Genomic DNA, 141,000 nt, shown 5'->3' on the forward strand with positions numbered 1-141,000 from the left:
CTACATATTCATGCAACTAGAAGACATGCAATGTGTTGCGATGGAGATGGGTATGAGATGATGGCGAAACACCATAGCAAAAACCATCACAGCGAGATATTAATAAAGCAAGAAAACAACTGCATTTTCGCATTGTATTTACGTACTGAATTTTCAAGTGAATACCAACTGCAATCATCTCGACAGAACTTTTGGTAAGACATTTTGAGAAGGCTTATACCTTCTATAATATTTTTTTGAGGATGGTTGTTTCTTTATTCTATAAGTTTTTATCATAGTTACCATTAAAATCGTTTTTACGACACACTCCTATATTCAAAGGGTCTATGACCCAACTCGTTTTAAAAAAAGTTATAAAATGTATACTTTTTTAAAAAAGAGAACACCAGCTATATACACATCGGTTTCTGTCGAACCAACAACGAAACACTCTTTGTCGATGCTCTTTGGCAAATTATGCAAACTCTCGCATGTACAATTCCCAACAGCTTATCGGCTTCTGTCATTCAAAATACTTGAAGCGGATTCATTGGCCAGCAGGAGCTTGGATCGAACCCAGATCAGATCAAATCCTCCTTGATTTACAACATAAAACAGTATTCTACCCCCAGTCACACTACAATATTTGATAACTCGAACTCCTGCTAAACCAAAGTGATGTCTTACAGTGAAACTCCGATAGCTCGAACTCTCCGCTGATTAGGAATGCCTAATTTTAGTCATTTCTACTATAAAGACTCGCCAATAACTCGAACTGACTTTAATTTCCCTAGAGACTGATTTTCAGCTATTTCTTCTCGAATAACTCGAACTCCCTACTAAGTCGAACTGACTTCAAGTCCCCTAATCATGTCTTCTCATATGCAGCCTAGCCCCAGGCTTTCTGATCGGACTTGCTCACGGTTCATCTGCTAGCACAGGAAACCCGGTAAGAACGTCAGGGACTGGGCTGCACTATATGGGCTCGTCCCAGACCCCATGCTTCCTGGCGGTCCATATTCAAGCACAGGAAAACCTAAAAGAAAAGAAGATCATCTTTGAAGCTCGAAGTAATGTCGATTTCCTTTGGGTGTTTCAGTTATCGGAAGCCAAAATGCATCCACATTTCAAACAAAGTTGCACAAGGAAATCAATGTCCATGGGTTTAAAAAAAAAAAAAACAATAAATAACCGTAAATAAACATAAATTCAGGTTTGGAAATTTATAACCATTCACATGGCTTTTAGAGTTCAGGATTTGGAAATTTAACCTTTTTCCAGGTAGCCAATGCAGGCTAAAATACACAAATTCTCGAGTGTAACCTTATTTGAAATCAGTGTGTAATTGAAAACCTCTCTTACATAGATACACATCCCTGCATAACTTGCACCATTTCTATTTAAACCCAGTACTTCTCTCTTACATATAACCACAGGCTCCCAATCTGCGATCTACCTTACGACGATGTCTAGTTCTGGCAAGCAATCTTGGCAAACAGCGGTTTCTCTCGCATCGTGTAACATATTCGACGAGGCTCTTCATTATCTAATTCCAGCACGAGAACCATCTCAAGGTTGCCCTGAAGGAGACAAACATTATTCTACGCATCCGCATTACTGATAATAAATCTCGACAGTTTACCTGCAGCCTTTGAAGGTCAGCGATTCGTATCGCGGACTCAGCTCTTGAGAAACGCTGTGGAATAGTGCTTTCCTTGCCCGTTACCTTGGTAACGAGACAACCGCTGACACACTGCAGGAAGAAGCCAAGACATATCAGCATATCAACCTTGCGCTTCTACATGACATGACACAAGTAACGCAACAGAGGCTGAGTGACACTGTCACGCACTCGCATGTCGTATAAATCGTAACGCAATGCAAACTGTGACATGTGCAACGCAATTCGCAATTCTGAAGTTGCGCGGAGGACTGGGTAGACTTTCTAAGCGGACGACTGGGTAGACATTCCGTGCGCTCGCCCCAGGCTCTTTTAGACCATTTAGAAAAACGTCAGTCATTGGTTGATATGCGAAAAGCATGCTGGGACAATTTTAAAAATTCAACATGGCGTTGTAAACATTTGATATGATTGAAAGCTAGGGCAGGTTTAGATTCACAACATCAAAATTGAATTGAGTTGAATTGCACCTTCTAAAATTACCCCAGCATGCTTTTCGATTATCGACTCGACCCAATCCCCCGCGCAACGTAAGATTGGCGAATAGAAGAGAGGGAGTGCTTTGAAAACTCAACGGTAGAACCGCCAAAGAGCCGTTCTCGGCCGCCATTTTTTTTCTTTTTCTTCTTATAGGTAGAAAACAAAAAGAAAGGTATGGCTAACAAGAGCTCTTTAAAGTGGCATTCGCACGCGCGTCTGAGAAAGTTTGATGAAAAAGGAAGTTTGTACGTAAAATATCCCTAATTACTTCGCCCAAGTGTAATAATGCTCAATGCGTAGTACGTGATGTTTATAAAACCATAGATGACAAAATCCGCTTGATAGTAGAGCTGGTTAAAATGGGAACGTGTAGAAACAATAGTAGAAACATGTAGAAAGAACATGTTGCGTGACGTTAAAAAGTGGTAGGTTCCGTGACACTTTTGATAAAGGTCTGTAAACTAGAAACAAACAAAGCAACTGTGACGTCACAACTGTATTAAGAAAAGCTTGCACTTCAATCTACAAATGACGAATCAAATCACGTCTTTTACCTCAGGCATGTCGAATGTCACGTGGTAGTTGTCGGGGCGACAGCGCGCGGTGACGAGCAACGCGTTGGAGAATTCCGCCATGAAGACGAGTTCGACCACGACCCCGTCACGCTCATGTACGGTCACGGGGTCTTCCGGGATCTCTGTCACGCAATAAATAAATAAGGTTATGAAAAAAAATAGTGTGTGACACTTTACATTGACATTCGTGACGGAATACGTAAGGGATATGAATATGCTAGCGTGTGACACCTTGGCGTGACATGCGTGTCATCTACCACCACCCGGTCAGCGCTCATGTATGGTTACGGGAGCAACCAGGATCTTTGTCACGCAATAAATGCGTAAAGACCATAAATACAAGGAGTCATCTCGCTCATTTCTCGTTTCTCCCGACCCCTCCCCCTCCGCCGGCTTTGTTCCGCCTCGTTCCCGTGCCTCGTTACTCTGACCTGGTCCCCCCCCCCCTCCCCCGCTGGAACAAAAATAACGGAAGCCCTGTGTGTACCGACCATGCGCTGCTTTCCAGCCCTCGCTCCCAGACACGGCGCATGCTCCTTGCATGTGTACCGCTGTATTGTCAGCTAGGCACATGTCGTCGATCTCAGTGGTATGAATGTGCACGACTTGTTGTTTTCTATCTTCGGGGTCATAAATTTTCTCATCATGAATGGCTGGGAAAACGCACAAATACAAAATTACGCCTTTTGTATACACCTTTTACAATTATGTTCGACAATAGGAAAATAAAGCATTGCAAATGCCTGATACCAGTTGTAAAGGAAAAAAAAACAATTACTATTTTGTTTGTTTATAACACTCTATGCAGCCGTCAAGTATCCAGTTAGATCCATAACAGTGAATAAAAACTTTTATGCAAGGAAACAACATTATGCATCCTACTTGGGTCATTTTCTATTTTCTTTTTGTCGACCTTATTTAAAACAGGAATACACCTAGTCCAAAATAAAGGTAGACTTTAAGAAAATTGAAAAACACGACACGACAGACCTTTTTTTTTCGAAGACGGGCGTCAAAGTGAGGATTTACAGTAAGCAGTGTGAAACATGTCTTGAATATGTCCTTCATTCTGGTAAGAAATCCTGGGGAGAGCACGGTAAGTTTTACTTACCTTTTGAGAACTCAACTTTAATCTTGGAAAGCGGCTTAGTTTGGCCGATGAGCTTAATGAGGTGCTTGGCAATGAAACCATTTCTCTCATCCTCAGACTCGAATACTGAATTCTGCGGTAAACTGCAAGACAAAATACGTGGAAATAAAAATAACGATGATGACTAACTTGAAATGTTCCGGGGACAAATGGTCTAACTAAATTTAAAGTAGAGTAAAGTATCTATAGGAGGCGAGAGAGCCTCAGTAGGGGAGGGGTGGGGTAGGAATACCTCTAGGAGGGGAGAGACAGCCTCAATGGGGGAGGGGTGGTGTAGGAATACATCTAGGAGGAGAGAGACAGCCTCAATGGGGGAGGGTGGGGTAGGGATACCTCTAGGAGGGAAAAGAGCCTCAATGAGGGAGGGGTGGGGGGAGAAGTACCTATAGGAGGCGAGAGAGTCTCAATGGGGGAGGGGTGGGGTAAAAGTGCCTCTAGGAGGGCAGAGACAGCCTCAATGGGGGAGGGGTGGGGTAGGAGTGCCACAGGGAAGGAATACCTTGTAAGGTCTGCAGGACAACTATGATATTTGATGAATTATGGAAGAATAAACAATATACAGATAAAAAAAAGTGGAAACGAGCATTCAGATAAATGAATCCAAAACGAAATATTCAACCCAGATGGTCCTTTTTAAAAAACATGACAGTCTGTGCCCTGGTTCCAAAGCCGCGAACGTCTCTGTATTCGACTAGGTAGACAGTCTGGGGTCTGGTTCCTTTTAGATTGCGAAAATGGAAAAAGGGAAAACTGCCCTAAAAGCCTATTATTCACTGCAATTCTTTTTCCGCAATGACGTACTTCGGAAAATCATCAATCCTAACCACCACCCCACCCCCCTCCCAGATACACAACATGACTCACCATCCATGGATCACCAACACATTCTTCTTGGTTACAATTGGTTTCCTACCCACCCGTCCCCCCCAGACGCACAACATGCCTCACCATCCATGGATGACCAACACATTCGCCTTGGTTACAATCGGTTGGTAACAGCCGTTGTCGACTGGTATCGTCTCGATTGGCTTATCGTTTGGCCTTGAACGTAGGTTATATTGAAGTAAATAAGAGGTATTTATACAATAATCAATAACAAGACATTTGAAGTGATGAACCATAGGATATAATATTTAATTGAAACAAAAGGATTTAATTGAAACAAAAATGAGCTACAATAGTCGATAACATGCGACTCTACGATAGCACTTGGTCACATACGATGTACGACACACTCAATCACGTATGATGTATGGCAACACTCGATTACGTACAAGGTACGGCAACAATCGATAACGTATCACGTACAATGTACGGCAACAATCGATAACGTATCACGTACGATGTACGGCAACACTCGATCACGTACGATGTACAACAACACTCGATTACATACGATGTACGACAACACTCTATCACGTACGATGTACGACAACACTCGATCACAGAAGATGTATGTCAACATTTGATTTTATACGGTGTACGGCAACACAAAAAATCCAAACAACAGTATTATACTAATATCGACAGGAAAAAATCTCCTACTCACGTTGTTCGACAGCAATCGAGGACGATGATATTTAGTTTTGCTTCGCTATTCTGCATGGTCTCCAACACTTTCCACGCGGGCAGGTTTTCCTGCGGATGATACCTGACAGAGAACAACAGACAATTATTATTGATACTCGTTATAATCTCAGACCCGTGGTAGTCCCGCAATAGTCCCGCGGTGTCCCAAACTTAGATGACCTTTTCCGTTGTGTCGACCGGCTTATAATTCTAACCATTTATATCAAACCCGTGGTAATTCCGTTAAAATACCGCGGTGTACGAAATCAGATAAACCTTTCCAATACGTCGAGAGATACCCTAACAATATGTATAGCAAACCCGTGGTAATCCCGTAATAATCCCGCGGTGATGTCCCGTACTTAGATAAACTTTCCAATGGGTCAAGAGATAACCCTAACCATATGAAAATCAAACCCGTGGTAATGAGGTAATTATCCAGTGGTGATCCCGTAATAATCTCGCGGTGTCCCGTACCTTTGTTTGGCCAGGGAAGGGCTTTAGACTAACCTTTCTGTGGCGTCTATAGGCATAAGATAGCCCTGTCCATTTATCTCAAAGCCATGACCCGCAAAGTAGAAGAGTGCATAGGTGTCTTTGACCAGCAGTTTGTAGAACTCATCCAGGGCGAACTCCATCTCCTTCAGGGTGAGATTCACAAGCGAAACAACCTGGAGACAAACGAAGGAGACGCGCGTGTACACGCAGCCTCTTTCAGATTTCTGTCACGCGACTAGTTAGCAGCTACTACTATAAACTCGTAAAAGTTTTAACAGGTTGTAAAAATAGGCTTTGTCTACTTCAATAGGTGTTCAGGGGTGTCTAGACAGAGCCGTAGCAGGCACACGTAAGATTGCGGGGGACACAATACAGAAGCATTAAGAAAATATTGGGGGCACAGCCACGCCCCTGCAGGTCATTTCATTATAATTTAAAAAAATATCGCCCCCCCCCGTGCCCCCAGTGCCCCACCCCCAGCTACGGCCCTGCTAGAGAAAAACGCAGGGTGGGGTTCAGAGTAGTAATTCTGGCCACTGATCAATTGAGTTCAAATCGGGATCCTTAAATCTGGTGATAGGTCACTAGATCCATCAAGAAACTACCTAGTCTGATACATTATTCCAAGGGTGGATGAGTGGTTGGGGGAAAGGGAGGGGGATAGTGTTTTAACTGGTTAGTGGGGATCTATTCACCTTAAAGCCTATGCTTCTTAATACGCCTGCCAAGTCGCACACATCATTCAGAGGATGGAAGAGAGTGTTGAGGTGCTGCGCCATTTTGTAATCTTTGTTGCCGATTAGTAACGCCACCTTGTCATTTGCTACAACATAGCACAAGGCCTTGATAATTAAAGAACCTGTCTCAAGCACACAGCCAGAGCTACTCTGACGTTAGACTGTGGCGTGTCCAGAGAAAAATGCAAGATTGGGTCCAAAAGCAGCTCAACGATTGCCCAGGCCAATCGTTCACTAGACCCATCTAGATCTATACCTAATGCCTGCCCAGGTCAATAGGTCACAAGACCCATCTAGATCTATACGTCATGCCTGCCCAGGTCAATAGGTCACAAGACCCATCTAGATCTATATGTCATGCCTGCCCAGGTCAATAGGTCACAAGACTCATCTAGATCTATATGTCATGCCTGCCCAGGTCAATAGGTCACAAGACCCATCTAGATCTATATGTCATGCCTGCCCAGGTCAATAGGTCACTAGACTCATCTAGATCTATACGTCATGCTTGCCCAGGTCAATAGGTCACAAGACTCATCTAGATCTATATGTCGTGCCTGCCCAGGTCAATAGGTCACTAGATCCATCTAGATCAATACGTCATGCCTCCCAGGTCAATAGGTCACTAGACCCATCTAGATCTATACGTCATGCCTGCCCAGGTCAATAGGTCACTAAACCCATCTAGAACTATATGTCGTGCCTGCCGAGGTCAATAGGACACTAGACCCAACTACATCTATATGTCATGTCTGCCCAGGTCAATAGGTCACTAGACCCATCTAGATCTCTACGTCATTCCTGCCCAGGTCAATAGGTCACTAGACCCATCTAGATCTATATGTCATGCCTGCCCAGGTCAATAGGTCACAAGACCCATCTAGATCTATACGTCATGCCTGCCCAGGTCAATAGGTCACAAGACCCATCTAGATCTATACGTCATTCCTGCCCAGGTCAATAGGTCACAAGACCCATCTAGATCTATATGTCATGCCTGCCCAGGTCAATAGGTCACTAGATCCATCTAGATCAATACGTCATGCCTGCCCAGGTCAATAGGTCACTAGACCCAACTACATCTATATGTCATGTCTGCCCAGGTCAATAGGTCACTAGACCCATCTAGATCTCTACGTCATTCCTGCCCAGGTCAATAGGTCACAAGACCCATCTAGATCTATACGTCATGTCTGCCCAGGTCAATAGGTCACTAGACTCATCTAGATCTATATGTCATGCCTGCCCAGGTCAATAGGTCACTAGACCCATCTAGATCTATATGTCATGCCTGCCCAGGTCAATAGGTCACAAGACTCATCTAGATCTATACGTCATGCCTGCCCAGGTCAATAGGTCACTAGACCCATCTAGATCTATATGTCATGCCTGCCCAGGTCAATAGGTCACAAGACTCATCTAGATCTATACGTCATGCCTGCCCAGGTCAATAGGTCACAAGAACCATCTAGATCTATATGTCATGTCTGCCCAGGTCAATAGGTCACTAGACTCATCTAGATCTATATGTCATGCCTGCCCAGGTCAATAGGTCACTAGACCCATCTAGATCTATATGTCATGCCTGCCCAGGTCAATAGGTCACAAGACTCATCTAGATCTATACGTCATGCCTGCCCAGGTCAATAGGTCACAAGACTCATCTAGATCTATACGTCATGCCTGCCCAGGTCAATAGGTCACAAGACCCATCTAGATCTATACGTCATGTCTGCCCAGGTCAATAGGTCACTAGACTCATCTAGATCTATATGTCATGCCTGCCCAGGTCAATAGGTCACTAGACTCATCTAGATCTATATGTCATGCCTGCCCAGGTCAATAGGTCACAAGACTCATCTAGATCTATACGTCATGCCTGCCCAGGTCAATAGGTCACAAGACTCATCTAGATCTATACGTCATGCCTGCCCAGGTCAATAGGTCACAAGACCCATCTAGATCTATACGTCATGTCTGCCCAGGTCAATAGGTCACTAGACTCATCTAGATCTATACGTCATGCCTGCCCAGGTCAATAGGTCACTAGACCCATCTAGATCTATACGTCATGCCTGCCCAGGTCAATAGGTCACAAGACTCATCTAGATCTATACGTCATGCCTGCCCAGGTCAATAGGTCACTAGACCCATCTAGATCTATATGTCATGCCTGCCCAGGTCAATAGGTCACAAGAACCATCTAGATCTATATGTCATGTCTGCCCAGGTCAATAGGTCACTAGACTCATCTAGATCTATATGTCATGCCTGCCCAGGTCAATAGGTCACTAGACTCATCTAGATCTATATGTCATGCCTGCCCAGGTCAATAGGTCACAAGACTCATCTAGATCTATACGTCATGCCTGCCCAGGTCAATAGGTCACAAGACCCATCTAGATCTATACGTCATGTCTGCCCAGGTCAATAGGTCACTAGACTCATCTAGATCTATATGTCATGCCTGCCCAGGTCAATAGGTCACTAGACCCATCTAGATCTATATGTCATGCCTGCCCAGGTCAATAGGTCACAAGACTCATCTAGATCTATACGTCATGCCTGCCCAGGTCAATAGGTCACTAGACCCATCTAGATCTATATGTCATGCCTGCCCAGGTCAATAGGTCACAAGACTCATCTAGATCTATACGTCATGCCTGCCCAGGTCAATAGGTCACAAGAACCATCTAGATCTATATGTCATGCTTGCCGAGGTCAATAGGTCACAAGACCCATCTAGATCTATACGTCATGTCTGCCCAGGTCAATAGGTCACTAGACCCATCTAGATCTATAAGTCATGCTTGCCGAGGTCAATAGGTCACAAGACTCATCTAGATCTATACGTCATGCCTGCCCAGGTCAATAGGTCACTAGACCCATCTAGATCTATACGTCATGCCTGCCCAGGTCAATAGGTCACAAGACCCATCTAGATCTATACGTCATGCCTGCCCAGGTCAATAGGTCACTAGACCTATCTAGATCTATACGTCATGTCTGCCCAGGTCAATAGGTCACAAGACTCATCTAGATCTATACGTCATGTCTGCCCAGGTCAATAGGTCACAAGACTCATCTAGATCTATATGTCATGCCTCCCCAGGTCAATGAGTCACTAGACCCATCTAGATCTATACGTCATGCCTGCCCAGGTCAATAGGTCACAAGACCCATCTAGATCTATACGTCATGCCTGCCCAGGTCAATAGGTCACTAGACCTATCTAGATCTATACGTCATGTCTGCCCAGGTCAATAGGTCACAAGACTCATCTAGATCTATACGTCATGTCTGCCCAGGTCAATAGGTCACAAGACTCATCTAGATCTATACGTCATGCCTGCCCAGGTCAATAGGTCACAAGAACCATCTAGATCTATATGTCATGCCTCCCCAGGTCAATAGGTCACTAGATCCATCTAGATCTATACGTCATGCCTGCCCAGGGTCCCCCAGGGCGTCGCAGTACAAGCGAAGCGTCCCACCTAACACAGTGTGGACTTCTGGGTATTCGGGTTGACTTGTGATGATAGGCCGACCTGAAAAGTAGAAAGGATAACTTGCAAAATTATACACGAACGCGCACTATAAAAGGGACTTGCCTTAGGCAAGCTGTCATTCGTCATTTCACATCACTGAGTGCAGAGCTCCGTAGAGAAAAGCCAGAAAGCTATTATAGAGTTCAAAATTATCCAAAAACGCACCATTGAAGTTAACACAGTCTACACAACAACCTTTTCTTGTAACAGATCGGAAAATAGTGAGGATAAGATAGGTTTTGATGTGATGAATATTTCAAATTCGTTGTTTTACGTGCGCGAGCACCTGAATGACGCCATTTCAAATTAGCGCGCGCGCTGTGTTTGATTTCTCAATGACAATTTTTGTTCTTGTTTTTGTAGAGAACTGACTCCAAACACTTTTCCGAATATGTCTTAAAGTTCTTTAACATTCTCTTGTACTTTGAAGTTGTCGTAGTTTGTCCTAAGGCTTAACGTTTTGCTGTGTTTTCTTCTGGCCGTTTCAGAGGTCCTCACTCAATGAAGTCTAGCTGTAAATGACGACGACTTGCGTGAGAGCTTGCAAAAAAGAGGGCTAGACCGGTATGTGGCACTGAGAAGAAGGGGGAGTGGAGAAGTCTCAATCTCGAGTTTTTGTTTACGAAAGTTCCGAAGTCTTGATTTTTCAAAATTTTATTTGTCATGGAGCCTCGCCTTTTATTCCTACTACGGTCTCGGAGTCTCTGATTTTTAGACGCGATCTCGGAATATCGGAGTTTGATTAACAGGATCTGTTTTATGTTGATAGTTGTTGTTGTCAGTTCGGTACTGGACTTGCACGTGATCGGGAATAGCCTAATATACCAAGCCAATCATACTCCAACATAGAAAAAAAAACATGTGACGTTCTCTTGGGTGACCGTGCCGGTATTTATATTTATTTTACCAGAAACATGATTCTCATGGGCGCGCGCTCTTATCTTCGACATAACGACATGGACATAACGACATAAGAGAAAAAACATGTTTTTTTCTTTTATGTTATTATGTCTATGTCGTTATGTCGGGCTAAACATAGTGAGCGCGCCCATGTCGTTATGTAGTTATGTTGCTAGTGTGCACTAGGCATAAGAAGAAAAAATTCATCATCGAGTCTCGCGCTTGCAGTTTTATCGAACAAAAGCTCGGGCTCTGATTCCGAAATTTGACTAAAGTCTCAGGCTCGGATTTTGAAACGCGGGTCTTGGCGCCTCGGCAATTTTCGGATTTACCCATCACTACCCCTAGAAGAGCCGTGACAGCTAGTGACATAAGCTGAGCTTCTCAAGCCAGTGGACCGGGATTCAATCCCATGCCAAGTCAGCGATGGATTTTGTCAAACATGTGAAAACCTGTCTCTTTCAATTCAAAGTCCCTAAAAGGACATTAGACTCCACCTTGGAGCTATTAGTTATTAGATCATAATCAATCATCTGAAAAGGGGCAAATCGTTTCAAGGAAAAGACAGGATATCAAAAACGAGGGCTGTGTCATTTGTTTACCATTGATTCTCTTTAAGGAGGAGCATCCTATTACCAGCTTCATGAGACAGCTATTATCGTTGACACTCTGAAACTCACATTAACTAAACTTGATATAACCGTACCATTGATTTCTCCCTATAGTAGCAGTTTTATATCAAGGATGTGATGCTATAGACCCACTTTAGTAAGTCTAACAGAGTTGAAGCTACAATAGCAGCCAGCTTTATACTTACTGAACTGATGTGTTTCCGAGGGATTTTGAAGAGATAGCTTTGCCCATTCAGTAAACACATAGTCGCCATTAGAGTTTGCAACACGACATATGTAATGCCCCTCATCAAGCTTGGAGACATTCTTAACACGAAGGAGGGAACCAGTTTGCCCTGAAAATTCAACGTGGTATGGATGAGTCATGGATACAATGGGCGGGGGGGGGGGGGGGGCAGGGCTCACGCCCATAGGTCCCTTGGGGTACTGGGGTCAAATGCACCCCCACGCTGCCTAGAAAAGTTTTCTCCTTATTTAGGGATCCACCAAAGGTGAGTGCAATTCGAGAATCTCTTTGCGGGTAATATGGAAGTGAAGCTTCGATTGAGTTCAGTAATTTTAAACTTTTAATTAAAAGCCTCAATATACAGCTTACAGGCTTCTCTCTATTAAAGAAGACAGGTATCTCATGATCATCCTTTCCATCCTATCCAGGATCAAAACACAACAGACTTGTGTTTGATGGTGATAGCTTACGGACTGCAGTAAATTTTAGAAAAAATCTAATTATGATTTTAGTGATACCTCTTAGAGTTACAAAATGTGTTGACCACACCCAATGTGCCGTCTATTAAAATACTGTAACAACAGGTAAATTCGTTGCTTTTGGATACACCTGTGCTATTCCATAGTGTTAAGATTGGATTTGCCAGTGATCACCTCCATCTGTTTTTATGGTAGTCAACCCTCCCATCTGAGATTGGAAGTGGGTTGTATAGGCCAACAGTTAGTCCCCCCTCCCCCCTCCCCCCTTCCCCCCACAAAAAAAACTGGCTTATAAATACATATCACAAGTGATGACATGAATGATGTCAACTACACACCTTCTAAAGCTTTCTTGCTCTTAAACCATTGGTAGTTTAGAGGCTGGTGACCTGTTGCACCACACGATAGCACAGCATTTGCTCCTACAGCAACCATTATATTTCCTGGTTGCCTGGTAACAACTGGATGTCCTTCGGTGAGAAAAAGTGGCATCAAGCTTTGGGTGGGCTTGTAAAGGGAGTGTTCATTGGGGGTAGGGGGTTGTCCATGGAATAAGGACTCCGCAGGAGAGACTCTGTTTTGTTATTGAGTAATTGAAGATAATGACCAAAATTTTAAAAAGAACCAAAAGTTTTCTCTCAACTGACTATTTGTAGCCAAGTTGTTTGTTTTAGTAAGCCTTATCAATAATATCATTTTTATCTAGTTTTCTTCCTCTTTTTTAAAGCCTTCATGTAGCCACTGATTCGAGAAACACATCCTTTAATTGCAAAACAAATAATAGTACTAGAGGATTTGTTTTTCAAGTCAGTGGCTAAAGATAGGATACTTTCATGCGAAGCTCTATCAGCCCCTCCCTCTCCATCAGCCCCTTCCTCTCCATCAGCCCCTCCCTCTCCATGGCTCCCCCCTCTCCATCAGCCCCTCCCTCTCAATGGCTCCCCCTCTCCATCAGCCCCTCCCTCTCAATCAGCACCTCCCTCTCCATCAGCCCCTCCCTCTCCATGGCTCCTCCCTGGTCTCCATCAGCCCCTCCCTCTCCATCAGCCCCTCCCTCTCCATCAGCTCCACCCTCTCAATGGCTCCTCCCTCTCCATCAGCCCCTCTCTCTCCATCAGCCCTTCTCTCTCCATGGCTCCCCCCTCTCCATCAGCCCCTCCCTCTCCATCAGCCCCTCCCTCTCAATGGCTCCTCCCTATCCATCAGCCCCTCTCTCTCCATCAGCCCCTCCGTCTCCATGGCTCCTCCCTCTCCATCAGCCCCTCCCTCTCCATGGCTCCTCCCTCTCCATCAGCCCCTCCCTCTCCATGGCTCCTCCCTTTCCATCAGCCCTTCTCTCTCCATGGCTCCTCCCTCTCAATGGCTCCTCCCTCTCCATCAGCCCCTCCCTCTCCATCAGCCCCTCCCTCTCCATCAGCCCCTCCCTCTCCATCAGCCCTCCCTCTCCATCAGCCCCTCCCTCCCCATAAGCTCCTCCCTCTTAATGGCTCCTCCCTCTCCATCAGCCCCTCTCTCTCCATCAGCCCTTCTCTCTCCATGGCTCCCCCCTCTCCATCAGCCCCTCCCTCTCCATCAGCCCCTCCCTCCCTATCAGCCCCTCCCTCTCAATGGCTCCTCCCTCTCCATCAGCCCCTCTCTCTCCATCAGCCCCTCCCTCTCCATGGCTCCTCCCTCTCCATCAGCCCCTCCCTCTCCATGGCTCCTCCCTCTCCATCAGCCCCTCCCTCTCCATGGCTCCTCCCTCTCCATCAGCCCTTCTCTCTCCATGTCTCCTCCCTCTCCATCAACCCCTCCCTCTCCATCTGCCCCTCCCTCTCAATGGCTCCTCCCTCTCCATCTGCCCCTCCCTCTCAATGGCTCCTCCCTCTCCATCAGCCCCTCTCTCTCCATCAGCCCCTCCCTCCCCATGGCTCCTCCCTCTCCATCAGCCCTTCTCTCTCCATGGCTCCTCCCTTTCCATCAGCCCCTCCCTCTCCATGGCTCCTCCCTCTCCATCAGCCCCTCTCTCTCCATCAGCCCCTCTTCATGGCTCCTCCCTCTCCATCAGCCCTTCTCTCTCCATGGCGCCTCCCTCTCCATCAGCCCCTCCCTCTCCATCAGCCCCTCCCTCTCCATCAGCCCCTCTCTCTCCATCAGCCCCTCTCTCTCCATCAGCCCCTCCCTCTCCATGGCTCCTCCCTCTCCATCAGCCCCTACCTCTCCATTGCTCCTCCCTCTCCATGGCTCCTCCCTCTCCATCAGCCCCTCTCTCTCCATAGCTTCTCCCTCTCCATCAGCCCCTCCCTCTCCATCAGCCCCTCCCTCTCCATGGCCCCTCCCTCTCCATGGCTCCTCCCTCTCCGTGGCTCCTCCCTCTCCATCAGCTCCTCCCTCTCCATCAGCCCCTCCCTCTCCATCAGCCCCTCCCTCTCCATCAGCCCTTCCCTCTCCATGGCTCCTCCCTCTCCATCAGCCCCTCCCTCTCCATCAGCCCCTCCCTCTCCATCAGCCCCTCTCCATGGCTCCTCCCTCTCCATGGCTCCTCCCTCTCCATCAGCCCCTCCCTCTCCATCAGCCCCTCCCTCTCCATGGCTCCTCCCTCTCCATCAGCCTCTCCCTCTCCATCAGCCCCTCCCTCTCCATGGCTCCTCCCTCTCCATCAGCCCCTGCCTCTCCGTCAACCCCACCCTCTCCATGGCCCCTGAGTTAGTAACATATCCACCAGATATTTCACTAACCATATAGAAGTTGAATCATGGACTGCTTTTTATTGCTTTGTGGCAGTTTCTGTACCCAACCTGATAGCTCATCTAGTGTGACACTGCGTCGAGCCAAATCATCAAATAATTCCTGAGTAGGACTCCTGCACTTCAAGGTTGCCATGGCAAACGACTCAACTTGGTGAGCTCTGTACATATCTGGTGGCATGACATGGATTAGTTCCCGCCAGGTAGGAGTATTGCTCTCATCAAGAATATGTGCTAGCTTCTCTCTTAGAACTTTTGGAAGATCAGAGATTGTTGGACAGCATGCAGCCATACTCCTAATGGACCTGACTCTGAAAAAAAAAAATAAGTGCTTTTTACTCTATTAATAAAGTGGATCGGTGGAGTGTGGAGTGAAGTTTGATAAAAATAGATGGAGGTAGTCAGTATAAACTTATTAAATTTATACCACTTTACAGTGGAAAAAATGCCAAAATACTTGTTGATGCTTACAGAAATGGGCTAAAATTGACCAGAATATGATGGAAATAAAACGAAAACCCTTTAAAAACATAGCGGAAAACAAGAGAAATGTTCTAGGTCTGCTATACAACACTTCAAGTAAAAGATTTCCAATAATATCCAGAACTTACCACGCTCACGCAAAATATACGTTCATGGCATCAAAGGGAACACGATTCCAAATTCATGACCAACTTATTATTTGTGCTTGAATATATCGAAACCCCATTTGGTTTATTTTGGAAGGTCAGCGGGCATCCATCGTAGGTATGCGTTCTTGTATACAAAGTTACTGTGGGGAGAGGGGAGATCAGTACTTTCCTTACAGCTCCAAAAAACATAAACGTCTTACGACAGTCAAAATCTAGTATTTACCTGGAAATAATATTTATTTAGAATTCTATTTTTGCATATTTTACATTTAGTTTTGATTTTGCTTTGTGAAACGTATCGTTAATTTAAGCCAATTTATCCCTCCCCCCGTGAGTGCATTAACACTTCCGGTGTCTGGTTCAAGGAAGTTGTAAGCTGTAGTTTTCCCCGAAATTTTCTCTTTTGTCAACGATTACGTTGTTCCTAAAGTTGTCTTTTTAGCGTAACCAGGGAATAAGCTGAGTTGTTATAACACTGAACCTTTTTAACCTGGGGAAAGTTACTTACGTAAATCCGGATAGTGGAGTGAATTTTTGCTGAAGCGAAGACAAATCCTTCGGGATATTTCTTGAGTCCTGCAGACAACCAAACAACCAAAACACAAAAAAGGTAAAACTTCCTCATACTTATTTGATTCATGTTTAATATCGTGTTTGAGCTTTTTTAATTTGCACTCTTTAATTCTATAACAATGTCGATCATTTGCAAACGTAGAGAATAAATAGTATTTTTGAATTACTTACTTTTAAAAGCAGGAAGTCATTAGAAACCCTAAATTGAATATTCCTCTTCAAGCCAAACCTATCGATGGCAATAAAATGGGGTCAATTTATACCGATGATTGTTTATGTTTTCTTGCAGTCCCTGTCATGGCGCCCAAATATGATAAACAGAAGTATTATAATGCTCAAATACGTGAGCTTCCTTACAGTATAATACACAAGCTGTCGGCCATGCTGGATGATCCATACAATAAGACCTTGAACTGGCAAGGACTGATAAGTGTTATGCCAGAGGGTTCCTACTCTCAATTGCAGGTAATACACACAGCAAATGCGGCCAAGGGTCAAGCAGGGGATGGGGGGAGGGGGTAGAGGGGCAGGTGTAAGGTGTGAGGAGGGGTGAATAGCGGTATGTAAATCCGCCGATCCGCTACATTTTCGGGGCAAATCCGTGGATCCGCAAATATTTTTTAGATCCGCATGGTTTGACAGATAAACAATAGCATCAATTGAAATTCGTTTAAAATCCGAAATTCGACCGTCAAACAGTCAAAATCCGAAATCCGTGCCCAAATTGTCAACAGATCCGTGATCCGCCATATTTCCAAAATCCGTCAATCCGCTGAAATAATCATAAAAATCCGTAATCCGTGAGCATTTCAGTACTGAATCTGCCGATCCGCGAACCTATTTACCCCCCCCCTGTGAGTATATATATTGCATATTTAGCCAAGAGTTGAGCCAGGGGGGAGGCGTTGAGCCAAGGGGGAGGGGAGGGAGAGGATGTGAGGTATCTCCATTAGGTTCAGCTAACTAACATCCACAAGTATAGACACTTCATCTCTACTACATGTCTAATATAAGAATGTAAAAACTTGGTGGATACTGTGAGGGAGTGGTGAGGAGTTGTGTTCCAACGATAAACATGTACCCTGCATTTATGCACAATAGGCTCAGTAAATATAGAACAATAGATGTAACAAATTTTTTATGCACTAGCGACTCATAGTAACATTAGATTACTTGATTTTACCATTTTCCAGGTTTCCCAATTTGGACTTGCAGCTATGCGCATGGGTGGTAGCCCTACCGAGTGCCTTCTTCAAGACATGAGAACAAAATGCAGGACAGTCAAGCAGCTGGTGTCGTACTTGGAGCTAATGGAGCATTCAGAGGCTTTGGAATTACTGAAACCTGATGGTAATCACTGTTTGTCTCTGTGTCCACCCGTCATCTGGCCATCCATCCATCCATGCCCAATTTTTGTTGTACTTTGCTTTACCCTATACAAGCTACGAAAGGCTTTCATTTTTACGATAATATACAAAACAGTATATCTCAAAGTAATTATAAGCTAATGTAGACTATTCTAGGTCCCCAGGGACGTCCAACCACATAATGGGTACATACATCCCACCCAGTTTATTCCTCCTAAAATGTTTTTACACACTTGGTATTTTGCTGGGAAATGTTAAAATGGTCGCTGACTCTTGCAATTGTGTATACTGTTGCTCTTTGTTATTACAGAGCCCCCTGTCATCACAGAACAACCAATGTCTCTTCCAGTACAAGAAGGCTTGAAGCTGGAGCTCACTTGTAGAGCCACAGGCTTTCCTCCCCCTCAATATCAATGGGTGAAAAATGGTGCAGAATTACCTTATGGGTGTGACTCCACCCTGACCATAGACAGGGTATCCCGACAGGACCAGGGCAAATACTTCTGCATCATAAGCAACAGGATAGGCTCTGTTAAGACTTATGAGGTTGAAGTCAATGTTCTGAGGGTGCAACGTAAGTGATACATTATTTAGCAACTTTAATGAGTAGACCCAAGGGGGTAAATACTTTACAAATGAGACCAGGTACCATGGGAGGTGCTGCCCTATAATAACGGAAAACCCTTGTGCAGTGATCTGTGGATTTGATACTAAAGAAGCCTTATTTAACAGCAATGTCTCTAAGTTCCTTGCATTTCACATTGACACTGATAGCATCAGAGCTTTTTTAGTGAATTTTGCCAAGGTCAACCAGGGGTGAATCTAGCTTTTCCCTAAAGGGGGGCTTTGGCTTAGTGACAAAGGCGGGAGGGGGGAATTTTTTTTTTACATACAGCTTTCTGGCAGCCCAAAGGGGGGGATGTTAAACCCCCTAAACCCTCCCCCTAGATCTGCTACTTTCATCCTTAGATTTATTTGTGAATGTTGGGGCAAAGACTACAAGTTTGAGGACACAAAAGTCACATTTAATATATTACATGCTGTTACTCACATATTTAAGTGAATTCTCTCCAATTTGATGTGAAATGAGCATATTAAAAGTATTTACTAGCCATCTCAATACACATAATTTTATATGTAGGATATATTTGATAAAGTGCCATGTGTTGTGACACTTAAGCTGTTTATAGCACTGAACTGGCAGATTGTGTATATACTATACAAAACAAGATATGCTAGATTGGTCCAACAATTTTTGGCTTCAGTCAATCATTGGTAGTAATAGATAGTCATCATTGACACTAACAGGTACAGTACATAAATACTTTATCAGTAATTTGTATAATATCCTGATATTTTTACTAGGTCATGAACAAGAAGAGGAGACGCCCTTACCTGAAAGTAAGTTTTAGTGGTACCTTTTTTTGTGAGAAACGTGTGTCCAAATTGTCCTGATTTTTTACAGGTTCATCCCTCCCTTACATCACTCAACAGCCCCAGTCTGCTCTCATTCCTATTGGACACAGATATCACCTCACTTGTGGAACCAAAGGCCCTGTCAAATTCCAGTGGTTCAAGGATGGCTTCAGGTAGGACTGTTTGCCATCTCAAAAAAGATATTCTCCCATCTGTACTTATATGCTTCCAGTTAACAGGCAAGAAAGAATCCAAGGAAAAACTTGTTCTTTGTTTTCATTAGCTTACACAAAGCAGTGATCCCTTTGTTGGTTCAGGGCCGTTGCAGGGGGTGTGGCACTGGGGGCATGTGCCCCCCTCCCCCCCAATATTGTAAAAATTTATAAGGAAATTACCAGTAGGGGCGTTATGCTTCTCATTGCTTATTTGCTTTTTCCTGGCAGACTTCAATTATGGGTGATTATATTGAAGTTTCCTTGCTAATAAAATGTTATAATACTTCTCAATGCTTGTTTGCTTTTTCCTGGGAGACTTCAATTATGGGTGGTTATATTAAAGTTTCCTTGCAAATAAAATGTTATACTTCTCAATGCTTGTTTGCTTTTTCCTGGCAGACTTCAATTATGGGTGGTTATATTAAAGTTTCCTTGCAATTAAAATGTTATTCTTCTCATTGTTTGTTTGCTTTTTCCTGAAAGACTTTAATTATAGGTGGTTATATTGAAGTTTCCTTGCAATTAAAATGTTATTCTTCTTATTGTTTGTTTGCTTTTTCCTGGTAGACTTTAATTATAGGTGGTTATATTGAAGTTTCCTTGCAAATAAAACGTTATGCTTCTCATTGCTTGTTTGCTTTTTCCTGGCAGACTTTGATTATGGGTGGTTATATTGAAGTTTCCTTGCAAATAAAACGTTCTTCTTTTCATTGCTTGTTTGCTTTTTCCTGTCGGCAGATTACATGAGGGGCAGCGGCCTAATCTCCATTTTCCCACATTCAACTTCCAAGATGAGGGCAACTATACATGCCGTGTGTCCAACACCGCAGGCAATGCCCTGTCTGCAACTGCTACCCTGCAGGCCTGTATGTACTTAATTTATTTTTCTTGATTTATTTCAACTAGGTACCGATATCCTTAGGCCCATAGTACATTCTTTGTATATTATTGTTTATTCCTTTCAACTACTGGTGTTACTGAATGCCACATCAAGATTCTTGTTGATACAGTATTTTTTCTTTTCTCTTCTTAGTACCGGATCAGCTTGACATAAATGCTGGACAGCATCCAGGTATATCACATTAATGTACAGTATAATCCATTCAAATCAACAGCTTCTAGACAGTTAAATATTACATAATTAATAGATAAGTAAGTAGATGAATAAATGTTCTTAAATAAATAAACATGAGCGAATAGATAGATAAATAAAATAACCTTACCTTGAGAAGGGCATTTTCATATAGTTTTTTTTTCTTTCTCTTTCTTTATTTCTTTTTTTTTTTTCGTTTTTTTTCTTTTTTTTTTATGCATGTTTTATTTAAAAGGCCAAACTTCATTAATCCAAAGTGTAGCTAACCATTATTTTTAAATTGTTGTTTCAAGATGTAGGTAGATCTATGGAGTTATCCCAGACAGGTGAGACAACAGAATAAGAACATTTTAAGAAGTCCCAAAATAGTAGAAATTATTCCAAAATATTTTCCTACATGACCAAACCCCATTAATATTTGTTGTACCTTTATTATACATTAGCTATATTACGTTATTTACCTATATTGTTTAATTATAAACCCTTTTGGTCCTCACTTAGAACCTGAAGCAACGGAAAGGCTATTAGCTAAAATTTGCCTCTATTCTCTTGGCTAAGGAAAACACAGACAAACTTTAACACATGCAAACTTAAAGCCACATTATCACCAGTTTACTTCCGGAGGTCCGATGGAAACCTCAACCGTTAAAAGACAAAAGAATCTATTAGAATCCGATATATTTAACAGGCCATCCGCTCTAAATTATCAATCACATCCTCAAATAAACTTCCAATAGACACACTGTTTTCAAGTTTTTGAAAAACTTTTCCGTTAAAAATCATCAGATATTGTTAGGTAATCGACCGGAAGTAAACTGGTGACAATGCGGCTTTAAAGACAAGCAAATTTCAACAAACCTGGTTAATAGTACTCTTGCACTTCTGTGCTTGCATGAGCCATTAGCATGTGCAAAGGAACACTCATTTTTAAGGATTTTGAGTTACCAAGAAATTGTTCAAGAGACTTAGTACCATGATTCAAGGAGAATACAAGATATGATACAAAATAAAAAGGATAACTAGGGGAAGTGTAAAAGGGAGCAAGGACACTTGGAGTGCTGTTCGCAAGGCCAAATAAACCAAACTAATTTATTTTTATGCTTAATCAGGTTTGACTAGCTCTTTCTTGTGTTAGGATTGCATTTGCACTTTGCGTCTCTGCTTAGAGACAAACTTAATGATTGGCGTTTTGATTGCAGCTGCAGACAAAGTTGCCTTGGTGATCGGTAACCGTGACTACATCAATCTACCTGAGGATGGCTCTCCATTGGTCCATTCGTGTAGTGATGCTCAAAGACTGGCTTCTGTCCTCAGGAAGAATTCCATGAACTTTAAAGTTGTGTCAATGGTGGGTTGACCTTGTCTTGAATGCTGCTAAATGGGTTCTCCCCTTTGCAAAAAAGAGGTGACCAGGCACGTACCCAGGATTAGCTGGGGGGGGGGTGCAGTCATAGGTATCATATGAAAAAAGCCTAATATTTGAAGATTCCTTGTGGCCCACACCCTGTGCAACGCCCTGTGTACAAGCCTGAATGACAGTGACCAATCAGGTCCGTAGCCAGGACTATGACAGCGACGATGATAATGACAAAATGATGATGATAACAGTGAGGATGATGGTGAGGACCATGACATAGCTCGAGTATCAGGCAATTTTATTTTTCTAAAATTGAAGAGTAAAAAAAATAAAAATAAAACAGTACACGGAAAAAAAGATGTCACTCGGGCAAAACGGTGGTGGTGATGATATTGATTATGGTGATGATAGTGATGTTAATGATATTGATGGTGATGATAATAAAGACGATGGCTCTTGATTATCCTCGCCAGGTTAACTTAACCCGAGTAGAGATGGACAAGGCTATCAATTTATTCCTCGACCTCCTCGGTGAAAATGTTTACGGCTTGCTATACTTCGCCGGCCATGGCTTCGAGGAACAGGGCCAGAACTACATGGTTCCTATAGACGCCGAGAGGGACTGGGCCCCTGACGAGGCGGTCTGTGTACAGAAGGTGTTCGAGATGATGCATGCGCGCGGCACTCAACTGAACATCTTCCTTCTGGACATCTGCAGGAAGAGGTTGGTGGCGGTATGAGCTCAGTTGTACGATCTTTGTCTTTCCAGCAAGAGGGCCAGGGTTCAATCCCAGATCTGGTCAACTTGGGATTTTTTCAGACTGTGAGTTCCGGTCGTCCCCTCGGATAAGAACGTTAAGCCGGGGGTCCCGTCTCTCACTGCACATTATTAACCTGTGTTAAGAGGCGTAAAAAAACCGCTGGGGACGCTGGCCCGTGGTACCATCTTCAGTGACAGTGCTTGCACACAAACCCACACTGATGGTTGTTAAATGCGTGGAGCAGTCCGTATCTACAAACTGACGGGTAAAGTCAGTCACATGATAAGCGCTCTTGATCGTGTCTAGCGATGTTGATTTGCGTTTGTGTTACACAAATACTATGCCTTTTTATTTCGGGGGTATGAGGGCGTGGTTTCATGGGTATACTAATCTCCCGTTCCCCTTTAGAAGGGACGTCAATTCAATATGTATAAGTCACGGTTACCCACCACCGAGGTAGCCTTGTCCGAATTGAACGAATAGACATGTTATGTTGACATGACATCAAAATTTCTGCGCGCATCTTATACGTGTCCTCCAGAGCCGTGACGAGTCAGGCCTACAAGATGGAAACCTACTCCTTTCCATTTGACGCCCAGCTCGTCACTGGATACGCCACGTGAGTCAATCTGTCACTACATGTTTTTTTACACATTGATTTCTGCTTAGACGACTCTGATGGTGGCTCGGATTAGTTTTGTGGAAGCTCGGATTAGTTCGGTGGTGTCTCGGATTAGTTCGATGCCGGCTCGGATTAGTTCGGTGGTCACTCGGGTTTGTTCGATGGTGTCTCGGATTAGTTCAATGCTGGCTCGGATTAGCTCGATGTCGGTTTAGATAAATTCGATGTTGGCTCAGATTAGTTGGATGCTGGCTCGGATTAGTTCGATGTTAGTTTGGATTAGTTCGATGTTAGTTTAGATTAGTTCGAAGTTGGCTCGGATTAGTTCGGTGGTGGCTGGGGCTAGTTCGATGTTAGCTCGGATTAGTTTGGTCGGTGGTGGCTCGGGCTAGTTCGGCGGGGACTCGGATCAGTTCAGTGGTGGCTCGGATTAGTTCGGCGGTGGATCGTGATCGGATTATAGTAGAGGTGGTTGGCTCGGATTATGCCTCGGGTTTGTTCGATATTGACTCGGGACTTTCTCGCCCTTCTAGCTGTAAAGGGAGCGATGCATACGAGCGAAAGAGTGACAGTAACGGCATTTATATGAAGCATCTCCTGAATAACATCACGTTGGACGTGAAGGTGGAAGACGTACTGCACCGAGTCGCGGCAGGTATGGCGTGACACGAGAGAGAGCGTGACGTGCCGTGACACCTTGTGTGACAGCGTACAATGATGTGACATAATATTACGTATTTCGTTACACGATACGCGAAAGAGGGTGACGTGTTTGGGGTGCATTGTACGCTGTCACACTGTATCATTACATATTTCGTTACACGAAGCGCGAGAGAGGGTGACGGGCGTGACAAATCACATTTGATAGTGTATGAGTGCCGTAGTGTCGGACGTAAATTGCCCATAGCGTGACATTTCGTGACAAATCGTATGACATGCCCACTTCCTTGCCCGCAGACGTTGAGGACGAGGTCGCTATGGATGAGTACACAGAGCGTCAGCGACCCCAGTACGATAGCAAGACTTCAAGCTCTTTCAGTCTCAGGGACCCTGTGGATCCAAAACTGAGCCCGCAAGAGGAGCGAGAACAGCGCAGCGGTATTTGGCTGGAGTTGCATAGTAAGTGGCTATTGCGTCACCCTCCGGATTCTCCACTAATAGTGTATTGTGCTGCTTACTGGACCTAGATGCCGGCAAGGGCATTTGGACACCCATAAATATTTCAAACACGTTGCTTTCGTCTGAGTGGTCTATACGAGAGTTGTGGCTCTGGGGTCTGCCGCAAAAGCAGAAAAAAGATTAGATTCCCTGCATGAGTTTTCTTGAACCATTTTAGTTAGCACCATGATTCTAGCCAGGCCCGTAGGCTGGATTTGCGTGGGAGGGGGAGGGGTGCGTTTTGAAGACTCCCTCACCCTGCTTCCTGTCGTCACTAATGCTTCCCATCTACCACAGGGTTACCAGAAAAGCACGTGATCGAGCACCGTGGATGCCGGGTCGAGGTCCGGTTCGAGCACACTAACTGGCTTTCTAACGTAATCGTGGTCTGTCTCCGCGTGCTGGAGCTCGGCGAGACAAAGATCTGTGACGCGAGTCTCAGTTTGCGGAATCTGCCACAGGTAAAGGCCATGTTTTCACGCGCAAATCTCAGTTAACGGAATCTGCCATAGGTAAAGGCCATGTTTTCACGCGCAAATCTCAGTTTACGGGATCTGCCACAGGTTAAGGCCGTGTTTACACACGTGATTTTCAGTTGACGGGATCTGCCAAAAGTAAAGGCCATGTTTTCACGCGTAATTCTCAGTTTACGGCACCTGCCACAGTCGAAGTCATCTTTTCACGACTGAAAGAAACAAACAAAGAAAAAAAAACGGAGAGACGGAATGGTAATTTTCTTACTCCATTTGCTACCCCTTCACGTTGGCATATACTCGCGCGTAAGAAGCGCAAGTTGAGGTTTCTGACCAGTGTTCTGTTTCATCTCTTACGCCGTTCTTGTTTCTATTTCCAGGACTTTCAAGACTGCCATTTTCACCCGTCGACGACAAACATCTTGAGGCAGGTCGTACCGGTAAGACCGCTGAGCGCTTAGTGACTACAGGCTCAAATCATCTTCAACCCGAGGCTCCGGTATAAAAGGCGATCCCACGCACTTGTGGGGGAGGGGGGCTCTTAGTTGTCTCTGGTCGTTTAAGCGACATGGTCTCTATTCTACCCAACTCTACCTTCCTGCGCAAAACTTTCTGTGGTCGCTCGTTTATTTTCCACATAAGAAAACAGCGAACAAAAAAGCTCTGCACATGAGGATAAGTAAACACAAAACCTATTGAGAAAAAATCTTGCCAAAAATAACAAGGAAATGTTGTTAGAATAATTCTTTTTTATTTCGCGCAAAATTTCAAACTCTTCATTTTAACGTTGAATAACAAAGGTTTACTAAATCTCGTTTAACAACAACCATTCAAGCCCAATGGTTTCTAGGCAATGTTACAAATGATAGCAGGTACAAAAGGGTCGGTCTTATTCCTTTCATACCAAAACATAGTAACACTGAGGCATCGTCACGCAAACGATGGTGTGATATCACATGTTGTGATGCAACTTTATTCTTGTTTACACAATTTATGATACTTTGTATATTGTCACGCAGTGTGAAATATGTTCAGGGTTGTCATTTTTTGGTTGGGGTGTTGTCATGTGATTATAGACATTGTCATGCAACCGCTGATTTCTTGTCTTGCAGTCCTTTTTGTTTTGTTGTCACGCAACCTTTATAGCCCTTAATATGTGGGTGCTGTTACGCAATATTTATGTTACTTGTTACTTGGGTGCCGTAACGCAATCTTTAAGTCACTTAATACTTGGGCGCTGTAACGCATATTTAAGTCAATTGATACTTGGGCATTGTAACGCATATTTAAGTCAATTGATACTTGGGCGCTGTAACGCATATTTAAGTCAATTGATATTAGGTGCCGTAACGCATATTTAAGTCAATTGATACTTGGGCACTGTAACGCATATTTAAGTCAATTGATACTTGGGCGCTGTAACGCATATTTAAGTCAATTGATACTTGGGCATTGTAACGCATATTTAAGTCTATCGATACTTGGGCGCTGTAACGCATATTTAAGTCAATTGATACTTGGGCATTGTAACGCATATTTAAGTCTATCGATACTTGGGCGCTGTAGCGCAATCTTGTTGCTGTGCTGTAACACGATCTTACGTAATGTGTCACGTTATTCCAGCGGGAGTATCAAGACGAAATTCGAGCACGTACATGGAAGATCGACTCCTCCCCTGAGAAAGAGCCTGCCCCAGTCCCTGTCGAGCGGATAAGCGAAATTTACAACATACAAAGGTTAAAGGTGAGATCGAGATCCTGACCCACCTCCCCCTCCCTCCCTCGGGGGAAAACCATGTGTGGCGTATTCGCCTTGGGAGATAATTTAACCTGAATCATACGCACAATCGTCAACCTCCCGCGCCAATTGTAAACACAGGAAGCCCAGTTACTTAAATGGGACTTTTGATTTCTTGCAGAAAAACCTGACCTTAACGATCAAGTTAAAGTATGTGCTACGTGGATGCGAAGAGCCAGAGAGCAAATACGAGATCAAGGCCTTTAACATCAAAGAGTTCGGCATTGCTATGGCATTTTGCTAAAAGAGACGGCTTCTAACAACGAGGAATTCGGCATTGTTACGGCATTTTGCAAAAAGGGATGAGCTTTAAAAACGAGTATTACATATTCTGGGTGATATTCACCCAATATACCCCCTGTAATCCGCCCCTGATTGCTACAGCTTGTATCAAGAAGCTCGAGATGTTTGAAAGGCGTGAAATTATACAAAGGATCGCAGTTTTTATAGCATTAATTAAGCAGGCTTCAGGCGCGTACCCAGGATTGGCCGAGGGGGTGCGCTGTCATAGGTATCATATGGAAATAGAATAGTATTTAAAGATTCCTTAATAAGAAATGACCCACTTTTCAGCCGCCAAGGGGAGGTGCGAGCGCCCTTCAAACCCCTCTGTGTACGCGCCTGGGCTTTGAAAATCCTCACGAGTACCCACGAGTAGTTTGCCACCGCTACATAGCAGACTGCCACGCCCTCTGGATACTGCCAAACTGTAAATGAGGAAGTAAAAAAATGTAACGTCGGTACATTATATTATATGACTACTACTATGAATTACAAAGTAATGTCTTCCTTTTCGTGTTGAAATAATTTTTATGTAAAAATATTGAATATTATAATCGACATAACATAAAGTAGAAAAATGATCACACATAGACGGGCGTAGCAAGGGTTTTGGCTTAGGAGGCCAAAAATACAGTAAATGTATGAGACATTATCTAAAATACAGGAGAAAATGCATTGAAAGTCCCTTTTGACCCCCCCCCCCCCCCCCCCCTGTCAACAATCCTGGCTACGCCGCCGCATAGATAATCGTGTGTACTAACTCTAAACATCTTTGCTGTTTACGTAAACAGTTGTAAATAGGTCTGAATCCGCATATGAAGAAAATAAAAACAACATATTTACATGTGTTAGCAGGTTACTCCTTTGTTAAAAGTTTTCGCCAGAGGTCATTCGATTGCAGTTTTGGCCCACAGAATAAACTTTAGCGATTAAACGGCAAGTATGACCAAGCAAGGGGTGAGTATGGCCGAGCATGGGGCGAGTGTGGCCGAGCATGGGGCGAGTATGGCCGAGCGTGGGACGAGTATGACCGAGCGTGGGACGAGTATGACCGAGCGTAGGACGAGTATGACCGAGCATTGGGCAAGTTAAGGCCGAGCATGGGGCGAGTGTGGCCGAGCATGGGGCGAGTGTGGCCGAGCATGGGGCGAGTGTGGCCGATCGTGGGACGAGTATGACCGAGAGTGGGACGAGAATGACCGAGCGTGGGACGAGTATGACCGAGCGTGGGACGGACCGAGCATGGGGCGAGTTAAGGCCGAGCATGGGGCGAGTTGAGGCCGAGCATGGGGCGAGTGTGGCCGAGCTTGGGACGAGTATGACCGAGCGTGGGACGAGTATGACCGAGCGTGGGGCGAGTTAAGGCCGAGCGTGGGGCGAGTATGAGTTCTCGAGGCCGACCAATTTTTAGCAGGGCCGTAGCAGGGGGTGGGGCACTGGCATATCCCCCCCCCCTAAATATTTTCAAAAATTATTAGAAAATGACCAGTAAGGGCGTGACTGTGCCGCTAATATTTTCTTCATGTTTCTTTATTGTTCCCCCCAATCTTACGGGACCTGCTACGACTCTGTTTAGTGCGTATAATTTATGTCATAGCTAGCAAATATATGCTCAAAGTACTATTATTTAGTTCCAGGAAAAATCCGTAATCACCCACGGAGAGGATGTATCATTTTTCGCCTTGCCCTAATTCTACCTTTGTTACAATTTTGAAATAGCTTCCCTTGGAGCGATTGGAAACAGCATGCTGTCTCAAGTAAGCTATCTGAGAGATATAATTAGTTCCGCCGTATTTAAGCCTGCTTTGACGCAAACGCAGAGGCAAGCCCAAAAAAAGGGTTTGTTTCTATTAGAAACGAGTTGTGAATGGGTAAACTGCCACACGAAACTCATCAAACTCTGCCTTGTACCAGGCGTCTCAAGTCAGTAAAAACAAGTAAAAAATATACGGGTAAGCGCAAAGGAACAAGGGAAGGGTCACCCCTGTTCGCTTAGTCCTTAGTTGATTGCGTTTCTTTGTTTGTTTTCCCTTTAAAACCGCATTGTCACCAGTTTGCTTCCGGTCGATTAGGTAACAATCTCCGATGATTTTGAACGGAAAACGCGAAAACTATTTTTAAATATTGAAAGCAGTGTGTTTATTGGATGTTTCTTTGAGGATGTGATTGATAATTTACAGCGGATGGCTTGTTTAATATCTCGGATTTTAATAGATCCCTTTGTCTTTTAACGGTTGAGGTTCCCGTCGGACCTCCGGAAGTAAACTGGTGACAATACGGCGTTAAACTGACAATCGTTAATCTCTGGAATTTTGGAATGTGTAAAATGTGTTAACGTTTTATGAAAAAGAAGACTTTTTTTGTTGATGCCATGCATTGATTCAAATTTGTTTCTGCAGGCAATTTAAAAGAAAAAAACATTCTTACAATTGTAAACGGATTGAGAAACAGAATTATTAATAGATACATCCTAAAGCTGGTTCTAATTAAAAACGAAATAAAAGTACAAACTTGCCAATTATTAAGGACACCGGCTGGTGCTTAAATTGATTTCACTGAAACAAGCGCGGCATGCCCTGATTTTTGTGGCCACCTTTTTTATATGCTAACAGCTTTCCGTTGGTACACAAAGGCCGGTGCACCATAAACACTACTTGAAACAGTTTTACTGTAGAGACCCTTTTTAAGGAAATATCCAAAACGACATTTTTATTCAAAATTTAGTTGCTTTCGTGAATATACGGCGTAATGCCGAGATCTCCAAAAGAAGTTTTGAAGGACTTTGGCGAAACAACAACTGCGCATGGAATTGGAAAACTTGTCGGATCAAAACATCCGATTCGCAAAACAGTTTGGCTTGTTCTTCTGTGCGTTTGCTTTGGATATGTAATATACCAAATCAAGGAGCTATGTGGGCAATACAAAGAGCACCAAATAACCGTGATGTCGCATGCAGAGAGAAAAAAAGAAATACCTTTCCCTGGAGTAACAGTTTGTAACCTTAACCCGGTGAGAAAAAGCAAGATAATTGAACACAACTTGACGGAATTATTGGTGAGTTGATAATTGATAAAAGTATATTTTCCTCAGAGATATATGCATGTTATTATTATTTATTTTTTTTTGCTAAAAATTTAACCTTATAACTCACATATCTCCTAATCTGCACCTTTTGGCGATTTGATGTTTTTCGTTAATGTTGTTTTTTATTTATTCTGTAATTTTGTTACCTTGGCTACACTAATACGGTTTTCTTTTATGATAGCCACCGAGCAAAATCTACCGTCAATATGCAAGCTAATGTAGAATATGTGAGCCGTGGTGATTCACAAAGTTGAGCTGTTTCTCGAGAGTGCTGACCAACATATTATACGATGGCTCACAAAACTAGCATAATAAAAAGACTAACACTCGAATGCTTTTTTCTGTTTATATGTGTTGCGTTTCTTAATTTTTATTTTTAAGGGGGGGGGGGGGGTAACTTTTGCTTTTAGAGTGTCTACTAGTTTTCGGAACTGTCACTCGATACGACACACAACTCTAAGCAATATTTAAAGATAAATAAAAGTAAGCGGGGCATTACTTCACCACCTATACTTTGAAACCTAAGATTTTCCAGGATTTTTAAGTGCATTTTTCTGCCCTGTATCGCTAAAATGCCAAGTAAATTTTTTTTTTTTGCTCGCCATTCCGAAATTCTCGCAGATAGCAAGAAGTCAAAATGCTTATATTCGTTAATGCCATTTACTAGCCCTTCAAAATAGTGACTGAATTACAAATTTACAGCAGACAACTTGGAGGAATCATGAAAAATTCTCAATACTTGTTTGTAAATATTCCTGACTTTTTAAAAAGTAAAAAGCGCACTTGTTAATAAAAATATGCTTTATTTTAGAAACCCAGCGGGCCAAATGCAATCGGTAAGTGCATCACGTTGATCAAACAGCATCTATAGACGAAACGTACCACAGATTTGATTTGTATATAATTTTACACTCATTTCTGCTTATACTACATAGGTAGGCATTGGTAGATCTAAAGGTTTTTCGTTGGTTCAATAAAGTCTCTCACTAAACAATGCCCAGTGGTACCATTCTCAGTGACTACTCAAAGACCAACACACATAGAACCATTGAGGACGCTGGCCATGTGGTACCATTCTCAGTGGCAGTACTATCAGACTAACACACATAGAACCACTGAGGGCACTAGCCCTGTTGTACCATTCTCAGTGACATGACTTACAGACTAACACATAGAACCACTGAGGACACTGGCTCTGTGGTAACATTCTCAGTGCCAGTACTTACAGTCCAACACACATAGAACCACTGAGGACACTGGCCCTGTGGTACCATTCTCAGTGACTACTCAAAGACCAACACACATAGAACCACTGAGGACGCTGGCCCTGTGGTACCATTCTCAGTGACTACTCAAAGACCAACACACATAGAACCACTGAGGACACTGGCTCTGTGGTAACATTCTCAGTGACAGTACTAACAGACTAACACACATAGAACCACAGAGGACACTGGCCCTGTGGTACCATTCACAGTGGCAGTACTTACAGACTAACACACATAGAACCACTGAGGACACTTGCCCTGTGGTACCATTCTCAGTGACAGTACTTGAAGACTAACACACATAGAACCACTGACAACGCTGGCCCTGCGCTAACATTCTCAGTGACAGTACTTACATTATATCACAAATAGAACCACTACTAAGGACGCTGGTCCCATGGTACCATTCTCAGTACCATGCTCATTTCCAAACTCTCAAGTAACTTTAAGAGGTCACCTCAGCTAGAATAAGAAACTTTTTGCCTTAACACTTCCTTGCGACCGTTTAGGATTTCCCAACAAGTTGGCAGCTTGTCATTATGAAATATCATGTTTCATTGCTTTGCGTTACTTGCCGGGTGACATAACCAGATAACACACATATAACCATCTCAAGTCAATAAGGAGAGTACATTTGATAGGTAATCTTTATTGGCAATAGGTCAAGTGGAGATGAGAAACAAATTGATGTCGATGGTCATGGGTATGAATGCAACCACCAGAACAGAGCTCGGCCATCAAGAGAAAGACTTCATCTTTGGCTGTTATTGGCTTGGGCAGCCGTGTAACACATCGTAAGTGTGCCTCTATAACATGAGCCCGGCCTTGCGCCCACACTTAGCGAAGACCGCAAATTAAATAGAATACCCAAGCAAGAAGCGAGAAATGAAAAGTCCAAATCCATGGAAATTGACAGGACGGCGTACCTACCTTAAAGCCAGTTAAGCCACACATTTGTTATTGTTTTCATTAAATATTGGAAGTCATATGATCTAAATCTCGAAATCACCATCTGCAAACAAAGTTTAATAATAAATACTGGTAAATACTTTATTTACCAAATTTAATAAAAAATATCCCATATGTTTCCTAAAATCAACCGACGGAAATGCATCCTTTTTTCACTCTTGGTACTTTGCAAGGATGACATTTGGGGGGTAACTAGGTTTGAAAAATAAATACAAACAGTTTAAAAATATATATAATCTCGTCTTTTAACAATCAATAACTTTATACACGTAACGCTTGATACAAAATTGCACGTTACCGCGCATTAATGTAAAAATAAAAAAAAACATCGTTTTGAAGTGAGGGGGCAAGGGTCCCACCCCCCCCCCCCCCCCTTCCGCCGCCCCTGAATAACCATATAATAGCAGATTATTTAAAATAACCTACGAACGCCCAAGGACGACCTGTTATAGCTGTTTTTTAATGTAGCATTTTTTTGGGCAGGTTTGAGCAAATCTTTACACCAGAATATGGCAATTGCTTCACGTTTAACTCCGGCAAGTTACACGATTTGGCTGTGACTGAGGCGGGTGACACGGAGGGTAAGTGACGAATCGACTTGAGGGCTCAAAAGGGCTCATCTTTTAGGGCAGTCCGTAAATCCTTATAGTTACATTGATCCTGCTCTGATGAGATCTTATACTACTTATCTTGTTTTGCAGAGTCAACTATAGCATTATTTTAATTTTCAGGTCTCCGGTTCAAGCACTGTCGGATAGCGCTCGGTTGTGTGTCGGGCAGTGCTCGTCTATTTTGAGCGATACTATGCTTGTTTCGGGTAGTTATCGGTAATTATGTGTTATCTCAGCTCTTTTCTTGTTGTTTAACAACAAGCAGTGGGACATAGTTGGGACAGATAGTACTCGGTTGTGTGTCGGTAGTGCTCGGTTAATTTTCGGGCAGTGCTATCGAGGATATGTCGGTTAATGCTCGACTTGTGTCGTGTAGCTCGGTAGTTATTATATATTTTAGTTCTTTCCCTGTTATTTTACATTATTTAACAGTGGGACACAATGGTGCATGAAAAGCTCGCCGTGGGTCGGGTGATACTCAGTTAAAAGCGGGTGATTCTCAGGAAATAGCGAGCTTAGGCGGAGTGTCAAAGACGACGCTCAAGTTGTATTTGTCCGCGCGCTAAAAGAAAAATGTGCTGCCGGTGGTCAGATTTTTATCAGAGAACTCACCCCCCGCCCCCACTCCGGAAAAATTAGGCCCACTTTTTTCGGATTTCGCAACCCACAAGAAAAATCCTGGGTACGGGCATGAAGTGGTAACTGATGTGTGTCAGGTAGTGCGCGAGTGGGTTTCGGCTAGGGCTCGAGTGTGTGTCGAGTAGTGCTCGAGTTGGTGTCGGGTAGTGCTCGAGTGTTTCATGTAGTTCCCAAATGTGTTTCGGTAAGTGCTCGGGTGTGTGTCCAGTAGTGCTCGAGTGGGTGTCGGGTAGTGCTCGAGTGTGTCAGGTAGTTACCGAGTGTGTGTCAGGTAGTGCTCGGTGTCAGGTACTTATCGGTAGTTGTGTGTTATCACAGGCCTTTCCCTCTTGCTTAACACCGAGCAATGGGACTACATGGGCGCAGTGTCACCCTCGATAGGAGCGATCGTCGATGTGCACCATCCTGATGATATAGAGGTACCTGCTGTACGCGGTATCACGGTGTCACCGGGACAAGCTACGTCCATTGGATTAGTCTTGGCAAGTATAGGTGGTATAGGAGGAGTAGTGGGGGAGTCTTGGCAAGTATAGGTGGTATAGGAGGAGTAGTGGGAGAGTCTTGGCAAGTATAGGTGGTATAGAAGGAGTAGTTGGGGAGGGTTGGCAAGTATAGGTGGTATAGGATGAGTAGTGGGGGAGTCTTGGCAAGTATAGGTGGTATAGGAGGAGTATTGGGGGAGTCTTGGCAAGTATAGGTGGTATAGGAGGAGTAGTGGGGGAGGGTTGGCAAGTATAGATGGTATAGGAGTAGTAGTGGGGGAGTCTTAGCAAGTATATGTGGTAAAGGAGGTGTGGTGGGGAGTCTATGCAAATATAGGTGGTATAGGATGAGTAGTGGGGGAGTCTTGGCAAGTATAGGTGGTATAGGAGGAGTAGTGGGGGAGGGCTGGCAAGTATAGATGGTATAGGAGTAGTAGTGGGGGAGTCTTAGCAAGTATATGTGGTAAAGGAGGTGTGGTGGGGAGTCTAGGCAAATATAGGTGGTATAGGATGAGTAGTGGGAGAGTCTTGGCAAGTATAGGTGGTATAGGAGGAGTAGTGGGGGAGTCTTTGCAAGTATAGGTGGTATAGGAGGAGTAGTGGGGGAGTCTTGGCAAGTATAGGTGGTATAGGAGGAGTAGTTGGGGAGTCTTAGCAAGTATAGGTGGTATAGGAGGAGTAGTGGGAGAGTCTTGGCAAGTATAGGTGGTATAGGAGGAGTAGTGGGGGAGTCTAGGCAAGTATAGGTGGTATAGGAGGAGTAGTGGAGGAGTCTTGGCAAGTATAGGTGGTATAGAAGGAGTAGTGGGGGAGTCTTGGCAAGTATAGGTGGTATAGGAGGAGTAGTGGGGGAGTCTAGGCAAGTATAGGTGGTATAGGAGGAGTAGTGGAGGAGTCTTGGCAAGTATAGGTGGTATAGAAGGAGTAGTGGGGGAGTCGTGGCAAGTATAGGTGGTATAGAAGGAGTAGTGGGGGAGTCTTGGCAAGTATAGGTTGTATAGGAGGAGTAGTGGGGGAGTCTAGGCAAGTATAGCTCCCAAAGACAATATCGTCTACCTGTCTTCTATACAAGTGTGTGGGTGGGGAGGGGATATTTCTTAAGTGGCGTTATAGGGATGTTTCTATAGGGATCCATGTACCGCTTGGACTCGCCTTATAGCAAAACCGGCTGCAAGTCAATAGATACTCCAACCATCTACAAGAATAAGATTTACAGCGCCGAGGTAAGATGCATCGCACGCTAGAGACAACCACTCTCATTCTCCAGGGGCAAGGATGCAAGTCGCAAAGCCCGTTGACAGTTGACAACGTTTTGACATTCGTCTGTATGACGGAAAGCGCTCGAATACACGTCGGGTAGCGCTTAGTTTATCCACCTCAGTTTATCGGGGTATTATGTTTATATATATTATATTTGTAAATCGGGTTGTTATCAGCTTTGTATGCAGGGACGTAACCATGATTTATAACAAAAGCGGGCCCAATAACGACCACATAAGAAGACATTTCCTCTTGTATTTTTAGTAATGTCTCATTCATTTACTGTATTTTTTGCTGCTGGAAGAGAGGGATTTGGCCCCCAGGGGCGTCCCTGGTATGATTGATTGGTATGATCGTTGATGGTTTTCGTAGGCTTGTTATCGCGGCTGCTTGATAGCGAAGTCGCTGGAAAAGTGCGGTTGCGTTGAGTCTCGAATGCAAGTTGGCCTCACAGCCCAGACCTGCGACCCTTTCAACAAAACTCTTAGTAAGATATCATTATCTAAATTCAAATAACACAAAGCACAAGTTTACCGTACTTACATAGCACAAGTACTGCCGCTTTCAATATCCTGCGAGCTCTCTCCGACGACCAACAGCTACATCGCCTCCTGGCTCCCGTTAACCGAAACTGGCTTTCAATCAAGGCACAGACCAATCAAAACGCACCAAATGTATTCCGTTAGCTTGAATGTCGGAGGCCAGAAAATGGTAACTATTGACGAGCGAGTTCGCAGAATATTCAGAATCGCAGTAGAACGCGATACATGGATTAATAATGTTCCACACATGTGGCTTGGTGATTATTTGTTTATTTGTATATTTATTCCTCTGTACCCCCAACATAGGTCAATGAACATGGTTTCATTTGAAATTAGAAATTGGAATTTTAATTAAAAGCACTTGCAGTAATTTAGGATTTGCCTCCATTGCATTCATTTTTGAGTAGCCAGTATGGGTGGATCCAGGGTTTCTAACAACAACTAGCCAATGGGTGGGCGCACCAATATGTAATGCATGAACAGGAGGTATATTTGTGGAGTTTAATAACATTTTTTAGAATAATCAGTTGCGGTACTTGAAAACTACAGTATGGCATCTAAATCTTTGGAGTGCTGTTACATCCTTGATATATTCTTCACAAGGTCAAAGCTAAGAAAATATATACATAGTGGAACTTCTATGAAGGGAAATAAGAATTGACTATTAGACTCTTGAAAAACATTCTCGTTGACTAAGACACCTTGAACTTTGACAGCCTTTTTCACACCAAGGCTTAGTATTTGTTAACTTTCATACTGCATATTTAATATTATTGAATGTTATTGAGTGCTTGCTTGCTTGATCCATTTGGAGGGGCCAATACAATTCATATAAAAATGGACAGATTTTTAATTTTATTAAAAAAACATTCTAATAGACCCTAGATCCCCCTAAAACTACCCCTATTAGTCAACACAAAAAGGCGTTAGATGCTGGCTCCGCTTTTAGGCAGTGCCTAAATCTATATATTACTGCTCCACACTAATGAGTGCGAGTTTATGTGTAAAGGGAGATAGAAGAAGCGAGGAGTTGTGAGGAAAGGATCATCCTTATCAATTGTCCTCCCGCTGTTGTAGCTCAGATCGAAAAGAGTCCGTAACCACCCCTCCCCCTAGTTTGGTCAGTCGCCTAATGTCATGCCTGTTATTCTCGTCGCAGGAAAATGCATCGAGGAAGTTGTTGACTTCAACTCATGCAGCTGTCCACCCGCTTGCAGGTTGGTAAGCTGCCGGTGGTGTACCGAATTACTCCTGAGTAGAACCCGATAGTGTACCGAATTACTCCCGAGTAGAACCCGATAGAGACTGAAAAACGATACCGAGTCACTACCGACAACAATAATATATAGCTTTAGCATTCCCTAAAATCTCCAAATGACGAAATCTTTGCTTATTTTCGCCTAATAAGTTAAGAAATATGAAATATTATTATATTTCTGTTTTTGACGACGTCAACTATTTTAAAGATAACGCGACCAAATTGTTATGCTCCCTTGCCTCCACCCTTGACATCTACATGACACATAACTAGTTTAGTTGTCATTCGATGTCTCGGCATCTGGGTTTTACTTTTAGTGACGTCATCGATGACGTCACGTGACCATCTCATTGCACCTCACTTGAAACATTCATGACACCTACCAAGTTTGGTTGTCATACGATGTTTTTTTTAATAAAATTAAATATTTTTTTATTCTGATGACGTCAGGATATTTTGCTTCTAGTAACGTTATTGATGACGTCACAATCATGTGACTATATTGGTGCACCCCCCTGACACCTTCATGACACATAACAAGCTTGGTTTTCTTATATGATGTTTCGTTCATGAGATATAAATATTTTTGTTCTTAATGAAATCGGAATATTTTTGCTTTAAGTGACGTCATCGATGACGTCACAAATCCATTTTTTTACCCCCCTTCTCAAATATGACACATGCCAAGTTTGGTTGTGAAACAATGTTTCTTTCAAGAGATATAAATGTTTTTGCTTTTAATCACGTTTTTGCTTAAGTCACGTTAAGCCAAGTGACGTCATCGATGACGTCACACAACACGTGATCATATTGTTGCATCCCCCTTGACACCTACATGACACCTACCGAGTTTGGTTGCCATGTTTTCTTCGTGAAATATAAATATTTTGATTTTGATGACGTCAGCATATTTTTTGCTTCTAGTGACGTCATTGGTGACGTCACAAATCACATGACGCATCATGATCACACACGCTTCGCTATGTCCCGCCGAATAGTACAGAATGATTGACGAGCATTGACTAGTCACTTCCGAAATGACGTGCTAGTTGCTTCGAGCTTTTCTCGAATATTGCTAATCCATACAAATAAGAGGTATCTGAACATTTCTATATCTTATTCTTTTCATTCATTTTTCAGGGAAATGAAATTTGAATTTTCTGCTTCCACCAGTGTTTGGCCAAGTGAGCCTTATTGGGTGAGCATCGCTGGTGCTGTGATGTCATCATCATCATCATCATCATCACCATCACCATCACCAACACCAACACCCCCATCATCACCATCACCATCACCACCACCATCACCACCACCACCATCACCATCGCCATTACCGTCACCATCACCACCAACACCATCATCGCCATCGCCATCGCCATCGCCATCGCCACCATCATCACCACCATCGCCAACATCACCACCATCGCCAACACCATCATCGCCAACACCATCATCGCCAGCACCATCATCGCCAACACCACCATCGCCAACACCATCATCGCCGTCGCCACACCATCACCATCACCACCATCGCCAACACCATCATCGCCAACACCATCATCACCACCATCACCATCACCATCACCATCACCATCACCATCACCATCACCATCACCTTCACCTTCACCTTCACCTTCACCATCACCATTACCATCCCCACCATCGCCATCGCTAGGTTGCGCTCGGAACCATGAGCTGTAACTCGCAGTGCTTCATGGGTACCAAATGAATAAGCCAATATGAGCGTAAATAAAAGCAAAGTTTTGGAAATCTATAGCACTGTTGTTTTTATGTCGCGAATCAAAGTACTAATTAACAAACTATGAACTTGTAATGAATATCTAACACAAGGGAGCGTAGCGTGCGAGCAGTGTCAACACGATATAAAGTGACACAGGGTTGGTTGTTTATATGCTGTAAACATTGGCGAACCCAAGCGCTTTTTACACGGGTAATAATACTTTCGGATAAAGTCTTTGTCTTTTCTACTAATATTTTGTCCTATTTTTGTAGACATTTTTGAAGGAAGCGTATGACTCTCGAAACACCAGCCGCTCATTCGCATCTTTTCCAGACTCGAGGTAACAGACGCCGACAGCGTCCTCGCGATTCAGATTTAACCCTTTTTGCCTGCATTCAGTCATTATGTGGGTGTCATGTGTTTGGTGTATAAGTCGGTTAAAACATCTTGACTGGGGTGTTTTTTTGTCTGGTCATTTTCGGCGAAAACTCGGGATGCTTCGGGTTATGAGCGTAGGAGGTAGTTGAATATGGACTGGATGTTTTCGCTAAGGCAGAGGGGATAGGTTTTCGCTAAGGCAGAGGGGATAAGCTTTTATACTTACTATTATTCTTTTTTATATTTAGGGGGGTGCTCAATTTTGTTGTATCTGCTAAAACAATTTTACTGTAAAAACCTTCCTCGATCGTATGTCTAAAGCTCACAGGCGTGTCGTGGAGTGCTCGATGATTTCTCGGGATACTATTGGGGTATCGTCAAGACGGCCGTCTCTAAATAAGCTGCCTCTTACAATAACTTTCTGTCTGTAATTGCAGAGGTAACCTTTTAGCGGTTAATATCTTCTTCAAAGACATGAGCATTACAATAAAAACAGAGACTTTTAGTTACGAGGTAAGCGTCACTACCCTTGTTACAAGAAGAGACTTGGTTACGAGGTGTTAGCGGTGGTAGAGAGCGTGACGATCCTGCACAATCCGATTGTCATGTCATGTATGATCACGTGGGTAGGGTATACCGGGCGATGGTACATGACATTTGATATGCGCATGTCGCTCAGCGCGGGCTTCCTGTGTCTACAGTAACATAACGATTCGTGCGCATCACCACGTGCCCTTCGTCCCCAGTTTCCGCGCAGTCCTAAGTTGGCTTCACCCTACGAAGCTTCTAAACCAAATCACTATTTTTCTCAATTGCAGTTTTCAAATCTGGTGGCTGATGTTGGCGGTCAGCTCGGCCTGTTTGTCGGCATGTCTGTCCTTTCCATCATGGAGTACTGGGAGCTGTTGATCGACCTCGGCACCGCGCTACTGAGACGCGACAAGACACTGCGTGTCGCGGTGGCCTCAAAGCCTGAAACCTAGCACCGCGCTACACAGACGATAGATGACAAAGCATGTTGCCGTGGCCTCAAAGACCGAACCTAGCACAGCGCTACTCAGAAAAGACACGGTATGTTGCCGTGGCCTCAAAGACCGAACCTAGCACCGCGCTACTCAGAAAAGACACGGTATGTTGCCGTGGCCTCAAAGACCGAACCTAGCACCGCGCTTACTCAAAAAAGACACAGTATGTTGCAGTGGCCTCAAAGACCGAATCTAGCACCGCGCTACTCAGAAAAGACACGGTATGTTGCCGTGGCCTCAAAGACCGAACCTAGCACCGCGATACTCAGAAAAGACACGGTATGTTGCCGTGGCCTCAAAGACCGAACCTAGCACCGCGCTACTCAGAAAAGACACGGTATGTTGCCGTGGCCTCAAAGACCGAACTTAGCACCGCGCTACTCAGAAAAGACACGGTATGTTGCCATGGCCTCAAAGACCGAACTTAGCACCGCGCTACTCAGAAAAGACACGGTATGTTGCCGTGGCCTCAAAGACCGAACTTAGCACCGCGCTACTCAGAAAAGACAAAACACGGTGTGTAGAGGATGCCTCAAAGCCTGAAACTTAGCACCGCGCTACACAGACAAGACACGGCGTCTTGAACATGCGTCCCTGATACCATAGTGACGTTGATATCGGACAACAGTGTTGGTTTGTCACAAATGACGTTGGTATCCTGACGAGCCGCAGTAAGTAAGCGTTGTCATGGCAATGGGGGCGTTGTCAATAGCCAAGAAATCACGTGACGTCTTTGTTGACGCCCTCTTTTTTTTTGCATCAAATAAAAACAAAAGGACGTATTCAGCTCTTACAAATCAGCCAGAAAGTTGCTATTGAAGGATTCAATTTTTCGTCGCTATCTGAGGTGACGGCTGCAGAAATCAGTGGTAAACCAACCTGGCGTTAGTTTGCCACTCAAGAAAGTGATAAAGGGATTTTTAAGTGTAAGTCGCCTATTTGACCCCACCCTCAGGTCCCCCTACGCTTTTTTCTCCCGATTCGTGGGTGAGACTCACGATATACAAAAACTGTCTCGAGATTATTTTATTTGCAACACATATCCAAATAAAGTTATAACCACACTCTTACAAACCGACCATGGTCACTCTGACAGACAAGAGTATATCACTGCCATATGTAACTATACTTGCGCTCACGAAGGCCAGCCTTCGAGGCGGAAATAAAAACACTATTATGCCGACACACTGAAGATGGGCTATGTACAAGCTGTTATACATATAATATATAGATGGTAAAACTATAAGTGTCGTGGGGTCTCTCACTATTATTACTATTGTTGTTATGTCGCCATTTTAATTATACTGAATCATATGCGCTTTTATGTGTTTTAAGAGGCGTTCTTCTTGGCAAGAAAGCCTATGCCAATTAAATAATAATTTTGCTTGGACTTTTAGTACTACAAATTCTAAAATAAAAAAAGTTATCATAATAAAAACACAGCTAAAACAGCAAAGTCACGCAAGCTGTTCACGCAATCTGGTCACGCAAGTTGGACATACTACCTAGGAGTGTCACAGTACGATGCAAAAACAGGGCTAGATTTTGGCAATTAAGTTTAAAAGCACTTTCTCGTCTTTACCTAGATAAGGTCTAAGCCTCGAGTATTCCGTAGGCCATGATTTTCGCAAGAATCTGCCATTTCATGAGAAGCGAGAGATTGAATGAAGAATCGAACATGGATCTTCATGGTTTCTTGGCCCTTAGGGAGTGTTCATTAAATATCCTGATTGGGGGGGGGGGGGGACATAGGACACCTTTCAGAGCCCCACTACAGTTTTTTTGGTGCCCCACTCGAGGCCATACGATTTCAGTAGAAGTCATAAAAAATCAGAGCCCATCCCCCCCTCTTTTAGGGGGTATTATAAGGAACACTCCCTTCAGGGTATTTGATGAACACTCCCTTAAGGAATGGAAACAATAAACCTCGGCCCACGTGAAAGTTGCGCACACGAGATGCGCAGACAAGATAATGAGCGAACCCTTTTAAAATCTTTTGCATGCAGTGTTCACTGTTTTATAAAGACTGACGACCATAATTACATTTTACAAATAGTTAACTAATAAATCTTCTATGGAATAATCTGTACAAGCAACGTCATAGGATGACGATCACGCAAAAACCTTTTTTGAATAAACAAAGAGCTAATGTGGATATAATTAATTCCGAACACTGTATATACAAAGATTAGGAAAATTGTGGATTGTTTTAAGTAGTTTAACACTTTTCAGCAAAATACAGACCAGAAACTTGTTAGTATAATATAATTTTTTTCATTTCAACTGCCAAGAAAAAAACGCGTCATATTTTTTTTTATAATGAATAGAATAATTTGTGAACGAATTGAATTCGGTAATAACAAGGTAAGCGAACTAATTATTGCTTTTGTCTAAAGAATAAACAAACTGCCACCACAGACGGTTCACTACTGCTAGGAGGGTGCCCTAACGATCACTTGCCGAATATAGTCCGAAAACGAGTCGACCAATTAACGAGCGAACTCGGACAAATGTCGGCTGGGTAGGGAAAGGTTCTTTGAGTTAAGAATTTTTTCTGTGATAAAGTCTAAAAATAAGACGTTAAATAGCTATGGTGGATCTATAATAGTGCTATGGTACAGTTATATTTCAGGTTTTCTAGAAATAAATTAAGGGATCGTGAGGCAAATTGAGTTTGTCGGCAGTCTTTCTTTTCTTTCTTCTTTTACCGTAGAAATTCACATAGAAAGCAAGGAAAAGAAGGATAGGGAAGAAATAAAAAATGCAAAAAAAATACAAATATACCTTCTATGGAAAAGATCTTAGAAAAACTTTAAATTCTAGAGCTTTTTTTTCTAACCAAGGCTACAGTAAATTAAACCTTAACGAAGGCCAGTAATATACATAGAGCAATATCGTTTCTAGAACATCTAAAAAATAAGATATAAACTATGTATGCACTTCAAGCGCTCGAATAGTTGTGGCCCGGTCACACTTTGCGAACCCTACCTAAAATGCACAGGGAGCTCGTGACCTCTCTTTAAGCTAACGCGGCCAGCCGTTCGCCGCAGACGAGGGATCCAATCGTTGTCGCTTCGCCAGGCTGTCGGCTTTGTCGACCTCGCGTCCGTCTCTGCTCGGCGTTTTCCGAGCGTATGGCGACGTCGGGGAGACGGAGGAGGGTCGTGAGTTGGGAGAAGATCGGTCTGGATCGTTGGACGGCTCGGTTTTGACGTTTATGAAAGGCAGTCCGTGGCTAGATGTTGGCACGGTCAGGCGGTTACCCATGAGGTTTGCTCCTAGGGCTAGGTTTCTACTTAGAGGGGACAAGGGGGGGTTAAAAACATAAAAAAAAAGGTTAGGGGTGGGGAAGGAGCAGGTTGTAAAAACATACCAAAATGTGTAGGGGAGGGGTAAGAAACATGCCAACAGAAGACCGTTTTCACGATGTTGCGCGCGCATCCAAAACGCCAGACTGGCGGGCCACAGCTGATCCAAAATGCGGACAAAAGAGAATTTGACTCCAAATACTGCGCGAAAGAAGCACTCTGACAGCATTCGCTATAGCATCGTCAGGGGCGTACGCAGGGTTTTAACAAATTGCAGTCAAAGCATTCAGAAGCTGAATGAGGGCGTGGCCCCTTATTCCGCATCCCCGTGAAGATGTCATAGATTCCGCTTTTGGGTTTGAAATTGGCGTCAATGCGTCAGACTTTTGAGAATATTACACGATCCTCTGTCATATTCGATCTGAAGTAGGACTTCAGTCGTCGCCTCGCCCTCAACGTCATAACAATATGTTTGGAAATCATCCCTAGACTACCATGATTAAGAAAATTATAGCTTTTTTCCTCATCATATATATAAAACTACGTACATAAAAATGAATGAGTAAACATTTGATTTTTCTCCTAGTTATGCAAATAAGATCGCCAATTTTTTTTGCAGACCAGTGACTGCAGGCCTATAGACTGCGTACGCCCCTGATCGTCTGTAAACTCCACTTCATACGCTGTGGCCCGCCAGTCTGTGGCATTTTGGTTGCGCGCGCAACATCGTGAAAACGGTCTATTCAATACGTTTTCCAACAACTTAAAGGCTTTCCGCGGAAAAATAAAAGGCTCCCATTGGCTACTGCCACTCAGCCGATAACCAATAAGAAAGTTCCTTACCCCTGCAGTAAGTTGATGGCCTGTAGACTGAGCTGCTGTTGGTACAAGGCAGCCTGTTGCGGTAACAGCCCCGCCGGAAACTGCGCGAGCTGCTTTAACGTGTCCGCGCTGTCTAGATGGAAGTTATCAGCGATAGCAGACGGCATCCCGGACGGGAAGGAGGGTGGAGCGCCTTGCATGCTTGGCGTTGCCATGGAGATGACAGGGGTTGAGAGGGAGAGGGTGTCTGTTTGCTGGCCGTATGAGAGGGTGTAGTTCTGCCCTTGGCTGTTTTGGGGGTTACTTGACCGCGAAGTCTATGGAGATGATACAGGTATATTAATTCATGAGTTTTTGTTGGCCATGGTTTATTCAACAATCTGCTATTAGAGGAGAGACCGAGTCACAAAGAAAAAACATCAATTTCCATAAGCTATTGCAAGTGATTATAGCCAAATTCGTTGTTGTGCGACCTCCCAGACTCCATAATTCCTTTCTTCGTCTTGGAAAAGCGCGTTGTCAATCAAACCAAACAAGCAAAACCAGAGAAACCGCCCCCAAAGCTTGTGTCTGAATATGCGTTATTTCCAAACAAAACGAAGAAAGGAATTTTGGATTCGCCGCAACAACGAATTTGGCTATAACTGATGACGTATCAAATAATGTCATAACATCAATATCAATATCTTAAATCTTAAAGACTTAAAATCGTTGATGGTTAATTTAATGTTTCCTTGTGAAAACACTGTTGTACCTTTAGATGTAAATAACATAACAACATAGTGGTTGATCAGCACTACTTAGAAACCCTGACTCAGATTCGAAAGCGGATTTTCTGGCTTGAGCTTCCGTACTGGATCAAGCACAGAGAAAGCACCCACCATTTGTAATCCTTGCCCCGCAGACGGTATCACCACCTTCAGCTGCGGCCGTGACGTCATGGGCATCGCCTGGGGATTGGGGGACACTGAGTTACGGCCGCTGTGCATGGGGGAGGGGGTGGTGAAGCTCCTTGGATCGTTTCCCGCGGGGGTGGTACTACGCTGATTGTGCTGTGCCACCATGGCTTTTGCACTGTTCAGTTCGGCAGCTGCTACTAAGTCATGCATGCTTTGTTGTGATGTGCCTAGGGTACAACAACAATATGTAATGGTTATGATGGTACAACAAGAATATGTAATGGTTATGATGGTACAACAACAATATGTAATGGTTATGATGGTACAACAAGAATATGTAATGGTTATGATGGTACAACAAGAATATGTAATGGTTATGATGGTACAACAAGAATATGTAATGGTTATGATGGTACAACAAGAATATGTAATGGTTATGATGGTACAACAAGATTATGTAATGGTTATGATGGTACAACAAGAATATGTAATGGTTATGATGGTACAACAAGAATATGTAATGGTTATGATGGTACAACAAGAATATGTAATGGTTATGATGGTACAACAAGAATATGTAATGGTTATGATGGTACAACAAGAATATGTAATGGTTATGATGGTACAACAAGATTATGTAATGGTTATGATGGTACAACAAGAATATGTAATGGTTATGATGGTACAACAAGAATATGTAATGGTTATGATGGTACAACAAGAATATGTAATGGTTATGATGGTACAACAAGAATATGTAATGGTTATGATGGTACAACAAGATTATGTAATGGTTATGATGGTACAACAAGAATATGTAATGGTTATGATGGTACAACAAGAATATGTAATGGTTATGATGGTACAACAAGAATATGTAATGGTTATGATGGTACAACAAGAATATGTAATGGTTATGATGGTACAACAAGAATATGTAATGGTTATGATGGTACAACAAGATTATGTAATGGTTATGATGGTATAACAAGAATATGTAATGGTTATGATGGTATAACAAGAATATGTAATGGTTATGATGGTACAACAAGAATATGTAATGGTTATGATGGTATAACAAGAATATGTAATGGTTATGATGGTACAACAAGAATATGTAATGGTTATGATGGTACAACAAGAATATGTAATGGTTATGATGGTACAACAAGAATATGTAATGGTTATGATGGTATAACAAGAATATGTAATGGTTATGATGGTACAACAAGAATATGTAATGGTTATGATGGTACAACAAGAATATGTAATGGTTATGATGGTACAACAAGAATATGTAATGGTTATGATGGTATAACAAGAATATGTAATGGTTATGATGGTACAACAAGAATATGTAATGGTTATGATGGTATAACAAGAATATGTAATGGTTATGATGGTATAACAAGAATATGTAATGGTTATGATGGTACAACAAGAATATGTAATGGTTATGATGGTACAACAAGAATATGTTATGGTTATGATGGTACAACAAGAATATGTAATGGTTATGATGGTACAACAAGAATATGTAATGGTTATGATGGTACAACAAGAATATGTAATGGTTATGATGGTACAACAAGAATATGTAATGGTTATGATGGTACAACAAGATTATGTAATGGTTATGATGGTACAACAAGAATATGTTATGGTTATGATGGTACAACAAGAATATGTAATGGTTATGATGGTACAACAAGAATAGTAAATGTTAATAATGGTACAACAAGAATATGTAATGGTTATGATGGTACAACAAGAATATGTAATGGTTATGATGGTACAACAAGAATATGTAATGGTTATGATGGTACAACAAGAATATGTAATGGTTATGATGGTACAACAAGAATAGTAAATGTTAATAATGGTACAACAAGAATATGTAATGGTTATGATGGTACAACAAGAATATGTAATGGTTATGATGGTACAACAAGAATATGTAATGGTTATGATGGTACAACAAGAATATGTAATGGTTATGATGGTACAACAAGAATATGTAATGGTTATGATGGTACAACAAGAATATGTAATGGTTATGATGGTACAACAAGAATATTAAATGTTTATAATGGTACAACAAGAATATGTAATGGTTATGATGGTACAACAAGAATATTAAATGTTAATAATGGTACAACAAGAATATGTAATGGTTATGATGGTATAACAAGAATATGTAATGTTTATGATGGTACAACAAGAATATTAAATGTTAATAATGGTACAACAAGATTATGTAATGGTTATGATGGTACAACAAGAATATGTAATGGTTATGATGGTACAACAAGAATATGTAATGGTTATGATGGTACAACAAGAATATTAAATGTTTATAATGGTACAACAAGAATATGTAATGGTTATGATGGTACAACAAGAATATTAAATGTTAATAATGGTACAACAAGAATATGTAATGGTTATGATGGTATAACAAGAATATGTAATGTTTATGATGGTACAACAAGAATATCAAATGTTTATAATGGTACAACAAGAATATTTAATGGTCATGATGGTAGAACAAGAATATTTAATGTCACGTTACAACAAGAATATTCAATATTTTTGATGATCAGCAAGACATTCAATGTTATGATACAACAAGGACATTCAATGCTTATCGCTTTCTTTTGCATCATCACCATAAATCAATCAAAACATCTAAATAGTTGTGTTCATTTTACCAGGGTATAAATATGGTCCACCGAAAACTGGCTGTCGGCTCTGCCAAATGTCCGTCTTTAATAAGACTTCTTTAGGGCAGACTAAAGAAGGGGTATTTACTGAGAATTGTGGCAAAATAATAGTATGAATATTAGCACAAAAGCATCAATAATATAAATGGGATGGCTGAATCCACAGGAATCACTGTGAAATTCAATCTATTCTACAATGGAAGTTACTCTTAGGACAATTATCATTTCGCTCTTAAGCCGGCTTTTTATTTCACGTATGAAGAAAACCCGAAAAAGGAAGAGGGAGCGGAGACACAGAACTTACACGCGTTTAAATTGAGCGTGAAGATGAAGATGGAAGATGGAAGTAAGGGAATCGTTCGATCACTTCCCTTTCGTTCAGTAGCGGATCTAGTGAATGCGGTCTTTAAAAGAGCTGTTCTACAGATCCCATGGAACCACCGTGATTCCATGATTTCTCAAGCGCAAGAGAAGCGGAGTAACAAGAGCAAATAGAAGCGCAAGTGCAAGCGTAAATACAAGGGCAAACATAAGCGCAAACGCAAGTGCAAACATAAGCAAAAAAACGCAAAGTGAACACATAAGCGCAAACGCAAGTGCAAACATAAGCGTAAACACAAAGTGCACACATAAGCGCAAACACAAAGTGCACACATAAGCGCAAACACAAAGGCAAACATGAACGCAAACCAAGTGCACAAATAAGCGCAAACGCAAGTGCACACATAAGCGTAAACACAAAATGCACACATAAGCGCAAACGCAAAGGCAAACATGAACGCAAACGCAAGTGCACAAATAAGCGCAAACGCAAGTGCAAACATAAGCGCAAAGGCAAAGTAAACACATAAGCGCAAACGCAAAGTAAACACATAAGTGCAAACGCAAGTGCAAAAATCAGCGCAAACGCAAAGTGCACACATAAGCGCAAACGCAAAATGCATACATCATCGCAAACGCAAGCGCACACATAAGCGTAAATGCGAGTGCACAAATAAGCGTAAATGCAAGTGCACACATCAGCGCAAACGCAAAGTGCACACATAAGCGTAAACGCAAGTGCACAAATAAGCGCAAACGCAAAGTGCATACATAATCGTAAACGCAAGCGCACACATAAGCGTAAATTCGAGTGCACAAATAAGCGTAAATGCAAGTGCACGCATGAGCGTAAACGCAAAGAGCAAACATGAACGTAAACAAAAGTGGACACACAAGCGCAAACGCAAGCGCACATAAGTGCAGACGCAAGTGCAAAGTGTAAACCCGAAAACTCAAGTGCAAACCTACGCGCAAATCAAATCCAAACGCACTAAATGAGTAACGAATACAATGAACTCAACGACTATATTTCTCATCTACACAATGAACTCAATGCTACACTTTTTCATTACGAAAACTCAACGAACATAGTGATTTTATCTTAATAATTTATTCCTTTATTTAAATAATACACTGCAAAAAGCATTCCCCGTACTGACAGTACAGTACATGAGAGACAAGCATATAGCGCAATAAGTTCGATTCTCACTAGGACGCAAGGGCAAACGCAAGGGAAAACGCAGGCACTTGCTTTGTCTTGCTAATGCGTTCCAGTGAGAATCAACCTTCAAAAAGTAAACTCTTTATATTTACAAGCGTAACATTCACTTAAAGAGCTATATAAAACAGAACATTAATGTCAGCTCTTAAGACAATGATATAAATGCACTACCATTATTTACACTAAACGAAAAAAAATGATGGTCAAAATTTAGACAAACAAATTAGCTACTCGGGCATTTAGTCTAAAGATCTGATCCACTACCAAGAAATAAGCAATTCAATGTAAAGCTTATTATTATTTTACAGTCCTTGATAAAGTCTACAGCATAAGTACTCATACTTCACTATGAAGCTACTAAAACATATATCTTACTTCACTATCTGCAAATACAAATATTACTCTTATAAACTGTTTAATAGCAGAAAGCAAAATGCTATAAACTCTTTTTTTTTCCAAAGTCAAAAACTCAAACTAAAAATTGTACATTCCCGTAAGAGCTCTGATAATCCAATATTTTTCAATAGAGGGGGCAAAGAATTCCATAATCTTATAAATGCTAGGGTAAAAAGGTGCTTAGATAAAAAGGTATGGAAGAACAGTGAGGTTTTAGAAAAGCTCTTCAAACAGCGGGTAGTCAAAGTATTTTGGCTAACTATAAAATGATATGGTGCACAAAACATGCTGGCTGAAAGAAATAAAAATATAAAAAACAAACAACAAAAGTTTTAAATGAAATAAAGCAAAGGACCATACAAGCAAATTAACCTCTGCTGTGGTTTGACATATAGATATGAAGGGGCACTCATAAAACCCATACAAATCACTGTACAATGGGAAGGAAGCAAGGGTATTCTAAAAGAGACATAAAAAGTTGAGATTGCGGCTATCCAAAGTGGTATTTTCACTATATAGAGGCATTAATGTGAAATAATATAAGAGTTTAAAATCGATATCTTTTTGGGCTACCAAGGAAACATTAAAAAATTGATGAAATTAATTAATGATTAAAGTAATTAAAGTTCAATGGGGATATTTGTATGGTTTGTTGTATAATTTGGACAAGTCTCTAGACAGACAGCGCAGTCCACTTGGAAAATAGTTGCTCTGTTTCAATAGCTCTCCATGTACTGTTCGGGTGCATGGGTGCTGGAAGTACAGTCGGGAAAAGTTTCTAGTGCGGTCAGTTAGTAAGTGGTTAGTTGCACTGTTGGGGCAGCTCTCCATGTATAAGTAGGGGTGCATGGGCGCTGGATGGGCGTGGCAGCTGAAGAGGCGCGCATGCTTACACATAGCTTTGCTCTGTAATCAAGGGAAATTAAAAGTCAGTGAGTTGTTCTGTGTCGATCTTTTTTTTGTCGTTATAAGATTTTGTTATTGGGAGTGTATTTGATCTACTGTTACAAAAACACATCCAGAACATGATGTGAATCCTTCACAAAATAAGACCTACTTTTTGTATTTATCCAGTAAACAATGATAAGATTTCTTTAGGCCTTAGTCTTGATACCAAGACAAGAACAAGCTTTAAAACTTTAAGAGTGTCTGTAAATCAACAAAAGGTTGAAAAAGTATGCTGCACGCCTCTGTGAACAGCACAGTTACAATGACGTTATGAGCGCTAGCCCTTCATCGGAGTAAACACAGACCACCCCTAAGCAGACCATCTACTTTTTTATACAGCTTGTCTCTAGTCTTCCTAGTTTTTCCACTTCAAATTGTCTGGCTTGACCTACAGGGAGACTATTCCAAAGAACTGCATTCCCAAGCTACAAAAATTTATTCAGGGCTTAGAAATCACCAATTTGCCTTCACTATAGGGAAATCATGGTTCTTTTCCCCTTTGGAGTTCACTGCATTCATCGAGAGTGAGCTCACATGCCCCTCCCACCCAATAAACACACCCCATCCCAACCTCATCCCCAAAAAGACATCACACAGTATTCCACATACCAGATATAGCAAGTGCTCCAGCAGCACTGGTATTTGGAGTTCCCGTTGATATGCGCCCACTGGAGTTTGGCATCCCTGAGTTGCTGCCGATGGTATCCACGCTGCTGCTTCGGCTGACAGAGTAGCCACTGTTGTCGTCATTGCTATTGCTGTGTTGAACTGGAATCGCCACTGGCATTTGAGAAGGGTAGTCACCCCCGGCATTCTATAGAAAAAAAACATCAAAGCGAAAATGAAATCCACAGTTAATTTAAATGAAACAGGGGTTTTATTAGGCCCCGGCGGCCAGTGGAAGCACCGGCTATTTTCCATCGAGCGCAGGCTACTTTTTTTAAAAAGTCGACTTAAGTTTTATTTGAACTATAAAAAAATTATAAATGACTTTTAGCCCCTACTTATCAATCTCCACCGCCTACCCTGAAAGTTAATGAAAGCCCTGTGAAATTGCAATTTTAAGGCCCAAATTAAATGGGTGAATTATGTTCCAGTTATACTGGTCCAGTTATACTTTGTGTGTATTGTTAGTAAGCACTGTCACGGGCTGGTCACAGACAAAGGGTTTATCATGGCGCAAGTGGTTCTTTTATGCTACATAAACCCCTTTGCTTCTGGCCAGTGCTGTGCGGCTTCAAGATACAAGCTAAACTTGCATAACTTGCAACATCAAATTTGCCTCAAGGCATGTGTCTAGGTCAGAGGCAGGATTTAAACATGCGTCACAATGGTGGGAGGCCAGCGTGCTAACCCACAAGGCAGCCCATGCTTGCACATGTTCCCATTTTGCTCTCAGCAAGAGCAGCAAAAATTGAGTGCTATTCTTATCATGTGTTTACATAATGTTTTATTCTTACCGATTGTTGGGGGATGAAGTTCTTTTTCATCATCTGATCAAATTCTTCATTGATCTTGTTATATTTGGCCTCTGTCCTTGGTGTCAAGACAAATTGCTGACAAAAACAAAGAAAAAATAATGTTTACTTTGAGATCATGATTATGCCAAAAACAATAGAGCACAATTTTATTGGGCTAACAATAGAGGTAACCAATTAAAGTAAATCATATTAATTGAGCTGGGATAACTAAAACTGATTCAAGTTTCCTAAAAGTCCTTTTTTGAGGCTTGGCTAAACTAGGAGACATGTACAGTATAGCGTTTGACATATGTGTCCTAGTTTAGCCACCTTGAAAAACGTAGCACGTGCCAAATTTTGTAGTGACAAAGTAGTGTTTCTCGGATAGCTGAGAAATATGTTTGTGCCTCACCTTTCAAAATTGTTTGCACGCTACATGGCTTTTGGTGGAGGCTAAACTAAGAAACATTTAAGGAGTGCTCGACATGCCTCTTAGTTTAGCCAGGCCTTTAGCTATTGAGTTCCACTGTTTTGTCATTGAAGTACCAAAAAATTAAATAGTGAATGGTCAGTTTAAAGCTCTCTAGCAAAATAATAACAATCGTTATTATGGTAAATAAATAAACAAACAAACAATATTTGCATTTTCCTAAAGTGAACAATCACAAATGATTGGGTGACTTGCATCGTTTGAATTTGGAAAAAGATTGGAATATGCATCAGTCTACCCCAAGCAGCCTTGAAAAACATACAAAAGTCAAGATAATCATTTAAGTGACACCCACCTTGTCTGTTTCCTCAGGGGATGATAGCTGTTTGTTTTCCTTTTTGGAGATGGTCTGAGGAGTGAATAATAGGAAGAGAAATGATAAAAAATGAAATCCCACATACAGTATAGTGCTAATGTCTACAGTAGATTCAAAAAGATAAAAACAGTAAATACTGTCGTCTAGGCAAGGAATGGGCATATCAGTTTTTCCAAAACAAATTCACAACTAAAATGTTTTTATAATAATAAGCTCATTGTACAGTCTTTTTCCCCAAATTGTTCTGGCTGGCCATCATATATTTCTCAGTATTTATTCTGAAATTTTGAAAGTAGTTGTGATTTTGCAATGTCAGAAAAATCAATCAAGCTAAGCTGAAATCCCATTTTTTCTATTACATATATAGCATTATGTCATTATTATACGTAGTATCCCTTATCTTTTAAAAAATGTCACGTTTTTTTATTAATTAAGTACTGGTTGAGAACCATAACACTGATCTTAAGAACTTCATGACTGTGATGCAAAAACCCATTTACCTAGGATATAATAAGTATGTATTTCCCTCTATAGAACTTTGAAATGTTATGGCTTGGAAGTATCAGTAAAGAGCCAACATACAGATGTGGCGGTATTGCCATTATCTCTATAATCAAAACAGGAAGACAAAAGCAAGTGCTGAATGCCACAGATTGTATACTCAGAAGAATAAAGAAGGAGATGAATATGCAATACAATAAATTATTTGAAAAAGTCAGAAAGCGCAATGGATTCTTATCAACAGAGAAAACTTTGTGATTGAAAAAACTGAAGCATTATATTCAATTATTCTTATCTGATTCAAACTATAAATCCATTATGGGAAAACACAGGGGTGCATAGACTAACTGGGGTAAAATAAAATAACATTGAAATTCCACAGAAAATGTACACACAAAATGTTTTTAAATATTTTCAGGCTGTATTGTTAAGGGGAAAATTAGATCACTTGGAATCTTCAATCATTTTGAAATACTATACAGTAAGTGCTTTGTTGTTAATGTTTGTAAAACACAGAATAAAGTTGGTTTAATTAGGCACTACTTGAAGAGATTCTTAGAATCTAACCATAACAATTTTACTGTTTATAAAAAAAAATTACAATTGAGAAAGTAACAATTATATAAAAATGATGAATGGCTAAAAGAGTTGGCTTGTGTAATAGGATTAAAATTCAGGATTCACAAGGCTTGAAGTCCAAGGTGGTCACAACAATATAAAATTTGGGAAAATAACATTTGCATTGAACTCCATCCAGCATGAAAATTCCAATCTCAGTAAGAGTTAAGGCCTTGGGGGTAAAAATCACAATACACAGGATGATAAGAACAGAGGTTGAAAATAATTCTTCTATTATAATAAAACACATCCTCTATAGGTACAATACCATTTTTATAAAACAACAGTTTACCATGTACTAAAGCCTATGAAAATAAAATTATCCAAGGGGTGTGATTTTGACTTATTTGGCTTATTGATTACAGAAGGAAAATGGTATGCTTTTACAAATAATTGGCCAAATCAATTAGTGGATTCTTTCAAATAAATGAGATCATTGTTCCGCTTTGTAGAATTCTTGAGCTCTCCACTACAGGAGATCTTTGTGTTTTTTTAAGCCACTGGTGGTCCATTTGTAATATCATAATATCAATATTATGTCAAATTACTGTATTTGTGGTCTATTTTTTGGTGATTGAGTATTCCAACTTTGTTCTGCTTGTGGATACACTACAGATAATAAACTTGATGTAAGATTCTAATAGCGTTATTGCTGAGATTGCTGAGGGTGAGAATTGAAAAATATGTAATGACATTATGTCAGAAAAAGTGTTATTTCTTTTAAATTTGACTCAAGTGGGATATAAATAAAAAAACAGCAAAGAACTGTACAATAAAAGAGGTATTCAATTAACTTGAACTCTAGAATATGCACGCAATGATTCAGAAGATGTAGGCGGGGGTGCATCCTGTCTAAGGGAGTGCCCAAATATGGCTCTATCTAACCTGCATAAACAATTGCCGCCTTTAATACTTTATTCACCAGATCATGTTCTCTTCTTTTGTATGGCCCAGAAGTGCAAGGCAGCTTCTAACATTGTATATTGGTGGTTATATTATTAAAGAAGGCCAATCAGGCTGCAATTTTATGCTTCCACTCAATGGCGAGAGACTCAAAGAATCCATTTCCATTGGCAAAATTAAAGCTAGTAACCAAGATATTTTCAATCAAATATCATCAATAATACATCATTCTCAGATTGGTATTTTGAATTTTCCTTGCAAATAAAGTGTTTTATTTTCAATGATAAACAACAACAAAGTAGTGGTTGGTCGACATTCTTTAAACCTTCATGTTAGATAATGATTCCTCACTCCTACCTCAACAATGTCAGTGTTTGTCCTGCTCTCATGTGGCTCATTATACTCTGTGTATTTAAGGAGAATCTTGTCCATATCTGTGCTTGCATACTGGAAGAGCTTATTTGCAGAGTTAAAGATGATAAGTGCAATCTCACAGTCACAGAGAATGCTCAGCTCGTAGGCCTTCTTCATCAATCCAAACTTCCTCTTTGTAAATGTCACCTAAAATGCAAATCAAAAAGGTATATAAGGAACTACTGTTTGAATGCTGAAAACAACAACTCTGGCTTTAAAAAAGAAACTACCATAATTTACTGTAGAGCAAAGTTTTCTAACAGATACAATAGCAGTACACAATAGTGTTTTGATTATTAAAACTAAATGCGGTAATAGAGACCTTACAAAAAGTCCTCCTTCTCCTAAGAAAGTCACGCTGTTTCAAAATGATAAAAAAATGTGATTATTTGACAGGCATATCATCGATCTAAAATACAGTAATGGCTAAAAAAAGTTCATAAATAAATGACTAATGGAGATTTTTTCTTCATTTATAAGAGTGAAAAACTCTCAATCTTTTACAACATTTTTTAAGATTCATTCTCTTGGTTGACAACAGTAGAATCAAGTCTTTCAACAAGACAGCATACTAAGGATGTCTGCTGCAATGTTTATAGGCAAATACTCTAGTATACACTTAATGTCTACTACAGCATACTAGAGAGGATATTTTTTTCTGTAAAATCTTCTTTATGGTGGATAGACCCCCAAAAAATGTGGTAAAGAATGCTTTGAGTAAGATCAATTATATTGATTACATAGCTGTTACAGTCATACATCATAAGCTAACATTTGTATTTTTAGTCATAAAATTGTATGTTGTACATTGTATGTTGCTCCACAGTATTCATCAATAATATTCAGCACAAAATAGTATTTTGCACTTGGAAGGCTTTCATATCTTACTGTGTCATAAAATACAACACAAGAAAAACACAATATTGATAATTGAATAGGAGAATTCACAAATAAATCAACAACATAAACATGGTAGCTGGATTGCACTGCATGACAGCAAAGTTAATTTCAGAGTAGAAATTTAATTGGAAATGCAATTTTCTAAATATTTTCACGTGATGAAACTCTAGAACATGCTTTCTACAGACTTTACCACCCTTGAAATATTCTCAAATATCTTTGTTACACGACCTATGTGATTTGACCCCAAAAATATCCTGTCAGTCGCTCCTGTTATAATATAATTTACAAATTCCAAGCCAGAAATACACGAATCCCAGACTTATTTTAAGAGGTGAAAAGTACTACAATGCATTAGCACTGAAATGGGTTCAACTGTAAATAAAAGTTCAATCACATTTTTTACCGTAACACTTTGGTTAAAACATTGTTAATTCTGTCATATAAAAAAGATGTCGAAAAATAATAGCCTATTCTTTAATTAAAGTGGTTTTATATCGCATTGCAAAAATTTTTGGAATTTTATCTGGTGGTCGTGGAGCGAAAAGAAAGCATACTGTATCTTGTGAATTCTCGTTAGCAAAAAAATTGTAAAGCAAAAATACTACATTGCGTGTTGTTTGGGTCTATAGTGTTTCTTTTATCAGCGAACCCGTCTGACCCAACGTATCTAAAAATACACTTTTCTCACATAATGAAATTCTACCCTTGGATCTATTTTAGAACGTTTGATGCAAAATTTAGAAAGTGCTGCCGCCCTCGCGCTCATAATACGTACACAACCCATAGTCAACGCTTTACTAAGCACGCTAATAAACACAACGGCTTTCCCCTGAACTAGCAAGGTTGTTGATCATACCTGCCGATTGCGTTCGTCGCCAATTCGCGATATCTGGATCTTCTTTCGCCCCATCTTGCTCAAAGTTCCTGTTTCAAAGTTTACTGATGACAAATATTCCAGCGTTCGTCTTCAAGTCCGGTGAACTTGGAGAAATCTGGGTCCAATCTTGAAAGTTAGAGCACGTTTCTAACTGAAAGGTAACGGGAGAAATGGTACTGTGAGTTGTTGAATCATTTAGTGAAAACAGAAATTACCTGCTAGATTTTGAGTGCGTGTACACCGAATAATCTTCAGCACAGTTTGCCCCCAATAAACATGTTTTGGTTATACTAACTTTCGTTATGTATTCGATTCCCAATGTCTACAATCGTAAAACGAATGTCTTTATCTTTAGGAAATAAAAGGGGGACCTAAGCAAGCCCTCCTGGTTGCGATACTACAATGGCAGAAATGTGAGAATCCAATGGCGTGGAATGATGTCATTTTATCGCTTCCTCTGCTTCGTCCTCTTGCAGAGGGGAATTTTTTCGATGCCAAAATGATCTCATTTTCGAGTCATTCTAGCAAAGATTTCTGCTAATTCATCGTTCACAAGATAAAAAGAATAGTTTCTAGCTGCATTGGGGGAATGTCAATACGAAGTTGCAGGGTAGAATGCGAATTATCACCGGTTAAATATCAGCTTTGCTGCAGCCCGGAAATAGAGAAAGCACTTACGAAGGCAGAAGGCTTCCCGCCATTTTGGATGTTTCAGGAAATTTGGGACTCAAAATATCAGGAATCGAGGCAGCTAAAGATGAAAATTGTACAAATATATATAGACCTTAGATAAAATCAAGGTAAACTTTATATTTGATAAAGAAAAGTTAGGTTTTCTAGCTATACGGTTCATCTCTAATGTTTTGCTAAACGAGTTATCGTGTGTGATGAGGAACCTTTCTTGGCGTTCACAACGAATCAAATAATCTACTCGTAAAACCGCCAATTGCTGAATTTGTATAAAATAATCGCCTAGCTCTTCACCTGAAAGTTTCTAAAAATAAATCAAGAGATCACGCTAAAATATCCGAGTCGGCGGATTTGAATATAATTATACTTCAGTTGGAGCTTGAAATTTTATGACGCGAAATATTCCACCGGTGTATCCAGGGGTCGTGTGAATTATTCGCTCGATTGTTGGTTATAAATTCATAACGCGTGCAATTCTCACTTACGCTGATCTGTAGCTGTAAATGCAAATAATATGGCTAAAAATAGGTAAGAGCAGAGTTGTGTACCTTGGAAATACAATAACTTTCAGACGATAATGATTTGGTACAAAGAGCGAGCTGGTATGCTGAAATGTAGAATTCGACCAAGAAAATATAAGTAACATCTACCATAATTGAGACAAAATAATACTCTTCTTTGCAAACGGATGTACTACGAAAACACTATACCAGCAAAGTGGACGATTAACGAAGAGCTTCTGCTCTATTCCGGTAAATATGGAGGCGAAAACTCAGCAAAAAAATCACAGAGGCCGTAGCGTTTCTGCAGGAAATGCTAAGAAAACTGCCTGTATCAATGGCGAATTTTCCCCGATTTGATTTGTTTTGGTTATTAAAAAAATCTTGCAGACTCCTTGTACAACCTTATAGCTGTTTATACTTCTTAAGGGACGGAAATAAAATGCAAAGAGCTATTTTTACCCACCAGTAAATTGCGCTTGCTACAGCTGCCCCACAAAGGTCTATTTGTGGCTCTAGACTCAAGTTTGCATTTTAGGGACAGACCCTGGCTCATTTGCATATTAGGAGCGGTGTGATGTCACTATGATGTCATACGAAAGTTTGGAGATTTCAGGCCCCAATCAGAAAGCTAAATATTTTCCTAGTTTGTGCAGATGGTTTGAGAAACTAACAAGTCGGAAAATTAGCGTAAAAGGGGCGTAACAGACGTAACGAACGTAAATAAATTATTGCATTCGTCCTTGATTTTGGATACGATATATTATACCTCTACAGCGAGATAAGCAGCGTAAAAATTTTAGGAATTTTATTTTTCTGAATTTTAGACGCAAAATATTACAAATACACAAGTAGCAAGAGCAGTTATCAAATTTAAAACTATTTACTTTGGACATAAATGTACATACTTTGAGACGTTTTTGTTCTTGATCGAAATATTTTATTTGGATGTCAACAAACATAACAATTTTTGTCGTTTTGTCGTTAAGAAAAATTCTCCCACGTCATACAAGCTTCCTGCTCTCTGATGAGTGACAGTCTTCGTTTGAAGCGTGAATATCGCATATGCAAAAAACAACTATTTTTTCGTAATTAGAGAGGCTTTCTCGTAAACTGAATCCCGCTATTAGCTCTTGGAAAATATCAGTTTAGGTATTTCCGCCATAAAAATTGTGAATCCGTAGAACTTTCGCTTTCAACCATGGCCTAAAAGTCATTTGCAGGGTTTTTCCCTTCATAGATTCCTGCGAGATAAGCGGCATAAAAATTTTAGGAACTTAGAAAAAAAATTTTCTGAAATGTTAGACGCAAAATATTCGCCTTTGAGAAAAAAAAACAAGTAGCAAGAGAAGTTATCAAGTTTAAAACTATTTACTTTGGACATAAATGTACATACTTTGAGACGTTTTCTTCTTTATCGACATGTTTTATTTGGATTTCAACAAACATCATTTTTTGTCGTTTTGTCGTTAAGAAAAATTCTCCCAAACTTAAACCGAATGCAGCACAAATAGCCTGTGACGTCATACAAGCTTCCTGCTCTCTGATGAGTGACAGTCTTCGTTTGAAGCGTGAATATTGCATATGCAAAAAAAACAACTCTTTTTTCGTAATTATAGAGGCTTTCTCGTACAATAAATCCCGCTATTACTTTTTGAAATATATTTGGTTAGGTAGCCATAGAAATAGTGCATCCGTAGAACTTTCGCTTTCAATTATGGCCTAAAAGTCATTTGCAGGGTTAGAATGAAATCCAAGGAAGAAATAAGGGGAATAAGCAGAAAGGATATTAAGGGTAAACCAAAAAGATAGACAAAAAGAAAACAGAAACAAACAAGAAAGAAATCGCATCGACTTAGTGAGACCTTCGGTTATTAAATTATCGATTTATCGGGTTTTCGACCGTAGGAAATACATTTATGACCCACAAGCACAAATACTGGAAGATTTGAAGAAAAAAAAATATGCGAGATATGTTAGAGAGCAGGCTTATGCAACCCACTGGTATTGATATGACTTCCGAATTCGATTTCATTTATAAAACAGCATCCGTAAGCTATGCTCGATAATAGCCTTTAATGATACTCATTGGTGCTCCATTAGCCTAAAGCCAAAGCCTTTGAAAGAAAAGAAAGTTTGAGTATTTATGGGGCATTTCTGAATTTGCATAATTTCACCAAACTAAACACACTAGAAAAAAAAAATACCCTCTTATATTTATAAGAACTTTTTTCTAAGAACGGCCAGTCAAGGTTTTACCATAGTTCAAGAACACGTCGAGAGGCTCAGATAGCTGTAAAATATTTGTATTGTTAGTGCGATACGTTCTGAAATGCTGAGACAAATTGTGTTTATAATATTGACTACCTTCAAGGGTGGTATAGGGTATTTTCGTGAAACGAGATTTAATCATTTTTCACCCTCCGAGAAACGTGAAATGGTCCATTTCCACGTCCCTGAAACGTGATTAATTTAACAATTTAAAAGGCAATTTTTCGGTCCTTGAAACGTGACAAGCCATTTTGCCCGGTCCGTGAAACGTGATCCATACCCTCCTTTACCATACTATTGTTGTTGATGATTTGTGTAATTCTCTTTTTCCATTGCTACCACCATTATATTTCTATATTTCTAAGAACATTTTCAGCCTTAAAATATTCCAAGATTAAGAACGGCCAAGTCTGAGGGAAGCGTAAGGGTTTGCGGTGATGCGGTTTGCCTTAAATCTGGCGCAGTTTTTCGTTTTTTTTTTCTCTATACTGCGCGTTTTACGGTTAATGACTTATTACGGTTTTGCGTTTTTTGGCGTTTTTCTGTGCGGTCTTCGCAACCCCTTACGCCCCCCTCAAGTCTCAACTGAACTTTAGACGTTCTTTAAAGGAACCAGATAAGGAAGGATTACCCGTGTAAGAATTTCCAAACATAAGTACGATTGCTCGTAAAGGAATTTGTAAAAAGTGGCACAAACTATCTTGTAAAAACTGCTGTTGCACTATACACCTATTTCAAATAAGGTTGCACTCGGAGAATCTATATGTCGTGAACTGGGGTGGTTCACAGGTATCAAATAAAGAAATAAACAAACAAACAAATGAACAAATAAACAAACGAACAAATGAAGTAATGAACAAATGAACAAACAAACAAAATAAATGAATGAATGAAAAATAAACAAATAAACATCCAAATAAATAAATAAATAAGCGCAAATAAAAACAAACACAGGTTTGGAAGCTTTAGCATTCTTGTTTATGTAACTCTAAACGCTAACACCGCTACACCACGTTCAGATACCAGGATTCAGCTATTTGTACGTTACCCATGAACCATTGCGGGTTTTCGTTTAGTTAAAAGCGCGAACATTTATGAGCACAATATTTGGCAAGAGCCCGCGATACCGTTCGCTTTTCTTCAGTTAACCTGTGGTTTATTTATATGTCATTTGTGGGAGACTGGATATTGCGCGACATGTGCAAAAGCTGCATCAGGCGCCAAAATAAATCACAGGAGTGACTTGGTATAAGGAAATGTGGACTTTAAAAGCACACTAGCATACACACATTGGCACCAGTCGGCCGAAGACGGGACGGTAGCACAGTCTATTACCCGTGCAGTTCGGCAACCATGGACAGCTGTTTCGTCCTTATTAGGACTCGTCAGCATGGCATTGCCGATGAAGTTTAACTGAGGCAAACCGCAGAGCGAACAAACGCAGCTATAGGTGAAACACTAACAACAGGAAGTCCTGTCGCACCACCTGGTGACCCTTTTCATGGACTTTCTACCACTGAGTTGGAAAGAATTTGTTTGAAGGAAATAGAGGAGCACTGCATTTCCTGGAAAGAAGAAAATACCTGGTCAATGGCTTATGAAATTGCACAGCGTATTCATGAGTAGCCTGGTCCAGGCAAGAATGACTTTCTGGTCTCCATTGCAAGCTACCACCCAGATAGGCATATTCACCACCCAGATAGGCATATTCACCACCCAGATAGGCATATTCACCACCCAGATAGGCATATTAACCTCTCGAAGTATCTTTTGAAATGGAGGAAAGCTTCTCCATCCCAGCGACGCAAAATATGCGGGAATGGAGGGTTTTTTTTTTCAAAACTTCAGAGGTTGAAGGAAACCCAAGTGAAGCAAGGACAATACTACCTTGAATACTTGAAGCTTTTCCTGTGATACTACCTGCAATACTTGAAGCTTTTACTGTGATACTACCTGCAGTGGATGCAAGGAAGGATGGACCGGTGGCATTCCCGTTACACGATCTCCGTTGCCAGCCCATGACTCCTTTCACCGGGAAAGTATCTGCAAATTGAGGCGACTTTCCCGAGAAAAATCGATAGTATTCTGCCAAGCATCCAACTGAAGCTATTTCTTGAAAAAAAAAACTGACTAGTTCTGATAACCAGGCAGTACGACAAGCATACTCAAAGCTCAACGTCGAAGAAAACACTTGCAGAGAATATTCAGCACCTTGAATTCTTGGCTTTAAAGGCGGATAAAAGAAAACTAGAAAGAAACACCATCCGGATATATGTTGGGAGAGCAGAGAAGATGTTGAAAAACTGACGAACATGCAACTGCGGCTCTATCTAAGACAAGAATGCCTCAAGGTATCTGGAACCAAAGCGCAATTGATTGAAAGAATACTTAAAATCGTGCAGATGGTTCCATTGCCAGCTCACTTGATGACTACATTGAAGAAGATGGAGATGAAAACATGTCATCAGATCCCCCCGATGATACCTCAAGTGATTCTGAGGATGAATCAAGCGAGAATGAAGAAGGTGACGGTTATGTGGAGCACAGCTTCCAAGTATTGTTTATTGATGACGACGACATAGGAGAAGTAAGTAGCGGCGACAGCTAGTGGAGGTAGGGGTTGGGGGGGATAAAGTAGTTTTACCCTTAAAGTGGGGGGGAGGGGGGACAGAAGTTATTTCAACTTTAACACAGGCGGTTTCAACTTTATTTTCACGCTTACTTTAATAATTTTATTAACACCCCTCCCCCCCCCCTCAAGATTATTATTGCACAGTCCCTAAAGTCTGCAAGTACACTACAGTACAAGCCTTTCAAAAATTGCTGAACAGGAATCTGGGCGAAAATGAGGAGAGAGGGGTTCGCTCGCGCTATTTGCATTGAACGAACACGAATCACTACATAAAATAAACTGTAGCATATTGAGAAAAATAACTTTTTAAAATGGCGCGAAGAAAATAGGGGCTAAAATGTATGAGAAATTTATGGTGATGCACGTTGCCTAACATATAGAAATTTCTCCCTTCAGGGCACAGACCCTATGCAAAACTGACACATGCTTACGTTGGTTTGTGCTTTAAGGGCCTAGCGGCTATTTCATGATGAGTTGTGTGAAATGAAATAACCTGTCGATAATTAATCTCCTACGCAGTCTTTCATACCTCTGTCAAATGCAATTTGCTTGAGCTCGGTAACTGATTACAAGTTTCCTTGCACCAGTTATGACGCTAATTCCCATTTTCAGTAAATGTTGTGTGGTGAGTTTCTCGCATGAGCCAGGCTTGCGGCAAAAAAGAAAATACTTTCGTGGCCATACATAAGAGTAACTCAAGTTGAAGGGTGTATAGACGTCGATGTAGGTTTGGCGGGATTTTGCCTTTTTGCAGGCGATGGCTGTTTGAAATCGAAGTGATTACCCAGAAATTCCCGAATTTTTTTTAGCACCGACTCCATTTTGTAAACACAAAAACAAGCTGGAGGAGGAGATAAAAAGGTGTTTTGAGGCTGTTGATACATACACCTTTCTAAAAAAACTTTATTTGAAAATGCCAATAAGCCGTTTTCCCGATTATTGAATTTGGGCGCTAAAACGAGGTTTTGATAGGTCGGAGCTCCTTTAAAGCCCTCAAATATTTACAGCATTTTTTCCGAAAACTACTGAATTTAAGACCTATTTACCCGTTGTTATAGCATCATGGCCTCAGGCTTCGCGGTAAAACGAAAAGTTAAAATAAATACAAGACGGCTGCAAACAAAGCTGCTAAAAAGTCTCGCTTTCGTACTTCAAATTCCATCAAAGTAATTTGAAATAGGTGTTCATCAAGCCTAAATGACACACGTCCGTAGGATTATACACTCCAGATGAATTCCCCTTCCGAAATCTGTTCACAGGAAATACGTGCCAATAAAATCGAGTGCGGAAGGAACTATTTAGCGACTAGTTTTTTCACGCAAACTCTTTTCCAAAAGAGGCTCAGGAAAAGCCGCTCTTAAAGGATGCCAAAGATACGCAAATACGGGCATGTCACTCAAAACTTCAAAATACCCACCGGTTTTAAGTCTATGGGGTCTCGGTTTGAAGTGAGTGTGGGAAAAAAGATACCTGCTTTGACCCTGATTAGCAAAGCGGTATCTGCGGCCTCTGACTTCGCCAACTGCACCTGATAATAACTTCGATTATTGTAAAAAAAAATAATAAGGTATTAGTATCAGGAACTAATGACTTTGTTTAACAGACATTCATCCGTGTCTAGTCGAACCTTAAAATATAGTTAGTAACTATGGTTAAAAATCGATATCGATTAATCACCGATTATTATCGATTTATCCATGAAATCGTTAAAAGTCGTTTTGGGAAATAAGAGTGTGGAAATCAATAATAACGATTTTTTTTTTTATATTGATTGAATTTCAACGGAAACTGTTTTTATCGCGAAAAACCAGCCACGAGCGATTCGTAGCCGCTATCTTGGGATTTGAGCAGAAAGCGTTTTTCGCTGGCTGGAGAAGATGTTAGATCACTCGGTTGCTGGGAAAAAAATCGTCCCAATGGTTCTAATGGCAAATTTGTGGAATCAAACCAGTTGTGCTGGGAATAATTTTGGGGGCGCTTGAGCCGATGCTTGGGGGAAAATCGTCCCGATCGGTTATACGGGCAATTATTCATGAGCTTAAAATCACAAAAAATCAAAATCATAAAAATTCTTACCAATGCTTGCAGGAAAAAAATTCCTAACCAATGCTGGCTGGTAAAAAAATCCTAACCAATGCTTGCTGGAAAAAAATTCCTAACCAATTCTTGCTGGAAAAAAAATCCTAACCAATGCTTGCTGGGAAAAAAGGAATGGGAAAAAGGAACAAATATTTTTTTTCCCAGCAACTTGTAAAATGGATATTTTCGGCATCAGAACATATACGACGAAATATGCCATTTTGACGTCTTTTAGGAAGGGGGGCTTGTTGTATGCACTTGAAAATGATCTAAAAAGCTTTTTCGCGCACAGCTTTTTAACGCCAGCTGTATAAGGGCTAACGAGGAAAAAATCACGCGTTAAAAATGAAGCGAAGGCGGCCTTTATTTAAACTACTAACTCTTATCACAAAGCTCCATGAATCTTTTGACGAAATATAAGATATTTTCGCTTGAAAGGGCGATAGAGTACGAAATAAACTGACGGAGTCTTGTGTAAACAATAGAGTAGCCTCTCCCCCCCCACCCACCCCTCCCTCCAAACATACACAGACGCATCACCCAAATCAACAGTCATCGTCTTATTGCTCGTTCTACTTCCAAGCTTCATACGCTACCCAGTAGCGGATCTAGGGGGGAAGGTTTAGGAGGTTTAACCCCCCCTCCCCCCTCGGCTGCCAGGAAGCCATACGTAAGAAAAAAAAATTTTCCCCTCCCCCCTTTGTCATTGAGCCAAATTTCCCCTTTAGCGAAAAGCTTGGTCCGCCCCTGGTACTTAAAATGGATGCTAATAGATTCGATCAGTAAAGTTACCCTCCCCCATCAAAACACACACACACAACGTTTAACATGATTTTAAGTTACGTCATGGGTCCAAACCGAAATAAAGTTTGATTGAATTTATTATATAAAAAGAAAATCCTTGTAGGTATTAGAGTTAAAGGATTAGATAGATATCGATATACTAAATCCTTCCAGGATCGCGGTCTTTCGACAACAGGCCGATACATGCATACAGTATCATAACGTGTGATAGTAAAGTACCAATTCTGACGACAAAGACAAAAAGTAGGCAATTTGGTATTAATTTTCAAAATCTACGATGAACGAAAGGCCAGGCTCAATACATCTATTTCAAAAATCGTTGTCAGTGCAAAACGGCAAATGGCTTCGACCGAAAGGACCAATGGAACCTAAAATATCTGTTCCAAATTCAGAAAAATATAAATAAAACATACGACAATCCACTTAATATAATTAGTATATGGTTCTGACATCGCTTGAGTTTATTACCTTATTTTTTACAAATATTTACTACCCATAAAGACCTTTCGGTCGTAGAATTGCCATTCGATTCGCGTATACACCTATTTCAACCTTGAAATAGGTGTATTATACGCGCAAGTAGTTGCCAACGCCATAAATAAACCTCAACTCGAGGCGAAACGAAAGTTTTGATTTGATGCTTCTGTCTTTTTATATAGCGCATTTCGAACACATGGCCCTTTGACCCCATAAAGATGCCGTAAAAAGACAACATTTACGTGTAACGTATACGCTTTCTCTCTCTCTCTTGACTAGAGATTCTTCCGCTCCACAGTAGAAATGAAGTAGAAGTAAGCAAAAAAATCTTAAAACGCTTGAAGGATTTTCACCAGGCTTGTTGATCTTTTAGATTGACCAAGCAAAAGTTGACATTGTCAATGAGTTAAAATTTAGTAACAAGTGTTAAAGTCAATTCAGTTCTATTTTAGGTAAAGCCGAAAATAGAGCTTATAGAATAAAGTATATAGACAAGCGACTTTTTGATGAACAAAATTCAGAAATCAAAAAAAGAAAATACAGAATAAACATTGTCTTACCCTCTTGGTCTCGGTCTCGTCGCCACTGAGTAAGTAGTTTGCCAGACAAATTGCACATCTACTATTTTTTTAGAGCAAATGAGCAGCAGGTAATTCCAAACGATAAAAGTCGAATCGCCGTCAACCCACGTGTTGTAGGATAACTGCCTCGAAATAGTTGCGCCACAAAATGGTTCTACCCGATTTAGCCACTGGCGCGCGAAATTCAGCCTGAATGGAAAATTTCTAAACTTGAATAACAACTCGACTCGATATGAAATGCGTGGGCGAAAGTGGCTGCTTATTACGTAATGCTGACGTAAGAATGACGTCAAATCTTTCCCTACATCTTTATTTTGACAGAAAGACAGCCGGGAGCTTTCTAAAGCATTCAGTCGCTGAGACTTCCGCTCAGGGCTCCTCGTATTTTTGTTTTTGACTCTCAGAGCCTTTTTTGATTGGCTGAAAGATATAATAGCTTTGATAAGGGTATGTTTGTAGCAGAAATCGTAGACAAAAACAAAGCCGTCCTTAAATATGGTTAATGGCCCCAGAGTGTTGGGATGAAAGAAAATAATAAGTTTTGAATACAACACAAGTCTTGGGTCTTATCCTGGGGGATTTAATTAGAATCCTTTTTGTCGTTAATCGTAATCTTCTTTTACAGGAATATTATCCACTAGTAGAGTATCAGAGGCATCATTAAGGAGATGGTAATTGTTTTCTTTGCAGTGTAATTGTTTACATCGTAAAAAGGGGCTAAAGAATCTTTAAAATGAGCATTTTAATGGCCTTTCTGCTAATATATTTATCCGTGGAAAATAAAGGACCAATCGACCAATTGATATCGCGGGGGCGAGGCTAGATTGATCCCCGAATAAAAGCCGAAATTGAAATATACCTCAAATATAAGATCGTAGTTGGATCTTTATTTCTCTAATTGCAAAGGAAGATGGGAGGAAAGTTCGGTGGTGTGATTTCAAGGTAAAATAGATTTGTTATCGAAAATTCTTCTTGGCTTCACTGTATCAAACAAACTGCATTATGGGTTATGTGACTGTCATCCTTTTTTGTCGAATTTTTCGCCTAGATGTTGTGGTCAGACCTGTTTCCATGACAGATTTTAAGGTAAGGTGTAATTTCAAATCGCAATTGATCGTTCGCCCGTGCTTTTTAATGGCAGTAATTGCCATCGGAAGTTGGCTCCATCATCAATCTAGCGATATATGTGGACAAATTTATTTTTGTGATGTTTTTAAAATACAAATAAATGTAGAAGTGGCGTGACGGAGTTTGGACATAACTTTCCACCCTTGTCTGAATTTAAGTTTTTAGGCTTGACATCGGGTTTTTGCAAAACCTGAATAATTCTGAAAAAAACGACTCAGGGGTGTAAAACAAGTGTTCCAAAGTGGACACAATAAAGTATAAGACATATGTTTTTGGAAGAAGTTTTATTGAAGACTCCGTGACCTAATTGATATTCAAAAACGAAGTTCAAAGCACATGATGAATAAACAATGCGCTGAGTTAAGTGGGCTCCCTGTGTTTTTTGTAGCCAAATCCGACAATAAACGTCCCGTGCAAATACTGCAAAGGCATAAGAAAAATCCCTTTTTATCCTTTAGGGGGTAGCCAGATTTTTATCAGAGAACTCACCCCCCCCCCCCCCCCCCTCCCCCTTCCCCCGGTTTATCGGGAACGGGATTTTTAAATAATTTAAGAACTTTTACCAAACAGGGATCATATCTTCCGGAAGAATTCATTGTGTTGTAAAGTTTTGTTCAGGTAAGACAGAGGCCCTCGGATGATTAACTTGAACATATATATATATATATATATATATATATATATATATATATATATATATATAAAGTAGATAAATAACAGAGTTAACGGGGGGACTTTGGCTTTTCATAGAAACGCTTCGCGTAGATAAACAATTGGCGAAAGTTAACCTACATCGGGCGTGTTTCGCGTAGATAAACAATTGGCGAAAGTTAACCTACATCGGGCGTGTTTCGCGTAGATAAACAATTGGCAAAAGTTAACCTACATCGGGCATGTTTTGCGTAGATAAACAATTGGCGAAAGTTAATCTACGTCGGGCCTGTTTCGCGTAGATAAACAATTGGCGAAAGTTAACCTACGTCGGGCGTGTTTCGCGTAGATAAACAATTGGCAAAAGTTAACCTACGTCGGGCCTGTTTCGCGTAGATAAACAATTGGCAAAAGTTAATCTACGTCGGGCGTGTTTCGCGTAGATAAACAATTGGCGAAAGTTAACCTACATCGGGCGTGTTTCACGTAGATAAACAATTGGCGAAAGTTAACCTACATCGGGCGTGTTTCGCGTAGATAAACCTTTGGCAAAAGTTAACCTACGTCGGGCCTGTTTCGCGTAGATAAACAATTGGCGAAAGTTAACCTACATCGGGCGTGTTTTGCGTAGATAAACCTTTGGCAAAAGTTAACCTACGTCGGGCCTGTTTCGCGTAGATAAACAATTGGCAAAAGTTAATCTACATCGGGCGTGTTTCGCGTAGATAAACAATTGGCGAAAGTTAACCTACGTCGGGCGTGTTTCGCGTAGATAAACAATTGGCAAAAGTTAATCTACGTCGGGCGTGTTTCGCGTAGATAAACAATTGGCGAAAGTTAACCTACGTCGGGCGTGTTTCGCGTAGATAAACAATTGGCGAAAGTTAACCTACGTCGGGCGTGTTTCGCGTAGATAAACAATTGGCGAAAGTTAACCTACGTCGGGCGTGTTTCGCGTAGATAAACAATTGGCGAAAGTTAATCTACATCGGGCGTGCTTCGCGTAGATAAACAATTGGCGAAAGTTAACCTACATCGGGCGTGTTTCACGTAGATAAACAATTGGCGAAAGTTAACCTACGTCGGGCGTGTTTCGCGTAGATAAACAATTGGCGAAAGTTAACCTACGTCGGGCGTGTTTCACGTAGATAAACTTTTGGCGAAAGTTAATCTACGTCGGGCGTGTTTCGCGTAGATAAACAATTGGCGAAAGTTAACCTACATCGGGCGTGTTTCGCGTAGATAAACAATTGGCGAAAGTTAACCTACGTCGGGCGTGTTTCGCGTTGATAAACAATTGGCGAAAGTTAACCTACGTCGGGCGTGTTTCGCGTAGATAAACAATTGGCAAAAGTTAATCTACATCGGGCGTGTTTCGCGTAGATAAACCTTTGGCAAAAGTTAACCTACGTCGGGCCTGTTTCGCGTAGATAAACAATTGGCGAAAGTTAACCTACATCGGGCGTGTTTTGCGTAGATAAACCTTTGGCAAAAGTTAACCTACGTCGGGCCTGTTTCGCGTAGATAAACAATTGGCAAAAGTTAATCTACATCGGGCGTGTTTCGCGTAGATAAACAATTGGCGAAAGTTAATCTACATCGGGCGTGTTTCGCGTAGATAAACAATTGGCGAAAGTTAATCTACGTCGGGCGTGTTTCACGTAGATAAACAATTGGCGAAAGTTAACCTACGTCGGGCGTGTTTCGCGTAGATAAACAATTGGCGAAAGTTAACCTACGTCGGGCGTGTTTCGCGTAGATAAACAATTGGCGAAAGTTAACCTACATCGGGCGTGCTTCGCGTAGATAAACAATTGGCGAAAGTTAACCTACATCGGGCGTGTTTCACGTAGATAAACAATTGGCGAAAGTTAACCTACGTCGGGCGTGTTTCGCGTAGATAAACAATTGGCGAAAGTTAACCTACGTCGGGCGTGTTTCACGTAGATAAACTTTTGGCGAAAGTTAATCTACGTCGGGCGTGTTTCGCGTAGATAAACAATTGGCGAAAGTTAACCTACATCGGGCGTGTTTCGCGTAGATAAACAATTGGCGAAAGTTAACCTACGTCGGGCGTGTTTCGCGTAGATAAACAATTGGCGAAAGTTAACCTACGTCGGGCGTGTTTCGCGTAGATAAACAATTGGCAAAAGTTAACCTACATCGGGCGTGTTTTGCGTAGATAAACAATTGGCAAAAGTTAACCTACATCGGGCGTGTTTCGCGTAGATAAACAATTGGCGAAAGTTAACCTACGTCGGGCGTGTTTCGCGTAGATAAACAATTGGCGAAAGTTAATCTACGTCGGGCGTGTTTCGCGTAGATAAACAATTGGCGAAAGTTAACCTACGTCGGGCGTGTTTCGCGTAGATAAACAATTGGCGAAAGTTAACCTACGTCGGGCGTGTTTCGCGTAGATAAACAATTGGCGAAAGTTAACCTACATCGGGCGTGTTTCGCGTAGATAAACAATTGGCAAAAGTTAACCTACGTCGGGCGTGTTTCGCGTAGATAAACAATTGGCGAAAGTTAATCTACATCGGGCGTGTTTCGCGTAGATAAACAATTGGCGAAAGTTAACCTACATCGGGCGTGTTTTGCGTAGATAAACAATTGGCAAAAGTTAACCTACGTCGGGCGTGTTTCGCGTAGATAAACCTTTGGCAAAAGTTAACCTACGTCGGGCCTGTTTCGCGTAGATAAACAATTGGCGAAAGTTAATCTACATCGGGCGTGTTTCGCGTAGATAAACAATTGGCGAAAGTTAACCTACATCGGGCGTGTTTTGCGTAGATAAACAATTGGCAAAAGTTAACCTACGTCGGGCGTGTTTCGCGTAGATAAACAATTGGCGAAAGTTAACCTACGTCGGGCGTGTTTCGCGTAGAAAAAAAACACACACAAACACACAAACAACATGTGGGAACCTTGCAATTAGACCCCCGTCTGAAGTATACCGAGCATTCGAAGGATGAAGCGCGGAAAAGATTACTGCGGGTGGCTAAAGGTCGGCCATGCAAACACGTGTGCCCAGAGGTGCATGGGCACCTACTACAAGGTGCACCTCCAAAGGCTCCGTAAGGGCAGACCCCTCCCCGTGCCGTGCAGGATCTGCGGCATAGGGACGCAGTCGGAGACGCGGTTGTGTCGCCCCTGCGGAGCGAATCGTGTAGGGCAGAGGATGCGCGGCACCGAGAGGCGCGCTCGGGAACGGTTCGCACTCGTCCTGTCTGATATCGTAGCCCGCGATGCGGGCAATTAGAGACTGGGTGGCACAAGGCATACCCAAACATAGTCGCTTACATAGAGGAGATTCTCAATAGCATGCCCGACAAAGAGGCGCCCGCCGTACTGGCAGGGCTGGTCAAGAACATCCTGGACGAGGGCATCCCCGAGGGTGTCAAACAAGCTGCTTAAGCCGCTCGTACCGGCAGCACCTTCGGTGCGGGCGCGGCCAGAGAAAGTCTGGCGCGAGTTCGACCCTTTGCTGCCGGAACGGCGGCAAAAGGGCCCAGAGGGCTTAGACCCCGAGAAGTACTATTCTCTCTTTGTCGGCGGCGCTCATCTTCTGTTCCCAATCGTGGATGCCACTATTCGGTACCAAGACACAAGCGCCGGTTTTGGAGATACCGGATCTTGGTGGAGCAGGTGTCATTGCTCTAAAGCCGGTTATGCGGGGGCCTGATATTAATGACGATGGTTCAGTGTGGTGGGTCTCGCACGAGCGAGGATCTCTGCGGCAAACGCAGTGCTGCCACCGGTGCTTGAGATGGTAGACCCTGACCGGCGTTACAGACTCTTTACGGTCGTTTGTAAGGCCCCCGCAGAGCCATTGGCGCCAATCACAGAGGAGGAAGGGCGCTCGGAGGACATAATTGGTGGGTCATTAGTCAAAAGAGGAGACCAAATCGCAGTCGGCGCCCTGGAAGGCATCGATGCGGGTATTTGGGAGAAAGGACGAGAGTACCTCATCTACGTGAGATACGAGCTTCGCCCTTTACCTGAGCAAAATGGTGAGCCTGGGCCAATGTTTGAGCGAGAGGGGGGTGACACCTTCACTAACTGTGTTGTGAGTTATGTTGCCGACTTCTTGAGGAATCGCGGCACCTCGCGCTCCCTCGGTCTAACCAAGACACGAGGCAAGATCCTCGAGCGATTTGACAAGAAGCTGGCCACTACGGGATGCACCAAAGAAGACCTCTTTGAGATGGAAAAGAAGCTCGAGGTAAAGCTAGTAGCCGTGGACGCCCTGGGTAACGTTCTGTGGGACTCGGGGAAGTATAAGACTAAGGCAAGGGTCACTATCCCTTGCCACAATAACCACGCCTGGGCGGAGCTTCCGACCGAACCACCTGCGATCACGAGCGTCCACGGCCTAGACTTCGAGGCTGAGGGGGAGCTTCGTTCGCTATGTCAGGAGAAGGTTCTAACCAGTGCCGCCAGAAAAACGCGAGGCAAAAGTGCGAGAGGTGCTCATTCGCTTTATAAACAGGGAGATCCCCAGAAGCACGAAGATCTGGCTGTGCGGGCGCGTTATAGTCACGCACGAAACTGTACCGATCGGGACAGGACAGAGCGGCTATCGACAGGGCGTTTACAGACGAGACAGGACGTGATCCTCAATGGATTCCTGATGATCACCCAGCCTACCAAGAGTACACCGAAGCTACGCACTCGATGGGCGGCGCAATAGGGTATCGCTTCAAGAAGTGGACCCAAAGAGAGAACATCAGGCCAACGCCTCTTAAATACAGGGACGTCTGGCGAGCGGCGCAGGTTGAGTCCAAAGTGTGGAATAGCAAGGAAAACTTAGGGGCGCAGCCTCATGCGCACATCGACATGCGTGCGGCGTACCTAGGATGCGAGGACAGTGTCTTCGGCGGCGCCTCGGACGCCATTGATGTGGTACGGAAATACGGCTTCCCTACGAACGTGTATCGTATCGCGGATGTTGTGGGACGGCCGTTGAGCGAGGTTCTTCAACTAACCGGGGTCATTCAGCTGACCGAGTAGGAGTTCTTTGAGGCCTGCCACCCCTACACTTCAGGGAGGGTAGGGCAGCACTTGGAAGAAAACGAGGGCTGGATCACCACTCCAGAGCTCAAGGACCTGTTAGACTCGGGTGACCTCGCCATGGCCACGGCGAGGGAGGTGTAGCGTCGGAAAAAAGGACTCCATCAGGTTCCCCCATTCCATCGCGAGTAGCGAAGACTCGCAGTATCCTGAGGGTCGAGATCTCGCTGTCCGTTTCGTAGGCAAGTGCGCTCGCCTTGGCGACGAGTCCTCGATCGTAGTTCGCGACCGTGAAGAAGCCGCGTATCTGACAAACCTCCTTGCGGGCACCGACCACTTAACTTCGAGAATGCCGACGGGGCTCATCTGATCCAATACAAAGACGGTGTCCGACGCTCACAATGGTACCATATCAGGGCCTTCGTCTTGGCGTACACAAACATAGCGTTGCGACGCATGTTGAGGCGGATTCCTCGCGAAGACGTCCTCCGGGTGTGCACAGATGCCATATACGCAAAGGCGGTGCCCAGTGGTGTAAAGCTCGTGGAGCAAAATCCGAGGTATGGAGAGTGGCGCCACAAGAAGCCTGGGTACGAGTGGCGACCCGAAGCGGCTTGGGGTCCGATGAAGTCGGGGAGCTTGTCCAAGGAGCCAAGCACTGCGCCGAGTCTGCCGTGCGATCTAGTGGCCGCAACCTCTGCAAAGATGTATCTAGCCGGCCAAGGAGGATCGGGGAAGACCGAGTGGGCGGTGAACATGTTCCGCGGCCGCAATGGTGTGGTGCTCACTCCCGAGAACGACCTCGCCCACGACCATCGCAATAACCCGCGCCTCGCGGTGAAGGCTCAAACCTACCACCACTACCTCTGCATACCAGCGGAGAAGCCGATAGAGGAGTGGAGACCTTCCGAGCTGGGGCACAAACTCGACCGTCTCGCAGAAGTAATCATCATTGACGAGTGCTGTAAGGTACAGACTAAAGTGCTACGCGCCATCCTAGAGTATCTCGCCACGCGGCCGTGTCAGGTAGTGTGTTGTGCCGACTATGGGCAGGTCCCGCCCTGGGGGGATAAAGAGGGGGCTCACGATATGCTCGAGGAGTGGGCACAAGAGAACATCCGCTGGTTCGACTCCGACTACCGCTGCCTGTGTGAAGACTGCGGAAAGCCGTACAGTACATGCGACGGCCTGCCCTCCTCCAGGCTCCACGACATAAAGGACCGGGTTTGGTGTCGGCCAGATTCCCAACAGCTTGAGGTGTTTCGAGAGGAGTGGGATGGGGTAGCGTTCGACGCGGCGATCGAGCAAGCCCACCCAAGCGATATGTGGGTGTGCTCGACCAACAAGATGGGGGCTCTTGTTCAGCAGCGATTGATAGAGCACCACAGGAAAAACTACCCCCGATTGCCAGCAACCATCCGCTTTGACCCCGGCCCTAGCGTCGCGCATCATTATCGCAAGCAAGGGCGTCCAGTGCCCGTGCCAGGCAAAAGGGGTGAGAAGGTCGACGCATACAAAGGCACGGTAGTCGAGGTTCTTCTCGACGCGGTCCTTAACGGGCTTCCCCTCGAGTGGAAATACGCGGCCGGGGAACCGTCCACCGGGTGCAGGGCTAGACTATCCAGACTCCAAGACGTCTGTTTATCATAGACCACAGTTTAAAGGGCTGGAACACGAATGCTGTATACACCGGCATCTCCCGCGTGCGGCACGCCGACCAGATAGTCCGCGTAATTCCCCCCGATAACACCCCCGGTGCCTTGGCTCCCACAGAACTGCAGGCTACGCCCAGTGAAGAGCTCATTACAGCGCGAATCAAGCGATACGCTGTAGACGACAGGCAAAAGGGTCGCACAAAGTACACGGGATCGCACCACGTTCTAACGGTAGACCACTGTGGCACTCAGCTTCTGCTTCAGGGGTACACCAAGAGCCATCCCCAATGCTTCAGTATCGACCGGCTGGACGACAGTCAGGTTCACTACAAGTGGAATGTCAGACTCACGTGCCTTCGACGCAATAGAAGGCACAAGCGCTGATCACGCAACGCGCAACTGCGAACGCGTGAAGCCGTGCTTAGAGTACGCCGTGTAATACAACACTGGCTGTCCGGGCTCCATAACCCTCTTTAGTATTGGGTATGCCTTACTTGTCCACCACGGGTCCGTCGCTCGCCGTCGGCCCTTGTCCTGGAGGTCTTCCTCGTTTACGGCGATGTACACCTCCGTTCCGACCTCTAAGGGGGGCTTTTCGGCTTTGAGAGGCACGCGCCTCAGCTTTATGGCGTCTTTAGGCGCAAAGCCAGTCATGCGAGTCTTCGTTGCGTTTATGTCCGAGATGACGATTGGCAAAGCGGTAACCCACTCGCGGTTTGTTTCGCCGGATGCAAGCTCCTTCGAGTACTGCGTAAGAAATAGGCGCTGTGGCAGCCAGCGATGGAAAGACTCGGCGAAAGCTTGGCTCCTGTGGCGCCCTGGCTCAGCTCGTCGGACCTCCACCCCGTGGTCTGTTAGGAGCTTTGTGGTAGCACCCTTGAACTCCGTGCCGTCGTCATGGACTTTAGGCCATGTGAGAGGTCCCTCTGCATAGATGTCAGCGAGTTCGCGGGAGACGACGGCCGCGCTCTTAGTCCTCAGTGGGAGGGCGGCTTTATATCGTGAAGCCACGTCAACGACAGTCAGGGCATACTTGTACCCGCGGTCGGTTGGCAAGAATAGCAGATCCGACTGGTGGATACGGTTTGGTATCTGCTCCGAGAAATGGGCGTAGGTAGTCGGAGGAGGGGGTGTCTGTGTGTAGCCCCCGACAGGCTGCGAGCTTACCCACTTGCGCACTCGGTCTATGGAGGCTTGGGAAGTTTGGCATGCAGAGCGGTCACTCCCTGGAAGCCACCTCTGGCGTAGTATATAGGACGAAGGAACGCATCGAGTTCTTCGTCGGACATGCGCTTCGCCGCCATTATGTGCAACAGGTGTGTCAGCCTCCAACAGGCGGTTGCCGTCTGCTCGATCTTTCTGAGGTCGGTAGGCCCTGGTTGGCGAATCTCTTAACGCACTCCCTGTCTGTGTGTGCGCGCGCACAAAACAACTCGAGGCTTCGGTTAGCAGTGACTAGCTTGCTAGTCACCAAAGCTACGACACCTTTGGTGTCATCCACCCATCGACGACACCTTCAGTGTCACTCTCTTAGCAGCTGCTGCTATATATACACACACAAGTGTGCGTGCATAGCACTCCACAACCGGTCTGTATACGTATACGCGCAGTATGGAAAAGGGCCGCCATGATGCAGCAAAGCTGCATCACAGCAAGCGGCTAGCTGCGTAGCCGATGGCGAGAGCGCCGGCGCCAATGTACGCCAACTCGGCGTTTTTCTGCGTTTTGCTGGGGATGTAGTAGTCGGACAGCTCAGGAGCCCGCATCGACTCCAGGGATTGTTTTGGCCGGGTCTGGTTCTAGAGTTTGAGCGCGTAGTCAGTGTCGGTGAAGTTTTGCTTTGCGAGGGCCCCTCTCTCGCGACTTTGCGCTTGCCAATCGAGGATTTTTTGTCGCCGCTGTTGGTAGCGTCCATAGTCTCGTTGGTATTTCTCGAGGGCCTTGTCGTGCCTCTCCTTCTCAGCTAAGGCAGAGGGCTCTCATCGTTCGACAGGAACTTTGCGAGGTAGTTGCCACCAACGAATGCAGTCGCGTTTAGGACGGCGCCACCAACCAAAATTGCGATGGAGGCCATTGAGTAGTGTGTGAGTGTACGTTTCACGTGCGCACACTGTGTACGTGAACACGAGTTCACGTACATGAACACGAATCTAATACATGGCCTACACATGTAGTAGTGTGCCACAGTACACTACTACATGGGCAGGATCTTCTGGTCCTCAAGGTAACCCTTCAAAGCGACAGCACCTGCAACGGCGGCAGTCATTTTTGCGTAGTTCATGGGGTTCGCGGAGAGGTCTTCGCCCAAGACCTTGCGCCCAACCCAGCTGATACCGGCGACGAGGCCGGTTATGACTGCGGCGCCGGTGATGGTCTTTGTAATCTTGCTTTGCTGCGCCGTCGACATTGCGATGCACGGACGTGCGGATATGGGTGGGGCTCTCGTGTTTAAATGTCTGCTTACTCCATGGCTAACAGTCGAGATTTGCATTGTCCGGGTGCAAGCGGTCGATCCTTGATCTGCTGTGCGGCCGCCAGCGGCGGCCTTGCGGGCGGAGCCACGTAGTCGGCCACTACAAGTGGATCGGTAGCTCGCTGTTTAACAGCTGGTGTACGAGTGAACGCGGCAGCTAGCTCCCGCCTACGTGTGTAGAGGCCGATCAATGACACTAAAGGACCAGCGACCCCGATAACCGAGCTAGCCGACCAAGCGGAGTTGCTTTCCGGGACTGGTATGTGTGCCGAAGGCATCTTCGGCATGATAGCCCTCGCGTCCCTGCGACTCGCTAGCGACCGGCGACTCAACGTGTTGCACGACACGAAGTGTCTCTTTTTTTCTTCGTTCTGTTAACACATTGACCCCTCAACCGGCCCGTACCGGCTTTGGGAAGTACCAACAACCCAAAAAATTCATAAATTCAAAATAAACACAACAAGATGAAGATACTCAGGCATCAGTCTAAGGGATAAATGGTCTTGCAGATATGCATCCAACCAAGGTGTTGGCATCTACTCTGAAGCCAAATAATAGCACAGGTTCTTTGACAAATCTCAAATCGAACAAGGAGAGAAAAGCAGAATCACCCCTCTCAATAAAACGCTCAAAATACCACACAAGGGAGAGAGATCAGCAAACACAGCTCAAGACACAAACAGACACCTTTATTCTGATCCTCCAGGTACATTTCCTTGGCCTCAAAACACAATGTCCATCCCTTGAAGGATTGTACAACCACGAAAATATCTTTACGTATTGCAAAGCATTCTGGGAGATCCAGGGGAAAATTCACGAGGGGAGGGCCAGTCAAATGGTTTTTTAAAAGTCTTTTCACCCCGAAGCCAAACGAATCAATTCAAGGTCATACAGACCCAGAATAGCAGTGTAAACAATTTTTGAATCAATTTGGTTTCAGAAAAGACAGCATTTAAGAGAGCTGTGGTGATTCATTAGAAAATTATTTTCTCATCCGGGCAAAGCCAAACAAGAAAAAATCATCATGAATCCACCTTTGCTTGCAAAGATCCATAAGCAAAGCACTCAATTATGCCCCAAAAGACTTCATGATGTCCTGAGACACTCTCCTAATATGCTCATAGCTGTATTTTTCATGAAAAATACAAGCAACTATCAACTTGTGCTGGCTTCAGCACAACGACGAGGGATTAAAAGTGGGGACCGCAAAGCACTGTTGGAAAGCTTGGATACCGCTGACTAGGTGCAGCTGTGTTTGACTTTGACGGGCTGTATAAAATTTAGAATAAGGGGGGGAGGTATCTGTTTTCAGTCTGTTTTTTGTAAATTCAGCTCCAAAAAAGCCAGGAGTCAATGGGTTAAGTCGGTTCCACTTTGCCAAGCGCCTTCCAGCTTCGACTCGTCCAGGGTGTTTAGGTCGGGTCGCGGGTGGCTTGGGGCTCGTGATTCTCTCCACTAACGCCGAAGGCGTACGTGCAGGTCCACGAGCAGTTTGTTGATGATGCTCATCATCAGCAGCTGTTTGTCAGGTCCCGCGGACCCGTAGGGTCGCTGGGCACTAGTACTTCCTTGAGGTTCCTCCATTTGTGATGCAACTACTTGGTTGCTGAAGAAGTGGCAAGCCTTCAAATGAGCGTCTACTCTGGGATGGCAGACTCGCGAGTGTGCGTGCACACTGGTGAGTCCGCGACTGCTACCTCGTGTTGGCACCGCGTGTCAGCGCCGTTGGTGTTCACATGACGTGCTACGTGTAACGCCCCGACGGCTAAAGCCATCAAACGACCGCAGCGTAGATGCAGGCTTCCGCACAATGTGCGGAGCTCGTTGTTGATGATGTAGTCGGACACTAGGTCATTGTGAAGATCGACCACACTGTCTATCGGCAGCGTCATGCCTACTAGCTTGGTCGTAAGCTTCAGAAAGCTGCCAGAGCGTCTGTAGTCCGGCTGGCTAGAGTGGTCTCGTACCGCTTCTCGTACTTCCTCACCTCCTCGGCGCTCATGCGTTTGACGTCGTCGTGAGTCAGGGCCTTGCCTACAATTTCTCTCGACTTCCCCGAGGCTACGAGAATCGCGAGTTTCTCCCTCGAGTCTGCTATCTCAGTTTGCTCACCTCCGGTAGCTGGCTGCGTCGAGCTGTCCAACGACTCGACGGCCGGGAGGCCGGCGGCGCCCCCCTCAAGAAGACTCTCAAAGTATTCGTCGCTCATCATGGTACACGTGTGTTCCGCCTTCAGGGCGGTGTGATCGATGCGTTATTCCCTAGGGCATACGTGGGCGGTGGTTTACTGCACTTACCGTTCAACTAGGGCGATGGTATAAGGGTGACGCAAGCAAAACTCTAACTTCGAGAACTTTTTGTCTTGAGGGCCTTCATGTACTCTTTCATCCTCTCTTCAGAGAGCTCCGCGCCGTAGTTATGCAGGATAGCTTTCATGTCCGCCTTGCTCGGGGTGTAGAAGACCACCAAGGCCGCGATGTTCTCACGGAACGGCTTCGTGATGCTGGTGAGCTGCTGCGTGATCACCCACACGCTTATACCCACGTGTCGCGCGCTGAACGCCAAGTTGACGAGCTGATCAGAACGCCTCTTTACGTCTTTTGAGGCCGCACAGTCGTCGAGTATGATTAGCGTATTAGTGCCTTCGAAGACAAACCTCAGCAGTATGTCGATCTGACCCGCCTCAGGTGTGACGACAAACAGACGATCGTCGCCCTCGCCGAAGCCTTCGTATGTTTTGTTGTAGACAAAGGTAGAGCACACGAGTACGATGTAGTCAAACTTGCCAAGGAAAGGGCCGCGCAGCCGGTCCACTATGAATCGGGTCTTCCCGCATGACGTAGGGCCCACGAAGAGAGCGTTAAATGGGATGTTTTTTGGGTCCATACCGCGCTGCCGCTGACACTTCGTGTCTGTGCTCAGTATTGTATGGACTCTAGCTGTCCGTAAGGTTCATTTGGGCGTCGGCCACAACAAACACGTGGCAGTTTACGGTACCCGTGCCGCTTGCCGTGCGTTTTATCTCGAGATGCACACCGTCGCGGGTGTTGACCAATCGGAGACCACCCCCATGGATAGCACTGTCGTCTGTCGTTCGAAGGTCGATCCACAGTTGCACAGATCCACAGTTGCACAGATCCACAGTTGCTTGTCCTCAGCCACGTGTATCTCTAGCTGCGTGAGTAGTGAGGTGATGTCTCAGGCCGTGCTCTCCACGGGGGTCGCGGGCACGGCGTAGAGCAGCTTTTGCGCGAGGGTCAGAGACCTAGGGAAACCGGTTTTTTGACTTGTTTGGCTATAGCGTGTTTAATATGTTCGGCTATAGAGGCAATGCCTCTCCTTAGGCAGGCCTTCAAACGTTCTCGCTTGTCTAGAAACCCGTGGGAGACCGCACGAGAAAGTCGTCTATGGACCCGACATCCCCGTTTGTGTCGCAGCAACCTCCTGAGTTTGTCTCGAGTATCCAAATATGGGTAAGGGATAACTACGGTAGACGGGTGGACTTTAAGGGCAAGCCTGTATTAGAGCTAACCTAGCTCTAACAGACATGGGAAACAGCGACGTTAGCGGTGGTGCCATATACCCCTCGCTTCTCAGTGTTTGCCCGCAAACGCACATGACGCAGGTAGTCGGCGGCGACGTGCAAAGCTTCCGACTCCAGAAAATATGTGACACTCAGGCGGTTCTAGACAACGAGATAACACATCATCGACAGGTGCGGAAAAAGTATAAGCGCGCCTTTGCCGTTACCCATGTTGTGTCTGTGGCATCCGGCATCGCTGCAGGGGCGCTTTCCAGCGCCGGGGTAGGGGGCTCTTTGAGTGGGATAGGGGTTCTGATCGGTGGTCCTCTGGCAGGGGTTGCTGGGCTGGTCGGTGTCGTGGGCGTAGGCGCAGGGATAGTCTCTAGGGGTCTTACGAGCAAGGTGGCTAAACACGAAGACACGATGGTTTTAGCGGAGAGTAAGAAAAACTCGGTCAGCGAGCTGGTCTCTAAGGCTCTGCAAGACGGGCGTATCTCAGACGAAGAGTTTCGGCTAATACTTCGGGAACAAGAGAGATACTACGCGCTCAAGGCTGCTATCAGAGCTCGACACGGCCTAGCACCGCGTGAGAAAAAAAGCAGGAAAGGGCCCTCCCTGGAGACACGCGAAAAGATGAAATAGAGGCTGCGAGAAATTCGCGAAGAGTTCGGGAGCGGGGTATTCGAGTAAAACTCAGGTTTAAACGCCACGCTAGCGGCTTCGGATTTACGGCCGAAAAGCGGTTTTTCCGCGCTCCGTAGGGTGGCGGTCCAATCGAATGCTCGGTGTACTTCAGGACAGACGGGGGTCTAATTGCAAGGTTCCCACATGTTGTGTGTGTGTTTGTGTGTGTGTTTTTTTTTTCTACGCGAAACACGCTCGATGTAGATTAACTTTTGCCAATTGTTTATCTACGCGAAACAGGCCCGACGTAGATTAACTTTTGCCAAAAGTTTATCTACGCGAAACACGCCCGACGTAGATTAACTTTCGCCAATTGTTTATCTACGCGAAACACGCCCGATGTAGATTTACTTTTGCCAAAAGTTTATCTACGCGAAACACGCCCGACGTAGGTTAACTTTTGCCAATTGTTTATCTACGCGAAACACGCCCGACGTAGATTAACTTTTGCCAATTGTTTATCTACGCGAAACACGCCCGATGTAGGTTAACTTTTGCCAAAAGTTTATCTACGCGAAACACGCCCGATGTAGGTTAACTTTTGCCAAAAGTTTATCTACGCGAAACACGCCCGACGTAGGTTAACTTTTGCCAAAAGTTTATCTACGCGAAACACGCCCGATGTAGATTAACTTTTGCCAATTGTTTATCTACGCGAAACACGCCCGATGTAGATTAACTTTCGCCAATTGTTTATCTACGCGAAACACGCCCGATGTAGGTTAACTTTCGCCAATTGTTTATCTACGCGAAACACGCCCGATGTAGATTAACTTTTGCCAATTGTTTATCTACGCGAAACACGCCCGATGTAGATTAACTTTCGCCAATTGTTTATTTACGCGAAACACGCCCGATGTAGATTAACTTTTGCCAATTGTTTATCTACGCGAAACACGCCCGATGTAGGTTAACTTTCGCCAATTGTTTATCTACGCGAAACACGCCCGATGTAGATTAACTTTTGCCAATTGTTTATCTACGCGAAACACGCCCGATGTAGATTAACTTTTGCCAATTGTTTATCTACGCGAAACACGCCCGATGTAGATTAACTTTCGCCAATTGTTTATCTACGCGAAACACGCCCGATGTAGATTAACTTTCGCCAATTGTTTATCTACGCGAAACACGCCCGATGTAGATTAACTTTTGCCAATTGTTTATCTACGCGAAACACGCCCGATGTAGATTAACTTTTGCCAATTGTTTATCTACGCGAAACACGCCCGATGTAGATTAACTTTCGCCAATTGTTTATCTACGCGAAACACGCCCGATGTAGGTTAACTTTCGCCAATTGTTTATCTACGCGAAACACGCCCGATGTAGATTAACTTTTGCCAATTGTTTATCTACGCGAAACACGCCCGATGTAGATTAACTTTTGCCAATTGTTTATCTACGCGAAACACGCCCGATGTAGATTAACTTTCGCCAATTGTTTATCTACGCGAAACACGCCCGATGTAGATTAACTTTTGCCAATTGTTTATCTACGCGAAACACGCCCGATGTAGATTAACTTTTGCCAATTGTTTATCTACGCGAAACACGCCCGATGTAGATTAACTTTTGCCAATTGTTTATCTACGCGAAACACGCCCGATGTAGATTAACTTTCGCCAATTGTTTATCTACGCGAAACACGCCCGATGTAGGTTAACTTTCGCCAATTGTTTATCTACGCGAAACACGCCCGATGTAGATTAACTTTTGCCAATTGTTTATCTACGCGAAACACGCCCGATGTAGATTAACTTTTGCCAATTGTTTATCTACGCGAAACACGCCCGATGTAGATTAACTTTCGCCAATTGTTTATCTACGCGAAACACGCCCGATGTAGGTTAACTTTCGCCAATTGTTTATCTACGCGAAACACGCCCGATGTAGATTAACTTTTGCCAATTGTTTATCTACGCGAAACACGCCCGATGTAGATTAACTTTTGCCAATTGTTTATCTACGCGAAACACGCCCGATGTAGATTAACTTTCGCCAATTGTTTATCTACGCGAAACACGCCCGATGTAGATTAACTTTTGCCAATTGTTTATCTACGCGAAACACGCCCGATGTAGATTAACTTTTGCCAATTGTTTATCTACGCGAAACACGCCCGATGTAGATTAACTTTTGCCAATTGTTTATCTACGCGAAACACGCCCGATGTAGATTAACTTTCGCCAATTGTTTATCTACGCGAAACACGCCCGATGTAGGTTAACTTTCGCCAATTGTTTATCTACGCGAAACACGCCCGATGTAGATTAACTTTTGCCAATTGTTTATCTACGCGAAACACGCCCGATGTAGATTAACTTTCGCCAATTGTTTATCTACGCGAAACACGCCCGATGTAGATTAACTTTTGCCAATTGTTTATCTACGCGAAACACGCCCGATGTAGGTTAACTTTCGCCAAAAGTTTATCTACGCGAAACACGCCCGACGTAGGTTAACTTTTGCCAAAAGTTTATCTACGCGAAACACGCCCGACGTAGGTTAACTTTTGCCAAAAGTTTATCTACGCGAAACACGCCCGACGTAGGTTAACTTTTGCCAAAAGTTTATCTACGCGAAACACGCCCGATGTAGGTTAACTTTTGCCAAAAGTTTATCTACGCGAAACACGCCCGACGTAGGTTAACTTTTGCCAAAAGTTTATCTACGCGAAACACGCCCGACGTAGGTTAACTTTTGCCAAAAGTTTATCTACGCGAAACACGCCCGACGTAGGTTAACTTTTGCCAAAAGTTTATCTACGCGAAACACGCCCGATGTAGGTTAACTTTTGCCAAAAGTTTATCTACGCGAAACACGCCCGACGTAGGTTAACTTTTGCCAAAAGTTTATCTACGCGAAACACGCCCGACGTAGGTTAACTTTTGCCAATTGTTTATCTACGCGAAACACGCCCGATGTAGATTAACTTTTGCCAATTGTTTATCTACGCGAAACACGCCCGATGTAGATTAACTTTCGCCAATTGTTTATCTACGTGAAACAGGCCCGATGTAGGTTAACTTTTGCCAAAAGTTTATCTACGTGAAACACGCCCGACGTAGGTTAACTTTTGCCAAAAGTTTATCTACGCGAAACACGCCCGACGTAGGTTAACTTTCGCCAATTGTTTATCTACGCGAAACACGCCCGATGTAGATTAACTTTCGCCAATTGTTTATCTACGCGAAACACGCCCGATGTAGATTAACTTTCGCCAATTGTTTATCTACGCGAAACACGCCCGATGTAGATTAACTTTTGCCAATTGTTTATCTACGCGAAACACGCCCGATGTAGATTAACTTTCGCCAATTGTTTATCTACGCGAAACACGCCCGACGTAGGTTAACTTTCGCCAATTGTTTATCTACGCGAAACACGCCCGATGTAGATTAACTTTCGCCAATTGTTTATCTACGCGAAACACGCCCGATGTAGATTAACTTTCGCCAATTGTTTATCTACGCGAAACACGCCCGATGTAGATTAACTTTTGCCAATTGTTTATCTACGCGAAACACGCCCGATGTAGATTAACTTTCGCCAATTGTTTATCTACGCGAAACACGCCCGATGTAGATTAACTTTTGCCAATTGTTTATCTACGCGAAACACGCCCGATGTAGGTTAACTTTCGCCAAAAGTTTATCTACGCGAAACACGCCCGACGTAGGTTAACTTTTGCCAAAAGTTTATCTACGCGAAACACGCCCGACGTAGGTTAACTTTTGCCAAAAGTTTATCTACGCGAAACACGCCCGACGTAGGTTAACTTTTGCCAAAAGTTTATCTACGCGAAACACGCCCGATGTAGGTTAACTTTTGCCAAAAGTTTATCTACGCGAAACACGCCCGACGTAGGTTAACTTTTGCCAAAAGTTTATCTACGCGAAACACGCCCGACGTAGGTTAACTTTTGCCAATTGTTTATCTACGCGAAACACGCCCGATGTAGATTAACTTTTGCCAATTGTTTATCTACGCGAAACACGCCCGATGTAGATTAACTTTCGCCAATTGTTTATCTACGTGAAACAGGCCCGATGTAGGTTAACTTTTGCCAAAAGTTTATCTACGTGAAACACGCCCGACGTAGGTTAACTTTTGCCAAAAGTTTATCTACGCGAAACACGCCCGACGTAGGTTAACTTTCGCCAATTGTTTATCTACGCGAAACACGCCCGACGTAGATTTACTTTTGCCAAAAGTTTATCTACGCGAAACACGCCCGATGTAGGTTAACTTTTGCCAATTGTTTATCTACGCGAAACACGCCCGATGTAGATTAACTTTCGCCAATTGTTTATCTACGCGAAACACGCCCGACGTAGGTTAACTTTTGCCAATTGTTTATCTACGCGAAACACGCCCGACGTAGGTTAACTTTTGCCAAAAGTTTATCTACGCGAAACACGCCCGATGTAGGTTAACTTTTGCCAATTGTTTATCTACGCGAAACACGCCCGATGTAGGTTAACTTTTGCCAATTGTTTATCTACGCGAAACACGCCCGACGTAGGTTAACTTTTGCCAATTGTTTATCTACGCGAAACACGCCCGACGTAGGTTAACTTTTGCCAAAAGTTTATCTACGCGAAACACGCCCGATGTAGATTAACTTTTGCCAAAAGTTTATCTACGCGAAACACGCCCGACGTAGGTTAACTTTTGCCAATTGTTTATCTACGCGAAACACGCCCGATGTAGGTTAACTTTTGCCAAAAGTTTATCTACGTGAAACACGCCCGACGTAGGTTAACTTTTGCCAATTGTTTATCTACGCGAAACACGCCCGACGTAGATTTACTTTTGCCAATTGTTTATCTACGCGAAACACGCCCGATGTAGGTTAACTTTTGCCAATTGTTTATCTACGCGAAACACGCCCGACGTAGATTAACTTTCGCCAATTGTTTATCTACGCGAAACACGCCCGACGTAGATTTACTTTTGCCAAAAGTTTATCTACGCGAAACACGCCCGACGTAGGTTAACTTTTGCCAAAAGTTTATCTACGCGAAACAGGCCCGACGTAGGTTAACTTTTGCCAAAAGTTTATCTACGCGAAACACGCCCGACGTAGATTTACTTTTGCCAAAAGTTTATCTACGCGAAACACGCCCGACGTAGGTTAACTTTTGCCAAAAGTTTATCTACGCGAAACAGGCCCGACGTAGGTTAACTTTTGCCAAAAGTTTATCTACGCGAAACACGCCCGACGTAGGTTAACTTTTGCCAATTGTTTATCTACGCGAAACACGCCCGACGTAGGTTAACTTTTGCCAAAAGTTTATCTACGCGAAACACGCCCGACGTAGGTTAACTTTTGCCAATTGTTTATCTACGCGAAGCGTTTCTATGAAAAGCCAAAGTCTCCCCCGTTAACATCGCTACACCGTCTAAGTCTGAAGTTATGCAGTGGCTAATATATGCAGCTAAGCGCTTCAGTGGTTTTTACCCATGCTTACATGCGGGCTTGTCGCGTAGTCGCAAAGCCCGTTGATGACAACCTTTTGTCAAACGACTGTATAAGTTATTGAGCATACAATTTGTTCTCGAATATTTATTAAACAAATTTAGGTTTAAAAACAACAGATCATTTAAACTTGTAATCGGGATGAAACCAAAAGTCGCACTAGAATTACCATCATAAGTCAAATAATTGTTACGAAAAGCGACTAGGTTTTTATCAAAACACACAATTTAACACCGTTACACGTTTACCTAAGTTGAGGCCATGAACCATAATGGGTCGTAGGATGGTTCGCCGGAACTCTACTGCTGCAGTAGAATTTCCTTTGTTCTCGATGACATCTACTGAGGTTTCCGGTCGCGGTTACGAACATAAAACTTCAACCTCAGTTAGCCAATTACCGAACCTAGGTTGGAAGCACTAGTCTAACCACGGGGTTAGACACTGAAACCAAGACCAAGAGATATTAAAGCAAAGATTATCTGTACACTAGCCGTTCCCCTGCTAGCATCTGCTGTAGGTTTCTCGCCAGTCTTCATCTCGAAGTAGTCTGACAAACATTGAGTGGTTGCCGAGGTAGAACGGGTTGCTTTTCTAAGAACACAGTCGCCAATGTCACTGTCACTAGAGATGCGAGTAAACTCCATAGAATTGCAGCTAAGGAAAAAAGACAGTATCACAACCAATTATTCACTGGTTATATTCTTGCAAGGAACAGAAAGGAAAGGTAAGCAAAGGTTGTAAATATTCACCATCACTATCATCATCATAGAAATAATTATCACCATCACTATCATCATCATAGAAATAATCATCACCATCACTATCATCATCATAGAAATAAGTATCACAACCAATTGATACTGGTTATATTCTTGCAAGGAACAGAAAGGAAAGGTAAGCAAAGGTTGTAAATATTCTTTAAAACATCCTGCCAGACAGAAAGATCGTCAACCTGGGTACAAGCACTAGTATAATGATAAGCAACATGATCACCATCACTATCATCATCATAGAAATAATCATCACCATCACTATCATCATCATAGAAATAACAAAATCAATATTATCATCATCAACAACATTATCATCATTGGCATTGTTGTAGTCATCATCAAATCATTTTGTTTACCTTTATTATTATTATTATTATATTATTATTATTATTATTATTATTATTATTATTATTATTATTATTATTATTATTATTATTATTATTATTATTATTATTATTATTATTATTATTATTATTATTATTATTATTATTATTATTATTATTATTATTATTATTATTATTATTAAAACAAATAAAGATGTCAACAAGGTTTTTTTCTTTTAACAATTTGTTTTTTATTATAAACACGCCGAGAACTGACACAGACAACACAAGATACATAATAAGACAAATGATAAGGTATGCTCCCCACCGAGACCTAGCCCAGAAGTAATGAAATCGAAAATTTAGTCCACTCTAGTAACCCAAATCATCCAATCATAAACATTGTTATCATTATTGACAATAACAAGATAATCATATCATCGACAACAACATTAGAATGATCATCAACAGAAGGTTGTCATCATTGTTAACAACAACAACATTATCATATAATTAAAAACAACATTATTATAATCAGCAGCAACATAATCATCACCACCAACATTGTTATATCATCAAAAACAACATTATCATCAGCAGCAGCAACATAATCATCATCATCAACAATAAAACACCAACAACAACATTATCATCATCACCAACAATAACATTATCATCATCACCAACAATAACATTATCATCATCACCAACAATAACATTATCATCATCACCAACAATAAAATTATCATAATCATCAGCAACATTATCATCACCATCAACATTGTCATCATCACCAACAATAAAATTATCATAATCATCAGCAACATTATCATCACCATCAACATTGTCATCATCACCAACAATAACAACTGTATCATTATCAACAATAACATTATCATCAACAACAACAACAACAACAAGACTATTATTATAAAAAAAATAACATAAAACATAAACCATCACCACAACGCTTATTTACATGTTGATTGTTGGTACTTACTTGGCATCAACATCACAGGCCGCGGCACACTCAAGGATGGTCTGGTTAATCTTCGTCGCTATGCTCTCATTACTCATCAGACACTGATTGCTCAGCTTAATGTAATTCTTTGGAACTATGAGAGAAACAGCATAACACAACCATGATAAGTGGAACTATCAGAGAAATGAGAACTTATAGAGGCCAGCTTAAGACAACCATGATAAGTGGAACTATCAGAGAAATGAGAACTTATAGAGGCCAACTTAAGACAACCATGATAAGTGGAACTATCAGAAAAATGAGAACTTTTAGAGGCCAGCTTAAGACAACCATGATAAGTGGAACTATCAGAGAAATGAGAACTTATAGAGGCCAGCTTAAGACAACCATGATAAGTGGAACTATCAGAGAAATGAGAACTTATAGAGGCCAGCTTAAGACAACCATGATAAGTGGAACTATCAGAGAAATGAGAACTTATAGAGGCCAGCTTAAGACAACCATGATAAGTGGAACTATCAGAGAAATGTGAACTTATAGAGGCCAGCTTAAGACAACCATGATAAGTGGAACTATCAGAGAAATGAGAACTTATAGAGGCCAGCTTAAGACAACCATGATAAGTGAAACTATCAGAGAAATGAGAACTTTTAGAGGCCAGCTTAAGACAACCATGATAAGTGGAACTATCAGAAAAATGAGAACTTTTAGAGGCCAGCTTAAGACAACCATGATAAGTGGAACTATCAGAGAAATGAGAACTTATAGAGGCCAGCTTAAGACAACCATGATAAGTGGAACTATCAGAGAAATGAGAACTTATAGAGGCCAGCTTAAGACAACCATGATAAGTGGAACTATCAGAGAAATGAGAACTTATAGAGGCCAGCTTAAGACAACCATGATAAGTGGAACTATCAGAGAAATGAGAACTTATAGAGGCCAGCTTAAGACAACCATGATAAGTGGAACTATCAGAGAAATGAGAACTTTAAGAGGCCAGCTTAAGACAACCATGATAAGTGGAACTATCAGAGAAATGAGAACTTATAGAGGCCAGCTTAAGACAACCATGATAAGTGGAACTATCAGAGAAATGAGAACTTATAGAGGCCAGCTTAAGACAACCATGATAAGTGGAACTATCAGAGAAATGAGAACTTATAGAGGCCAGCTTAAGACAACCATGATAAGTGGAACTATCAGAGAAATGAGAACTTATAGAGGCCAGCTTAAGACAACCATGATAAGTGGAACTATCAGAGAAATGATAACTTATAGAGGTCAGCTTAAGACAACCATGATAAGTGGAACTATCAGAGAAATGAGAACTTATAGAGGCCAGCTTTACACAATCATGATAAGTGGAACTATCAGAAAAATAAAAAAATATAGAAGCAAGCATAACACAACCATAATAAGAGGAACTATCAAAGAAATGAATACTTGGGGAAACTTGTGGGGATATCCACCCCCACTATGTTGTGTGAAAAACTAACTCCATGCTGCTGCCTCCACCCCCTTTGAAAAAATTCTGGATCCGCCCTGGCTATGCATTTCATATGTTTACAACTGATTAGTAGAAAACCTAAAAAGGTGGGAAAATTTCATTTTACAAACTATAAGCCCCTTAGTTCAATTTGAATACAAGCAATGGAATCATTGCTTGCATACTGTAAAGCCAATTGATACAAAATAGCACAACAAGGAAAAGCAAAGAAACAAGCTGTAGGAAAATCAGAGTCTTGGTTAGTGTTTTTTCCTGAAGTGGTTACAGGATCAGTGGCCCCCCTTAAAAAATGTTTCAGTACCCTTGAACAAATAAACAATCTTTTGAGCTTCCTTACCAAAAGAGGACCCCCCTACCTCCTTACCAATGTGTGTAAAATGCTATTCTGTTAGGAATCTTAATGGCAGGAGCTAGAAAGCATTTTTATTTTAGTGTAATTGAGGGCAAGATAGAGTTCACAAGACATTAAAACATGCAGTAACAACAAGAGTTGTTATTGTAATGGGGATGGTAAAATATGAGAAAATATTGGCATGTGTCTTACCATCACAGTTTTTGCCAGTGACTAATCCATCAGAACGGCACGTGCAGTTATAGTCATTTGGGGCTGGCGAGCAGGTTCCAAAATTCCTGCAGGGTTTCTCCAGCAAGCATGGATTCTTTGCTGAGAGAGCATTTTCACAAATTTATTATTTCTACAACAAGAGTTCTTGCTGATGAAAAGCATTAACAAATTAATCATAAACATAGATTGATTTAAAAAACTGCCAATGTTGTTATGTGTCTTATATTGTCTATATAGTGGAATAAATAAGAGTAGGGAGGGAGGGGCAAGGGCGTGTCCAGTGGAATTCTGGTGGCTTTCTATTCCCCATTTTGATGAATTCTTGATTGACTCTTCTACTATTCACTGCTTTTCATGTTCATCCGCCACATTTTACAAGTCCTGGACTGACAGTAGGGGACTCAGACCTCACCTCCCCCTGGGGTGTGCACATGCCGCTGCGCCAATCATTTGAATGTTTCCATACATTTTTAACACTATATAAATAGTATCACAGATAGGGGAGGATCCTAGATTTCTCAAAGAGGGAATGATCCCACCTGAAAGGGAGCAACAATAATGTATAAAAACATATAATAAAATTATTAAAAATTATTAAAAAAGGACTCATCCCAACATTACAACTTTTTATTAATACTTTAAGTAGTTATGAAAAAATCAAAAGAAATTGCGAAAAAGAAGAAAAAAGAGATTGTTCATCAAGGGAAATAGGCGAGTGTATGTTTTCATTTGTTGTAACTTAGCTTATGTCTTGTAATGTTGCAACAGTCAAAAAGGTTTTAAAAAATAAATAAATAACAAACTATATCAGAAAAAAATAATAATCATACAATTAAGTATTTAGTCATACAGTCATGAAGGGAGTAGGGCTGGACATTAATTTGAAGCGGGGTGTTGATTTGAAGCAGCTTATTTCAAACTTCGGATTTCAGCACTCTTTAGAGTAACTGATATGTCTTCTTCTTAATATTAGATTTTAAAAATACAGTATAGCTAAATAATCTAACAATAACAAATGAACCAAAGAAAAATTTCTATAAAAAGTTTTGTGTTTGGTTATCCTTATACAGTATTATTTTGTCTGAGGGGTGCACCATATTGGAGAGGCACTGTCGCATGCTTGTTCTAAGAAAGTTATGAATGTGTCTAACAAAACAATATAAAATCTTTCTCATTAGTTCACCCAAAATAACAATAAAATTATGCATCCCTGTGCAAGTGCCATGTAAAGGAGCTTACTTGTTTAATCCTCTGCCATAGAAAAGGGGGCACCAATTTGAATCAGGACAGCTCTTAAAGTTTGGCACAAGCATTTACAGTACAATTTTCCAAATATTTCAGACTAAAGGTGGCAGGGAGACATCCTTAATCTGCTACTTAATAATACTTACATAGTACGCTACTTAATAATACTTACATGGTACTACGAATTTCTGCCATCCACCAGTTCCACAAAAGCTTGAAACATTACTTTGCACTATGCACATTTCTACTTGGAAACTTATGTAGTCATGCCTGGATATGCCATAACCTTGAATCATTGACAGGTTATATTTGCAGCATGATGCATTTATTGATGACGTCAAATCATACATGCAAAACACATATGAGCTGTTGTCTGGGGTGATAGTTGGTTTCATTTTTCCAGCGGATGTCTTTACCGTGGAAGACCCATCCTCAAATTTCGCGGTGAACTCCACTTTACATGCCTCTGGAGGGTCACAGACTTTGTAGAAAACATGGAGACAGTTCCCCCCATGTGTTGCTTCTAACCGTTGAAATGATGACACTACCAAAGATACATAAAAACAACACTGTAAAAAATACTGTGTAGTACCAGAAGTGTAACAAGATGGAATCGCAACTGGAATCGCAAGGCGAATGGTGCACTCTGATTGGCTACAGCAGTTTGAAATATTTGTTTCGCAGCTTTCACTACACATGCTCGAGGATCCAGTGTACTTTGCGGGCACTCCCAAAGGTCACAGTGACTTTTGAGAGCGCCTGCAAAGTACGCTGGATCCTCGAGCATGTTCACTACAAGCATTGGTACACATTTTGCTGTGAACACTATCTCTAGCAAGCTTTAGGTATATTGCCATCAACCTATTTTGTTATTTGTGTGTAAAATATTGAAATTCAATGAGCAATAAACAGATTTTACTGCTCTGTAGGGCCCGGCCGCAACAACAACAAAGTTAATCACAGGGAAACTCCCACTACAAGCATCAGTCCATATTTTGCCGTAAAATATCATAATTCAATGAGCAATGCATAAGAGTCCAATTAATTTGGAAAACTCAAATTAACAAAGCGAAACGAACATAGAATGTGTGAAATCGTTTAATTTATGTGGTTGCCATTTAATCTCCTTACACTTCCCTGGTAGTACTTAATAGGAATTCAAAATTGATGCAGATGATGAATAGATAAATGATTTAAATGGGGGGGAGAAATCTTACTACTTATTTCTTATTACTTTATCGGATGTATAAGTCCATAGATTCTAGAATTAATAAATATGAGTGAAAGACACAGCCTTTCATAACATTCAGAAAGGCAATGACACAAAAACTTCTATCAAAAAAGAAAGGCAACATCTTCGCCACAAAATAAACAAAAAAACAATGCATACTGCGGCAAAAACATCTCCCTCACCCGCCATGTCTTTTAAGCTACATCCAAACGATTCATCTCTGTTTTATTAAAACTTAAAAGTTTTAACTTATACTCTGAAGTTGGAAGTAGAATAGTGGATCTATGATAGAATACCCAGCGGAATTAATCGATGAAAATCGATCATCGGTTTGCCAATCGATAAATCAATATTAATCGATGAAATCAGCCGATTAATATCGATTGATATTGGTAATTGATTATTAATCGATAGTCACACGAAGATATTCCTTAATTTCGTCGATTTCAATGATTATCATCGGCTGTCATCGATTGACTACCCTGGCTTCGATTTATTTCATAACATTATCCGAGGCCAACAAATGTTCATAATGTGAGTTGTGTATCGAAAAATACGTTTACTGAATGACTGTCGGGTTGATAGTCATTAGTGGAGCTATGATTTGTTGAAATGCCCTTTAATGTTTTGTCGACAGAGATCATAGCAGGCTGCTCGCTCCACTCATCTTGCCACGCAAGCTCATGTCCGAATTACACGTTTACTCTGACGCTTGTGTGCAGGGAGACACAATATAAATGGCATTCATTCTTATATTGAATGATCCACAAGGGTCTGTCAAAGGGAAAGGGGGTGGGCCAACGAAGCCTGGAAAAGGACCAGCGACATGTTTTATTAAAGCTAATCTCTGCTATTATAATCTGTATAATCAGAGAGGCTTATTGCTTATGTGCTTGATGAAGTGTATAACTTGGCATTATTATAATCCAACAATAAAATGTAATCGGCTTAGTTTCACTAGGACCTTTTTTTACCAGCCCAAAACTGTCTATGTCAGTGGTTCCAAGCCTCGTGCTCTAGGATTTGTTGCTTGACTCAAGTGCATTGTCTTGTGTAATCAACCCAGGGATGGCCTAAGCTTTTGACACCTTGTTGACCTTGTTACTGTCATATCTTACCAGCAGAGGATGGCTCATAAATAAATCCCCATAAAATGTATCTACTATCCGTTTCAATGTACGAACCCATCGTCTACGTTGTTTACCTGGGTAGCAGCATAGTGTGTGATAGTAGCCCGATATCTGTCATCGGGCTGGGGCCGCCGTGATTTACAGATAAATAACTGGCAAAAACAATCACGAAGAAAAAAAACTCTCAGCGAGGTTCAAAGTATTTGTTTATTGAAATATGACCTAAAATATACATCAATTGCGGGCTGATGCAGGCACTAGGGATGGCTCTTTAATGTTTTGCTCGTTTTGTCGAAAGATTATACAGATTATAATAGCAGAGATTAGCTGTAATAAAACATGCTTACTCCGACGCTTGTGTGCAGGGAGACTGTCATTGCGGTTGTTGATAGTCATTAGTGGAGCTATGATTTTGTTGAATTAATAGAAATGCTCTTTAATGTTTTGCTCGTTTTGTCAACAGAGATCATAGCAGGCCCCTAAGTTCACTCATCTTGCCACGCAAGCTCGGATTGAATTATGCGTTTACTCCAACAATATAAATGGCATTCGTTCTTTTATTCAAGGATCCACAAGGGTCCGTCAAAGGGATTCAGATCATATTTAATGAAAATCGATCATGGTACCATCGATAGATAGATGCCTTTTTTTAATGAGGGATTCACTTAATATCACAATGATAATGTACGCATGGCCCTCAACAGAAACAAAATTAATAAAAGCTATTTACAAATCTGTTTACAGCAAAATCTTTGACGAAACTATTTACAATAACAATCCTTTGCTGATTTATAAACTTATTTACAGAGTTGTGATGTATTCTTTTAGTTTTGCGGAGAAGGCGGTGATTGACTTGGCTTCTTTGATTTCTAGTGGCAATGCATTCCACCTTTCAGCTGCTACAAACTTAAAGCTGTTTAAGTTTGTAGCAGCTAAAAGGTGGAATCATCATCGATTACTAATCGATGAAAGGTCACAAATTTGCAGATCATCGATTAACCATCGATTTCCAATATTAGTCGATTGATTAGCATCGAATGATTTCGACTGATATCGATTTTCATCGATTATCGGTTTCATCGGTTAATTACGCCGGGTAGAATAGGGTGGAACTCACCTGGAATCGATGATGATTTCGCTGTAGCGCTGAAGAATGCAACAATCAGAAAAATGGCGAGCATGATGAAGCCAAAACGACAAGTACTTGGCCTAAGAAGCTATCAAAACAGCTGCAATACTCCTGTGTATTTCCAATGATTTTTTTTTATTTCACTAACGCACAAAGTGTTCATTCAGTCCAGGTGTTACTACATGTGCGCATGTCTCTTATACTATGCACTGCTGACATAAATCCCGGCGACATCGGGGGCCCAGGTAGGACAAACCCACCGACGGAAGGGGGAGATTTCTTTTCCACCGTGAAAAATGTACTTTGGGGACCGGGTTTTTTTGTAGGGCAAAAATGAGACACACATCTTCAAGGTTTCGCTAGTACTTTATAGCCCCCAAACGTGCCTGTAGGTTGGGGGAGGAGGGGGGAAGGGGGGGGAGAGGGGGGGAGGGGGGGGCTCATCATATTTGCATCCAAAAATAATATGGAAATAGAGAACCGAGTTCGTGAGAATCCTTTCATGCAGAACTTTATTTATCAGTGATTAATACTTGTAGCTTCTTTTTTAGTTTGAAATTTGTATAAATAATTTTATTAGTTTAGCATGTTCAGCATGTTCTTAGCATGTTCTTGGCGGAATGTCAGGCTGGACGTTCTTATAAAAAAAGAGGAGTGTAAAGAGCAAAGACGCACAGTAGTACATACGCGTATACACCTATTTCAAATAAGGTTGCCCTTGGAAAAGCCATGTTTCATAGCCCGCAATGCTTCATGGGTACGTTGAGCCAGGCTGGGCCGTTCTTACTTTTGGGATATTTTAGCCGAATAGTATCTTAACGATGTTCTTAAATTCTAGTGTATATAAAATTATAATACCCAATGAGTTATTAGGAAGATAATTACAGTAATAATCAATAGCAATAAAAAGGTTGTTACTAGGAGCACTTTTTGATTCTGCATTTTAGAACGCATCAGGACTAAAAAAGAAAAAAAAATTCTGCTATCTGAGCCTCGGCATGTTCTTAGCATCTTCTTAAAATTTGGTGAAATCTTAGGCTGGAGGTTTCATAAAAAAAGAGTATATCAACTAGATAAGCAAATAAGCGTAAATAAAAAACAAATCCAGGTTTGGAAAGGTAAAGCATTTTCTTGCTTTATATACCTGTAACCAGTCTCAGGGCTTACAGAGACCATAGGATAGAGAAATTGATGTATAAAGTGTGCAACCGTGTTTGAAATAGGGTTATTTAAATATTTTAGTTTGAGTTGAAGTCATTCACTCTTTACACTGGGGTATTTAATTCTCAGGGAAATAAATCAGCTAAGGCTAACACACCAAACCGCGGCGCCAGTGTCTTCATAGCGGCGTAAATATACTATTTCACTTCCCAGCTTCAGCAGACCATTTTATTATTCTACACAGTTTGTCTGTAGCTTTTTTAGTTAGACCAATTCAATATATATGGTGTCTTTCGCCCCGAAAAGTAGGGGAATGAGTTCAAGAGTATTTAGAACAACTGAAAAAAGAAAATTAGAAAAATGTTACGATTTATTCTTAGACATTTTTACAATTAACTTAAACTTTTTAACTTTTTTTCATATTTGTTATGATAAATTTTAAACTTTTTTATGAAATTTTTTATCATGCAACACATATATTTATCTATTTTAGCTTGTGAGCATATTTATGTCTTGCCTTTTTTATTATTTTCAAATCAAAATTGCAAATTATTATCATTTTTCTTTATGTTAACTTTTTTTAGTTAAAGAGCTGTAATGCGCCATTGAACTTCAGGAAATGGCGCTATACAAATTAATTATTATCATTATTATTATTGATGTTGTTGCTGCTGCTGCTGTTGTTGTTAATGTTGTATTTACAAATATTACCATTATTATTACTCGAAAACAGGGACAGCGGAGACCATTTTAAAATGGTAGGGCTAAAAATCTGGCCAAGACAAACAAGCATATATCTGGAGCCCTAAAAAATCTGTGTTACTGAAAAAACTCAACCCGGCAAGCCAAAAAGTGGTAGAACTATAGCACTACCAGCCTTTTCCTCTCCGCGGTCCCTGAAAAGCTCTCCAAGGAGCCAAAGTCATACATACCTTTGTCAAATATTGCAAGAAACAAGTATGTGAAGAAACATCAAAATATACATCTAGAAAGTTTTCTACTTTATCGCATTAGCTAATTCAGATAAACCGATAAAAATAGATTCTTTCTTACACTTAGCATTTTGCCAGGATGGCAAAATGGCGGCCGAGAGATAATCTTTAAATGTGTGTATGGAACAGGTTATCAAGCCTAATCCCAAACCTCTCGCGATTCCTGTGAATAAAAGCAATCTATCACTACAATATGGGTCGGAGGACTGTAATGGATAACACTAGTATCATTTTTGGGACCGTTGTCATGGTGACGGCAGATTTGGGTCTTTCATGCTCCTTCTGGAAGTACGCAGACCCACAATTCAGCTTGGTCACGGCAGATTGATCGTACGACCTGAGAACACATTTGCCCCGATCGTCGGGCGAGGACGGGGTCGCGAATTCGAACGAACTGCAACTAAAAGAAACACAAAATGGCTGTCACCATATCTTTACTATTATAAGCGTTACGTCTGCGTGCAAACGTTTTTGATTGGTCGATCGGTATGACGTCATCAACCTGCACAAGCTTTTGACGAGAATTCTTGCAGGCGCCATTACAGAAAACACTAAGAAGTCCTCTAAAAACTCGCTAAGTATATCGGCATGTCTGGAGATAAGGCATTGTTCTACTACTCCTTTGGAAATCCACATTCTAATGACAACCGTTCTGTGAATAAAAACACGAGAGTTTGTTACATCAGTAGTTTTTGTATTTTACCAAAATACAAGATATGAGCCCTCTTTTCAGGTTACTCAAAGTTTCTGAGGGTGAGGAAGTGATACCAGTCCCCCTTTCACTATCGCTACATTTTTTCAGCCCCGCCCTCCCCCCCCCCCCCCCCCCCCCCCCTCGTCAAAGATATGTCCTTCGGCCCCTGTGTCATAATTTGTTCGCCTGAGTTAAGTTTCCTTAACTAAAAATAATATTATCTCAACTAGGCTAAGACTTAAGACTGGTGATTTCGACATTTTAATGGGTAGCCTGTGCTTTGGAAACCACTAATATTTGGTAGCCTGTGGAGTTCATTACAATAATAGAATGCCTTATATAGAAGATCTGTTTGTCATGTTTCCTGTTTTAAATCTCTTTTAATTATTTCTCGTTAGGAGATTGTTGTAATTAAGGTCTGTTATCAGTTTTGACATTATTGACATTGGTGATGTTTGTAAATGAACATTGTTTTTAGTAGTATCCAAATAACAAAGTTAACCAAACAAAATAGAACAAAGTCATTTATAATCCAGTTAGTTGTTATACACTAAAGTGTGATTTTCCCGTTCATGGACAACAATAAAAAAATACTCTAATGCATGTATTTAATAAAAGTGCTCCTCAGAGTATGGCGCTATCCTCCTAGTAATGAAGCTCGTGTCAATAAAGATGTGGTTCTCGTATATAATTGGCCAATTTTCTTAAAACTTCTTTTTTGTTGGCCACGGTAGCACGCGCCGCACTATAAACTTGTAAAACCACAATGTTATCGGAGATATAGTGTTTTACCTTTTTGTATTATCACACAGTGAAGCACACTCAGAAACAGTCTTGTTCTTTACATTTGCCAAGCTTTCGTTTGTTGCCAGACATATATAGCCAATCTTCTCATAGCCAACGGGCTCTGCAAGACGAGATAAGATGGGGCGAATCGTAAGACGCATATTGTTTCAGGTCCACGTTCTTTGATCTCAGGTTCTTTGAGTGGCCATGGGGGGAGAAAGGAAGAAGGTACGCAGGGGTTGAAGACGAATTCTTGTAAAAGACGAGTTACAATCATGGGTTCTCAAAAAAAAAAAACAGAATAAAAGAAAAGTAAACGCTCTTGTAGAGATTGGCATCCTTTAAACAGCCTCTGGCAGCCGCCATTTTGTCATCCTAGCAAAGTACCAGGAGTGAAAAAGCATCCATTTCCATCGGCTGATTTGGGGAAGCAAATGCGATATTTTCGATTGAAATTGATGAATTAAGTATTAAACTTTGTTTTTAGATAACTGTTTTGAGGTTTTAACACATTATGCGCCTTCCAATATCGAATAACACAATGACGTGTGGCTGACAAGGGCACTTTTATACTACCCAATACTGTCTTACCATCGCACCTTTCTCCCTTAAGTCCACCAGGACAGGCGCACGTGTAGAGGAACCCACCAGTAGCGTGGCACGTTCCACCGTTCCGACAAGGCGTGAGAGAAAGGCACACGTCATGAGCTGAAATGGAAAACATCTCAGTGGAGGACCCAGGGATGCTTCAATGGGTGCAATAGACCCATCCTTTTTGTAAACAATAACAAGGGAGTGGTTGGTCGACATTTTTTTTAATGCGATGATTGTTATTAGCAGGGCCACTGCTCAAGAGTTGAGTACCTCGTTAGAAACAGAGCAGAATGAATTTCATTTGGCTGAGCTTCAAGACTTTTTGGCAAATATTATCTCGAGCAATTATGCTATGGTAAACAACAACTGCATTTTTGTGTCCTGATTTCTCTGCGCGGCAATTGCTGCTGCTAGAAAAGGCTGACTTCACTTGTCGTCTTGGAGTAAATAAAAAACTAGAAAATATATTTTGCTCAGTTGGCCCCTCAATCTCAGCGCTACAAAAACTCAAGGTTACCCATGACACTTCCTCAACTTAAAAAAAAAAATTGTCTCCTTGAGACCGTGATCTGAGCGGTACAAAACCATGGTTACTCATGACACTTCTCCCATCAATAACTCGTACATAACCGAAACACCCATAGCAGCCCTGCATATACTTACATAGAGGAAGGACATACTTGCGTGAGTCCCGTATCACGCAATTCCCACTTCCTGTCACGCAAGTCTTGCTCATAAAACTAATAAAGCCGTATTTCAAAGATAGCGATCCATTTCTCCCCGAGACAGGGTATTTGCAGCAGGAAGCATTGATAGAGACTACGGGGTCGTAGATACAAAACACATAGGAGCTGTTGTCTGCAGTCGTAACGGGTTTTATAGCATCTTCTTTGAGGATATCATTTGACCCGTCTGTTTTCTGTTTCATTTGGGTAAACTCCACCGTGCATGAGTCTGATGGGTCACACGCGGCGAGATATATATTGATGCAATTTCTGCTGTTCGTGGCTTCGAGATGGTATTTGCTGGAGTTACCTGTTTAATATAAGATTGCATGTTATTTGTTTGTTTACTTAAAGTGTACATGCAGCATTTTCTTAATCACACGCCTCTCTGAAACCCACATACGGAAGAGAGCTACCTAATTGATATTTTTTCCTAATTTGAATTTTTAGCGCCTTCTTAGGAGTGGAAGGCTTTTGATGTAGACCTAATAATAGGGTTGCACATCGTATTTTATTGGGTCAAAATCGGGCCTCGGGTATTTTAGGGGGTATCTACAGAAAATAGAGTATTGTATTAGAAATGCTATCTTTAGGGTTTGCAAAAAAGACGCTACGAGCCAAAGTTTTCTAGATTATCTAAAAACAACGACTTCTAAACGTTAGATTGTGGAAGAATTATGTTCTGAAGTTTGTAAACAGAGTCGTGTATGTTATCATTCAGAATGATAGATATTCCTAATGAGAAATATAATTATTCTATTGTTTGCGGTCTTACTTGGTAAAAGGGTCGCCCTGGACACATCTATAGCAAGATAAATGATGACTGCAAAAACAAACATGGTGTTTGGAAGATGGAGAGTGCACTTGAACGCTGGGACCATGTCTGGGTCATTTGTAACGTCCGTCGTTAAATTTGCATAGCGATTGTTGTCGGGGGAAATGACTTTTAAGTCATTAAAAGACACGTGCTCAATATTTTAGAGATCACGCACCAAGATAACACAAAGAACAAGTACCTATTGGGGGGGGGGGGGGGGGGGGCAGGTGTTTATTATTAAAAAGAATTCATTTAATTGATTTCATTTCGATGTCGCGATTTGAGCACAATGAAAAAAAATGTACTAAGAGATGAAAAGTGCTGTCGATACCATACCCTTTTTTAAAATATATAGACTCAAAAGGATATGACACATGTTTGTAACCCGAGGCTTCGGTTGTTTGTTTTTTGTTTTTGTTTTTGTTTTTCTTCTAGCACGAATGAGGCAACCAAAGCAATGCATTATGGTTAGAATCACGATGCACAGGTAAAGCCAGATAAATACATCACTCTATTTGTTTATTCATGATGATTACAAATTATGTTTTTACAAATTATTACCAACTGATACAGTTGAAAATCATTTGAAAAATATAGCTCTAAAAGTAGATTAAACCGTTCTATATTGTCATCATATATTATTGCATATTAAACGATAATCATAAATGTTATTAAACATTGATAGGTCAGGTGTTATACTCCATGTGTTAATCAAATACTTTTCCACATCTCGACTACAAGGGTGTTATAATTATCGCTCATTGTTTAAGAAACCTATGCATTTTTTTTCTTGCAATAGATATAATGAAAACTATTTTATTCTATAAAAATTGCAAATTAACAAAGTATAAATGTTTCTCTTGCGAACCACTCTGATGATTTCATTTTTTATTCCTTATTTCTCCTTGGATAGGGGGTACTCAGTGATAGCTATTATATGGGGCGGGGGGGTAGGGGAGCATAGGAGAGCCGAATACCTTTAACAAAAAATACCCTGACCCCACCTTTATCAATAATGATTCGAGTATCAAGTTCTCGAAACACGCAATAGTTTGTGCATGTCCCTGTCACATTGAGCTTAGCTTTTTCTTGGCTAAAAAAAATCTAAACAAAAGGCCCAACTCAAAGTCTGGTTTTCCTAAGCGAGTGAACGAAAATGGAAGAGTAGGAAGATTTAAGAGTGCACAAGTCTGTGAATCACACAAACCTAACGGAAGTGAGCAGAAGTGAAAAAAAAAACTGTCCACCCCCCTCCCATTACATACACACACAGACACCCCCCTTCCTTAGGGTTACTTCATGATTTTCACGAGCGTGTAAAACCCTCCGTCTTTGCTTTACTTCGCTAAGAAAAATCTATTTTTTTACTTGTCACGCCACGTCAAGTCAAGCAGAAGAGGAAAAAACCTGTTTCCCCCATTACATACACACATAGACACCCCCCTTCCCTAGGGTTACTTCATGATTTTCACGAGCGTGTTAACACCCTCCGTCTTCGCCTTACTTTGCTAAGGACAATCTATTCTTTTTTAATTGTCACGCCACGTCAAGTCATATCTAGTTTACTTCTCACGCCACGTCAAGTCATATCTAGTACTCCACAGGAACAGTCTTTTCATTAACGAGTCTCTTCCAAAATAGCAACGCAGCCATTCGCCCGCTCTGAGGCACAAACGTGGGAATCAGGGTTAACATGGTACCGAGGTAGTTGTACCCAGGCCCCAGACCGTGGTATTCGTGGAGGTAGCCGCACGCATCGTGTACAGCGGTATGATACATGATAATGTCTTCTTCGCTTTCGTCCTTAAGTTTTCTGGTCAGCGGAAAGTACTTTTTGCGCATGCTCTTTAGAGTTGATGAGTCAATTTTACCTCCTATAAATAGAACAGGAATATTAGTTTTGTGCCGACTTATTGTGGTTGTGTGTGACAAGTAGGTGAAATTGCTTAGTTTACGAACACTTCGTACCTCACCTAGTGTATACATGACGAGCACTGCGCACATCACCTATTGTGTACATGATGAGCACTGCGCACATCACCTAGTGTGTACATGACGAACACTGCTCACATCACCTAGTGTGTACATTACGAGCACTGCGCACATCACCTAGTGAGTAAATGACAAGTATTGCGCACATCCCCTAGTGTGTACATGACGAGCACTGCGCACCTCACCTAGTGTGTACATGACGAGCACTGCGCACATCACCTAGTGTGTACATGACGAGCACTGCGCACATCACCTAGTGTGTACATGACGAGCACTGCGCACATCACCTAGTGAGTAAATGACAAGTATTGCGCACATCACCTAGTGTGTACATGACGAGCACTGCGCACATCACCTAGTGTGTACATGACGAGCACTGCGCACACCACCTAGTGTGTACATGACGAGCACTGCGCACATCACCTAGTGAGTAAATGACAAGTATTGCGCACATCACCTAGTGTGTACATGACGAGCACTGCGCACCTCACCTAGTGAGTAAATGACAAGTATTGCGCACATCCCCTAGTGTGTACATGACGAGCACTGCGCACATCACCTAGTGTGTACATGACGAGCACTGCGCACATCACCTAGTGAGTAAATGACAAGTATTGCGCACATCCCCTAGTGTGTACATGACGAGCACTGCGCACATCACCTAGTGTGTACATGACGAGCACTGCGCACATCACCTAGTGTGTACATGACGAGCACTGCGCACCTCACCTAGTGTGTACATGACGAGCACTGCGCACATCACCTAGTGTGTACATGACGAGCACTGCGCACATCACCTAGTGAGTAAATGACAAGTATTGCGCACATCACCTAGTGTGTACATGACGAGCACTGCGCACATCACCTAGTGTGTACATGACGAGCACTGCGCACATCACCTAGTGTGTACATGACGAGCACTGCGCACATCACCTAGTGTGTACATGACGAGCACTGCGCACATCACCTAGTGAGTAAATGACAAGTATTGCGCACATCCCCTAGTGTGTACATGACGAGCACTGCGCACATCACCTCGTGTGTACACGACGAGCACTGCGCACATCACCTAGTGTGTACATGACGAGCACTGCGCACATCACCTAGTGTGTACATGACGAGCACTGCGCACATCACCTAGTGTGTACATGACGAGCACTGCGCACATCACCTAGTGAGTAAATGACAAGTATTGCGCACATCACCTAGTGTGTACATGACGAGCACTGCGCACATCACCAAGTGTGTACATGACGAGCACTGCTCACATCAGCTAGTGTCACAACATCACTAAGTGTGTTCAGTCTTTCAAAAAACTCTATCAACCTACTTAGAATGACACTGTTAAAGAATTTAATATTACCTGCGGGGTATAACAGAACTCCAAATACAGCGTCCATTCCACCGACCGTATCTCCAACAATCTCCCCGCATCGTAACTGCTGTCTGGAACCCCAGTACGGATCTCCCCTAGGGAGGGAGGGTGGGGGCGCGTGGGACTCCTTCAGAACACACTGGAAGCACTGCTGTTCACTGATCTTCCTCATCGTCACATCTCTCTGACCTCGCACAAGTAGAAACCGCTTGTAATCAGCGTACAGCTTGGCCTCGAAAAAACTCGGTTTACCGCGCATTCGAATTCTAACAATTTCTTTGAGCGTTTCGCCGGCCTCGTTTGTCAAACCTTTGGAGTTTTCCACGAGAGCGTAGAGTTTCTGCAAATAAAATCCTAGTTTTCTGGCATTGTTATTGGCTGGCGATGAAATGCTGGGTCTCCTGTTACTGAAGGACGAGTAGAACATCTCACGAAGGTAGCTCTCACGCTGCTCCTTCGTCAAGAACCGATGCATTTTCGCTGCTTTAATTCGTTCGCACTGTGAAAAATAAAACTCATCTAACAAAGTTCACGCTCGTGTACTCAAGTGATTTCGAACTTCCATACACAATTTTCAGTACATCCCACATGAAAAGCAATTCAGGCAAGGAAGAAAAAGCGGTTGCGTCCGAAATGCTACCCGGGTGTATTCACTCCTCGCTGGAGACTATTATATGCTTGTGTATTTGTTTATAAATGGTCAGCAAAGGAGTCAATTTTAGTATGTTTTGCGGGTGGCCTGTTAAAGTTGCTTGTTCGCTGCGACTGGTGCCATGTCAGACGTTTTACTTGGTTCCTGTCCTAGCTAATGTTTGCCACCCGTAAAACTTGTCAGTCGTCCAGCCAGATGAATAATTGAAAAGTTGAAATAGAAAAGGGCGGATAAACACAAAGACGATGGGTCATAGAAATGTACGAAGCTAATTAAATGTTCTTTCTTGAATGAGTTTTTGCATAGAGCTCCGTGGTTATTGTAAAGTGATTTGAAATTTTAGTACGTCTAAAAAAACTGCGAAAAATTCGTGTTTGTGTTCGTTGAAATGACGATGTATGCACTTTACTATAGCAGCCTTTTTACCCAGCGCAATTTCCACATTTCTATGAATTGATGCTCGTAAACGATTTTCCTTTGCTTCATTGTTTTTTGTTTTGGTTTTTGTATTCTTTCCCTCATTCGATTTCATGTTTTTGTAGTTTCTACGGAAACCATATAACAAAGAAACGCACCATCGACTATCCGTCCGCACCTTGACATTTTGGCCTCTAGTTACCATCTTTTGAAATGCCATGTACTACTTGTACAAACGAAACGTATTGAATGTTGTTTCCTATAATCGAGGCATTGGCATTATCGAGAAAATGATAGCGGCACAGACCATTTTAAGAATGGACAGGTACATTTTCTTGTTTCAAAACAAAAACAAAAGGCAGATAAATCTGCAGAAAAAATGTCAATAAACCTCGCCTCTCCCCCCACCCCCCAACACACACACAGACACGCACATCAACAAATGTCTAATGTTTCATTAGTCTATCCAAAACTCACACAACATCTATATGTATATATTTTATCTCCAATGTATTGTGACGGTGTCAATATTTGAGGTTTGATATACAAACTAAAAAAAATGACACAGAAGTTAGTAATATGTCACCACTATATTTTCTTCGGCATTACGCTTTATTAAATCACGGAAAAACATATAACCGGAATATTGACCGGCGAAAAATGAGTTTGTCGGATGGAACGTCCACTTGTGACCGAGGTAGTTGTACCCAGGTCCCAGACCGTGATAGGTTAACAGGTATCCGCAAGCATCGTGCACAGCGGCATGATAGGAGAAGGCGTTACCATCGCGATAGAGGAGACTGTGTGTAACACTGCAGCTACCAGGACCTACCATACCTCCTGCAGAGAAGACGTGGTCAAGATAATAAGGGTACATCTTTATGGGCTGGAAGGAGTCATGTTTATTGTAGGAAAAACCGTTTGAGATATTCAGGGCGAGATACCATTAGGGTCCTGAAGGGGTAAACGGGACCAGGACTCGCCTGTAGACCTTCAAACGTGTTTGTGTAACCATTAGTGGGATTTTAACTTCCAGGAAAGGAAACGGGATTTTTTGGTGACCTAGAAAAAGGGATTGGGAGGCGGGTTTTAGGGGAGTTTTGGTATCCGCCATATATCCGTCATCTGTTATATAAAATAGCTGGCCGCTGAGGTCCTCTTTATCGCCAGCCCGGTATATGCGCTTTAATCGGTCAAGATAAATAATGTCAGTGCCTAAGATGAATACTTATTGTCAATGGTGTTAATGATAATTATGTGGTGCAAATCCAAATCCTTTATTAATCCTTCATTAATTTCTAGTTGTACCTGTTGGGTTGAGTAATGCGCCAAATACCGGGTCAATTCCACCAAGTGAATCACCAACAATCTTTCCTCCTAAAAGCTGCTGTGAGTTTCCCCAGAACTCATCCTCTGTAAGCTGATCCACTGGCTTACTCGCAGTTTGCACTCCTGAAACTAGAGCACAGAAGCTCTCCTCTTCTCTTTCAATCTCGCGAGATATCAAAAACTCTCGTTCTTCCCTCAGCTTCAAAAAGCACTCAAAATTACGTGTAAACTTTGTCAGGTTGTCATTGCTTTTAGCTTTGATGTCTTTCCTCAGTTGCGCGATGTTTTGAAGAAGAATTTCCACTTCTTTGGATCTCACTTTTCCTTGTAAAACATTCTGGTGGAGTTGCTTCATTTGCGGACCCAGAGGAGAGCTAGACGTCTTCGTATCATCGCACGCGCCGTAGAATTCAATGTTTAGCAAACTTTTCAGGTATTCTACTCTACTCTCGAACTCTCCCTGCATTTGAAGGACTCGATACTCCTATAACCACCTAGGTTAGTTATGTATTGAGAGTTGGATTGAGTTGTTTGGTTATTTTTAAAGTTACCAGCAGGTTTTTACAAGTACATGTCTGTGTGGTCAGCCGCAAACACACACGAGCGTCAAAGCAAAAGATACTTATTTTAAAATATCCTGCACACTGGGATGACAAAGCAGCGCCCGTCCACCGTCAGAAGTAAAATTTTAAGCACTCTGTCTGATAAATTTCAGCAGTTGTTCTTCACACCACGATGAAAATCTTCTAAAGACCCTGGCTAGACTTGCGACATGTCCAACACGACATGTAGCAAGCGTGCCACATGCCTCCTAAATGATTCCTAGTTTAGCCACCACCAAAAACAAATAGTGCGCGACAAATTTTGAAGAGCGCAACACGAAAATGTTTCTCAACTATCACAAAAACATTTCTTTGTCGCTGCTACAGGATTTGTTGCGCGCTACAATGTCCCTCTGCGTGGCTAAACTAGGATACATGTCGCCAAAACTTGCCCGCTCCAGGCAGCACCTCCTAACACGGTGTTAAAACTGCGCCAACAATGCTGGGGCAGTTTGCACGGGGCGTTAACGCGTGTACTTTTTTTGGGAATTATAAATAAAAAGTAGTTTTATCGAAATTAGTCAAGAATTCATGCTATGATAAAACCATTTTTGGTGTCACGGCTTTCGAAATTATTTTAACCATTCAATCAATAAACCTTTTGTGACAAAATCACAAAATCGAAAAGCATTCGATTTAATTGACCATCACATCTTACTAGATAAGTTAAGATCACTTTATGTTGAAACGGCACTTTTGCGCTGGGTTGCAGCCTTTCTACAAGGGCGTTCGCAGTCTGTTTGCCTCGATGGTAAAACATCTTCCTCGCAACTACTTAACGGGGGAATCCCCCAGAGTACCAGGCTTGGGCCCATTCTCTTCTGTGTAATGGTCAATGACTTGGTCAGGACGTGGCCCCCGCGGGCTAAGTTCGTGGACGATTTGACTGTTCTTGAGGTGGTACCTAGGAACTCACCATCCCTCCTAGGACACATTGTTAACAACATTCAAGCATATGCCCTAAAGAATAACATGCGCCTTAATCCATCAAAATGCAAAGAAATGTCCGTTAGCTTCTTAAACTATGATAGTTGCAGTTGGCAGCCCATGGCCGTAGGCGGCAATACCATCGATCGGGTGCAGTCGTTCAAGCTGCTTGGCGTTCTCATATCGTGTGACTTGACATGGGTTGTGCACTGCGACTTCATAATTAAGAAGGCTAACATAAGGCTTTATGCTCTAAGAGTACTTAAGAAATGCGGCCTGGATGCCATAGAGCTGATAACAGTCTACCGGTCACTTATCAGATCGGTCATTGAATATGCGTCTGCAGCCTTTGCGAACCTTCCAAATTATCTGTCTGACGCCCTAGAGAATGTTCAGAGGCGTGCGCTCAAGATCGCTTTCCCAGGTAGTAGTTATGAGGGCTCACTCACGCTTGCAAAGCTTCCAACGTTGCACGAGCGAAGAAATATTGCATGCCAGCGATTCGTTTCCAGAATCAAACCAGAGAATCCTCTTTTTCCTATCATTAAAGGGCGTCGCATTACGCATGATCCAGGTTATAATCTCAGATCTAAATCTAAATCTTATCAGAGGCCTACTAATACGAGTCGTTTCAACGAGTTCGTTACTGTTAAATATGCTAATTACATTTGATTAATTGTAGTTTATTGTATTGGTTACTTGTATCTCTGACTCACCTGTAATCCAGTCTATACTGCGAAAGGTTGAATTAAACTCATTTTTATAAAAGCGATTATAAAATGAAATGAAAAGATTAGTGTTTGGAAGCAAAAAGATAAAACGAGCACACGATAGAGTATTGTCGCTACCGCAGCTTTTATCTTACTAATCCGCATTTTTTTAGTTTTAAAGATCTAAAAAAATGAATATTTCTCTATGGAGTTTTGAAAAAGTCTCCTTAGAAAAAAAAATCTCCCTGAAACCGTATTGGGAAATACACTGACAGTGTCTTAATAGCAAATTATTTTACCATTTGGTTGTCGTGCAAGAAATGTTTCGTTTACAAATGACACTGCCTCAATAGTCTAGTTTCGAATTGAAAATGACCGCTAGACAGATTAATTGAGGGCGCATTTTACAGTTTTAGCCTCGACGTGAAGCAAATTATTCATTAATTTTCTCAAGAAAACGAAGTATTCACAAATGCAATCATTGTATGATTTTCAAGATCGGTAGTTTCTCGTAGAAATTTGTGAATAATTAACTTCACGCCGAGGCTATCACTCGCGCCCTCAAATTAATGTCTAGCGGTCATTTTCAAATTCAAAACTAGACTATTCTACGAAGGGCTAAACTACATTTCAAAGTAAGCCAAACCGACACATGTTTGTAGCGGTAGCAGGGGGGCAAATCATTGGTCTGACTTCTGCTTGGTTGATTGACAATGGAAAGACGCTTTTATCTCAGGCATGCGGAGTGAATCCGGACTATCGCGGGATAGGTGTCTACAAAAAGCTCGAAAAAGCATGAAAAGTATCCCAAAGTAAGGGTAATAAGAATGACTGCTGATAATAATGGCGTGTTAGTTCAGTTGAAACAACGGACAACATTCTACCATCGTCTATAGTAAGAAAGAAGTTCAAGAGAAAATAATCATAAAAAAATCAAACTTCGAATTAATCATAATGAGGTGGCTCGGCCACACAAATAAGTCCTTGTTGATCTATGTCATGTACTACGAATTTATCGAATGAAAATGAGAGTTTTTTAAAAGTCCAGCAAAAACGCCATCTTGTTTCCCAGCAAGCATCTCGGGCGTGTCGTATTCAACCACGTGACCCTTGTCCAAGACGATTACTTTATCATAGTCCATGATGGTGTTGAGCCTGTGAGCAATAGTCAGCACCGTGCACCCCGTGAACCTGCTCCGTATCAACTGCTGCACTTGTCTGTCTGTCCTATAGTCCACGTTAGCCGTGGCCTCGTCCAGCACAAGCACCTTACATCTCTGCAGCAGCGCACGGGCAAGGCACAGCAACTGCCTCTCACCGACACTGAAGGTAGACCCAGACTCCCCCAGCTGGTACATCAGCTGATCAGGTAGAGCCCGCACTGTGTTCAGCAGCTGCACGCTCTCTAGCGCCGCCCAGATTTCCTGATCAGTGAATTTATCAAATGGGTCTAAATTTCTTCTTAGTGTTCCTCCAAATAGCACGGGGTCTTGGGTAATGACGGCCATGGCCCTTCTTGCGGCCTGAATATCAATGGTACCGAGATCAACGCCATCAATGAGGACCTCACCACCAGGCTCCGGCAAACGGAACAGAGCTGCCAATAGGGAAGATTTACCGGCGCCTGTACGACCAGCAATACCAACTCTTTGCTTGGCAGTGATTTCCAGCGTGATGTCATCAAGCGCACTCGGCGTTCCCTCGCGATACACGAGAGACATGTCACGGAAGGTGACCGCACCTCTCTCGGGCCAGTCCTCGCAAGGTAGGGTCTGTCTGCTGTAGCCAGGTTCCGAGGGAAGACGAGTGTAGCTGATGACCCGCTCGACCGACGTCATCTCATTTTCCACCTCGGAAGCTTTCTCGACGCCATACGACGTGCCTTGGGCCATTGCTATTGCTAGGGAGAGAAGCATGCCCGTTGAAGCTGAAAGAAATAAAGGATACCTAATTAACTATCTTATACGCTTTTAGTACAAACAGCACTAACATAATTGTGAGAATAGCGCAAGCAGCAATGTCTGGTCAAACAATGCTTTGCTGTTTCATGATGTTGCATGGGAGGGAGGCCGGGGCATCAGTAACAAAGACAATCCTACGCAAAAGTTTCTGGATGACAAACGGGAACTGAAGTAGAATGTTATTCATACAAATGCTACCTGTCACGCATAAAAAAGTCACACCTTTACCGATATACTGATCGGCTGTCAGCATATTAAAGTCCACAGAACAACTAAAAGCATTTTGTATAGGTAACCTATCGCGTTTGACAGGGAAATCTAGTACGCTCGCATGGAATTGCTTAGCCAAGCAGTTCTTATTTCTAGCAGATTGACCTTTTGCTATAGCGGGTTTCTCGTAGACACGCATGTTTAGGCAGATGTGTCTAGCTCCATTTTTTGTCGGAACTTTACAGAGAACTAAAAATTGAGCTTCCAGTTACAGTTAGAGTTTCATTCAATTACCATTGCAGTTTAGAACCAAGCATTAGCGTTACAATACTTCACAAAACCTATATATATAAATGGTTAACAATGCGCTGATTGCAATAGAAGTACTCAACATTACCACGTAAAAGCACTAAAGTTTAACAGGTAAAACCGGTTAATCAGGTTATTACCAGGATCTTGCTGTATGATGGCGGCCGTTGCCGCCACCGCCGAGACGAATAAGAAGCAAACGAGATCGAGGTTGTTATCCATCCACCTCCTGGCGGAGATGACGAGCGAAAGAGCCATTGTCTGCTCATCTTGGTGTCTGAAACAGAAAAAGATTTTTCCAGTGCCACTCGCGCTACCGTGACCACCTTGATAGCAGGCCAATCATTCAACGAGAGACAAACTCTTTTATTGGCAAGGGCTATTATTCTAAGGCAAGGGGCATTTTTGCATACAATGGATGCGTGCACATGCTGGCTTACGTTTTTGGACAATTCGTTTAGCTAAAAAAACCCTCATAATACAGGTGTAAACATACCTAACTAGCTGCTCCCAAAAGCGCTTCTCCATGCGAGAAGATCTTATTACTTCCAGGCCAGTTAAGGTATCCGTGAAATGCGAGTACACGGGACTACAGCGCACTGCTTCTAGTCTCTGGAGCTCTCGACTCGATCGCAGATAGAACCAGCAGATGAGGAGAAAAACGACAAACACAGGAATAGCCGAGAGGACGAGACGGTACTCGACGATGGCGCTAAAGAGCAAAACGCCCATGAAGTGAAACAGCAAAGTCACAGTCCATGAAAACTTTAAAGGAATGTGATCATCCATTGTCCCGATGTCCTTTGAGAAGCGATTCATGATTCGTCCAAAAGGATTTGTATCAAAAAACAAGATAGGGGATTTGAGGATCGTAGTGGTCATGGCGTTGTGAAGATTTTCAGATGAACGTAAAGCTGCGATGAACAGTAGGGAGGCCATTCCGGTAGCGGTGAGTAAAGAAAGCCCGACTAAGCCAGCGTAAACACCGAGCACTGAACCGGACGCCTGTTTTTCCGGAGTCATTTCGGACAGATAGGATAGCCACCACATCGGAGCTAAGATGGAAGCTGAAATCAAATGCAAGACATAAATAAGCGATTTGTAATTTGACATTTGTCGCGAAACCCATCCGCGAAGTAGAGTTTAACGTGATTAACTTCGAGAGTAAAAATAGCACGGCATTAGGGAATATCTGATCAATTATAAGCAATTTAAATGAAAGTAAACTCTGGCGCTTAACCTGTTTTCTACTTAACTCCGAGTGAGGGTTTTGAATATCTGAAGCCTATTTTTTAAAATAAACAAATTACCCCAAATGTTTGTCACCTGCAGGGTCGCAATATATTATCCTAGACTTGGCGTTACCTTTTTTGACAACCTGTAACAAAAGGATGCAAATGACCAATTTCTCACCTTCAGTAAAGACGCAGAAGATAAATATGAGAAGAAGAACAACTGCTGATAATCCTGCTCGAAAGTACTTCCAGTAGAGGCTTAACCTCACACTTCCAACAGCTTGGTCCTCCTCCTCATCCGCCATATCTACCGCAGGGGCCCCATCGATGAGATCGTGATGACCTTGCTGGCCTTCAACAGGTGCCGCACTAACGATGACAGAGTCTTTGGAGACACCTATACCCACATGGGAAACATCCATGTCCTGGAACGTTCCTTTCTGAGCGATCTTCCCATCGCTCAAGACGATGATGCTATCTGCATGTTTGAGATACTGCAGCTGATGAGTGACTAATATCCGAACCTTGTTGGTTAAGGCGCCGCAGATGCACTCTTTAAAGAGATGACTACCGACTTTGGCATCAACAGCGCTGAGAGGGTCATCCAACAAGTAGATATCAGCGTCCGCGTACACCGCGCGTGCTAGACTGACACGTGTACGCTGACCACCACTCAGACTAACACCGCGTTGTCCAATACAACTCAAGTCACCTTTTGGGAATCGATTTATGTCTTTAGCCAGGTCGCACACTCTAATTGCTTTCTCATACGCAGCCTTATCGTATTCCTTGCCAAAGGTAATATTCTCACGTACTGTTCCCGAGAAGACCCAGGGCACTTGACTTACATATGCTAAGTGACCGTGTCTTCTTATTGATCCAGCATTAAGCGGTAACTCCCCCTGAATGGTCATCAACAGCGTGCTCTTACCACTCCCAACAGGCCCAGTGATGATGACCAGATCGCCTGCACCGGCAGCAAACGAGACCCCCTGCAACGTACATGAGTCATCCTGCCAGCCTGCAGCTACGCCCTGCACCGTGAGATGATGCGTGTCATCACCTGAACGGTCAGCAGTACATCGCGTAATACTCTCCACGGAGTACAATATAGGCCTATTATGTCTAAAGCTTTCCACTCTAAGTACTTTAGTTAATCCTCGAAAAGATTTCAACCGACGAATCCATCTTTTGGTCAAAGTTTTACTCAGTATTGTAGTCTCCCCCTCACACGAGATTCGATTGATCTCGCTGCTTGCACCAAGAAGAAACTGCTCAATACGCCTGATGGACACAAACGCGTCCAATACCTCCCTGAGGCATTCTGCTAAATCCACGACTATGGCAAACTCCAGGGATTTTAGGAGGTTTATCATGGTAAAGATGCGAGCTGGGTCAAGGTGAATACCGGAGAAAATCAGAGTAATAATGGAGATAAGTGCTGCAATCGATGCGCTGACTGAGTACAGTGCCACGAAAGTTGACAAAATCAGATTCTTTAGCCGAATGATTCGCATTTCCTCCCTGAGAAATGAAGAGCATAGTGTTAGGATGTTATATATTATGGTTAAAAATTGCTGCTTTTGCGTGATAATTTTGTAATCAAGTAGTATTGTGTGGGCTTGAATGCTTTTCCCGGGATTCAAATAGAGCCTGGTGAATCTTTTAGTCGGAAGGGTTAGCTACCGAACTCTAGATAACTGTCAACTCTCAGAGCCTTGTCTTGAATCTGCGTATAATCTTTGTGGTATAGCTGTAGTTCCACTGACTTCATTAACCCTCTCATCTCATCACCATAGTTCTACTCACATTCTCAACCCACAATACCACTAACCCTTAACCCCTTGATCTCGTCAATATTGTTTAATTCACCTCCTTAACGCTCTGATCTCATGTTTAACTCGCTTCTTTATCCCCCTGATCTCATCACTATAATTCCACTTACCCCCTTAACCCTCTGATCTCATCACTGTAGTTCCACTCACCCCCTTAACCCTCTGATCTCATCACTATAGTTCCACTCACCTCCATAACCCCTTCATCTCATCACTATAGTTCCACTCACCTCCTTAACCCTCTGATCTCATCACTATAGTTCCACTCACCTCCTTAACTCCTTCATCTCATTACTATAGTTCCACTCACCTCCTTAACCCCCTGATCTCATCACTATAGTTCCGCTTACCTCATTAACCCGTTCATCTCATCACTATAGTTCCACTTACCTCCTTAACCCGTTCATCTCATCACTATAGTTTCACTTACCTCCTTAACCCCCTGATCTCATCACTTTAGTTCATCTCACCTCCTTAACCCTCTTATCTCATCACTATAGTTCCACTAACCTCCTTAACCCCTTGATCTCGTCACTATAGTTCCACTCCCACGCATACATCTTCACAGCACGTATCCCATGAATCACTTCGCTCACAGCACCTAGTCTCCTATCTGTGACTGCAGCTGCCTTCCCGCGAAGCTTTGCGAATTGCTTTGCGGCCAACTGACCATAAAGCATAATGATAAACAGGAAGAGAGCACCAGAGAGCGACTGCCAGCCAACAAACAAGCACAGCATCACAATGCAGACTACGATCTTAAATGGTCCTAGTATTGCCATGCTAAAGTTTGAGATGAAAAGCTCGATTCGTTTGGCATCATTGGAGATCAGATTGATCACGTAACCCGTTCGAACGGTTGAGAGACTGCACCGGGAAGAATTCAGGATCTGAAAAAATTTAAGAAATGACGTCACTGTCAAGCATTCATCTTCTTTGATAATTCATCACGCTATATTAAAATGTTGAACTTACCCTTTACACGTCGCACAATGAACATGAATGTTGTTTGTTACATAATTTGAAGGCCAAATGTCAAACAATATTTTTTCAATACGTGCCTGTTTTATGTCGTACAATAAGCATTCAGTTTATACGTCACTATACAGGTCGGGTAACGTACAATAGTATTTTAATACTATACTCGTTATTTGTCACGCAATTGACAATTTCGAGACAGAAGTCAAGCTAAAGACGTGTAACGTTTCTTGTTTTCGGACACTTACTTCCTTGTATATTAATCCGATGAGAGCGACCACCTCCCCGGAATTTCCAATCCCCTCAATGGGGGGATATGGAAATTTTCTGGAACTACACATTGAACATAAAAGTGACATGTTTTATGTTCTCTGACACTTACTTTCTTGTAGATTAATCCGATGAGAGCGACCTTTAGTCTCATTCCAGCGTATAAGCCAAACAGCTCCATCTGGTTTCTAGAAATCGCCCGTGAGATGCTCACCACAGTGAACCCGACAACCATCAGCGATAGTGCCAGCTGGCTCTTACCCAGGCCTAGCTCTCTCAGGAAAAACCACAGCAGCACCGTGTAACTTAAAGTGCTTAGCCCTCTTAAGAATTGGAAAGTTAACACCTTGCAAATCACCTTCCCTGGAAGGGCCCTTAATACGGATTTGTACAGCCGTGGGTAATTCCCTAATCTATGCGCGGTTCGAATTTCCTCGTTCCATTCCTGTTCGAGAATGTTCACGTTATATGTTGTTTGGTCCTCCTGTGGTAATTCATAGAGATCTTCAGCTGTCAAATTTCTCTTGAATCCTTTGAACAGAATACCGTTCATCCAGCTGAATAATATCCACTGAAAGGCGTTGGCACGCAGCCTTGGGTTTGTCTCTTTGCCGAGATCTAGTGCCATCGCTGTAGGAAGCGTTTAACAACAGCTCGACGAGGAACAGAGATCAGCAACAAATCTGCTCGTGTTGTCCACTGAATTTTCAGTTATTGCCTGTAATTCAACACAATAAGAAGCGTATAAACTCTTAAGGAATAGCACCAGGGAATTGCGGTGGTTTCGAGGAGTGCACTAATATTTAAATACCACAAAACTATTCTATATTCAAATCTTCTGCATTCCAGTCTTATGTAATGAAGTCTTCTGTATTTCTAGAGGCCTTGCCCAAGTGGAACCCAGATGCCTATTTTAAGCGTAACTGATGAATTTTTCAAGGGTCAATTTGGGTCAAAGATCTTCCAGATCTTGAAGTTATAATATTGAAGTCATCTTGATCCATCACATTCGGCCTTAAGCTATTCCAGTCTCAAATATTGCAACTTAGAAAGGTGAAAGATTGCCTGTATAACTTATACAGGCAATCTTTCACCTTTCTTTAAACTTTGATTTCATTATTGACATACCTTAAGTCTTGATCTTTCGGTTGTGAAGTAGTTAACCGGTCACATTCCCTTCAGAAGGGTTTCGAGGGCCTAAATATGCTAAATATGCACATTGCTTAACAAAGGTATTCAAGCATAGAAAGACCAATTCAAAAAGACACATTGACAGAGTGGTATGAATTACTTCGAAACAATTGCCATCATTTCATTTTCAGAAGTGTTCATTAAAAGAGTAAGATCCCTATGAAATAAGAGGATTTTGGAATGATACACGGGCAATCGATCGAGCACGCGTTTGGAAGGGCAAAGGCAAAAAAACAGTAAGGCATAGAAAAAAAAACGGTTCCGGAAGGATAAAATACATATAGTAAGTAGAGTTAACATTGCAATCTTGCAAAGTTTTACGTTAATTTCAACCGAATGTTGGGCCGCCAAAAATAATTTCTTACATCGGAAAAACAGAGTAAACTCTTCACGGCATATTTTTTGCAGACATGAAAGAAAGTAAGACATTTTTTAGCTTTCCCGATTTTTAATATCGATCCGCTGATAAATTAGACCTTAGATCTTTCTAAATTGGTTTGTGATTGTTTTACCACGGGCAAACCAGAAGAAATGTTCGTGTATCGAATATTATCTTTAATTTGTTTACCGAATATATCTGTAATAACTTAAAGCCAATTTCTTTAAATTGTTGTCATAGACTGATCTGGTTCCGTTTTAGCCGTGATTCATAACAGTAGGCGATTTTCCTCCATCATCTCGGTTCACCTCTTCCCCACTCGTAATAAAATACAACAGGGTAGGAAACCTGATTTTGTGGCCCATAAGGACAGGATGCCACTTGAAATGTGATGTCGTGAGTGCACATGCAAATTTTTCCCACAGGAAGCCAAATGGAGTGTCACCTTCTTGAGACAGACAAACAACTTGGAGTTTGTAGATAAACGTGATAAATTGCGATTGCGCATGAGTATTTTATAAGGTGATGACCATATACATTTAAAGGGACACTGCATGCTAAATATGATTGGGTCTTCAAATACGAGTTGTTTGACGTTAAAAAGAAGTTTGCGGGTGTTTACGCGCGGTTATTTGCTTTATTTATTATATTTATTTATTATACAAGAAAAGTGCCGAAAAACGCCGCTTGGTACGTCGGCGCAAAAACTACCAGCGGTGTACTCCAGTGGTGGGGATGTTGCCAAGGTAACCAATTATTTACTGCGCGTGTCATTCCAAGATGGCCGTCACTAAAGGGGAAAATGTTATCACAGCTTCTTTTGCTACTTTTTACAGCAAAATGGCCTTGCCGATTGTTCTCTAAATAAGGATTGATGACACAAGTTATATCTGACGAAGAGGCCGAGATTCGCGTGGTATTTTTGTCTGCGTATTATCTGTATTTCCGTGCTGTTATTGTACGCTGCAAGCAAAGTGTCTCGATAAAAAGGTATTGATAGCTCACACAAAGCTCGTATTCGATCATCTGAAGAAAAGTAAGCGATTGTTTAAAAAAATATTGAATGTAAATTATGTTGAAACTAGTATGAAAAACTGTTCTAATAAAAAATTATTCTGATATATACAGGAAAAAAATAAATATGTTATTTACCAGCTAAGGGTCGGTCCGTATCGTGAAATACCGTGACCGAGGTCAGTATTTTCAAGGCCGAGGTTACGTTATTTCACGATACGGACCGACCCTTAGCTGGTAAATAACATATTTATTTTTTTCCTCAATAGAATTTCCAACGTTGTTTACCTTACGGGCTTACGGTTGCACGAGGCGAGGTCTCGCTTCTGACTTTCGTCGATGTCCATGAAGATTTTGTTCGCTCATGATCATTCAGTAAACTCCATTTTTTATTTCCACGCAATGCTTTAAATAAAGAACCTCCAAAGAAGAAATCTCTGAGATTTGACCAACAATTTTGTAAAATAATTTAGTCCAGATGGATACGTCGTTCTCAACTCGAATTGATCGTAGAAATGTCTTCTTTCGCTGTAAATCCTCAGACGATAAGATATATTCACTATAAAGAACTTCTCTTGAATGTGGATAAGATTAAGCTGGTTATGCAGGTAGATTAGAGTGATTTGTCGTTTTTCTTCGTATGAAGAGACGATTTGCTGCTTTTTCTATCCCAAATAAACTTTCACCAAACTTGAAATTGTCGCGCGCGTTGCAAAATCATTATGGCGGGAAATTACCAAAACAGGGAGTTTGAAGCCGATTTTTTGTAAAGTCAATGATTCTAGATAAAATAACAAATAAAATGCCGTTTTAAGGTAAAGATCTATAACTTCGGGAGTAAAAATCCAGTTTTCGATGGTCATTTTACAAATCAACTTACTATTTCGAGCTTTGGAGGTGAGCGGGCCGGTATCGCGGGGTCCAGATCGTAGGATACCGGACCTCACGAGAGCCAATCAGAGCGTGCGATTTGATGGACACCGGACCCCGAAAAAAAAAATAATTTATTTATTTGCTCTATTGCCAAAGGCACCTTTCGAATACTCTCTTGTTGATGATTTTACCCGTATGTATTGAAAATGTACTAAAGTAATCTCGTAACGAAGAACGCTTTCTTCGCTACTTCAACTAACCAGGCAAAACAATGCCCAAATGAGCTCTCCATGGCTATATTGTCCAAGACCCAGATGCATGCAAGGGTTGCTAAATAATTGTGGTCATGCATTGATCTTCTGAGCTTTTGAAGTATGGTTCAATATGGTTCAGATATGGTTCAATCAACCATCAACTCTCCTGGGTTTTCTTGCAGGTCAATAATAACCTGAACCTCATTTGGTTTTTACCAAATTAAGTCAAATGCTATTGGGTTTCACCCTTTTTTTTTATTTTAGTCTTATTTTAAAATAGTATTTTACTTAGTACAGATTATGTAATAAGCCAGTCCTTAAGGTGTTATATGGCGAACTGCTTCCATCCTTTGTATTTAATAAACCTTACTTAATAGAATAGTTACCCTATAGAATCACATATGTAACCTAGCTGATTCAATCACTTTTCCTACTCCCTAAGCTTTTTATTTCAAAACTACCTCACCACTACATTTGACATTGAACATCTACATTTGACATCTTTTTGTGGACCTACCTGTGCATGTCACAGAATGATTTTGTAATTCATTTAAGTTAAGTTTGTTGATCTCAGGGGCGGATCTAGCTTTTCGCTAAAGGGGGGGTTTGGTTCAGTGGCAAAGGAGGGGGTGGGTATTTTTTGTTACATATGGCTTTCTGGCAGCCCAAAAGGGTTCCCTTTTGAGATCACTTCTCTGTTTTGTGTGTTTCTGTATTGTATTGTCTCTGAATGTAGTAGTAATTATTATTGTTGATCAATAAAGATGGAAAACTGTTTGACTCTATAATCAAGGAGAATGCCAACACAAGACACAAACTAAAATCAACAACACAACAATGCTTGGAATTTTTTCAACTTTATTCATACTGCAGAGGTTAGATATACAATGGGTGTGTAGTTGCACTGCCAACAATAACAAAGTTTGTTACCTACATATGATTTTAGTTTATTACATCACACCATAATCTGGACAAAGATGCTTTGTTAGAGCAGGAGAATTTTCCAGGTTTACAAATATCAAAGATTGTATAAGTATAAAAAATATATATCTATTAGATAAGAGTCCATCTATTTCCTTGCTTTAATATGCTTTAAATAAAAGCGCATAACAAACGGAATGATGGACAACTACGAACAGGATTTGACCGAGCTAGTCCCAGTCCTTCCACAGGTATCCCAAGTAATTCTCTATCTCCTTAAAGTGTTCCTGTGGTATAACTACTTGTGGAGGAGCAGTAAAGACTGATATAAAATATAACAAAACAACATGACTGTTCTTTCGTTCCTTAGATTTAAAGTCATTGTTCTAGTAGACCTTTGTTGTTATGGTCCCTGAGCCTTCTCAAGGCCAATGGGAGCTTCTGCTCTGGAGGAGGTATTGCTGGACTTGCTTCAGCCTCAACAGGTAGCTGTGTGGGACTCTCTGGTTGTACGTGCGCTGTTTCAGGGTTTGATGGTGGCTCAGGTGGCATAGTGCGATCTTCCCTGCCAACTTTGGTCTGGCCTGCTGGGGGGACACTGGTAGACCGGGGCGTCAGGGCTTCAAGACTTGGCTTGGGTGGCATAATGGATGAAGGTTTGCTGAGGAATTTGAAATCGTCGCTTAGTAGGCGCCGTGGTGGTGCTGCCTGAACTGGTATGTATTTTCTTAGGAATTTGCGGTTTCTGATGGTGATTCTTCCTGATCCGTCAACTCGTACCACATATTGGCCAAACTGTCTCATTTCTACGACAATTCCTGTCTTGTACCATCGTGTGGGGTGTGGTCCGGTCTGGTTCTGGGTTCTGACATGGTTTCCAACTACCAGGGGAGGGAGCCTTTTGGTATGCTCAGCCCAGCTCTCTGATGCTTGCATGTGTCGGTTTCGTAGGGCTTCTCTCAACGCAAGGGTATGGCGCCAGGTAGGATGGGGGAGATAGCGCCCAGGCAGTATGGGGATGAAATCCTTTATGGGTCTACCGAAGACACACTGAGCAGGAGACAACTTCGTGTTCGGGTAGGGGGCGTTTCGGTACTGTAGTATCGCCTTCTGGAATTCATTGGTGTTCAGGTCCCCATGTGGGTCTGTGTTATTGGTGATCAGCCGTTTGACGGTTTTCACCCCGATCTCCGCCCTGCAGTTGGAGTGTGGGAATGCAACTGAGGATAGGCGGTGATGGACTCCCCAATCTTTAAGGAACTGTTGTGTTGATTGTGCAGTGAACTGTGGTCCTCCATCAGTTGCGCATTCATCGGGGACACCATATGTTGCAAAGGTACGTCTGAGGCATTCAATAAGACCAGCAGAACCATCCCTTGCTCTTTCAACAATTGGCCAATTAGAATATCTGTCTACTGCTACAAGGTAGTTGACCCCTTTGTAGTGGAAGTAGTCAGCACAAATGCATTGGAACGGGTATGCTGGTAGTGTTGATGGGTACGGTGGGGCACTTGGCTGTGAAGGAGTCATTCGGTTGCAGTGGGAGCACCGTTCACGTAGTGCTGTGATGGCAGGTGTGATGCCTGGCCAGAAGATGGCTGACTCTGCTCTGGCTGTCATTGATGTGACCCCTTGGTGGGCAGAATGTAGCGTTGACAATATCGCATCTCTGAGAGAGGTGGGTACCACAATGCGATCTTTGTAGAGGATGACACCATCGATGGTATGGGGGTGCTGGTGGAACCTGTGGTATTCCTGAAGGGCAGGTTGGAGCTCATGCTGGAACTCTGGGAATCCTGATTCAATGATGGTGGTCAGAGTTTGTAAGTCTGGGTCGCTGGTTGTCTCTAGCTTGACACGTTCCCAAGTGACCGCCATTGTGTTGAGGATAGATGAGGCTGATGATACTAGCCCGTCATCGATGCTGTAGGAGCATGAATCTTGTGGCTGTTCTTTGGTGCGGATGCTTGCCAGAGAGGGGGTGCCCAGGTAGGCATGCTGAGTGAGTTAGGTTATCAATAACTGCTATGTCATCGGGTAGTGATAGTTTGTCAGGGTCTGTGGGTCCGGTCGGGCGCCTCGAGATAGCGTCTGCAGCTTTGTGTCGTGCACCGGGGATGTGTACCATACTGAACTTGTATCTAAGTGTCTTCTCCTTGAGGTTTCTGAGTCGACCATTGGAGATTTCGTCTAGGGATCTATCCCCTAATACCTTTAGCAGAGGCTTGTGGTCAACTGCAATAATTAAGTTCTTGCATCCGAGGACAAAGAAACGTGCCTTGTCGAGTGCGTCCGCGACTGCTAATGCTTCGCCTTCAATAGGGGCGTAGCGTGTCTCGGCTGAATGTGTGAAGCGGCTGCCAACGAGTGTCACCTTCCAGCCGCTGCGGCAACAGAAGGGCTCTGTAGAGGGACACTGACAGTGCTTTTGGAGGAGCCAGTACCCAATGCCAGTCTTCTACCAGTCTGTGGCCAGGCATGTGGGCTTTGTCAAAGATGCGGACGCCATCTTCGATCTCGCTGATGATCGCTGATTTGGATTCTTCAAAGAGCTGGTTGAGTCCGTCATTCCACAAGAATGGGGTCCCAGGTTTCAGTGACTCGCGGAATGGGAGCATGCGTTCTGTTGCTGCGAAGGCATAAGACACTTGGTTGATCAGACCAAACCAGGAGCGCATGTCATTGATGTTACTAGGTGTAGGGAAGTGGCGGATCGCATCGAGATACTTCGTGCATGGGCGCACGCTGTCATTTGTGATCTCAAACCCTGCAAACTCTACTGTGTCGGCTGCGAAGACAAACTTGGAGGAGTTGAGGGTTATACCATGTCGCCCGCAGATGTCAAGCTAGTTGACTGCTTGGTGGAAGCTGCTGCTTATGTCGTCTGCCCACAACAATGTGTCATCAATGCATTTGGTTTTGTCTGGGATGTCGGATAAAATCTCGTCAAACCTTCGGGAGTAGCCATCACCTGATGCGATGTATCCCTGGGGGGCCGTGTTGTAGCGATACCGTTCCCCAGGTGATAAAGTTGGTGAGGTGGCGGTCATCTTCGTGCAGAGGGACGCTGTGGTATCCATTCCAGCAGTGAAATACGGTCTTCTTCTTGTTGTGGGGCACGGAGCGAGCTTGATGGAATGGGCTCTGTGTGTGATGGGTCTCGCGTGTAGCATGTAGTTCGAGGGACTGAAAGTCGACTGTTCGGCGTAGTTTGCCATTCTTCTTTGGACACACAATCATGCGGTGGCACCATGTAACTGGTTCTCCCACTGGCACGGGCTCCAGGACGCCTAGGGCAACGTCGTGATCCAGGCCAGTTTTACTTCCTCTTGCCAATGAAGTGGCACAGGGATTGGGTATGGTGGGCCACTGGCCACATCGCATTGGGACACTGTCCATGAGAGGGAGCTACTTGTGTTCGCACGTGTTGAAAGTGCTTGAGTAATGGTTCAGAAGCCATTCTTGTAGCTGCTCCCGGTTGGTCTCTGTTGCTGGGAATGGAAGAGTGGACGGATTAGGCGGTGGTGCCTGGCGTTGTGGACAATCACATAGTTTGGGCTGTTGGGGTGATTGGTCTGCTGATCCAGTTGATGTGGATATGGTGCTCTGGGTTTGGGTGGGGAGTGTCTCTCCTACTGTTGGGAATCGTTCTGATATAATTCCCAGTTCTTGGCAGGTCTCCCGGCTGAGGAACAGGCGGTCGGAGTCATTTGTGACGTAATAGCAGGCTTCGTGTTCTGCTTCTTGTACTGACTGCCGATTGCATCGGTACCTTGGGCTTGAAGAAGCCGCCCTGATGACCTTTTGCCAGACTCTTTAGCTTCGATGGATTGCAACACTTCTTCCAGGCTCATGTCTTGGTTCTTCTCTCCAAGGAGGTCGAGCTGAATTTCTTCGTCCACCAAGCCACGGGTTAGTACATCTCTGAGTACGTTCTATGTGTAGTTAACTGCTGTAGCACAGTCCGGGCAGGCCACAAGGAATTTACATACGCCGGCTTGGCCGCGGAGGCGGGCACAAAAGCCTCTTTTGGTCTCATCTCTGTCCTGCCTCATGTTGTGTAAATGCACTCTTGCTACCATAGCATTTTCTTCTCTGACAGCCAGCTTCTTTATTGCCTCAAGGACCTCTTCAGGAGATTTGTTTGTAAGGGAACCACCGGCGTTGCGGGTAAGGTCTTTTCTTAGCTGCTCGTCACAGCATTCAAGAAGTTGGATAACTTTTTCTTTGCCCTTGATATGTGTGTCCTCAACATAGTCTAGCCATCTGGTTGTGAAGTAAGACCACTCTTCACTTGTCCCTGCGGTTGTTATCGTTGGTCGTCGGACCTTCTCGACTTTGGTGGAACTGCAGTTGGCCTGGGCTTCAGGAGTAGTTTGAGAGCCTTTGGAGTGTACTGTGATAAGAACAGCTGCCAACTCGTCTGTAACATCATCGGTCTCGTATTCACATGATGGAAAAGGGCATTTATAATTTGGCATGGCTGTAGGGGTGTTTGAGGAACGTTATTTTGCTTTGTTGGGTGTGTGGAACACGTATAAGGTCTTGGCAGGGTCCAAAATGGCGGCTGTGGAAAATCCAAGATGGCCGCCGTTACGAATTGTCCTCGTTTTTTGCTGTTCTTTGCCAGTTTTCTTTGTGGAATGGCTTGATTTTCTTCCCAGGAAGTAGCTTGATATCTTTCTTGGGTGTCTAGTTGTCCATCATAGATAAGAGTCCATCTATTTCCATACTTTAATATGCTTTAATTAAGTGCATAACAAAGGGAATGATGGAAAACTACAAACAGGGTTTGACCGAGCTAGTCCCAGTCCTTCCACAGGTATCCCAAGTAAATCTCTAAGATATGTATAATATATGCTAATTTAAATTTTGGACCCACTTTCAATCTATTTCTACTGATAAAGCATAACTGGTTTTGCTTGTTAATAAAACAGAATATTGTTGTTTACTCTAGAAAAAGTTTCGTATTGATTGATCAGAATTGGTATATAATGCTAATTGTCAGCTTGAGCTGTAAGTAACTGATCTTAGTGAAGCACAACTGAAATTGCACAGTAATAACTATGAAATTTGGAGTCTTAAGCTTTAAGGAATTAATTAAATGCTGGAACATGAGGGTTTGGGATGTCAAGGGATGCAAGGGACGCAAAAGTTATGTGTTAAACCCCTGTGACAGGAAGCTGAACTTATGCTGAGTGGCAAGAGTTTGGAAAAAGTATATGTGGATGAAAACAAAAACTCTACTTGTGGACAAAACACTCCTACTTTTGGACAAACCCCCCTACAGGTGGAAGAAACACCTCTTCTTGCCATGAGCTGACCACCAGATGAAATTCCCTGTATGGTGCTCCTAGAAGATGGGCACTAAAACAAATAAGCACACATTAACATTTAATGAACCTTACACAACATACAAAAAAAGATGAAGATCAAAAGAATTTTTGTTGGTGTCTGTTGTTATATCCTACCTATGCAAATGAGCTTAGGTACATATGATTCTGAGTATAATGTGAAGTTTATAGGTTCTTGTAGTCCTTTATTTCCTTAGCCATTGCTGAAAACTTACATATGATAAGCTATACAGTACAACATTTTTTATTTACAAAACATGGAGTGCATATCAAAGCAAGCAAACGTGGAATTTAGTCCATCACACACAACTTGCAGCTATTCTAAATAGTTATTTGCTCTATTCAAAGACAATAAAAATGTCGTTGTTGTCGTTGCACCATTTTAATAATGTATACTTAGTACTTAAGAAAGTTATTTGTATTTCCAGAATAAAAGGAGATTTTAAATTGACACAACAGCAATCTAGATCAATACCGTACTGTATACAGTAACTTTTTTAACCAGTTTTTCAATTGCCATTATACGGAAGTGCACCTGTCTTGATAAGTAAATTTCTTCCATTGAAGATCTAAACCATCTTTGTCCAGCGATAAGTAAGCTAAGTAACTTGTTACGAAGAAATTAGGGTGTCATGTAACACAATTTACCTCAGAAATTTGTTTTAAACAGTTATCTAAATTCATTGTTATCGTGGCTAGACGCTATGTAATGTAGGACAAGAACAAAATTGATCAAGAAATGTTCAATGATGTGCTTTTTCGATCGGGAGAGTGACTTTTAAATTGACCAGTTCTGATCGAACATTTGTCTAGTTTAGAACTCGTTTCCAAGATGGCGGCGGTATCATAGCAACACCGATGTAGCTCCCACAGCACACGGTCGCTTGGTCAGCGGGAACAACGAGTCATTTGTCTATGATTCTCGCCATTTTCTCTATCTTTTGGGAATTTAACAAGTGCAGTATGTTAACCGCTTGATTGTAGACATCCTAATCATAGAGCGTTAAATTTTGGGGGACTCAAAAGCCTATTTTGTCGGTGTTTTCGCGAAAGGTATGTTCAGAACGCCTGCTCGACCGCCGAATTCTTAATACAATTTAATTTATCCCCACCAGTGACATCACGATAGAAACCATGGAAACGATGGATACCGCTGCTCAAAACTGCGCCGCCGTTGGAATTCATTAAAAGGGTCGCTTTTCGGGTACTCGAGCGAGAATTTCTAAAATATGAAACAGTCTACGGAACAGATGCTCATTTGCATAAGCCACTGTCCGGCGTCCTCGATTCCATGCGACGCCATTTTAAGTCATCGTTCACACGGATGAGATAACTTATCAAGCTTTCTACCTATCTCAATGATAATAAACCCAAGCCTGTACTTGAGCACAAACTTAGAAACATTTCAAAATTTAACGTGAGCAACTTTTCTAGCCGAATTCTTTTAAAAAATTTTCAGGAAACGCACTAAAAACATTGATATGGTGGAAAAGAACTTCTGAGGAGAAATGCGACCGAACAGTGCATTTGGGGGTTTGAGTTAGAAGGCTGTTTTACTCCAAGTTTCTATGCTGATCGCCAAACTTCGTAAATCATTAACATGATTATTTCTTAGAAATCTTGAAGATCGGACGTATTTGGTTCTTTCCTTCACTAAAATTTATCGCATTATTGTTCACAACAATTTCAATGGCGCATTACGCCTTTCTGGTCGTTTAAAGCTTCTATTTAAAATTATAAAATTAATTGTCATTGATAACCTCTTAGTTGGCTCACGGGGGGTTTACCTTTGATCTAGCATACGGTTGATGTAACAAAGGCTTTCTGATTTGCAACCATAGCTAAAAATGGGTCTTCTAACTTTTTTTTGGAGCACTGCAACATGCACTGCGTGGTTTAAATTAGTTTTTAAACAAAAGGACTCTCTTGATTTCAACCGCTTTAACCTGCAAAATTAGGAACTATGGGTCACATGACAGTTTGATTACTCTTGTCATAGAGAACCTATTTTGCAAGGTTTTTTGGTTAATATCAATCATTGGTCATATGTTTACATTTTGATTCGATTGAATCGCTTTGCTTAAAAGCTGGTAAAACAACTTTCATAAATGAAACAGCCTGCACTATCATATAAATGTCATTTTCCTTCTTCAAGTGGAGTACCAAAAGTAATGTTTCTAGCTTCAAAGAGGCTTAACAGGTATCTTTCGCTGATTTTCTATCCTCTCTCTCGGTGTCTTACCCCCATGATAATGCGAAGAGGAAATTTACAATAAAAATCATGCTCAACTCATTAGCATAATATATCTAGGACGTGAATAAAATTATATTTTGAGCGTTTTATTCGTTTTCATTTTCTAAATTGTACCTCATCCCAAGGAGTAATGTTCACGCATAATAACAAAATTTTATTTAGTCCAAATAAACAAAATTTCAGGGGGAAAAAGAAAAGTTTATTTTTAACGCAGTTGCCATGCTGGAATGCACGGTCACTTGTTTATTTCATTCTTTTGCTATTTACGCACGCTTCTACGGCTAGAACAAAGATTAAGTCGAGACTGATTGAATGACACACTTTTTAATTTACCCTCCTATTTTTTGAACGCGTTAGGATCTGGAGCCCATCTTTCACACACCGAGAGTTTATTAGTTGGATATTCATATATTGTACATGATTTTCATAAAACGAGTCTATGACAAGGTGTACCAATATGTTTTTAGAAGTCAACATAATTATTGGGTGTTTTTTTTTAATATATTTAAAACCAGGTGGAAATATGTGCACTCAGATTAAGTAAAAAAACAGTTTTAGCTATGCTGTGAGTCTCTAGAGTTAGAACTTTGCTCATGTGATTCATTCTCTTCAAAATATCGCCAAAATCTGATTATTTTAAAACTTCTTAGGAAGTTGATGTGCTAACATGAGATAAGTTGACCCTTATACTTTATTGTCATGATATTTTTTTGTTTGAAAAGTATAACAGGCGAGCATACTATCTAATGTTATAAATGTAATAAAACTTCGCAAAACATCGCCTTCGTCAAAGCGTGGGCTGTTGTCATGGAGAGTCATGACAAATGGCAGAAAATGGCGTCGCATGGAATCGAGGACGCCGGATAGTGGCTTATGCAAATGAGCATCTGTTTCGTAGACTGAAAACAAGGCAAAAAAAACCGAGTAGCAGCAATCGTATTTGATGTTTAAGATGCTGGAATGAAGCCCTACATGCATTTAGCATGCAGTGTCCCTTTAAGGGTGCACTTGATAGTACGGTACTAATGATTAAAAACGAGGTATTCAGGGACTATTCACCGCTACACTCGTTTTTTATATAAAAACGTCTAATTTTCGGTTGTGGCTGGGCCGTTCTTATTTTTGGTACATTTTAAGGCTTAATATGTTCTTAACGATGTTCTTAAATTTTAGTGTATATAATAATATAATACCCAATGAGTTATTAGGAAGAAATACACTAATGATCAATAGCAATAAAAAGGTTGTTACTAGGAGCACTTTTTGATTCTGCATTTTAGAACGCATCAGGACTAAAAAAGAAAAAAAATTCTGCTATCTGAGCCTCGGCATGTTCTTAGCATGATCTTAAAATTTGGTGAAATCTCAGGCTGGACGTTTACCGCGGTGATCCTAGATACTAAATTTTTTTAGAAACTAAACAGATACTAAACATAAACTAATAGCAGGGGGGGGGGGGGGTTATTGTTGATACTTCACTGGCGTGAAATATTCAAAACGCGATCGCACACATACTCATAGTTTAATACAACTGAATGAAAATACGGGGGAACGAATTTGGATTTGTTCGTATAAATAGCAGCAAGGTATGAATGTATAGCAGCTAGGTAGGAAATTTTTTTCTTTCTTACTTCTTCTTTTTTGTTTGTTTGTTTGAACGGCTATGAATTGTTTTGTTTGTTTAAACGGTCATGAATCACGGCCAAAACGCATGCAGAACCATCTACAACAACAACTTCAAGAAATTGGCTTTAATATTACAGGTATATTTGGTTTGCCCGTGATCCAAGCGTGACTTCCACTTGGGTGGTCTTCACCGTAGACAACATTCATTATGTCGGCGCCAAAAAAGTACAAAAGTAAACGTTTGCTGTTTGAAAACTTAGCAATAACTTAGCGCTAAATCCTTATAGAAATGTTTTAGAAATGTATATTATAGTTATTTCCTTGTGTATTGCATAGAAATTTGCAAGCGCCTAAACCAGAAACCAGACAAAATATTCTTATCAGACAGTAGGATCCACACAAATTATAGAAGTTGCTGTAAATAATAATGCCTTTCCATAGATTCTAGCTGATTTTACTCGGTAAATAGGAATTTTTTAATGTTTTAATTTTTCTATAAAGTACCCTGACCGTGTTTAGTATATGTTTAGTATCTGATTAGTATCTTAGGGATTAGTATCTAGGATCACCGCGGTTGGACGTTCTTATAAAAAAGGTTCTCGTAAAAAAAAGAGTGTATTGAACTCGTCTTAGGCGAATAATTTTTATCATATATAAAATATGCTTACAAAACACTAGGCATTCTCTATGCTTGAATACGTTTGTTAAGCATGACAGCAATGTGCATATTTATCTCCACATCACGCCATAGACCGAGGATCAAAATAGGCCCTCGAAAACCCTACTGATGCCGTAAGGGAATGTGACCTGTTAACTACTTCACAACCGAAAGATCAAGACTTAAGGTATGACAAATTTAATAATGATTTAAGAACCTATAGGCAGAAACTTTGGAATTTTAATAGCCCAAATACTCCATGAAAAATGAAACAAATTATAGGGCTTTGAAATATAATGCTAAAAAATAAAGATAAAATACATACAGTAGGATATTTCTATAGCAAAGTGGCTATGCATTAAGTCACACTGTAATTAAGAATCCTACTATTGATTAAGCAACTAGGAAAAAAATACTAAGAACCAATTTTGTTAATTGTTAGTAAGTACCCCAACTATCCAACTAGACAAAATCTAGGCTCTTACACGCGTTTTCACCGTATGGTGTATGGTGATCACCTGAGCCGTATCATAACCAAGATGATGGATCTACTTGAGCGAGGGTTCTACGGATACGAACGACTTAAATAAAGAAGATTTGAATACAGTAGAGTTTCGAGGTATCAGAATATTGGGCCTGGTGCTAGAGGCTTCTTATTGTGTTGATTTTCAGGCAATAACTGCAGAAAGAAAATCCCGTGGAAAAAACGAGGGGTTCGTTGTTGATCACTGTCTCTCGTCGAGCTGTTGTTAATAAAAGCGTGACGACTTCTCACCTACAGCGATGGCACTAGATCTCGGCAAAGAGACAAACCCAAGGCTGCGTGCCAACGCCTTTCAGTGGATATTATTCAGCTGGATGAACGGTATTCTGTACAAAGGATTCAAGAGAAATTTGACAGCTGAAGATCTCTATGAATTACCACAGGAAGACCAAACAACATATAACGTGAAAATTCTTGAACAGGAATGGATCGAGGAAATTCGAACCGCGCATAGATTGGGGAATTACCCACGGCTGTACAAATCCGTATTAAGGGCCCTCCCAGGGAAGGTGATTTGCAAGGTGTTAACTTTCCAATTCTTAAGAGGGCTTAGCACTTTAAGTTACACGGTGCTGCTGTGGTTTTTTCTTAGAGAGTTAGGCCTGGGTAAAAGCCAGCTCGCACTGTCGCTGATGGTTGTCGGGTTCACTGTGGTGAGCATCTCACTGGCGATTTCTAGAAACCAGATGGAGCTGTTTGGCTTATACGCTGGAATGAGACTTAAGGTCGCTCTCATCGGATTAATCTACAAAAAAGTAAGTATCAGAGAAAATAAAACATGTCACTTTTATGTTCAATGTGTAGTTCCAGAAAATATCCATACTCCCCCCTCTTCCCCCCATTGAGGGGATTGGAAATTCCGGGGAGGAGGGTGATTCAAACGCCCAGGAATTTCCAGAGAGGAGAGGGGGGGGGGGGGGGGGTGATAAAATGCCCTTTTTCTTTAACAGTTACTGTATTTATTTTTTTTTCCAGGGGGTTGGAAATTCCAGAGGGGTGGGGGGTCATAAATCCGACCCCCTCAATGGGGGGGGGGGGGGGGGGGGGGTATGGATATTTTCTGGAACTACATGAATATTTCATTTCAAATGACAGTTTTCATTATTAATAGCTTGACTTCCATGACCCTTTATTGTCAATTGACAAATAACGAATACCTTATTACACTTAATTTTCGCGTCACTTTAGTTTCGCGAATTTCGCGATTTAAAAAGAGTCGCGAAGATTAAGTGAGTACACAAGAAGCCTTTGGGGGAATATTGACCCTTTTATAAACTTTATGGAAACCTCTTGTCTATCTAGTCATCTAGTGTACATATAGTACCGTAAGGGGTTGAGTTGGACTTGTATTTATAGATTTTTATAAAACTAAATTTAGCCCACGCAGCATTTTGTTACAAATTGTTTCAGTTTTGATTACAGCACATTTTACTTCCACTTGTTTTGCTTGATTTTATTATCTCAAAACCACGAAAATAAAGTGATCTGGTTTTTACAGAAATAGGAAAATCGCGAAAATAAAGTGTCGCGAAATATCGCCATCTACAAATCGCGAAATCTTGACGTCGCGAATATTGTGTGTAATAAGGTATACTATTCGAATACTACTGTACATTACCTTTCGCAAGCGGCATTGTTCCATTACCAAATTGTGTTCTTATTCGCTTTTTGTCTAAGATAAATGCCATATAATAAATATATTGCTAATCTCTTTCGACGTCTTGACGTACGGCCTGAGATTTCCCTGGTAATTACCTCACTCTCGCTTAATAGGAAAAGAAATATTAAATGAACGTTTGTTGTACGACAGAAAACAGGCACGTATTGAAGAATATTGTTTGACGTTTGAACTTATACTTATTTAACAAACAACATTAATGTTTCTTGTACTGTGTGTATAGGTAAACTATACAAATTAATTATGCAAGCAAGAATTATGAAAGAAGATGGATGCTTGACACTGACGTTATTTCTTAAATTCTTTCAGATCCTTAATTCTTCCCGGTGCAGTCTCTCGACCGTTCGTACGGGTCACGTGATCAATCTGATTTCCAATGATGCCAAACGAATCGAGCTTTTCATCACAAATTTATGCTTGGCAATGTTAGGGCCAGTCAGTATCTTAGTCTGCATTGTGATGCTGTGCTTGTTCGTTGGCTGGCAGTCGCTCTCTGGTGCTCTCTTCCTGTTTATCATTATGCTTTATGGTCAGTTGGCCGCCAAGAGATTCGCAAAGCTTCGCGGGAAGGCAGCTGCAGTCACTGATAAGAGACTTGGTGCTATGAGCGAAGTGATTTATGGGATACGTGCAGTGAAGATGTATGCGTGGGAGTGGAACTATAGTGATGAGGTCAAGGGGTTAAGGAGGTAAGATGAACTATAGTGATGAGGTCAAGGGGTTAAGGAGGTAAGATGAACTATAGTAATGAGATCAGGGGGTTAACGGCCTATGGTACTATCTTTTAAGTCCGTTGCTAGGGAAATTTGTTTGTTTTATAAAAGCTTCTGTTTTATTTCAAATCTCTTGGAACTTTCAACATAAGTGTTTTAGACATAAATGAAACAAGTGATGACGTCATCTGACCCCTCCCATTATCACGTGACCCAGAACATACAAACGTGTCGGAGAAGCTACTACTGTTCAAACCTACCATATTTTTTTGCAGAAATATTTGAACATCGCTATTTTTTAAAACTTCACGCATCGGATTTGCGAAATTTTGATACCGCGAAAAATGGCGAATATTTATGTTCTTCGAAAACCACATATTTGGTAATAACTTTTTAATTTCTTCCAAAATCGAAAATCCCATGCGCTAAGTTGTTAGGAATGGTAATATCAATAGTTTGAGTGAAAAAAAATCATAATTGTTATAAAATGTTCAAAATTAACGTGTTTTTCTCGCGCGGAAATGGCCGCCATCTTGTTTTTTCGACATCTATTTTTATTCTCAAAAAACATATAAAAATTGCATTTCCTTCTACAAAATGAAAGTTTATTTTAATCTCTTGGAAGAAAAGAACAAAGAAAATTAGAACTGGAGTTTCGAAGAAAATAAAAATATAAAAAGGACTTGACCGAGGACTGAACCCGGAGTGCTTGCTTACGAGTCAAAGGTGCTAACCACTGGGCCACGGAACCAAGTTGGAAGATGCGCGGCGATTTTAGCCTATTTAACCGAATGTAGCGCTTTTCCATTTCGTAGCAACGAGATAGTACCATAGGCCCTTAAGGAGGTGAGTAGAACTATAGTGATGAGATCAGGGGGTTAAGGTGAGTGGAACTATAGCGAAGAGATCAGAGGGTTAAGGCGGTGAGTGAAGCATTGGTGACGAGATCAAGGGTTTAAGGAGGTGAATAGAATTATAGTGATGAGATCAGAGGGTGAAATAGATGAATGAAACTATAGTGGTTAGATCAAGGTGTTAAGAAGTTGAGTTAAACTATAGTGATGAAATCAGAGGGTTAAGGAGGTATAAGTGAATCTATAGTAATGAGATGAAGGGGTTAAGGAGGTGAGTTGAACTATAGTGATGAAATACGAGAGTTAAGGAGGTGAGTGGAACTAAAGTGCTTTGGGTGGTCCATACAAAGCATTGACCCTACTTGTAGAGAACCATGAACACACTAAATCATCAGGGGGTTCATAACATGGCGGTGCATTACGCCTGCTAATTTTGTGCTAAAACATATAATAAACTAGTTTTTTGTTACTCAGGTTGTGTTGATTTTCACTGAGCTGCATAATACAAATCCATTATATACATCATGCCATAGCATCATTCCTCTAAGAGTTTCTCGTGTAAGTGAGATCAGGCCCGTAGCCAGGATTTTGAGCGGGGGTGTTCGTTTACCCATTTTGCGGACCATATTCTCTTAGATAGCTCGCCCTAGCTCGCAGTGGTACTCAATTTTTCTTAATTAATGCGGACCTTCCAGTCCAGTGGGATGGTTTTATGGTTCTTCCGAACCCCCCTGGGCCAGGAGATTCACCTGAAATATTTTGGAGAACAGCATTAAAGGCAAAACCCCGAAGGGGGGTGGGGGGACTCTAAAGGTAGATGAGGATGATTCTCCAATCTTTTAAACAAAATTCTACCAACTGCTATACCCCTTCAAGGGTCTTGGGAAAGTCATTTAATTCTGCTATTACTTAGGTGTTCTTATGGAAATTAATCATTCTACCAATAACAACAGGACTTGAAGACATGATACATCACTCTTAATCACTCTTACCCAGAATTAAACCAGAGTTAAACCAGAATTAGTTGACAATAACATTCTAGTTTTGGCTAAGGTTTCATTGAATGAATCAATCACTTCTGTTTTTATCTTCAATTCACCATGATAGATGATAGATGCTGAATGAGGAACCAAAATCTTATATAATAATTTATGCAAGTTACTTCAAACTGCACAATTAGTAGTTGGAGTTAAAAAAAAATATCGGAGTTAAAAAAAATATCAAAATATTGAAGAAAACTCGAATTGCTACTTATTATCTCCAGATGTGAAATCGTCCTTTCGTTACAGGAAAAATTTATCAAAAAGCATAGATATTTTCTTCGGTTGAAACAAAAAAAAACATGTGAGTGATTATCAAGAGAGACGTTTGTTTGCGGACTAACCCCACGGATTTCCTATCCTTTTTTATCGGCTTAACCTAGCTGAATTAGTGGGAAGGTATATACTTAATAAAGCATCCCTTCGGCATCCATTCATCTAGTAACTTACTTGAAGTTACTTAAGTATAAGTTATAGAAGAGTAAGATTTTTTTTCGCAAAAAAAGTCAATACTTAAGTAAAGGAATTCTCATAGCTCCGACAAAAAGCTACTATTACGAGTCTTTCTCGCCTTCTTCTTTCAATTCCATCGTTTGTCATTTCTATCCATCGTTTGTATATCTTTATAATATTATAAAGTGTTTGTTGTGTCGTTTTTTTTTTATTTTTACCAAGACAAAAATATTGTAAACATTTTCCCAACCCATCGTGTTGGCCGTGAGTTGCAAGGGCAAGACGCGCGAAAAGAAGACGCAGGGTTCCCGTGAGTGCAAACACAAAAAGTCAAATTATTTTAGGTTTTAACCATAACTGTCTGAGTTTTATAAAGAATTAAGCAATCCCGGATAGTGCAAAAGTGTATTCATTGCTAATTTTTTTACTGGGGAGACGTGTTGCTAAATTATCGCAAAGTGTGCGGGCGGGCGGGCGCATATTTATATACCATTTCTCTATACCTATGGAGCTCCGCGCGCGGCTTACGGCTGCGCTGGCTCCGCTACAAAGATGACGGGAAAAATTTTGATTGAAATCTAGATCTACGTCACAAATCACTAGACCCGGGCTTTCCAATTCACGGCCTTTTTTCTAAAGGTCGACCAAAATACCTCAATATTGCAGATTGTGTTTTTAAAGTATCCATACGAGCCACATACCATTTGGAAGTTGAAAAAACGACAAAATCTATCAATTCTGAAAGGTTATACGGACTTTAAGGATGTGAGTGGGACTACAGAGATATCAGAGAAAATAGACACTTAAGGACAGAGCTCTGAGAGTTGACAAACAGTTTTCTAGAGTTTCGTAGCTAGTCCTTCCGACTAGGAGATTTAGCAGGCTTTATTTGAAATACGCTTCATTCAAGCCTTTTTTCAATATTACTCGAGTATACCATTAACACGCAAAAACAGCAATTTATAACCATAATATAACATTCTAAAACTATTTATTCTCTTTATTTCCAGGAAGGAAATGCAAATCATTCGGCTAAAGAATCTTATTTTGTCCACTTTCGTGGCACTGTACTCAGTCAGCGCATCGATCGCAGCACTTATCTCCATTATTACTCTGATTTTCTCCGGTATTCATCTTGACTCAGCTCGCATCTTCACCTTGATAAACCTCCTGAAAACCCTGGAGTTTGCCATAGTCGTGCATTTAGGAGCATGCCTTGGAACAGTACTGGATGCGTTTGTGTCCATCAGGCGTATTGAGCAGTTTCTTCTAGGTACGAGCAGCGAGATCAATCGAATCTCGTGTGAGGGGGAGACCACAATACTGAGTAAAACTTTGACCAAAAGATGGATTCGTCGGTTGAAATCTTTTCGAGGATTAACTAAAGTACTAAGAGTGGAAAGCTTTAGACATAATAGACCTATATTGTACTCCGTGGAGAGTATTACGCGATGTACTGCTGACCGTTCAGGTGATGACACGCATAATCTCACGGTGAAGGGCGTAGCTGCAGGCTGGCAGGATGACTCATGTACGTTGCAGGGGGTCTCGTTTGCTGCCGGTGCAGGCGATCTGGTCATCATCACTGGGCCTGTTGGTAGTGGTAAGAGCACGCTGTTGATGACCATTCAGGGGGAGTTACCGCTTAATGCTGGATCAATAAGAAGACACGGTCACTTGGCATATGTAAGTCAAGTGCCCTGGGTCTTCTCGGGAACAGTACGCGAGAATATTACCTTTGGCAAGGAATACGATAAGGCCGCGTATGAGAAAGCAATTAAAGTGTGCGACCTGGCTAAAGACATAAATCGATTCCCAAAAGGTGACTTGAGTTGTATTGGACAACGCGGTGTTAGTCTGAGTGGTGGTCAGCGTGCACGTGTCAGTCTAGCACGCGCGGTGTACGCGGACGCTGATATCTACTTGTTGGATGACCCTCTCAGCGCTGTTGATGCCAAAGTCGGTAGTCATCTCTTTAAAGAGTGCATCTGCGGCGCCTTAACCAACAAGGTTCGGATATTAGTCACTCATCAGCTGCAGTATCTCAAACATGCAGATAGCATCATCGTCTTGAGCGATGGGAAGATCGCTCAGAAGGGAACGTTCCAGGACATAGATGTTTCCCATATAGGTATAGATGTCTCCAAAGACTCTGTCATCGTTAGTGCGGCACCTGTTGAAGGCCAGCAAGGTAATCATAATCTCATCGATGGGGTCCCTGCGGTAGATATGGCAGATGAGGAGGAGGACCAAGCTGTTGGAAGTGTGAAGTTAAGCCTCTACTGGAAGTACTTTCGAGCAGGATTACCCGCAGTTGTTCTTTTTCTCATATTTATCTTCTGCATCATTACTGAAGGTGAGAAATTGGTTATTTGCATCCTTTTGTTGCAGGTTGTCAAAAAGGGTAACGCCAAGTCTAGGATAATATATTGCGACCCTGCAGGTGACAAACATTTGGGGTAATTTGTTTATTTTAGAAAATAGGCTTCAGATATTCAAAACCCTCACTCGGAGTTAAGTAGAAAACAGGTTAAGCGCCAGAGTTTACTTTCATTTAAATTGCTAATAATTGATCAGATATTCCCTAATGCCGTGCTTTTACTCTCGAAGTTAATCACGTTTAACTCCACTTCGCGGATGGGTTTCGCGACAAATGTCAAATTACAATTCGCTTATTTATGTCTTGCATTTGATTTTAGCTTCCATCCTAGCTCCAACGTGGTGGCTATCCTATCTGTCCGAAATGACTCCGGAAAAACAGGCGTCCGGTTCAGTGCTCGGTGTTTACGCTGGCTTAGTCGGGCTTTCTTTACTCACCGCTACCGGAATGGCCTCCCTACTGCTCATCGCAGCTTTACGTTCATCTGAAAATCTTCACAACGCCATGACCACCACGATCCTCAAATCCCCTATCTTGTTTTTTGATACAAATCCTTCTGGACGAATCATGAATCGCTTCTCAAAGGACATCGGGACAATGGATGATCACATTCCTTTAAAGTTTTCATGGACTGTGACTTTGCTGTTTCACTTCATGGGAGGTTTGCTCTTTAGCGCTATCGTCGAGTACCGTCTCGTCCTCTCGGCTATTCCTGTGTTTGTTGCTTTTCTTCTCATCTGCTGGTTCTATCTGCGATCGAGTCGAGAGCTCCAGAGACTAGAAGCAGTGCGCTGTAGTCCCGTGTACTCGCATTTCACTGATACCTTAAATGGCCTGGAGGTAATTAGGTCTTCTCGCATGGAGAAAGGCTTTTGGGAGCAGCTAATCAGGTATGTATTATTAGTAAATTTTTTAGGGGAATATATTGTTCAAAATGTAAACCAGAATGTTCATGCATCCATATTTGTATGAAAATACCCCTTTCCCAAGGATAGTAGCTCTTGTTAATCAAATAGTTGCCGTATAATGATTGGCCTACTGTCAGTGTGGCCACGGTAGCGCGCGTCGTACCAGACAAGTCATTTTTTTGTTTTAGACACCAAGACGAGCAGTCAATGGCTCTCTCACTAGTGATCTCTGCGAGGAGTTGGATGAACAACAACCTCGATCTCGTGTCCTTCTTATTCGTCTCGGCGGTGGCGGCAACGGCCGCCATCACACAGCAAGATCCTGGTAATAACCTGATTAACCGGTGTCACCTGTTTAACACTAGTATCTAGTTTAACGCGGGTGACTGTTCAATAAAGAAGCAAACAATATGATTAAGGGGTGGGGTGGGGTCGGGGGGATAGGGGGAGATGTATTTGATGTACAGTTGAAGCTCTGGTAAGCGACCACCTTGGGA

The 141,000-nt window shown here is 42.1% G+C and overlaps 12 protein-coding genes and 4 long non-coding RNA genes across 26 annotated transcripts in view; 6 read left to right on the forward strand and 10 right to left on the reverse strand.

The window, feature by feature from the left end:
* Positions 1-231: 231 nt before the first annotated feature.
* On the reverse strand, positions 232-15,930 carry LOC5508963 (mucosa-associated lymphoid tissue lymphoma translocation protein 1). The gene is made up of 15 exons (XM_048727937.1): positions 15,792-15,930; positions 15,172-15,491; positions 12,793-12,924; positions 11,935-12,084; positions 10,117-10,217; positions 6,628-6,819; positions 5,945-6,105; positions 5,415-5,516; positions 4,814-4,906; positions 3,827-3,948; positions 3,207-3,368; positions 2,695-2,837; positions 1,622-1,732; positions 1,436-1,559; positions 232-1,015 (listed from the first exon to the last, which is right to left on the reverse strand). Exons 2-14 carry the CDS (start codon positions 15,470-15,472, stop codon positions 1,449-1,451), a joined length of 1,881 nt encoding a protein of 626 aa, XP_048583894.1. The 5' UTR covers positions 15,473-15,491; positions 15,792-15,930; the 3' UTR covers positions 232-1,015; positions 1,436-1,448.
* A 276-nt stretch (positions 15,931-16,206) lies between these two features.
* On the forward strand, positions 16,207-27,770 carry LOC5508964 (mucosa-associated lymphoid tissue lymphoma translocation protein 1 homolog). The gene is made up of 18 exons (XM_048727640.1): positions 16,207-16,421; positions 16,673-16,850; positions 17,579-17,735; positions 18,063-18,326; positions 19,118-19,153; positions 19,218-19,341; positions 20,122-20,249; positions 20,417-20,455; positions 20,770-20,802; positions 21,676-21,824; positions 22,307-22,557; positions 23,136-23,213; positions 23,750-23,871; positions 24,174-24,335; positions 24,672-24,835; positions 25,228-25,287; positions 26,471-26,590; positions 26,766-27,770. The coding sequence occupies exons 2-18, from the start codon at positions 16,683-16,685 to the stop codon at positions 26,886-26,888; spliced, it is 2,178 nt and encodes a 725-aa protein (XP_048583597.1). The 5' UTR covers positions 16,207-16,421; positions 16,673-16,682; the 3' UTR covers positions 26,889-27,770.
* Positions 21,538-24,771, reverse strand: LOC125563028. Its single transcript, XR_007308059.1, has 2 exons — positions 24,632-24,771; positions 21,538-24,492 (listed from the first exon to the last, which is right to left on the reverse strand). It is a non-coding gene; the product is annotated as an uncharacterized LOC125563028 (long non-coding RNA).
* Positions 27,771-28,696: 926 nt separating the features above from the next.
* On the forward strand, positions 28,697-41,426 carry LOC116616008 (degenerin del-1). Of its 2 annotated transcripts, none has more exons than XM_048727644.1 (12): positions 28,697-28,878; positions 30,822-30,846; positions 31,940-32,072; positions 32,731-32,828; positions 33,816-33,979; positions 35,107-35,202; positions 35,612-35,726; positions 36,941-36,998; positions 38,180-38,237; positions 39,053-39,120; positions 39,596-39,671; positions 39,977-41,426. In XM_048727644.1, exons 3-12 carry the CDS (start codon positions 31,951-31,953, stop codon positions 40,139-40,141), a joined length of 1,020 nt encoding a protein of 339 aa, XP_048583601.1. In that variant the 5' UTR covers positions 28,697-28,878; positions 30,822-30,846; positions 31,940-31,950; the 3' UTR covers positions 40,142-41,426. The 2 variants fall into 2 exon arrangements, with proteins under 2 accessions (XP_048583601.1, XP_048583600.1); XM_048727643.1 differs by lacking the exon at positions 28,697-28,878 and adding an exon at positions 29,488-29,980.
* On the reverse strand, positions 41,195-67,489 carry LOC5508966 (myocyte-specific enhancer factor 2A). Of its 8 annotated transcripts, none has more exons than XM_048727642.1 (11): positions 67,318-67,489; positions 64,815-64,935; positions 57,284-57,455; positions 55,468-55,671; positions 53,068-53,121; positions 52,283-52,378; positions 51,432-51,636; positions 47,924-48,022; positions 45,195-45,439; positions 44,335-44,630; positions 41,195-43,478 (listed from the first exon to the last, which is right to left on the reverse strand). In XM_048727642.1, the coding sequence occupies exons 3-11, from the start codon at positions 57,335-57,337 to the stop codon at positions 43,208-43,210; spliced, it is 1,524 nt and encodes a 507-aa protein (XP_048583599.1). In that variant the 5' UTR covers positions 57,338-57,455; positions 64,815-64,935; positions 67,318-67,489; the 3' UTR covers positions 41,195-43,207. The 8 variants fall into 8 exon arrangements, with proteins under 8 accessions (XP_048583599.1, XP_048583598.1, XP_032233684.1 ...); XM_048727641.1 differs by lacking the exons at positions 64,815-64,935; positions 67,318-67,489 and adding exons at positions 58,543-58,601; positions 58,705-58,923; XM_032377793.2 differs by lacking the exon at positions 64,815-64,935 and having other exon boundaries at positions 67,318-67,470.
* LOC116616009 lies at positions 57,323-63,002 on the forward strand. The gene is made up of 2 exons (XR_004295126.2): positions 57,323-57,462; positions 57,660-63,002. It is a non-coding gene; the product is annotated as an uncharacterized LOC116616009 (long non-coding RNA).
* A 151-nt stretch (positions 67,490-67,640) lies between the features above and the next one.
* LOC116616010 lies at positions 67,641-69,159 on the forward strand. Its single transcript, XR_004295127.2, has 3 exons — positions 67,641-68,280; positions 68,387-68,424; positions 69,037-69,159. It is a non-coding gene; the product is annotated as an uncharacterized LOC116616010 (long non-coding RNA).
* Positions 69,160-88,022: 18,863 nt separating this feature from the next.
* LOC116605646 lies at positions 88,023-97,033 on the reverse strand. Its single transcript, XM_048727979.1, has 5 exons — positions 96,827-97,033; positions 93,521-93,892; positions 92,083-92,202; positions 90,047-90,161; positions 88,023-88,604 (listed from the first exon to the last, which is right to left on the reverse strand). Exons 1-5 carry the CDS (start codon positions 96,888-96,890, stop codon positions 88,385-88,387), a joined length of 891 nt encoding a protein of 296 aa, XP_048583936.1. The 5' UTR covers positions 96,891-97,033; the 3' UTR covers positions 88,023-88,384.
* On the forward strand, positions 88,574-88,990 carry LOC125563124. The gene is made up of 2 exons (XR_007308138.1): positions 88,574-88,674; positions 88,845-88,990. It is a non-coding gene; the product is annotated as an uncharacterized LOC125563124 (long non-coding RNA).
* Positions 97,034-97,333: 300 nt separating the features above from the next.
* On the reverse strand, positions 97,334-102,715 carry LOC5508973. Its single transcript, XM_048728113.1, has 5 exons — positions 102,566-102,715; positions 101,729-102,100; positions 101,063-101,179; positions 100,478-100,592; positions 97,334-99,391 (listed from the first exon to the last, which is right to left on the reverse strand). The coding sequence occupies exons 1-5, from the start codon at positions 102,669-102,671 to the stop codon at positions 99,178-99,180; spliced, it is 924 nt and encodes a 307-aa protein (XP_048584070.1). The 5' UTR covers positions 102,672-102,715; the 3' UTR covers positions 97,334-99,177.
* Positions 102,716-103,109: 394 nt separating this feature from the next.
* LOC116616011 lies at positions 103,110-106,754 on the reverse strand. Its single transcript, XM_032377802.2, has 2 exons — positions 105,963-106,754; positions 103,110-104,481 (listed from the first exon to the last, which is right to left on the reverse strand). Exons 1-2 carry the CDS (start codon positions 106,447-106,449, stop codon positions 104,198-104,200), a joined length of 771 nt encoding a protein of 256 aa, XP_032233693.2. The 5' UTR covers positions 106,450-106,754; the 3' UTR covers positions 103,110-104,197.
* Positions 106,755-107,478: 724 nt separating this feature from the next.
* LOC116616022 lies at positions 107,479-109,401 on the reverse strand. Its single transcript, XM_032377825.2, has 2 exons — positions 108,352-109,401; positions 107,479-107,883 (listed from the first exon to the last, which is right to left on the reverse strand). Exons 1-2 carry the CDS (start codon positions 108,836-108,838, stop codon positions 107,615-107,617), a joined length of 756 nt encoding a protein of 251 aa, XP_032233716.2. The 5' UTR covers positions 108,839-109,401; the 3' UTR covers positions 107,479-107,614.
* A 1,039-nt stretch (positions 109,402-110,440) lies between these two features.
* LOC5508974 (ATP-binding cassette sub-family C member 4) lies at positions 110,441-118,242 on the reverse strand. The gene is made up of 6 exons (XM_032377824.2): positions 117,522-118,242; positions 116,672-117,051; positions 114,505-115,850; positions 113,588-114,158; positions 113,232-113,368; positions 110,441-112,538 (listed from the first exon to the last, which is right to left on the reverse strand). The coding sequence occupies exons 1-6, from the start codon at positions 118,035-118,037 to the stop codon at positions 111,616-111,618; spliced, it is 3,873 nt and encodes a 1,290-aa protein (XP_032233715.2). The 5' UTR covers positions 118,038-118,242; the 3' UTR covers positions 110,441-111,615.
* Positions 118,243-122,419: 4,177 nt separating this feature from the next.
* Positions 122,420-123,919, reverse strand: LOC125563113 (uncharacterized protein K02A2.6-like). The gene has a single exon (XM_048727938.1). It carries the CDS (start codon positions 123,917-123,919, stop codon positions 122,420-122,422), a length of 1,500 nt encoding a protein of 499 aa, XP_048583895.1.
* Positions 123,920-131,806: 7,887 nt separating this feature from the next.
* The window catches only part of LOC5508975 (ATP-binding cassette sub-family C member 4), an 11,615-nt gene continuing 2,421 nt past the window's right edge, over positions 131,807-141,000 (forward strand). The window contains exons 1-6 of one of the 2 annotated variants that reach the window (XM_048728244.1): positions 131,807-132,120; positions 132,606-133,232; positions 134,465-134,844; positions 138,226-139,571; positions 139,915-140,485; positions 140,692-140,828. In XM_048728244.1, coding sequence (XP_048584201.1) covers positions 132,717-133,232; positions 134,465-134,844; positions 138,226-139,571; positions 139,915-140,485; positions 140,692-140,828 — 2,950 coding nt within the window. In that variant the 5' untranslated portion in view covers positions 131,807-132,120; positions 132,606-132,716. The other variant, XM_048728245.1, reaches the window with a different exon arrangement.
* LOC5508968 (UPF0235 protein C15orf40 homolog) overlaps positions 133,098-141,000 on the reverse strand; it is a 24,187-nt gene continuing 16,284 nt past the window's right edge. Inside the window, exon 3 of one of the 2 annotated variants that reach the window (XM_032377816.2) lies at positions 133,098-133,222. In XM_032377816.2, the coding sequence (XP_032233707.2) occupies positions 133,218-133,222 (5 nt within the window). In that variant the 3' untranslated portion in view covers positions 133,098-133,217. Of the gene's footprint in view, positions 133,223-136,398; positions 136,472-141,000 lie in introns of those variants that run through there. The other variant, XR_007308233.1, reaches the window with a different exon arrangement.

Source organism: Nematostella vectensis, chromosome 5, assembly GCF_932526225.1.
Source record: "Nematostella vectensis chromosome 5, jaNemVect1.1, whole genome shotgun sequence".
Taxonomy (NCBI): Eukaryota; Metazoa; Cnidaria; class Anthozoa; order Actiniaria; family Edwardsiidae; genus Nematostella; species Nematostella vectensis.

What these genes read in the sequence shown, in the direction of transcription:
- LOC5508966 (XM_048727642.1), bottom strand. Translation starts at nt 57,337, where the DNA reads ATGGGGCGAAAGAAGATCCAGATATCGCGAATTGGCGACGAACGCAAT. An exon ending in GCGACGAACGCAATCGGCAG is followed by an intron (nt 55,672 to 57,283) that starts GTATGATCAACA and finishes TTTGCATTTTAG; the next exon opens with GTGACATTTACAAAGAGGAA. An exon ending in ACTTCATCCCCCAACAATCG is followed by an intron (nt 51,637 to 52,282) that starts GTAAGAATAAAA and finishes TTTTTTCTATAG; the next exon opens with AATGCCGGGGGTGACTACCC.
- LOC116616011 (XM_032377802.2), bottom strand. Translation starts at nt 106,449, where the DNA reads ATGCATCGGTTCTTGACGAAGGAGCAGCGTGAGAGCTACCTTCGTGAG. An exon ending in AGTTCTGTTATACCCCGCAG is followed by an intron (nt 104,482 to 105,962) that starts GTAATATTAAAT and finishes TTCTATTTATAG; the next exon opens with GAGGTAAAATTGACTCATCA.
- LOC116605646 (XM_048727979.1), bottom strand. Translation starts at nt 96,890, where the DNA reads ATGCTCGCCATTTTTCTGATTGTTGCATTCTTCAGCGCTACAGCGAAA. An exon ending in GCAGAAATTCGTAGTACCAT is followed by an intron (nt 92,203 to 93,520) that starts GTAAGTATTATT and finishes ATGCTCTCTCAG; the next exon opens with CAAAGAATCCATGCTTGCTG. An exon ending in GCCTGTGATGTTGATGCCAA is followed by an intron (nt 88,605 to 90,046) that starts GTAAGTACCAAC and finishes TTTTTTCCTTAG; the next exon opens with CTGCAATTCTATGGAGTTTA.
- LOC5508964 (XM_048727640.1), top strand. Translation starts at nt 16,683, where the DNA reads ATGGCGCCCAAATATGATAAACAGAAGTATTATAATGCTCAAATACGT. An exon ending in AACTGCTACCCTGCAGGCCT is followed by an intron (nt 20,250 to 20,416) that starts GTATGTACTTAA and finishes TTCTCTTCTTAG; the next exon opens with TACCGGATCAGCTTGACATA. An exon ending in TATTTGGCTGGAGTTGCATA is followed by an intron (nt 24,336 to 24,671) that starts GTAAGTGGCTAT and finishes CATCTACCACAG; the next exon opens with GGTTACCAGAAAAGCACGTG.
- LOC5508963 (XM_048727937.1), bottom strand. Translation starts at nt 15,472, where the DNA reads ATGGCTGCATGCTGTCCAACAATCTCTGATCTTCCAAAAGTTCTAAGA. An exon ending in CCCTGGGGGACCCTGGGCAG is followed by an intron (nt 6,820 to 10,116) that starts GCATGACGTATA and finishes GTCTAACGTCAG; the next exon opens with AGTAGCTCTGGCTGTGTGCT. An exon ending in CTCGATTGCTGTCGAACAAC is followed by an intron (nt 4,907 to 5,414) that starts GTGAGTAGGAGA and finishes CCTACGTTCAAG; the next exon opens with GCCAAACGATAAGCCAATCG.
- LOC116616022 (XM_032377825.2), bottom strand. Translation starts at nt 108,838, where the DNA reads ATGCAGGGAGAGTTCGAGAGTAGAGTAGAATACCTGAAAAGTTTGCTA. An exon ending in CGCATTACTCAACCCAACAG is followed by an intron (nt 107,884 to 108,351) that starts GTACAACTAGAA and finishes TCTTCTCTGCAG; the next exon opens with GAGGTATGGTAGGTCCTGGT.
- LOC5508973 (XM_048728113.1), bottom strand. Translation starts at nt 102,671, where the DNA reads ATGGTCCCAGCGTTCAAGTGCACTCTCCATCTTCCAAACACCATGTTT. An exon ending in CAGGGCGACCCTTTTACCAA is followed by an intron (nt 102,101 to 102,565) that starts GTAAGACCGCAA and finishes TATATTAAACAG; the next exon opens with GTAACTCCAGCAAATACCAT. An exon ending in TAAGGGAGAAAGGTGCGATG is followed by an intron (nt 100,593 to 101,062) that starts GTAAGACAGTAT and finishes CTCGTCTTGCAG; the next exon opens with AGCCCGTTGGCTATGAGAAG.
- LOC125563113 (XM_048727938.1), bottom strand. Translation starts at nt 123,919, where the DNA reads ATGGCGGTCACTTGGGAACGTGTCAAGCTAGAGACAACCAGCGACCCA.
- LOC116616008 (XM_048727643.1), top strand. Translation starts at nt 29,675, where the DNA reads ATGCCGAGATCTCCAAAAGAAGTTTTGAAGGACTTTGGCGAAACAACA. An exon ending in ACAACTTGACGGAATTATTG is followed by an intron (nt 29,981 to 30,821) that starts GTGAGTTGATAA and finishes GCTTTATTTTAG; the next exon opens with AAACCCAGCGGGCCAAATGC. An exon ending in GGGCAGCCGTGTAACACATC is followed by an intron (nt 32,073 to 32,730) that starts GTAAGTGTGCCT and finishes TTTTTTGGGCAG; the next exon opens with GTTTGAGCAAATCTTTACAC.
- LOC5508974 (XM_032377824.2), bottom strand. Translation starts at nt 118,037, where the DNA reads ATGGCACTAGATCTCGGCAAAGAGACAAACCCAAGGCTGCGTGCCAAC. An exon ending in TTTTGGGAGCAGCTAGTTAG is followed by an intron (nt 113,369 to 113,587) that starts GTATGTTTACAC and finishes TTTCTGTTTCAG; the next exon opens with ACACCAAGATGAGCAGACAA. An exon ending in CATCATACAGCAAGATCCTG is followed by an intron (nt 112,539 to 113,231) that starts GTAATAACCTGA and finishes TATTTCTTTCAG; the next exon opens with CTTCAACGGGCATGCTTCTC.